Below are 144,179 nucleotides of genomic sequence, written 5' to 3' on the forward strand. Positions count from 1 at the left end.
AATGAAACATCTGGACTGACACTGTCAACAATTCTCTTCTCAAAGTGTGAATGAACTGTCACTGTTATTTGTGCCTCATGAGGAACAATTCTCTTCTCAAATTGTATACCTTAGTAACTCAGATGACACTGCAGTCATTGCATTATGGTCCATTAACTAAAAATTTTATAATGTAAAATAAAATAAAAAAGTATTTTAAAGATGAGCCTTCCTACAATGGTAAAGATTTTTTTATTATAACCCAAGTAATCATGAAAATAAAAAATATACTTGTATGTCCAATGGTGGGTTCATCTTTAAACAAAAGAAATATCCCTTGTGTAATTAGTAAATGTAAAGTAATCAAAGCCATCATACAGTTCACATATTTATCTTCCATGATGTAGCTTTTTCTAACACTTGATTGCATCTGTGACTATATTTCTTGCAAATTAAGGGATCAACAAACACAATGTAATCCCACCAAAGTTGAGGACTTCATTGAAGTGACTCCTAAGAATGAATGGATTGGAAATGAGTTACAATAGAATTTGGATCTCCTACCAAACTTTTAAAACTTAAAGGGTTGTTTAAATAGTTATCCTCATTATCTTTGGATTAATTATCAATCAGCTCTCATCTTATCATGATTAACCATCTGGCATTGTTATTTGTTTGAATTTATTACAAGTATTTGAGAAATCTACTTACTATTTTTCTCAACCCACTATGATGTATTGATGAAATAATCCTCTCATGTCTGTCTAAGAAAACACAAACAAACTGAACAAAATAAGATTGCAAATCTAAGAAATAAAGAATAATTCAACTATAAAGAATTAGATATGTCTTCAACATTAAATGCACTTATATTTTCTGCATAGTGTTAAGCAGTGAATTAGGATACAATCACTTGTAACAACTGACAAAAAAAAACATGTGACAAGATTGAAACATACTAAAATAGAGAGTGTGAAGTACAAATAATAATAAAGTAGCCACAGAGATATCTTGATAATCTACAAGTGCCAGTTAAAAATGGTTGGGGATAAACCATGTGTCACTTCAAGATTTGCCTCAAAAGATTATGCCCAAAACCTCATCTAAAGGCATTACATGAAAGGCAGTGGAGAGATTAATTTAGCTTGGAAGGGAAAGAAGAAGGTGCTGAAGCAAGAGGCACATGATGATGACCATCTCCCTCCTCCCACTTCTCTATGTCCTGAGCAGAATCATACATCAAAAGTGGGAATTCCAAGTGTCTTAATACCGAGGTTTAATAATCATTCAATCTGCTCAACCAATCTATTTCTCTTCGTTAAGAATCTCATCCTTGAGAAGGGACAACCTGGAAACAGCACAGTCTATCACCTTCACTTGAAGAGTCACCTTGTTTCAACAGAGACCACCATCCTCCACCTATGGCAACTTCCAGGCTCCTTGCATCCAGTACAAGAACATTTTTCAGCAGCAGAACATGGGTATGGAATATTTTTATGGTGACTTGTGTGTGGATATCTGCTTCATTGTGTTTGCAAAAGATTAGCTTGATCTGAGACAGGTCAAGGTCAAGGATTCAAGTTCCAATGAAGGTACCACTGTATCTGAAGATATAAAATGGATTTGCTGACATACATAAATCAGTAGATAATGTCTTTGTTTCAGGACAAGGAGATCACTGCTAATAAAAAACACTTGCAATGATCTTTAAGAGTGTGCTTACAGTGCAAGACACTCTTGATGGCCACAATGCACAAAGACTTCGATTACTGATATGGGAAGGTCTTCGATACTGGTGGCTGCTATGATTACGGTGGAGCAGTATGGGATGGACTTCGAACAAAAAGATGAGGGATCAACAGCTTCATCCTCCTTCATGTCCTTGGAAGAAAAGGATTCACTGTGGCTTGATTGTTCTTCATGGCTTTGCAACTTGGTGATGACCAAAACAGATTAGCACTTATGTTAAACTAATATGTATCAAACTTGTTAATTGACATCGATAGAAGCTGATTATGATGCAACTAAAAGATTTGACCAAAAGCAAATTGAATACATCAAACATAAAAGTAATTTATTTTTAATTAGGTAAGATATATTATAAATATGATTATTGATCAATAGAATAATTATAGTAGGATTCCTTAGGAGATACCCTTGATAGGAGGAACTCTCCTAATAACTTATCCTAGACCCTATACTCTCTCCTATAAATAGATAGGATTTCTAAGGACTAATTAGATGCATCTAAACGTAATTGAGAGATTAATAATTTTTTTTTAATCAATCTAGGTGGTCTTGTGAAAAGATAGGGAGAGAGTAGAAGGATTGTCTAGTTCTCTTTGCATATTGATATTTCAGATCCGACGATAGAACGCATGTAAATCATATAAGATTTATTCTTCTGAACAACAATAAAATATACATATCGAAATATATTAGATTTAATTTTATTTAATTTTAACTTTGACATAAAAATTTGTTTGCATTACAAATAACATGATTACATATTTTATGCTAACACTTCTAACGAAAATACGATGGATCAATAGCTTTTTATGTACTTGAAAGAAAAGGATTCACTGTAGCTTAATTGTTCTTCGTGGCTTTGCAACTTGGTGATGACAAAAACAGATTAGCACTTATGTTAAACTGATATGCATCAAACTTGACTTCAGCTAATTGACATCACCAGGCAATAATCAGAATAGGATGCAACCAAAAGATCAAAGATAGAAGCAGATTGAATACATCAAACATGGAAATAGCTTGTTCTTAGACTACTGATAACCCAAGGCTGAACTTAATAGTGAAATGGACTCAAATCATGGAATGGACCGCAGAATCCAGCTGATATGAAGCTTATCTACCAAAATAATAGTTGAACCAAAGAGCAGAGCAAAAATAATATTATTAATTAAGGAAAATAATTTTGTGTACATCATTGATTTTAAGAAATTATGATGTATTTATTCTATTTGTTGATATTTGAATCACATACAATTAACAATAATCCTAATATGGCTTAAATATGGACATCATACTTAAAAAATACGAGACAATTGAGTATGAGTGGTACAACGAGAGATAGAACAAGATATAAAAAGATATCATGAAATAAAGATTTGAATGTTTTTGGTTCAACTAAGGTTATGTTATTACAAAGCTTGATAACAACAATTAATCCATTAATAAATCCCATGCAATTGAAGAAGTATAATTTAACTTAATTAGATTGAATAGAAATGATAAATAATATACATACATATCTCAAATTTTAATTTTATTATTATTATTAGAGTTTTCCTAAGCTATTCCATTTTGTAAAAATATTATCGTGCCTAAAGTTGAAGAAGAAGTATACTTTGGAGTGTGAAGTGATAGAGTAGGTTGAGCTACTAAGATTGACTATAGAAGATGTCCACTCTAGGAGCTTTCACCTTTACTTTTGAAGTGACTTACTTGGAGGCTAAGTTCCTCCAAATTCAACAAGGGTTTAATTGTCTAATTTTCATTTAGACCATTAGATATTATACCTAGAAAGTCTCCTATTTATAGTATTTATTTCATAATCATCATTAGTTATAGAATATTAAGTGCACCAATATGAGAATGTTTTTTTAGATATCATGCTAATATGACAAATCTTGTTGACACTTTATCGTTTTAAGTTAATTAGGCTTCATGTGCAATTCTAATTGATTATAAAATAAATAATTATCATATTATTTTCTCCCTATAAAGCTTTGGGATAACGATGAGTCTATGTCAAACCATAATAGTTAGTCTATATCAAAGCACAATATCCATCTCCAATTTTTGATAGATATTATCTATATAAAAAATATTATATAATGCTTAGATGTCTGTGATCAAAATGAACACATCAAATATAGAGGTGGTTTACTTGGTTAAGGTGCATCGGTGCTTTGAATGTATTTATCGAGATAGAGATGTCAAGTGTCAGGAGATATTTTACTGAGTTAGAATATATTGAACACTTTGATACTTATATCTAGGATATATTCATCACATGAGAAAGATGATTTGCTCGATCAGGATATATCAAATTCTCTAGATAATTTTGTTTACTATGGACATTGCACGAGGGAGATGCACTACTCAATTAGGACACATTGTTTATTTTGAATGCTAATTATGCCCTTCGAAGACATATACATGGAGATACTTTGTGTATTGAGTATTTGAATATTTATTTTCATAGTAGATGTATCATACATAAAAAGATATTTTGCTTAGTTAAGACATATAGATTATTTTGATACTTATGTCTATGCAAACACATTATACATTAGGAGATGTTTTATCTGATTATGAGACATCAAGAGCCTTAGTGCTTATATTTTAATTGGATGCATCATGCGTGTGGGGATGTCTTGTTAGATTAAAGTGCATTAGGCATTTTGATGTTTATTAACTAGACAAATATATTATTGGATATATGAATGAATCATACATAAGAAAATATTTTGCATAGCTAGGACATGTTATGTTATTTTGGTGCTAATCTTGAACGGATGCATCACAAATAAGAAGATACTTTACTAGGTTAGGGTGCGTAAGGTGTGTAGGTCTCTGCTAGGCTAAGTGGATATGAATTTATTGTCTAATGAGAGTATATTGGATAAGAGTGAGTTAGATATTTCTTTTACATAATGAGAGCAAAACAAATATTTATTATCATACTTAAGTGGATCAGATATTTTTTACCCAATAAAAATGAGTTAGACATTTTTTGGCCCAACAAAATTAGGTTAAATACTCTATTACTTGATGAAAGTAGATTAGATTTATTTTCTTTTTGCTAGAAAGAGTGAATCGAGTATCTTTTTATTTGATAAACAAATTAGTTAGATATTTATTGTCTGATATGAGAAGGCAAAAATTATTTTCCTTTACAAGAGTAGGTTAGATATTTTCTTCATAATATAAAAGTGAGCTTAATATTTATCGTCATAAAGAGAATCAAACTTTTTCATTGAGAGTGGATCAGATATTTTTTTGTTTGATAAAAATGTGGGTCAAATATTTTTTGCCCAACTAGAAATATCTCTTATATATATGTATGTGTTATTGATATCATAATAAAAGTATAATGGGTATCATGGTGAAAGGGCTCCTCTAAGAGATCATTGTTTATATTTAATAAAAAAGATGACTGATGTATGTGTTTTTTTTTTTTTTTTTTATGAGGATGAATGATGTATGGGCTCTTTTTTTTTTTTTTTTTTAGGAGGATGAATGATGTATGGGCCCAACCTAATTTGTTTGGGGATGAGCCTACCTTGAATTAGGTTGGGGATGGGCCTGCCTATGGTATCTTGGTGCTTGTCTACCTAACAAAAGATCCATGATAGTGTCCTATATATCAGGATAGTGCCATAGTTTGATGCATTTGTATATTCACGAACCTAATTGAATGTAATAGGCACAATCAAAGGTAATTTTGAACCATTGGAATTACTCTTGGATCTAAATTCCAATAAATTCATTAGCCTCATGTGAATGACCTACTGCTTTTATGTTGCTACTTGTGTGATTATGCCTGCTTCTCACTAATATAACTCTAAAGATTTCATGATTATTACATGAACAAGGCATGTTGATTCAAGATCAACCCAGATGCTCTTGTAAATAAGTAACTTAGGGGCTCTCAATCCATTGTCGATCATACTAATGCATTGGGCATTTTGTGTTGAATCTCGTATTTTGATGATGAAACTCCTTGATATATGTTTATGATTTAATCTGCGTTTTGAGTGACGCAGGGTGCTTTGATCAGGATGAGACAATTAAAGCAGGAAAATCATGTTGTGCCGAAGGAACATGTCAGAAGATTGGACGTCGGGCCGGTGGATCGGTCGACGTAACGACAGAAGGCTTCGGGCCGTGGACTCGGGCATCGGGCCAAGAAGAGCGGGTATTGTGTCAAGGATATCGGAGTTACGGAGTCAACTGGCCGATTGGGCAATAGGCTGCAGGAAAGGACGATGCGCCGAAGAATCGGACGAAGCGTCGAGGGACCAATGACATGCCGGACAACTTGGTTAATTGCTTAGGATTAATTGTCTCGATCGAAGTTTTGTTTTAATTGTGCAGGATTAACTATGATAACGATGAAGACATAAAGCGAAACAAAGTGTCGGAGTCAAGCGCGAAGGATTTGTTGCAAGTTCGAGAGTTCGACGGAAGTCCGAAGGTTCATCGGGAATGCTACCGGAACTAGCCGAGAATGAGTTGGGAGCTTGCCGAAGGATTTTCGGAAGCTCGCCGGAAGGTTCGTTGGAAGTTCGCGGAGCTCGCCGAGAAAGATCGGAGCTTGCCGAAGAAGCTCGTTGGAACTCGCTAAGATCAAATCATGAAGTCTAGGAGCTTGCCAGGAGTCCGCAGAATGGTTTCCGAGAGTTCATCGGAAGACCGCCGGAAGTTTGCCGAAAGCTCGCTAGAAGAAGTCTTGACTTGCGGACTTTGTAATAGCTTAGAAAATGTCTTTAAAATCATAGTTAGCACATTAATTAGGGTTAGGATTAGGTGTTAATCCTATAACCCAAGTAGGGGCCAATTAGGCCCAAGTTCGGACTGGTTTGGGCCAAGTTTGGAGCCAAACCAAGTGAGCTGAAATAGTGAAAGAGGTGGCACCGCCCCAGCCAGGAGGTAGCACCGCCCAGGCTAAGTCTTCCAACGAGGCTGGGAGGTGCAACCGCCCCAGCCGGGAGGTGGCACCGCCTGAGCTCAGTCTTCGAGCAAGACTGGGCGGTGCAACCTCCCTGACAGAGAGGTGGCACCGCCTGAGCTCAGTCTTCGAGCTCTGGCAGAGAGGTGCAACCGCCTCTGTCAAGAGGTGGCATCGCCTGAGCTCAGTCTTCGAGCTCTGCCAGGCGGTGCAACCTCTCCAGTCAGGAGGTGCAACCGCCTGATCCCGGAATTCCGGGATTTGATCGTTTTGAGCTCCAAATTTGAATTGGGTTGGGGCCTATAAATACCCCACCCATTCAGCACTGAGAGAGTAAGAACTAAAGCCGAAATCTTGATCTTTTCAGTGGTTCTTAGAGCTCAAAACTGCTAGTTTTACTCCTCCTTCTGTTCTTCAAGTTTGAGTTGTAAAGAGAGGAGAGAAAACATTTGTAAGGGTTGTCTCCTAAGCCCATCAAAAGGAGTGAATCTGTAAGAGGGTAGTTGGCCTTCGCCTATTGAAGGAAGGCTCCTAGTTGACGTCGGCAACCTCGTCGGTGGAGGAAGCCAAAAGTGGAGTAGGTCAAGGCTGACCGAACCACTCTAAATCTCTGGTTTGCGTTTATTTTTTAGCACTTTATCATTACTGCAAACCTCCTTCATTACTACTGCTCTCTGCGCTTTCACGAACAAGTTCTAAGTGATGTTCTTCCGAATCTGCATTCAGACGTAAATTCGTGTTTTCGTACATTACTGTTTACGTTTACGTTTGATTCTGCAGAACCGTCTTCCGTGCTTTTACAAACGAGTTTCTTTGCAGTTTACACTTACATTTTGATTCTATTGATAACTGCAAACTGTCCTCTGCAATTTTACGAACGAGTTTCAACATTTAGACGTAAAACTGCATTTAGACGTAAAACTGCATTTAGACGTAAATCGGCTTTCCTCGCACAATCATCAGATCTCAGTTCATGTTTACGTCTTGATTTCAACTGCATACTGCCTTCTGCGAGTATACAAACGAGTTTCAAAGTTTAGACGTAAATCTGCGTTTAAGACGTAAATCTGCGTTTAGACGTAAATCTGCGTCTAGACGTAAATCTGTTTTTTGCAGATTACGTTTTGAGCTGAACAACAGCAGCACACTGTCTTTATACTTCTGCTTAAACTGCTTCTAGACGCAAACTGTGTTTAGACGCAATCTGCGCTCAGACGCAATCTGCATTTAGACGCAATCTGCGCTTAGACGCAATCTGCGCTAAGACGCAAACTGCGCTTAGACGCAATCTGAGTTTAGACGCAATCTGCATTTAGACGCAAACTGCGTTTAGACGCTAACTGTGTTTAAACGTAAACTGCACTTAATCATAAGTAATCTTAGAATCGACTTTTTGCATCAAAACAGTCTTTATCGAACGAACGCAGCTTTCGTTTTTTAATCGCTGAAAAATATCCGCTGCACTAATTCACCCCCCCCCCCCTCTTAGTGCTCTCGATCCTAACATTTTGATGCTTATTAACTAGACAAATATAATATTAATGTAAAGATCTTAGCTCAATTAGGATATATGAGATACTTTAATACTTGTATCTTGAATTGATGTAGCAAGCACGAGAAGATGCATTGAATCATTGATGTTTATATCCTCTATGAATGCATCATACACAAAAAGATATTTTGTATAGCTAGCGCATGTTAAGTAGTTTTGGTGATAGTTTTAAATGCCTACATCGTGCATAAAAAGATACTTTACTCGGTTAAGATGCATCAGGCTAAATAGATTTAAAATTTATTGTTTAATGAGAGTGTGTTGGATAGGACTGAGTCAAATATTTATTTTACAAGAGTAAGTCGAATATTTATTATCATACTTAAGTTAGATCGAATATATTTTACCTAATGAAAGTGAGTTAGATATTTTTTTGGCCCAACAAAATTATGTGAAATACTCTTTTACTTGACAAAAGTGGGTTAGATTTTTTTATCTAAAAAGAGTGAATTGAGTATCCTTTTATTTGATAAAAATGAGTTAGATATTTGTTCCTTGATATGAGTGGGTTATATGTATTTTGCAATTAGATATTCTTTATAATGTAAAAGTAAACTTAACGTTTATCATCCCAAAAAGAGAATCAAATATTTTTCACTAGAAGTGGATGAGATTTTTTTTGTTTGATAAAAAAGTGGGTCAAATATTTAATGCCCAACTAGAAATATCTCTTGTATATTTGTGTTACTGATATCAAGACAAAAGTATAGTGGGTGATAGTGAATAAAGTGATGTCAGCTTTGGCTTGCTGACTCACCTAGGGTCCCACTCCTACCTCAATAGTAATCATGGCAGAAGAGCCCACGCACCTCCCTTGCCCTGTGGCCGAGCGGTTGGGAAGCGACCTTTCCCTCTGTCAACCATGATTTCGAGAAAGGTTGCATGCTCAGACACGGGAGCATCAATCCCTGAGGGTGGAACATATTTTTCCCTTTTCCGACATCATTAATCCCTAACGATGAAATACATCTCCCCCTTTTCAATCACCCGGTGTGGGCGACCACCATCATCTTTTCCCATATCGACATTAGCCCAGACAAACAATAACCCTATGATTGTCCTTCGCTAATAAGGGAAGGAACCAACCGATCGTCGATATAAATGAGCCTCTAAATGACCACGGAGTAAGGGAGGAGCCATCAACCTCCTGCCATTGACCATCTAAGTATAAAAGCTAGCCCCCAAAGGGGGAGAAAAATAATTCCTACTACTTTGATTCCCACTACCGACTTTACCATCAGATGGGTCGAGTCGAAAACTCCCCCAACATTGACCTCTTGTATAGGAACCTCCGCGAAGCCAAGATGCTCCTCAGTTCGATTCCAGAATCCTGAGGATGTCCAACCATCTTGGCCCAGCACAGAAGCCACCTCAAGCAAATAAGTAGCACCTCAAGATCGTGCCAACCGATTCCCCCACCACAACCAACATCTGAGAGCATCACGTGGCTTCTAGAATGAGTTTGTGCCTTCGGAACATGACTAAGTTGTGCTGACTCATCAGTCAACGATCTCATGATTATAACATGGGTATGATGGTGAAGGGGCTCCTCTAAGGGATCATGGTTTATCTCGTTTAGGTATGAGTTTACCTTGAACTAGGTTGGGGATGGGCTTACCTAGGGTGTCTTGGTGCTTGCCTATCTAACCAAAGATCTATAATAATTTTCTATATGTTCGAGGTTTGATGGTGTCATGGTTTGATGCATTGGTATATTCATGAGCCTAATTGAATGTAATAGGCTGAGATTTTGATGCATTGGAATCAATTAAGACTTATCCAAATTTCACCCAATTCACACATATTGGATGAGAAGTAATAAACTTTGATATAGTATTGGATCCATGTTGGCTTCATGTGAATCATCTATTGTTTTTGTGTTATTACTTGTGTGATTGTGCTTGCTTCTCATTAACATAACTTAAGAATTTTAAGATTATTACATGAACAAAAATCAAAATTATAAAAGGATCATCGATGCAAATTGTGAGAGGAGCGTTCTCCTTGATTTTTTTTCTTGAACAATCTTTTATTTTTGATTTTCTTATGATATTTTCTTCAAACCCTCCTTATTTCACCGATCTTTTACTATCAATTTTGATTATCAACTTGATAAAAAAAAAATTAATACAACTTGATTGATTGAGAGAATATTCTTTTTAGATTTTATTATGATGTGACATACTTATTTGACACATTATTGTTTCTAAATTGATTTGACTTATATATTGAGTTTTGATTGACAATTTTAATTCAGACTATCTTATTTTAAACAAATCAAATAAATAATAATAATTCATGATTCCATTCAAACAAGTTTGAATACCCTCACATAATAATCTACTTATTAGTGTTAAAGGTCCTAATAATAAAAAAAATAATATTTACTTAGTCACAAATACATCTATAATAATTTACATTTTAAAATATCTTTACATCTAGAAAAACTCTACAGATGTGATGTGCCAATTCACACGTGGGGTCCACCAATTAAGCTTAGGCTTGTGAGAGAAGCAGAGTTGTGGGTTGTGGGACTCTCAGTTCATTTAAATCTTCGAATTTAGCTTACAATAACACACCGTTATCCCCTTTAACATATAATATTGCATAATTCCTATTTTGGGTCTCTCTATTTAGTAGCAAAATCTGATCAGTTGACCAACGGAGGTGGGGTACAAGAGTAATTATGTTAAAGTTTAGGGGCAGAAACTTCATAAAAAAGGGCTCCTTCAATTAGGGTAAAACAAAAAGGCAGGGAATCAAAGATTTATTCTTCATTTCAAATTCCCCCTAAATTCCGCGGCTCCTCAAGAACGAGGATCGAAGCCCCCTCCACAACGGTAACATTCCTCTCGCTCCGTATCCTCTTCGATTCGCTCTCGTTTGGGCCAATTGTATGTGGCTTCATTGCTCATCCCCCCTCTCCACTCCCTGTCTTCTTCGTGATTCGAAGCATCGTCTGACCGATTCGACCGAGGAGGAGGTAGCGGCTCTTGAGGTGCTTAGACGCGGTTCTTGGTGTTTTGGGGGCCGGGGTTTTCTTTTGAGTGCGTTTACTCCATGGGTTTTTCGCTTTGCCTTGGATGATGATTGTGCTCGTTTCCCTATCTTATTCGTCTCGGTGTTTCTTTTGAGTCCCCAATTGTGTGTGCTTTTTAGTTCTCGATTGAGCTCTGCCTGAGAAAATGTGGTTTCTGATGGCTTATAATATGGTGCTGAACGGACTCGCATGTTGGAGGACTGAGAGGGGTTTAATTTTGGTAATTTTTGGATTAATTGGATTTTTCTGCTCGTAAGCTCAGATCTTATTTGCAAATTCTAAAAAAAAAATCCGATCTATTATATTGGACTTTTCTCCCATCACTATAATCCCTCCTCTGGGTATCTGAGCTCTACTGTAAATTATAGTTTTGTGGAAGGTTCCTTCTGCCCCTTATGATCTGTATATATCCCTTTTCGGCCCTTTTTTCTTCTAGGTAGGACACTCCCGCACGCAATTTGGAAAATACCAATCTTCTTGGTAATTTTCCTAAGCTAGGCTTTTTATTCTTCGATGGGATTCTTCGATCAATTCTCTTCGCCTTTCTTCTTTGCCGAGACCAAATTAAGTAGTAGCCATGCTTTTGGCATGTAAGATTCTTCATTTGAAATTTGATTGTGGGGTCTAGACTTGGAGCTTATTTTAATGCTTGAAGATTTAATTTTTTTTTTCTTCTTTCAGCCAGGAATTTTGAGGTTCACTAACTTGGAGCATTTGTCTATATATACTTGGAAGTTTTCATGTTATGAGAAGCCATATAGTGCTTTAAGATGAGAAGGTTCTTTTCACTAAGATCGTCTACATCTAATAGTGGAAATAGCAACACAGCTGCTCCTGCACCAAACAACCAAAAGAAGAATGTGAAAGTTCCAGCTTGCGATGGTGTTCCTAATGCCTCTCAATCTCCCAAGGAAACTGTTCTTAAACCGTGCAACCGGTACCTGGATGATGAGGATTCACTCAAGTCACTTGATCATCGACGGAGCCTCTCATTTTCCTCTGCCACCACCAACTATGGTATGGAAGAAAAATTCTTGAGTGACTTCAGCAGATCACCATCCAACTGTCGCAACACACTAAATCATGTTGACAACTGTCCTATTCAGTAAGTTCTTAGTCGTGCGACCAATTCTTGTCATGCCACTTATCCTAAAGGTTCTCAATTTTCTATAAGTTGGTGGCTTAAGACGACTTTAAACATTAGCATTTTATGCTCTATACTAAACCTTTTTTCTTGAGTTCATTGCTCTTCCGCTTTTGTACGTTTATTTTGATTCCATTCATTTTGATTCTTAAATAATATGACTGACATTTGGTGTTAATTGAGATTATAATTTGGTTGGCTTGAATAGATTTTCTAAATTAAGAACATGCATAAGCTGCTTGATGCCCATTCGCCTTATCACCAGTTCCATGGTAAATGTGCTTCTAATATCCTAATGTTGATCCACATGCTACATATTCTACTTTATGTCTTACTCCTGGATGAACACATTGACTTGTGGATAAAAGATTATTTTAATTTTTTTATTTTTAAACTGATGTTATCTTGACCGACTGTTTTACATTTCTTTGGTACAACATGCTAATCAGCTCCAACATTTTGCACTTTCTTTACTGACTGTATTCATGAGTATGATTCATACGTTGTATCCGTTAGTATCACAACATATTTCTCACTTGATTGATGCTCAGCTATATTCATATATTCTTGAGTATGACTATATTCATGGCAATAGCTGTCAAGTTTCAGTAAATAATCATGTACATTGTGGAGAGTTTCCTTTTTATTTTCTTGGCAAACAAGGCATCTAATATTTTAATCTTATTCTGGTAGATTGTATATATCAGTTACTGATTGTATGAAGTTCTGATATTGGCAACTTAATTAAGTTCTGCGGTCCCAACAGTTTTTAGCTGATGTGGCTGCCATTTTCAATTCATCTTCAGTTACACTTAAGCTGCTGTCTAATATCATATTCTTGCTTGCTACCAGCTGTCAATCGTCAACACCAGAAAGAGCTTCGAGAAAAAAGAGAGGAGATCTGGCTGCCATCCAATATACACGTGATGTAGAGTTTGATTCTTCAGGCTCAAGAGAAAATTGTTCATCAGGAAATTCATCATGCGGTTCCCCTGTTCCATTAAGATGCAGAGCAAGTCATATGAGTACTTCAAACAAAACTGAATTTCATGATTTCTACATTGATGGAGAGCCTCGAGTTAAATTCAATCAAGATCATACTAGCCACTCATCCGGCACTGAAGTCGATGGCTGTTTAGCAGACAAAAATGTGCTCCCATGTCCGGTAAGGCCACCCAGAGTTCAGTACATGAAACCAATGCCACCTACCTACGATAAAGAAAACTTCAGGAGCTACTCATTTAGGGAGACAAATCATCTCCAACGTTGTTCTACTCAAGATTGGGCAAAAGATGATATTAAGCTAGCATCCCCTTCCAGAAAGACAAGAAGAAATGCTGAGAAACTATTCCATGCATTTGCTGGAAAATTTTTAAAACCACAAGATTATGACTCTAGAACAACTACGACCATAGATGATGTTAATGATGATTTCTCTGATGCACAACCGTCCTTGACCTCAAATGGCTTTTCTGAAATGCATGAATCTGAGATTACTTCTTCCTGTGAAGATGTAAAGGATTGTTGCACAGAGGAACTAACTGGTTTTCAAAGACATAAATGCTCACTTAGAAATGCAATAATGGATGCTAATGTTGATAATATATTTAACACCAGGCTGCAGGAAGAAGAAACAAATGAGGAGTTACAAAGGAAGGTAAAAGAGTTGGAGGAGAAGCTCAAGCTCCTTTCTGAAGAAAACCCTGAAATGATGGAGTACAGGAGTAAAAGTTCAAACTTAACAGCAATGCTCAAAATTATTCAGAACATCAACGAAGACAGGAAAATTTTGGCACTTGAGCTCTCATCACAAATTAGATCCAGGCTTTCAGAGAGATTTTCAGCAAAAGAGATATTTAAACAGTCTAAGGCAGAATTGGATACTAGAACAAGGCGACTTGAGAAGGAGAAGAACGAGATACAATCGAGTTTAGAGAGAGAGTTGGACAGAAGGTCAAATGACTGGTCATTGAAGCTTGCTAAGTTTCAATCTGAAGAGCAGAGGCTACGTGAACGTGTAAGAGAACTTGCTGAGCAGAACGTGGCACTTCAAAGAGAGATTTCCTCACTCAAGGTTAATGAGGTAGAAGCTCAGGGCAGGATGCTGAACTCAGACAGGCAAATGAATGAGCTGACAGCTTGTTTGGAAGACGTGAGAACAAAGAACCATGATCTTCACCAGTCCTTATCCGAGTTGCAAGACAGATATAGTGGATCAGAAGAGGATCGAGATTGTCTCAGGAGATGCTACAAGGAAAAGGAGAAGGAGAATAAGGAACTGCAAGAAGTAGTTGTAAAGCTGCAAAGAGTATGCAGTGAACAAGAGAAATCAATTAGTGGATTGCGACGAGGATACAGTGATGATTTATGTAAGAAAGTAATAGAGGAAGGTGATAACATCAGTAGGTTACAAATGGAACAGTTACGATTAACAGGTGTCGAACAGATGCTGCGAAAGGAGGTTGAGTCCTGCAGGCTTGAAATGGAATCTCTTAGGCATGAAAACATCTCCCTCTTGGACCGTCTTCAAGGTACTCATAATGGTTATGGCCACTCATTTATCAAACTTGACCGACAACTCCATGCCCGAGTAGACCACTTGCAGACTCAGGGTTTGTCGCTGCTAGATAAGAATAGCTGCTATCTTGGTGATCTGTTAGAATTTATAAAACGCAGGTGGTATCAGCAGGACACTAGCATGGATTTTGATGGATTTTCAGTGGACGAGTACATTCTGAAGTATCAGAGTCTAAAGAGAGGGATTGAGAACTTCAGAAGAAACTTGCAAACTATATTGACAACATTAGATGAGAAGTCCAATCTAGACTCATTGCTATGTCATGTGCAAACTATAGAAGATGGTAAACCAAGGCAACTGAAGAGTCAGGTGTTAGAGGTAAATCTTGCTTCATATTCCCCAAATAAGATATTTGTTATCTTGATGATTTCTATTGTTGATACAAGCATTAATCTTTCTGAGTACAGTCAACGGACAATATATATGCTAATTTCCAAACAAGATATATGTTAATTTTCTTTTGCCATCCTTTGAATATTTACAAGAAATTTGGATCCTTGAAGGACTTTGCAAATGTGCAGTCTTAATTTATGTCGTCATGTTATGGTAGTAGTAATGGTAAAGCCAGGCTTGCCATTTCATTTGGACTGGTGCATATCGGCTGGAATTCACCGGTTCAGGTGTAAATTGGGATATGGACAGCCTCTTTTCAGGTGAATATGTAGCTTACTGCCTGGTAAGCCTATTGAATTGAGCTTATTGCTTGATTCTTTTTTATTTTTTATTAGGATCACATGATCCTCCAATGGTTTCCTCTCTTTTATGATTTCTGTCTCTAGTGCTCACCTCTCTCATGACAGCTGCCACTTCTCTCACCCATTGCTTGCACTGCCCACATTGTCAGCCCATCGATCCATCCAGATCTTCTCTAATTCTCCTCCTCTGTTGCCACCACCACCTCCTCCCCTCATCTTCTTTTTTCTCTTCCACTTCCCCCTCTTCTTCTCCTCCTCCCCTCGTCTTTCTCTTCCACCTCCCCACCTTCCCACCCCTCTCCCGCCCCGCCGCACCGCACCATCCCCCCCCCCCCCCGGCCTCCTCCCTTCTTCTCTCTCTTCCGCCTCCTCCTCTTGTCTTTCTCTTCTTCTCCCCCTTCTCCTCCTCCCCCTCCCTGAAAGCTCCTTATTGGTACCAAGGTACATACCATCGACCGACACAAGTCCAGTAGCCAATCTGCAAAGCATGTAGCTGTAATTATCGGATAGTACCTAATGGTTCAACTAGAACTTGAAACCTTGTAGAGTATATTTAGATCGACAACAGTTGGGTTGGCCCTTTCTATTATGTTCTTTTATTCCAGAACTGAATTGAACATCGGGTGTTTGTTCAAGTAGGAAAAAGTTAAACTGTTTGTATCCTAACTGCTTAATGAATAAAGGCTTGCATCAATGTTTCCAGAAGTTATTTCATTCACATTGTTCAGCATGTCATCTGTTGTCCACTTTTTATCTGTTCAGGATGAAATGTTGTTAAACCTGAGGGCAGAAGCCATACTATCGAGAGTATTGAAAGAGAATCTGTGCTCCAGAGAATTGGAATACGAGCAATTACAAGCTGACTTTGCAACTTCAGTTAGGGCTCGTGGCATCCTGCAAACTGCTAACCAGAGACTGCAAGATGAACTTTCTTGTCTTACCCATAAGATGAAGGACTTGGAACTTCAGGTGAATGTATACATGAAGGGCTTGCTTACATTTGTTTTCTAACTGTGTTTCTTTGATCATAGATTAGTACTAAATAATGCTTTACTGTTTGAATGTACTAGTGTATGAAATTATGTATTTCTACCTTCGTTTGCTTTATCCTAGACTAGTACTAAATAATTCTTTACTGTTTGGATGTACTAATGTATTAACTTTATGTAGTTTACTAAATCATAATGCATAGAAGATCTGATTGCTAATTTGGGTTACTTCTGTTTTTATTGCTTTTGAGTTTTGATGCATCATAAGTTGTCTTGATTATTTGAGATACCACTGCTCCGTTATTTTTCTCCATCAATTTAAATAATTGACCACCTTGAGAACATAAATGCTTCTAGCAATTATGTGAGGCCCATTAAAATCATTAGAAAAACCACTTAGCTTCTTTTTAAGTTTACTTGCTCTAGTGAAGTTACTGGAGAATCAACCTTTACTTGCATAAGCAGGTAGGCTTTATTTTTACAGATATTTTACTTGGTTGATGAGAGTGATGTCACAGAGTGCATTATCTGTGTTTCTTTTGAGTTTTTTATATTCTATTTTTCGGTGCTACATGGTCAAGTGAATATACTGGTTGGTGACCAGACCTGTGGAGCATTAATATTTAGTACCATATAATATACTACATCGATACAAGTTGGCAAGTGTCAGTATACCGGTTGGATCATTACAAACAAAAAGAGAGAGATAGGTGGTGGAGTTTTATAGTATAATGTCGGAAAGACAGCAATGCAGTGATACAAACAAGCAGTGGGGGCAGGAACGTGAAGGAGAAATGCTAGCAATGGAGGAGAGAAGTAGCGATAAAAAAAATAAAAAAGTACAGTGGGTCTATGGTTAAGCATTGATTAGCTTATCGCTCGATAAATCCAATGTATTAAGATACAATGTGATAAGCTTGGTTCCAAGGATTGGATCCGGCAAAATTGCTCAAATCACATACTGGTATCCATCAAATCAATAAAAAATGTCCTGTATCGATTGGTAGGGTTGGAACTTTAATCCTTGCTCTTATGTATATTTTCCCTCTCATGTAACTTCGATGTCGCAATGAGCACAATTTATGATTACATTTATCAATTCACTTGTCAACAAAATCTCAATGACTTCATGCCTTCAGGAGAACAAAGTTGCTTTAGTTCTAATGAGGTCTTGAGATTGGTAAGGCAGTTTGCTATCCTGCAGCTTGAGGGACATTGTAGATTTTTCTGTCAGTAAAAGTAGTTCACTGTGACTAGCTCAGGAACCAGCATTATGCAGTTGATGCTTCATAATTCTATTTTTTTTCTAAACTTGTGTCTTTTGATTTACTACTTTTTATTGACTTGGTACCTTGATGAATCACTTTTGCTTTTTTATGAACTTGACAATGATGAGGGTCATCAAAATAGCAGATACTGAAGAAGGATGAGACAATCTCTCAGCTCCATCAGGAGATGCAGTTTTCCATGAGGGATCTAACTTCTGTTCAGAGCGTACTCCAAAACGTCTCTCAGGAAAAGGAGCAAATGTGGGAGGAAGTGAAACAGTTGAGAAAGACTAACATGCTTCTGGAGAATGAGGTTAGTTGTCTCAGGAAGAAGATTGAGACTCTTGACGAAGACATACTTCTCAAGGAGGGCCAGATATCCATTCTGAAAGACAGCATGGAACAGTTCGTTCTAGAATGAGATGTTGAAGAATAAATCCGGTTTCCTGTAGGTACGGTTTTGTTATGTCTACTTTTTAAGATGCATATTTTGGATTTCATATCGTATTATGTCCATTCTTTGTATTTCTTTTTTCCGGTTTCTAATATTTAGCCAAATGCCATGTTCCCTTGTGAGGATTGATTTCAACTGGTAGGATCATTGAGATTGATACCAATTCATGTTTACTCAGGCTCCTTACAAACTTTATATATAAAAACAATTTGTAAAGAAGATCTTAATCAAATAGTTGTACTTTTGCGATAACCCAATGACGGTTACTCAAAATATATCCGCATTTAAGCTTTGCTCTTTGTTCTAATCATAATCCTTTTTTCCAGGTCTCCTTAATTTGTGTCTGGTTACTCTGATATTAAAAATAAATTCCTCCATCAAGCCCTACTTACACCTCATGACAGTCTTCATGTCTCTTGTCTGTGCTTTTCATTTCTCTGGTTTCCTCACCATGTCTTTTGTTCGGCCAAATGAGAACATCACATGACACTAGCGGTGGTTTATTTTTATCTTTGAAATTGTTCAATTTTCTGAAACGTCAACATGAGGCGTTCGAGTTTAAAATCAAATTACGATCTCATCACCTCCGCAATCTTTGTTATTTACGTATATTGTTTGCTATACTTGGGTGACGACGTTTGGATCCAGAACAAAACCAGGTTTCTGCAAATCTCAAAAGGGCTCCTTCACCATGATATAAAAATGCTTAACTCTTGTCGAGCCATAGATAATTGACTGTTATAAATAATTGACTGTCTGCACCGACGACCGGTCATTTGGTTGTGGTGCATTTTTATGAGATAAAGCTGTTTAGTGCTGATTGAATCTTTCTCTGCAGGTCGTATCTGGTTCACTCTTGTAGCACCAGCTTCCCATCATACTCTCAGTGAACCACCCTTTTGTGGTGGTAAATGGTTGTCAGTCGTGGTGTGCAACTTATTGTATCAACATCAGATAATTTTCATCTTCATTTGATTTTTCTTTTTCTTTTATCTCAATTGAATGATCTCATGTAAAGACTTAGCTTGGCTTTCTGCTTTTTTCTTTACAGAGGATACTGGAATCTTGTTGCTGTGTAGGAAATATAATACAGAGGATGTGGGTCATTTTGTTTGTTCTTCCTGAGAGTTTTTGTTCTTCCTGAGAGTTACATCTTGAATTTGACTCGCTGGAGTTATAGTCACTTAGCAGGCTATGATCTGAGTGAGTGTAACTTTATCAATTTCTACTAAACATGTTCTAAGATTATTAGTATTTTTTTTATTTTTAAAAATTTTATGATAAAAGAGAATTATCAAAATTAGAGATTTTATGAATATGTTTAAATGTTTAAGTGTAATTTGATCAGATTTCACTAATTCAACTCAAACTCTTCTACTAAAATAACTAACCATAATTTTAAGATGATTAGTATCAATCTTTTTTATAGAATTTTATGATAATTAATTATCAAAATTAAACATTTTTAATAAGTTTCATAATCCGAGACATGATTTTAAAATGATTATTATATTTTTTTTTTCTATTTTTAAAATTTTATGATAAAAATAATTATCAAAATTAATTTTTTTAAAATATGTTTCATAATCGAATATAACTTAATTTGTAATTCAATTCGAAATTTCACAGAATTACTATGACAAGATTCCAAGATGATTCTTATCATTTTTTTTAGAATTTTAGAATAATTAATTATCAAAATTAGATTTCTTTTAATAATACATATGATCAAGTCATTTTAGCAAATTGCACTACCAAGTAAAAGTAAAAACGAATAAGAGCTGACTATTTAGAACTCGTTTTTACTATTTATAATCCCATAAAAAAAATTAATAAAATAATATTTTATTGTTCACAATCCCTTTTAATTCTATTTTTTTTCTTCCTCATAGCCCTCTCCTATGAGGGCTATTGCCAAGCAGTTTGCAGAGTTAATGTAATTGATATTCTAGAAGATGATATCTTTTGGGTTATTATAGGATATACATAATCTTAAAAACATTAAATCATTATGAAAAATATTAAAAATTATTTTTCACTTCCTCTTCTTCGATCTTCAGTTTGTCTCATTTCATCATCTATCTTCTTATGTCATTTTCCGTCACCTCCAGCAATTAAGTAATTAAGAGGAAGAGAAGAAGAAGAATAATGAGGAAAGAAAGAAAAGAGAGTTATAGGTAAGAAGTAAAATTATTTTATTAAAATTAAGTTATAAATCAAAGACATATATATATATATATATATATATATATATATATATATATATATATATATATATATATATATATATATATATATATATATATATATATATAAAGCTTTCTATTTTTTTGAAAAAAATTATATTATTTTCTTGGACTGATGCAACTAACTCAACTCTTTTTAAAGATGTCAGTTAATTAAGTTGATAAAAATTTTAACGATCGATAATAAGTCCCTCAAATCACATCTTATCTTCTTTATCGTAACCTCTCCAAAAAATACTCGACCTTATTTCTTTTATAATTAATAAAATTTATTTCAATCCATGCAATGCATTGTAAAGAATTAAATGAAAAAGATAAAAGATAAATATTATAGAAGAAACTATGAAATGTAATTACATAGTTCATTTAGATAGTGAGTTCTTAATAGCTATTTATACACAGCATCAACTGTCTTGAGGGCATTAATTGTTAAAAATACCCTATGACAAAAAATAAAGGACCACATAAAATATATATTTTTTTTCGAAAGAAAAGTAAAGTGGTATTACTACGTTACAAAGTGAAATCAAGTCACCCTTTTTAAGTAGAGAATGTTTGCTTTGGTCTGACATACTTAGCCACGGAATGAGAAGCATCTTGTGCCATCAAAACACAATTATTTAAAATGTTCTTGAAACTCCAATGTATTTATCCTATTCGATCGAGTAGCTTAATAGATTGTAAGGAGTTCGATCCCACCCATCCATATTTGATGACTTAAGTCTTAGTGTTCTATCCAGTATGGCGTAGCATTCCGGCGAGTTCATCGTGCAAGAGATACAGCCGGCTAGTTTCCAAGATTCACCCTTCCTTGCCGGTCTTTAAGAATAATATGGGAAGCATAAGGGAATCATCATATAATATGACAAGAATATGGGAAGCATCATATTCATCGCACTTATAAGGGAATGGTTATGAGTAAGAAGGTAAGGTAGAAATGGTTAAGAGAGGCAGGCCTTCATCAAAATATGGTACTCTTAATTACACTCATGTGTACATGACAAGAATATGGTATATCATATTATCATTTACTTATGCTATCAACAATAATATAACCAATAAAAATAATAAAATGACAGAAAAGTAAACAAATTTAAGGTATTTTCACTTGCTAAGAAAAATGATGTAACTTAATGTGTGATGATAGTACATATGTTATAAACACAAGAACTATATATTTATATCTTATCCAAAATTTATATATAAAAAAAAATGCCTAGGTCATCATCAATAAATAAATGTGTTGGGTGAATTACTAGTATCTTTATCGACATAATAGAGTTTACTATAAGTGATAATAAGTATAAATCTCTTTAGTTTTATTTAGGTGAGCATAACATTTTAAAATCATATAAATAAACTTTTTCATAGTAAACTCATCTTTTTTGGTCTCTTTAGCAACTTATAACCTTATAATATGCATAACACATATATAATAAAAGATAAATTTTTTATTCTAAGTCAATTGGAACACACATGTTTAAGAGCACTGCAATTATTGTGCATCTATGAATTTTCACATCAAACATCATTATATATATATATATATATATATATTCTCATATCATATGTCATAATATATACATGCAATGTTATATTACATCTCACTATATATACATACGTATATTCCTATACTATAACATATATATGCATCATATATCATAATATATCATAATATATCCGTGCACTCCTATATCATATGTCATAAGATATGTATGCATTCTTACACCGTACATTATGGCAAATACATGGATGTAATATATTTTCACTATAATTTATATATTTTTATGATTATGTAATCTGTACATTAATTTCAAGCTTATACCTAGCTCATAGCTATCATATTATTCAAAACATACTTTTCAAAAATACATTATAAATACATATAATACATATGACCATTAGTATATAGTAAATTAAACATATAATTATCTGATTCGACTTAAAATGAAATTGCTAGTGAAGGACCATGGTCAATTGTAAACCTATCAAATTTGGAAATATGCCTAAATTAAGAACCTTACATCTTAAATTACTTGTAACTCTCAATCTAAGCAATAATTTATAGCAAAATTTTAGTAGAATCTCTTTTGACTGAAATTATAGCCAACCTGCAAATTCACCTAAATTATATCATCAATTTGCTAATAATTCAACCTATAATCAAATGACCTAGTAATTATCAATCAAATAACAACGTGATTGATTCTGTAAAGAAATCTTGCTTCACTATTATTAATGACTAAACCATCTTGTATAATCATGAAATTTTACAAAAACTTAGGAGACATATAAAACTAAATCTATACAAAATTTTAGCTTAAAATAGAATCATTTAGGGCTAAACTATCCTCATAATTCGACTATTATTACATATTTAGTTATGCTAAAATTATGTTGAGAATATTTGAACTTCTAAAGGTCATATCATAGTGCACATAGATGGTATGTATTTAATTTCAAATCTCAAAAAATCATAAGGAATTCTTTAAACACATTAAAAGTATAGGAGCTCATTATATCCTTAAGGGTGTCAAATAAGTTAGAATTGATTTGGGGCTGCTTAATATAATAAGTTAGGCTCGACCCATTAGGCCCATCAAGCCCAACTCAAGTAAATTTGATTTCACGTTGTGCAAGAACATGTTTTCATAAATACATTATAACAATTTACACCTAAATTACAAAAGAAAAGGTAATGTTTAAACATGACAAATCCCATGGTATAACATATAATGCAATCAATTACAAAAGTACACCCCACGCTGATCGGAGTCGCATGTAACATTTATCATCTTTTAATATATATATATATATATATATATATATATATATATATATATATATATATATATATATATATATTCATGACAACTATATGAAAAAAAGAAAAAACTTGATCACAATTGACGACAGAAATAGTCAGTTTGAGATGAGTAGCACTTACGGAATCAGATATACAAGTCTATCCAAGAATCTGTGCACTTTTATGAGACTTTGACTTGTTATTAGCAGAGTGTATCAACTCTTCTCCTTATTGACCTTATTTTGTTCGATCGACTCCATTGCTTCTTCAAACGATTTCTGCAGAAAAATGCCAGTCATTTATTAGCTTATTTATTATAACATTCTTGAGCAACAGAGTTGATAAGATGAAGGGTAGCGGCAACACTCACACTAGTTTTGGCAGAATGAAATTTTCCGGAAGGTCATTGAAATTCAAGAAGCCTAACTCATGCGTTAACAGTAGGGAACTCAACAAATAATGGTAAAAACAGATGCAGAGACTCTGGTTAAGATCCTGGAGACTAACTCTGTCCGTGATAATTTTTTTTTGCTTCTGAGTCAATTTCGTGCTCACAAAACTTTACAGGAAAGGTAACAAATGTACCGACTGACTTGCTGTTCACATGCTAAAACCAGCAAATGTTATTAAACCTGGAGGGGGCATCGGCCTCCTGACCTATCAAGTTTTAGTGCTAGGATGAGCAAGGATTTGGATGTATCAGACTTTTGATAATACAACAATTCTGTTTTGGGAAAAAAACAAAGCTAACACCAGCACTTTTCCATTAATAAATATAGTGGGAGGGCTCAAAGTGGGCCCAACATCAACCTTGATATGAGAAAAACCAGCTCATGGCAAAAGCTCTTACTGTAAGCATAAGCTCTTCTTATCAATTTGCTCAACTAATACTGACTCTAAAAATAGACACCTTATTGTAACTAAAGAATGTATAACAACCAAAAGAAATGTAGAGAAAGTCACACCACCAAACACTTTCAGCTTATACAACCAAAAGAAGATCAAGTTATTGCTTATGGATTAATTGATTCCTACATTTGATATGCAACAGAGTCAGATAAATGTCACCCATAGTTCCATGGGATTTATGCAGTATGTGGTTTAAAGCATGATAATGAAGCAGATATGGCTCCTATGATTACCTTAGATAATTCAGGTACTAAATACAAAGGCTCTTATTACATTGTCAAATTAGTCAAACCTATTTTTTATCTTCAAACTAAGACCTACAGATAGGATGGAGATAAAAAAGCAGCACATAAAACCGTCACTATCTAATGGCAAGTCAGAATAAAAAGTTGAGAAATTGTACCCCAGAATTGTTCATTTTCCACATAGTTTCAGAACTTCTCTCAACAACTACTGCTGCACCTAGCAAGACACTGAAGGGGGAAAAGAAAAGGTAAGTGCAACTCCTGAATAGCAAGAAAGTTCGCTGCTTAAGAGTAATAAACATGAACTATCTAACAGACAAAAGGATCTTGTTATATTTATTGGCATTTTTGTCGGTATCCATACTATACCTTTCCACATGGACAGATGAAACTGAAAGCATATCTAATGAAAAGAGCAGATCTATGGCATCATTATTCATGACTAACAAGAAGTACAATTTAACGCATTGTCACTGCACAATTATGTCGGTTGGTCAAAATGGGCTATATGATCATGTTAACATATAAGTCCTCACAAGAACAAAATCTGGATCAATCTTATCCACCTACATTCCATGCAGATATTTTATTTACTTTTGACTAGTAAGCTTCATACCATAAGCAATATTTCTTAATAAAAGGTAAAGAAGAGCATTGTCATGCAGCATGATAGCAGTTGAACTCATGAGAAGTGTAGATTGTATTTAAAACTTCAACTGAACACATAAAGCACCCGAAAATTACTGGAAAACGTACCAACATACTAAATAAATATTCATACTAAGCTTTCTGAAAACAAAAAATAGGCTAAAAAACCAAGAATCTCAATTAATAGAAAATCATATCCAAGAACAAAAATACAATGACTGGGATCTAACCAATAGTCAGACCCAACTTTTTATAAAATTGAATTCAGGTAATCAATAAAAATGACTACATATCACTGCTCAACATTTCAGAAAGAACTTGGGTGGAAAGCCCTTCACACGAAAGCTATGCAAGAGAAATGCAGACAGAAAAAAATCAGAACAGAATAGAGGTAAAGCTGGAGCTTAATCGTGATACCTAAGAAGAATCCTAAAAGGATTGTGTTTATGTTGCATCAAACAATTAAAATGAAAAGAAAATGGAATTACTTGGTAACAAAAAAGTGTCTTGTTTTCATTAAGCAATAGCTATTCAGATGTCAGGCCTATTTAACTATTGAACCTTGGTAATCAGCATGACAGTCTAGTCGACAAAATGCCCAATTACTGCCAAACTAAACCTACTAAGTCTCGTAGAACAAAAAACCACCTATGCTTCCTATTCCAAGTGTCCTTCCAATTCCAAGTGTACAACAGATCTTGAATGGACTTCAATGTAGATGGTTACATCATTGAACCTGCATTTAATTTTATGAAAGGCCTCTCTCTCTCTCTCTCTATCAAATTTATTTTCCAATTTTCCTTTTTAACTTGATTTTTCATTTGTAACTAAAAAAAATATAAAACTAATTTTTCACTTCCACTTTCCAGAGAGAGCCAGGCAGTCAAACTATTATATATAAGGCTTCAAATCTTGAAGAACGGTTACTTGCCAAACCCAAAGTCGCCATCATGCCGTATATTGGTAGATTAATACATTAACTTCAGGAAAGCCAACAATGCTGCTAATTGGGCAGCAACGTTTGCTAAGAACTCTAGTTCTTCGCCAGCCGACTTTTGTAGCATCATTACCTCTGATAATGAGACTATGTATTCCAGACTTTTGAGTAGTTAATTTAGCTGTTTTACTTTAAAAAAAATACATTAACTAATAGTTATCAGGAGCACAAACTGCCTCTTTAATGTGACATGGCAAACAGATGCACATCACTGATCATTACAAAAGAACTAACCATTCATAGAGTTGCAAAATTAGTGTCTTCTAAATGTTACCAGGTCCTACCTACTAAACTTTATGAACACAAGAGAATATAATTTTTCTCAATTCATTTATTTTTTTTGTATACAAAGGAAGACATATATAGGCTGATTACAACCTATACAACTAAGGAAATTGATTCTGTGTAATATTTCATTCTAATTCATTTCCTATAATAATGGGATGATTTGATACTGATTGAGTGGCCCAAAATAGGGGATACCCTTAACTATGGGATTATAAAATCCCTTAATTATGAGATTCAGAATCCCTTAATTATGGGATTTTCTACACTCCTCCTCAAGCTGGCTCAAAGATGTCAATCATTCCCAGCTTGTGCTAGTTCGATCCTCATAAGAAGATCTTTGAAGCCTTTTGATAAGAATATCCGCTAATTGCTTTTCTGAAGGAATTTAAGGCATGCGGACAATTCCTTCTTCAATTTTCTCCTTAATGAAACGTCGATTTACTTCAACATGCTTTATTCTATCATGGTGCACTAGATTATGAGCAATGTTAATAGCAATCTTATTGTTACAATATAGTCTCATAGGAGTTTCAATAGGTATTCGTAAATCTTTTAGAAGCATTTTTAGCCATAAGAGTTTACAAATACCTTGTGCTACTACTCTGAACTCTGCTTCAGCATTGCTTCTAGCAACAACTGTCTATATCTTGCTCCTCCTCCAACAACTGTCTACATCTGTCTATAATAACTGTTTGGTTTTTTTATTTCTAAAAAACAGTTGTTTTCCTAAGAATTGCTCCTCTGTTTTGGCCACCTCTTTTCCTCTCTCACTCTAACAGCAAATTTCAGTGGAATGAAGGGGCAACGAAGAAACTTGTGACTCAAAATAAGAATCCTGGTAATTTTATGCCAAGTATTTAAACCAGTCTGGTTCGTCTGATTTTGATCCAGAACACACTGTTTAACAGCAAATTCAAGTGATGTCAATTGCTCTGATCCCATGAAAAATTTAGTTAAGATTCGTCTTAAGAAAGATTCATAAAACTTCAGAAAAAATCACCTCGCAAAAGCCATATTCACGAGAAAAGAGCGCCTCGTCAGGAGCCGAAAAACCGACTCTAAATCCAACCCGAACACGCCATCTCTCGCCGGTGGTCTGCGGTAACTATATTGGCGGCCCTCATGGTACTGTGAAGAGTACGAATAAGAAGAAGAAGAAGAAGAAGCTCCTCTGCTCCAGCGATCGGAGTATCCGCCCCGCCACACCCGATCGTAGTCCGCCCGCTTGCGGTCATCGATCAAGACCTCGTAGGCCTCGGAAGCCTGCTTGAACATGAGGGACGCTCCCTCCCTGACCTCCTTGGACGACTGGGAGTGCTTGTCAGGGTGGAACTTGAGGGCGGATCGACGGAACGCCTCCTTGATCTCCCCTTTGGTGGCGTTCCTTCCCAACCCTAACGTCTTGTAATGATCCATATGCGGAGGAAAGAAGTGGCTATCGGCGGCACGCGATCGGCGGAGAGAGAGCTTGAGATCAAACCCATGTAAACGGCAGGAGAAAATTGGGATCAATCGGAGGACGTGAGATGCATAGGACGCGTGGTTTCGCTCTTTGCCGTGAGTTATGGTTGTAGGAACTCCAACTTCAGCGGACCTTTTTCTTAATCATAAATAGTAAAGATTAATATCTTAACTATTCCTCTAAATTTAAAAATTACCTCTATATATATATATATTTTAATTTAAATTTTCATTATAATTAATCTTTGATCATATAGAATTTAATATTAATTAAAACGATAAATATCATAAACTCAATATCATTATAAAAATAACTTATATATATATAACGATTTCTCTAGAAATTATCCACATTTTATGTATTTCTCAAACAGTACTCTTCTTTTAGTTTTTTCTAAACAGTATTCCTAATTTAAAAAAAAACTCAAACTACCCTAAATAATTTTTTCACCTGTTATAGTATTTTAATATGTTATAACAAAAATACTGTAAAACCTAAAGTATTATAAAATATAATTAAAAACAAACCAAATGAAATCAAAATACATGAAGACCATTTGATTGATACATCATAACTCAAATAAGTATTTGTAATAGTTTAAGAACAACATCACCTAAATAGAAATAAAAATAATGATTTGTTGGCCCCCACAATTAAATCTATTTAAAAAAAATATAAATAATCAAGATGAACTCCTAACCTTAATTGAACCAATTACAAACCTAAAAATATAATATCATAATGATCTACAAGCAAATGACAACAAAAAGACATAATAACATGTCACTTATAATGTTTTTAATAATATTTATAGTATTTTTAATACCTTAATAAAAATATTATAAAATGCTATTAAAATATTATAATAATTTAAAATTAATAAAAATAATGAGTGAAAATAATGATAAAAATGTTTTGAAGGATATTTTGGATATTTTTTAAATTAAAGATATAATTTGAAAAAAAAACAAAACATGAGGTACTGGTTGAGAAATACTCAAAATATAAATATTTTCTAAGAAAATCACATGTGTGTGTGTGTGAAGATTTATGATATCAATCCATCAACAAAAGCTGCCTGCTAACACGTAGATCATGTAATTTTGCTGTTAATGCGCAGGTAAATCAGTTTCTTTCTCAAAAAAGTATACCAATTAGAGATCGAACAATAGGACATAAGACTTTGATGCAAAATTAAATATCGACCTAACAAGTACTGATGTTACAGTTTGTGTAATTGAATAATTACAAAAGCGGAAAACATCAAGAGAAGTTCCCCTCTTGCATATTCCACAAAAGCGATGTCAGCATCTCAGGGTGACTGCTGCTGCTTGGAAGAACATAAACGAGGGCAAATATTTAGAAAATCTACAGTCCTTGATGTTGGGCTAAATAAACTAAGGGTACAACACGCGGCGAGGGAAGGAAGAAGGAACATAGGAGAGTGCACACTCTCTCAGCCCTGCAGACCCATGGCTGCTGGTGAGCTAGGCTCATGCCCATGCACCCTGAAACGGTAGATGCACGTCAGAGCCGAACTCCCATGGTTGGAGGTGAAGTCAAGACGAACCGTGTTGATGACGACACCAGCATCCCCTACCACGACATCGAAGGTTTGAGCATTGCTCTTCTCGAGGTCATAGGAAAACTCAGTTAACATGACAATCTTCTTGATGTTGCTAGATGGGTCTTCATCAGGTGACTCAAACCACGCGGACACCCGGCAATCTTTGGGGGCACTCGACCTGTCGTAAGCCACACTCTGCATGTGACAAATTCAGATAGAAGGTGTCAGGATAACTTTGTGGTGTAAAATCAGTATTCCTTATTCAGAGATGCACTCCAAAAGATATATAGAGAAAACGAAAAGCTAAGAAGATGATAAAGTTCACTGGACAAAAATAATATCACCAGGTGTTGCATCTTCTGGAAACATTTTTTTTTCTGGGAACAATTAGTAGTAAGCTTATGTCATTGGCTCTCTATAATATTATTTGCAAGCTTATATTTCAGCTCAAGTACAATTAGTAGTAAGAGTTCACAACATTTTACCCAAAAGTTGATTAAAAGACCTAGCAGACTAACATTATACCAAGCTGCAACTTCTTTCATCAAAATACAAGGACAATAATCTACCCACTCTATCTTGCAGCTTATATATCCCTACAATTATGCCCTATAGCTATAGAAGAAGGTCAAACTGATTCTAAGCTAATAATCCCTAGAACTCTGGTTCCATTACTGACCATCTACCCCTCTCCATGACCTTTGTTTCCATTCTCCATGTTTGCTTCATTTCTCAGCCCCCCCCTCCAAAATTCCTTATCCACTCAGCATAACTGCTATTGTATAACTGCTATTGTAGTCAAGTTTCAGAATAACTAAAACAACTAAACATACACTCTGAGAAAAAGCTTAAAAAGCAATACAAACTTTCAGATTCTTCCTCAACTGAGTCAATTGACTAAAAGAGAGCATATTTTGACTCAATTTTCTAGATTTGATCTTCAAGCTGTTTTAACTAAATGAGGATCTCATTTCGAGTGAATAGTGTCTGATAAGGTCCTGAAGCTCTTAGAAGAAAGTATGTCCATACATATGTTGAGGAATTGTTTTGTTTAGTGGTCAACGAAAAGTTCTAAGGATTCATAAGTATCAAAACCTACAACAATTCAGCGTTTTAGGTGGTTTCAGTCAATTCAACCTTCATTACCATCGTCTACCTTTGTAGAGGTGTACAAAGTTCTGAGTCCCTACAAATTCCCACCTATTTTTGTAGAACAAGTTGGAATCTGTCAACAATATAACTGTTAAGCTTATGTGAAATGCTTTACTATCAGAGTTTTTCCAGGAAAGCTAGTTGAAAAACTGAATGTGCTGACTTCTAAGAAGAGAAACTATACTCTTTTGCTCCAAGAAGGGTTCAGCATCAAGGAAATCCCCTCTTCCCTTGTCCATACATATTCGGTAGAAGTTTGACAATAATAATACGAAGTGGCATCGTCCCACATTCTCCTCTTCTTGACAGAATATTTCTAATTTGCTGCTTTGCTGATGATGTGATGCTTTTCACTAAAGCTAACATAAAAATCAATTTATTATGTTTAAAGTTTCCGTTGCTCATGGTATACATGAGTGCTAAAGTAACAGGTCCAAATTTTTAGTCACCACCCATATCAAACTTTGAGTCATACCACACACAAAAATAAAGAAGAAAAAATTGATTAGGTCAGTATGAGATAAGGAATATAGACAAGGGATAATTATAAGGTTATCATGAAGCAACTTTGTCTAATGCAATTTTAGAGAAGGAATATAGACAAGGGATCACACTTGACATGGTTCCTATGCATGTGAACTATATATGTTAATGTTTACTTATGATCAAGCAGTTCAAGACAAAGGTTTCAATTATGTCTACTTCAACTACAAAATCTAGAAGATGATTTACATCACAACCAAAACTTCAACATCTATAGTTATAGAGACAAATCTAAATGCAGCAAAAGCAAATTCATGCAAGATGAGATTTTACATTAAAGTTTGAGATTACTAGGACTGGATTGATTGAGGTTACATCATATGGATCACAAGGTCATAATTCTTTTAAGATCTTCAATTGACTCTCATCTTCTTCTACCTAATTGCAGAAGAGTCTAAGAAGTGTAGAAATTTTCTTTTGTCAAACTAAAATTCCTAGTCATGCCTCATTAGAAAAGTTTGTCAATTCCATGCTATGTGAAGTATTAGTTTATTACAAAGATTTAAAAAAGCGTTAGGCGCCAGAAGGCGCCCAAGGTCCCAAAACGCCCGAGCGCCTAGGCGCTCTGTCACGGACAAACTTCTAAACAGGATGTTTGATGTAATGCTTATGTACGTCCGTGTCTTTTGGTATGTTCATGCTTTGCACAACATGTAGAGGGACGGCCGAAGGCTTAATAGTCCCATTTTAGTTGGGTTTGGTGGCCGCTTTAGGATTGCAAATAAAGATTGTGTCATGTGAACACTTGTGAGAGATTTTCGATCTGTAATGGACCATTTTGACCCTTTGTTGTACAACTGTTCAGAGCTTATAAAGTCTGTTTGTAATTTGCATTGTCTATGAAGTGTTTTCGGAAATGTTTGCTTGTGGATCCCGAGTGAGGCGTTTTCTCTAACTCGTTTCCTCTTTTGTGGGTCCTAAGAGACCATGGGAGGCTTCAGGGAGGCTGACCTTTGTGGACGGACACGCAAGGGTACCGCACGACTTAGGCAAAACCAGCTAAGTTTATGATAAATGGTATCAGAGCGAGACAAGCACTCATAGAAACACTTGGCATGCAAATGTGAGGGACCTAGTAGGGCTGCGTTGAGGGCAGTCAGCACACGCCCGACCGTTTGGGGGAAAACGAGCATGGAGATGTAGGGAAAAGAAGTCGCTAGGAGGAACGGGCATCTGAGATTGGCATTCAGAGGAATGGCCAACCCTTCGCGCAAGAGGCACCACGAGAACAAACAAACTTGGAAGAATGCGGAGCACACAAAGGTTGGGATGGCAGAGTCTGAGCTACGACTCAACGTTAACAACTATACTTGATGGTGCTCAAGGCAAGTGAGGCGCTTGGTAAAGGATGAGACCATGCATGGTGGAATGAGTTGCTCAATGACCGAAAGAGTTGTGTGCAAAGCTCACAGAGGTGAGGGGAATTGCTAACTCGAAGAATTTTGGTACTCATGCATGGGCTTGTATGCGAACGATGGAATGTTCGCGGCCATCCCAAGGCGACCGAAACTCGGCGCCATGGAGCATTGAAACTTTCTCTTCGGTATGTGAAGGATACGTCCGTAGAAGGCTGAAATGTGCAGCGAGTTCAGCATGTTACTAGGCCTTGAGTGGTGCAGCGGGGGCTGTATTGACGTGGAGTCGCAATTTAGCAAGTGCGTTTGTAGGAGGCAGAACAATGCACAGTTTGTTCAGCAAATCGGAGTAATCCAAAGGGATAGTGGTCTCCGAAACGAAGAGAGATGTTGCTCAAACGGGACAGTTATCCAGGAGGGATAGATCCCGGTTTCTCCAGAGGGAGAATCATGTGCAACAGACCACACATGTTGAGGAGTACCTCAACAAACAATAACTCCATGAATCTCAATTGACCGAGCAAGCGATGAGGAGTCGTCGCATAATCTCGCTTGAGAGAATGCATTGGTGGATGCATTACGAGATCAAGTGGGGGAGCAACACAAATGAAGGCACGCTTGGAGTCGATATGGAGATCGAACTCAAGGGAGGGTTGACCCGTGGAATGGTGGGCGCGAGGGCCACCATCAACTCAATGCAAAAAACGAGGAGCGAAGCAACTTGGGTGTAACTTGGCGAAGTACCCAAGTCGCATGAAGGGAGCCAGCATAGAAGATGGAACATGGAGCGGAGGCACAGTGCTTTCCTTGGACAGAGGTCAAGGACATGAACTCTTGCAGAGGCAAGAGCAGGATCATGTTGTTCCATGGGTCCTTCATTCTGACGGAGTGGACTCATCTTGCATGGTGCCAAAGACGAAAGGAGCTTCTGGGCACATGCACCTTATCTCGGAGAAGCATTTGATGTAGGAACTAAGGCGACTAAACTTGCGGAGGCGAAGTTGAGTTCAGAAGGCCTTGGCACGGGACAAGAGGACGCAGAGGTGGGTACTCTTGAAGAATATGCCATAGTGGTGTCAGTCAAGTTGTCAGGCAGGAAGCAGTGGGCAGCGGAGATTGTGCTGGTAGGGGAAGAGGCCCAGGATCCAGACAATTGTGCACTAATTGCAGCGAAGTTGGTGGACTTCGGGAGCTACTAGGCGACGGACTGTCCTAGAGCAGTGCTTCATCTAGGTATGACCCAAGAGTGGGTGGATGAAGGTCGATTGCCAAAGGAGCGAACAAAATCGAAGGTGGAAGAGACCCTGTGATGTATTGGCAGAGGCCACACATTGAGGGATCACAATTCGAGTTCATCCCACAAGGATCAGAATGCAATAGAGATGTCACCAGGAGGCGACATGGTGCAGTGGATCGTGGTGGAACAATTCGTGGCAATGCGATACACACGACATCGTCCCGTGAGGGACTAGATCATACGGAGGTATGATCGGGAGCTATTGGAAGCTCCACTTCGGTGAACAACACGACGGCAAGAAGGGCTATGGATTCAAGGATTGAAGGCCATGGTACCGTAGAGGCGGGTCTTCCGTGCATGCATCGAATCTTGCATCAGATGAAAGCCTTGGTTATCAGCATATGGGGGCTGTGTTCCACTAAGGGAAAAGTTTGAATGCAAGTACCAGTGAGTCCCATGGGAGGGACTTGATCATGTAGAGGTATGATCGAAGCAGCTGGAGAATTGGACTGCTCTAGAGCCCATATTCGCTTAAGGGAGCTCGGCAAGTCAGAGGACAAGGTCGAGTAAGCGAACGTTGCTACCAAGGAAGCTAAGGAGAACAGAATCGGTGCAAACCCTACAACGTGATAGCAGAGGCCATGCATGGGAGTTGCAGTTTGTCTTTCCATCGACTAAAAGGAGCTACTTGGAGAACACAGAGGTGTTGAAACAGGGGGTCGAAACGGTCGATGAAGCGACGACGAGTCCAGAGGGACTAAGCTACCCAAAATCAAGCATTAGTTAGAATGGAGATTGACTCGAAGGAGTACCACAAAGACATATCTACTAATCGTGAAGAAAAGGAATGCAGATGCGAGGCGACGGATAATAGGGCCATGGTACCGCAGAGGCGGGACTTCCGTGAAAGTCAATGATCCCTTACTCTCATGGAGGGAGAGCGCTTGGTCGTGAAAGGGGCTGAGAAGGTGGAGCATGCAGAGGCAACCTCCAAGTACCGAGACAAGGCTGAAGGGCAGAGGCTAAGGAACTTCGTAAGACCGATGTCAACGAGCTTCTCATCAAGATAGTCGAAAGTGAAGGACTTCGGGTCAGGCAAGAGTGCACGACCAAGGAACGAAGCAGGCAATACGCGGTGCTGTACCTTTGCTACTCAGTGGAGTAGGCAGTAGGATTGATGGAGAAGACGGTACAATCCCTGAGGCGACCAAATCTATTAGAGAATTACTCCAAGTTGGGGTGAAAACTTCCTGCATTCCAGAAGTTCGATGGCATTGAGAAGGTGAATCACAGTAACTAACTCAACGCAAGGAGTGCAAACACTTCAAGTGCTTCAGAAGTGTGAGCAAAGAGCAGGTGAAGGCCAGTAACCAGCTCGATGCATCGAGTACAACCTCGAGGAGGCGGGCGAAATCAAGTAACCTTTGCCTTCTCAACTATTAAGAGAATGGGCGAAACCGAGTACCTCAATTCTCTTATATATCCAGTTGAGGAGCTCTGCATAGGTTCAAAGACCCTTCGAAGATAATGGAAAACAATAGTTGTCGAATCCTCACCAACGGTGATCAGTGCTACTGAGAGTAGATTGTCCACTTCATTTTCCAACGAAATGCTAATCGAAAGCGAAAGTGATGCGAACCTACTTGGAAGGGACAACTAAGTGAAAGAAGAGTCGATGGACAAATTTTGTGGAGGAAGGACCCAAAACTTCGAAAGTTTGCGAGGCGATGCTCGTTAAAGCTCCAACAAGCATCCACCCAATTCAAGCAGCATGTGGTATTTGAGAGATTGGCGCATAATAAGGTTGGTCTTTTCCTTCATCTGGAGGATCTGCAGGAATCAACAAGAATCAACACAACTCAACCAACCCCACATTAGAGTCAGAGTCATTAGCGAGTTGAAGCAGCATGGCGGATCAAAGGTTCGACTGCTCAAAAACAACAGCTAGGAGCCAAGAGGCGTATTGCAGCTGGAGCAGAAGATTGAAGTCTCAGGAGGATTCGCAGGAATTAACAAGGATCAACACAACTCAGCCAACGCCACACTAGAGTCAGAGTCATTGACGAGTTAAAGCAGCATGGCGGATCAAAGGTTCGACTACTCAAAAACAGCAGCTAGGAGCCAAGAGGCGCATTGCAGCTGGAGTAGAAGATTGAAGACTCAGCAAAGACGAGGAGTTGCAGGGTCGGCAAAGGCTTCGACGAGGACGTCGAAGGAATAAGTGGGGAGAATGTCATGGACAAACTTCTAAACAGGATGTTTAATGTAATGCTTATGTACGTCCGTGTCTTTTGGTATGTTCATGCTTGTAGAGGGACGGCCGAAGGCTTAATAGTCCCATTTTAGTTGGGTTTGGTGGCCGCTTTAGGATTGTAAATAAAGGTTGTGTCATGTGGACACTTGTAAGAGATTTTAGGTCTGTAATGGACCATTTTGACCCTTTGTTGTGTAACTTTTCAGAGCTTGTAAAGTATGTTTGTAATTTGCATTGTCTATGAAGTGTTGTCGGAAATGTTTGTTTGTGGATCCCAAGTGAGACGTTTTCTCTAACTCGTTTACTCTTTTGTGGGTCCTAAAGGACCATGGAAAGCTTCGGGGAGGCTGACCTTTGTGGATGGACACGCAAGGGTGCCGCACGACTTAGGCAAAACCAACTATGTCCATGACAGCTCGCTTGAGCGAAGTGAGGAGCTCTAAAATATTAAAATATAAAAAAATATTTTAATATTTAAAATATTATCTACTGTTAATAGCTGTAGAGAAGAGTAGAGTGTGAGGAGGAGACCGAGGTGAGAAGCTGAGTTATAGTGAGAACTGAGTCGCGAATGGGAGGCTACTATTTGAGAGCAGCAACAGCGAAAAGCAACGGCAGCAGCACCAATAGTGGAGAGAGGCAGCGACAATGACAGCAGAGCCCAGCGGCAACGACAACGGAGAGCAGCGACAGCGGCAGCAGTAGCGCAGAGAGGCAACGGCAGTGCTAGCAGAGAGCAGCGGCAACGACAGCGGAGAGCAGCGATAGCAGTGACAACGGAGAGAGGCAACGACAGCGACAGCAACAGTAGAGAGGAAATGTCGGCAGTAGAATCGCAAGTAAGGTTGGGGTTGGGGGAAGTCGCGAGGAGGCTGATATTGGTGCGTTAGTTGGTTCAATCGAACCAACTAACGCAAATACAACCGAACTAGACCTAAAAAGCTGGGCGCTTGCCTAGGTGCTCGGGCGAGGCGAGTCCCGAGCGCCTTTTGAAATCACTGGTTTATTATAATATACATTTACATTCGTGTCATGGCTAGGGCCATTATGAGCAAGTAGAGAGTACTTTAAAAAGATTATAGTAATTTCTTTGTTATATGTAAATAGCATTCTAATGGAAAATGCAGAACAAAGGTGAGTAATTAGAGAACCCATTTTTTATTTTATTTAATTATTAGTGAACTTCAGTAACAATAAAGTATAACACTTGTGGTGTTACATATGTGTTCTCTCACCTTATTCTGTTCCATTTCCTCGTATATTACACTCTCCCTTGTATCTTTTCCTATAAAATTCAGCAACCTCAAAGTCAACAGCGTACGTTTTTGAGCTGTTCCCTTTGACCCGAGTTTCTAGTTCCAACAGCAATAGTGAAGATAGTGCAACTGTCATTCACCACTCAATTAAAATTATATAATAAAATTGGATCCCAACTCAAGTTACTCTATGGAAACTTGTGCAGTATGCACTGTTTTTGTGGGTGCTTATTCATATTAAGATACTCAATATAATCAAGCACAAAGACGAAAAAAGAAAACAATATATGATATGACTAACTCACAAATATATACAATGAGATTTATATTATTTAAGTGGTCATAAAAGTGAAGTTAAAAGAATTATGAAAAAAGTGCATCACCATTGCAACCAACCACAATCTAAAAGAATAAAACAATATAGTAAGGCTAAAGGCAGTTGGTAGAGAATATAAAACAATATGCCATCACATTTCGATACTTATACAGACTACATAAGCAGCCACATAGACATCTACAGCCAAAGCAACTGCATACACCACATATGCAGTTATGCAGCATATTCAAGCTGCATAGGCATTATGCCATGCAGTCATATAAACTGCATATGCTTATATGCAGTTGCAAAGGTGGCCACTTTGAAAAACTAAAATCTTAATTTCGATAAAACAAAAGGTAGATCTTGAATTTTAACAAAATGGAATTTCAGAAATTAACATTTCTGAGCAACAGGGAGCTGACACAGGAACTAAAGTTAGATGAATTTGGATATTGCAATTTTCGACATCTAAACTAAATTACTTTAAGGTGCTGCAGATGTTTCACCTACACAAAGAGCTAACTGGTTTCCAATGTACCACTTATTTGCTTTCCGTCTCAGTTTAGCCACCAACAGTTTACAAAATGAAAAAGAGGTCATAAGCAGCATAAGATGGCTGACTACTCTCATTGAATGATCTCATGTAGTGCCCAAGCCTCCAAGCAAACAGGTAAGAAGCATGAATTAAAACAGCATAATAAAAGTTCAATTGTTGTCATTGCAGTATGAAAACCAACATGACTGTAAATGAAGAAAGAGTTGAAGCAACTCGTATTGTGACACTGAGTCATCATTGCATGCAAGTGTTGTACCCTCATCCAGGCCCAAGAATTATTAGTTATAGGCAAATTGATATTACTTTGTTCCACCAAAATCCATCTTATAATGTTGATCTACATAGGGAGAGTGTAGATTAAACACACAGACAAAGATAGTTAGAGAAGCAAAGAAAAAGGTCAAATGTTATGGCAATATAAAAAACAGCCTTAGCTTATGTGAAAAGTAGAAATGAGCAGTAGGAAAAAGGAAAAACCTCACCTTAGCCACATGCTCCAGAGTGACAGCCTCAGGTATGATCCCTGTTCTTAGCCTAAGCTCAACAAATCCACTACTTCCTTGCAAAGGAAAGCACTGGCCAGGTTCTCCAAAGCTCGGCTCCAGCATCTTATGTGCATTAGCATGAACTCCATTATGACCTTTAGCAAACCAACTATTACCTTTTCCAAAACCATATGGCTCTGAATGTCTAACCACCTTAGCCCCACCAGAAGCTAAAGCATAATCAACCCTTCCAAGACCATCAGCAGCATGCTTTTCTATCTCTTTCTGAACAATATCCCTAGCAAAAGCCCTAATTTGATCCAAATCCAGGTTTATATTGCTATCATCTAAACCGTTCAAAAGTTTTTCAAATTCTTCCCTTGAGAGGAGACCCTTGTCCTTCAATTCACCCAAAGACTTGTCCAAAGAATCAGTTTTAGCTTCCAACTTCTTCAACTCCTCCTCAAACAACGCTCCTTTTTCTTCAGCTTGCTTCAGCAATTCCCTAGTCACAATGCCAATCTCACTACCTATTTTCTTATCTACTACATCTAATTGGACCTGAAGCATCTTGGCAGTCTCCTTTATAGATGCCTCAACATCATAAATTCTGCTTTCATAATCCAATGAAGCAAATGGAGAGTTTGCATTGTCGCCTATGCTGTAACTCCATCTCCAAACAGTCTGCCCCAACCATAAAAGAGCTGCAAGAAGCAGGCAATTCTTGGTTAACACACTAAGGACAGTTTGCCATTTGGGTTTCCCAGGTTTTGGAACAGCTTTCTTCCGCCGTGGGGATACACTGGACGAAGCTATCAGCCGTTTCTTCAACTTTGAATAGTCTTTTGGTCTCTCAATCACGGATTCTCCCCTTATCGTGTGGCTTAAATCCTTCCCATTAGCGACCCCATTAGTTCCTCCAGCAGAAAGCCCATCAGCATTCAATGTCTTCTCCACGATCACCATCGTTCTCCTCCTCGCATCTGGTTTCCCCTTCGCATCCAAAGTCAGCGAAGCACCGTTGCTGGTCACTGGTGTCGCCGCAACTGCTGCAGCGGTGGAACCAGACATGGCTCCGCTTCGGTGCTCGATGTGCTCGTTCAATGACCCCAAAGAAAGAACAGCCTAACCCTTAGACGCACAAAGCAGCGAGCAATCAGAACCGGAGAAGATCAAACAGAATATTTAAGCCCCCAAAAACAAAAGAAAACAGCACTAAAAACATAATATCCAAGATATATAATAACTGCACCGAACAAGGACGCCGATTCAAACCCTAATCTGCCATAAAGATCAAATAAAACAACAAAAGAAAGAAACAATAGGTCAACAAACCAAACAACTAGTACTCGAAACCAAATAAAAGGCACGCCTAAGAATCTAAGAGCAAACACCTAGCACAACGAAAGAGGAACGGAAAGCAATCAAGATGAAGGCAGATCTCCAGGATCGAAGTCTGGAAAAGAGAGAGAGAAGAACACGAAGAGAGTCGAGGACAGATCGAACAATGGAACGAAGAGGGGAAGCGGGTAGAGAAGTCACCTACCGGGAGAAGCCTTGGCGATCCGCGGGCGTCGTCACGCGCACAGGACTCGCAGATCGAGCGCGAAAACCAAAAGAGAGAGGCGGACGGGGTTCGGAGTTTGGCTCGGAATCGCTTCCTCCCGTCCTCTACCTTTGTCGAGGGAGGGATCTCGGGGAACGAGTTTAAGAAGTGGGTGTGTCGCTGCTCCGCTCTCGTTGAAAGGAACAGGGAAAGGAAACCAACGGGAGACCGGGAGCGGCGCGTCCCAATAGCGAAATAAATAATGATTCGCCTATCCGTTGGCGAATTACCCGATCCGGTACCCGACTCCTGCTTTGAAACAAGAACAGTGGGTTCCACCATGGATCTTTTGCGACTCCGTTAAAAGCATGGGAACCATGCATGAATACTCGTTCTCGCATTAGTAATCGAATTTGTCACATTTTATATTTAATATTTATTTATTTATTTTTAAAAATAAAAAATATTACATCAAATGACATACGGACTTAAAACTAAGATCGATCATTTATGTAATATTATATTAACCAACTTAAATATATATATTCAAAGATAATTTATTTTTTCATTCGCATGAATAACCGGTGGATATTTTTTTATTTTCTCATTTCTATTGTTAAAGAAAAAAATTACACTTTTCATGTGTCTTTATTTGCCTTTGGAAATATTTTTGGACACAAAAATGAAAGAAACAAAAGAACTTAAAAATCATCCTGAGATCATCAACAGCATCTTAGATGATCAAGACACTTGTCAAGAAGTTATTGTTTGAAAGCACCGATGATTTATATATCTAGAAATCACACCTATTTATAGGTACTTTTCACTATCAAGTTGGGTTGTTTAGACTTGCATACGCTAAAAGTATCGAAAACTGTGATGAATTAGTACTTACATAAAAATTAAGTTGATTGAAAACTTTCGACTTGATAAAAGCATATCTAAAAAGATATTAAAAGTATACTTGACTTAAAATAAGAGTGATAAATAATCAGAAAACAAAGAAAGTACATACCAATTTTATAATGGTTCGATCGTCGTAACCTACGTCTACTCTTCATTTCTCTTTCGTTGAGGTCACTAACACCTATTACCGGTCTTCTTTTAATATGCGAAGATTAATTATCCTCTTATAATTCTTTTCTCCTTTTCATAAGTTTAGGAGATAACCTTTACAACCCACTCACCCCTCTCTTAAACTGAAATAAACACTTAGAGCTAGAGGAAGAGAATTCTCACAAGATTACAATAGTATTTTTTCCTAATTTTGTTCTCAGTTTGTGTGTTTACTAAGCAAGGATGAGTGAGGTTTTTATAGGTCTCAAATGGATTCAAATTTGAAGCCAAACCTATATCATCCCGGGTTTTCAAGTAACTGACGGTACCATCGCCAATATTAGGCGGTACCATCGCCTATTGATCTGACACTGGTTGGTATCACCGCTTAGTTTGACACTAACACTAGGCGATACCATTACCTAATATAGTCTTGAAGATTATGTCTAAGTGGTACCACTAGTAGTTTGGGCGGTACCACCACCTAAACAACTTGGGAGGCCGAGTCCTAGGCGGTGCCATCGTTAGCCCTGACAGTGCCACTGCTTGGGTCTACTGAGGGTTGCTGCATGAGCCTCACTTAGCCCAAAACACCCCCAACTCAAGCCCAATAGATCCGTAATTGAGTTGGCATTATTTCATCTCTTTGAAATATGAAAGCTAATAAGTTTTGCTTCTCTTAAGATGAGTAAGCTATCACTTTTCTCTTAGATGTGCAAGATAACAAGTTTTTACCTTTTTGAAATGTGCAACTAAGTAATTTTACTTTCTTTTGCAATGTGTAAGCTAGCAATTTTTGCTTTCCTTTGCAAAGTAGTAAGTTTTCTTTCCTTAAAATATGCAAGTTAGTAATTTTTGCTTCCTTTTGCGATATGCAAGCTAGCATGACTTTCTCCCCCTTTGTTATTGCAAACAAGAAAGAAGAGGAGGAGATATGCAAAAATTTACATCAATGATCATCACATGAAAGATATCAAAGATCATAAAAGATTAATACAAAAGATTATCGGTCTTTTGTATTATCAAGAAAAACTTTAAAATTTGTATTATCAGTCTTTCTCCCTCTTTGTATTCTCGATTGGTTCCCGCAGAACTTTTGATGAACATCCGGACTTCCGTCGAACCCTCGAACTCCCAAAGTGATCTCGATCTTGACTCTGGTACAACATCTGCTTTATGTCTTACTGCTATCGTAGTTAATCCTACATACTTTTCTCAACATATAGATTAGATCAAACAAATTACAATTGACTTCATCGTCAAAATCCGAGATTCAACAACACTTTCACTCATATAGGTCAGCAACCACCCGCTCCCCACCTCATTGCAAGTACCACTACAATACTAACATTCATTTAACGACCTTAGATTCTTATCCCCAGGAGTGTCGTCTAACTATCTTCTCGTTCTTATCGAAGCATTATTGAATCTCACCCAACAAATACAAGTATTAGTCGGCATAATGCAGGCGATCGCTCCACTCCTACCTTGGTCAGACTAGCAGGTAACGCTATTGCCTCAGCCATTGGTGACAGCTCGGTAGCCACCAGCATCGACATTTGTTAGGGTCTTTCCATCTGACGAATTGCTAACAACTTATGAGCATCCAAGACCTATCGAACCATCAGCCAAGAGAGCATCTCGCTCCCTGACCATAGAATTTAATAGGCTATCCCACCAACGCTCCGCTCTACTTGAATTTGAGACCCATTCGATTAACTTAACGGATAACTCTTTGAGGATCCAACTGCAACAAATGGATTGGTGCCTAAAAGAAATATATCATGAATTTCATTAATCCAGAGGTGAGGGGTAGATCAACTCTACATCGGGCCCATCTTCATTTATTCAAGATATCCAAGAGAAACTAATCCCCACTAATTTTTGCCTCTCATTGTTGGAAATCTTTGATGGTGCTACCAACCCAGGAGAGCATGTCGTTGCCTTGTAAACTCGGATGCCCTAATGAATCGTATCTTCTTAACCACTTTGAGGGGTTCAATAAGAGAGTGGTACACTCATTTGAAATCACTTTCTATCAGCTTCTTCGCTTAACTAGCAAAGGAGTTCGAACTCCACTTTCTAAAAAATGTATACCCGAGACTCACGACGATGATGTTTCTCGAATTAAGACAAGAAGAAGAGGAGACACTCTCGAATTTCATCAATCGATTTATCAACAAGATCTGAGGCATAAACAATATTCACTCCTCGCTTGTGATTCGGTCCTTTATGATGGGACTAAAGCCCTCCTATTTTTTTTAGTCATTGGTAGAAAGGACACCAACAACGATGCTTGAAATACTTGAAAAAACCAACCGGTACATTGCCATCAATGCAATAGTCTCGAGCAAGAAACCCACAAGAGATCGAGACAAGAGCGACTACAATTCGCTTGTATCCCAAGGTTGCCACGACGGAGAAGAAATGAACAACCTGACCTACCTTGCCCGAGGTCTGAACTAATCCCCTAACTAGAACAAAAGGTTTGTTACGGACAAGAAAAAAAGTTTGGAAAAACACTTTAGACCAATTAACTCAAGGAGGATATCAATATTATACGTATTAGATAACGCTTTAGTTGTCTTACAATTATCATAGAGATATTTTAAGAGATGTTCTTTGGAAAAACACTTCCTGAAAAAAAAAAAAAAATCCCTGAAGAGAGAATCATTTTGTAGGAACTAATTACATACATAGAATCAAATATATGACCTCTCTAATATCATGCCAAAGATGTTGATTGCATAATCACTAATCAATGATCCAAAGAAACTTGTATGGTTCGAAAAGGATCAAGTCTATATTAAACTCCAAGATTACCCAGCCACCAGCCCTCTGACATAGTTCATAGTAATAGGCCATGCATTGGACCTTACTGTAGCTGTTCAAGTCCAACACTTAAAAATACAGGCCTCCCAAGAACAGAAAGAAAAACAACTGACTCCTACACCCAAATGTCAACAAATTAATGCAATTTTGTCTGCCATCAAAGCAATGGAGAGAGATGCCCAGAGTGGGTTTGATAACACATTGGAAATGGAGGGCTCCATGTATATTTGAAATATGAATCAATACTTGATATTTTTTAAAAATTATATTTAGTTCAAATATTATATTGGAGGTACTCAAATTCTAATATTACCTTTAGGTAATATTTAGTTCAAAACTTGTGGGAATATTAGCATCTCAGTATTTGTGGGATGCTAATATAATTTTTAAAATTTAAAAATATCTTATGATTTTATCTAAAATTATAATATTATCAAAATAATTTAGCGACAAAATAGCATGATTTATATTTTTTATAAGTTGATATTTTATTTTATTTATTTTTAAAAATTCTTTTGTTATTTATTATATATTTAGGCCATATGAAAATTTTTATAAGATTACATACATACATACATACATTCGTTTCACTTATTTTATTTATTTATTTAAAGTAAAAATTATATATTCACTTTTTAATATTAAAAGGGTAAAATTACATAAAAATATTCAATAAACTTTTAAATTATAATTTTATTAAATAATACATATATCAATATATATTTAAAATATAATTTTATCTATTATTTCTCAAGCACTTACGAAGTTCTTCGAGATTTTGGGACCAATAGTCATGCATCTAAATAATCCATGGACAAGAAGAATCATTGTGGAGGTGACTTGCTCTTTAATCCTCTTAGTGTGACATTGCCACTAGTATTTGTCCGTGAAAGATGATCTCTAATGGTCAAGATCACAAGTATAGAACAAAGATGGTGGGAGATTCGATGGAGGATTTGATTGACTTGGATACTTGAGATGCTTAGACGAGAAGGCTTGCAATGGGCGGGAGAAGAAACAGATCGTAGCCGTCAGCTGGCTGATCAAACGGCTTTGGTCCATTGTAGAAATTTCACGGGCAGCAGATCGTAGCCGTCAGCTGGCTGATCAAACGGCTTTGGTCCATTGTACCAATTTCACGGGCAGCAGATCGTAGCCGTCATCTGGCTGATCAAACGGTTCTGGTTCGTTGTACCAATTTCATGGGCAGCCAAGACGAGAGGGAGGAGCAACAGATCGTAGCCGTCAGCTATCAGATCAAACGGTTCTGGTCCATCCGAATGGCCATACCAGACGGCATCCTCACTTGGACGTGACGCAAGCGGATCCCACGTCACTGCTGACGCGCTCTTATCTTCCCCATTCCTCTTTTCCCCGTAACAACCATCGACGTGCCCATTAATTGCACCGACGACCCTCTACCAGATTCCCGAACACGCGCTGGTCCGCGTCGTAAATAATCGTAAGGTTAGGGGTTATCGGTTTCGTCTCCGGAAAGGTGGCAGGACCGTAATATTTCGACGGCACTCACGAACCTGCGCGTGGGTCGCAGGGACGACGAGGCCTGACGGTCAACGTCACGATTCTCCTCCTAAGTAGGTTTAAAGGTGGAGATAAACTATGAACCCTACCGCTCCGACACGAAACGCCGTCACCCGACGCGGACGATTGAAGGACACGTGGCCGACGGACGCGCCTATTAAACCCCCCATACCAAACTATCCGAGTTCTTTGAGAAGCCCGTCGAGCGCCCGACGAGAGATCGAGCGGACGATGAGCATGGCGGAGAATTGCTCGGTGCTCGATCCGTGGATGCACCGCACGGAGTCGGCGTGGATGAACGAGGCCTTCGCCCGCGACAACGAGGCCCTCACGCGAGCCCTCCAGATCTCCCTCTCCGACACCTCCTCCTCAGCTTCCCACGACACCCTCTCCTCCGTCGCCACCACCACCACCTCCACTTCCCGCACCCCCGTCCTTCCCCCTCGTTACCAAGTCACTTCCCCTCTCGGAGACGTCGCTGCCCTCCGCGGGCGGAACCCGCTGGCGCCCACCCCGGCGGGGAGGATCTCGAAGCGGAGGTCGCGCCCGTCTAAGCGAGCGCCCACCACCTACATCAACGCTGACCCGGCCCACTTCCGGGAGATGGTGCAGCGGGTCACCGGCGTCCGGCTGGACGGGGATCTGGCCGAGCCGCTGGTGAAGCCAGAGCCGGTGCGGCCGGCGGTCCTGCAGCAGACCCACCTGCCCACGCTCGAAACCTCGGCGTTCTTGCTGGACCGCGACGAGGGCAGCTCGTTCGGGCCGGCTTCTGACTTCGACGGGCTGCTCCCGGCCTTTTCGTCCCTCGACTCGTGGGGCGTCATGTAAAGGACGCTCCTTTGTCGATGCTACTGTTGGGTTCTCATCCTTTCATTTCATCAAACACTTGGTGGAAGCGAGGCCACAGTTTCCTGTTCTAACTTCCATGATATCTTCCATGCAATTGCATCTTGAATGTAGCATATGATGCATATGATATGACCACCAAAGAGCATAAAGAATTGCAAGGCAAAGATCTCACATTTCATATGCATACGGAGGTGGAAAGCTCTTCACCACCTTGTGCACTGGAATCGGGGTCAAAATTGGACCCCCGAGTCAAATTTGTTGACCACCAAACCAGGGGCCACTAAGACTGTTCTATAGGGTCTAAAAGCTAACAGGACCAAGTCAAAGATGTTGACTTGATCTAAACACCCCACTGCAGTTCTGATCACAGAGTGCTTTAAGGATGCTGGCTGACGTTCTAATTACGTGAGAATGATGCAACTTTTATCGGTTTATTATTGTGTTGCATGATATCTATCCACTGGGTGGATTTGGATTGGAGGCAGCAATTGTGGAGCCCAGGGGGATGGGTCAACTCTGGTTGGGTCGAATTAGATTCCAATGGAGTAGGATTTCTACATGGTCAACTTAAATAGGAGATGGTTGTTTGCACAAGGCTTCATGATAAAAATATTCATATAATTATTCCTAAATAACTGAGACAATAAATTAAATGAATCTGTCACTAATGACTGAAATGAAAGAAAGATTAAATCCTGATAATGTGTGTAAGAAACAACAACAGATGGGAAATATATGCGATCGACATTTGTGAATATAACATTCATTGAGTAGTGTTCTGTGACTGATAAGGGAACTCTGGATTCAGCAAAATGCATCATGTGGAAGGATTACAAAGTTCATGTAGCTGTTCAAAGAAAGAAACAACAGTTGGATGTCATACCATGTTCTTTTCTTTATTTTACTTACCGGTTCATGTGGTGAAACCTAAGCTGCACTCGGAGCTTCGATGCATTTTGGATCAGCTATCGCTTCATGCTTGATGTTGTTCATTTCACATTCAACATTCTTCGGAACAGAAGTACCGCAAGCGAATTCACTTCTGGTAATGCTTGCAGTCCATTCCGATAGCTGTTTCGCAGCTGCCTCATCTGTCAGCAATTATCAATTCTCACATCAAAATTTTGTGGTACAGAGAACTGCATCTGATACAAGACAAACAAATCATATGAAACAACACAATACAAATTGCTTCACAGAATGTAATATATGGACCATATATCTCCTCTACACCAACTCATATATATGCCATTATCGTTCAGGTGGATCTAGAAAGCATTTTATGTAAATTTTGTTTCTAGATATTATATCTAATTTATGCTATCTTCACATGGAGCATTTGTGTTGCATCAATCCATCTGAATTACTGCTAAATTATCAACTTGTAAATTTTGTGTTTGCTGTGTTGTACCTGTTGATTTAACAAATCGTCTGATATTACTCTGATGTTGAGGGCACTTTAATAAAAGAAAATTCCTAAAAAATATTGATATCTTTAATCGAAGATGAGCTCAAACACAATCTTAGTAAACTTGCAGAGAGCCACTCGAGTCAGACAGAATCTCAAGCAATTCATACCTAATGCAAGAACTAACTCCTGTCTGTATACCATCATCTTACTCTTGTACCATTCATGCTGTAAGTTATAATTTGATTCAAGTCGAAGAAAGAAAAAAAAAAGAGGTAATAAATACCAACCGAGTCTAGGGACAGTGTGGCCCTGGGGATGCCTCAGAATCAAAGGGTTGTCAAAGGCCGCAGCAAGCTCCTCAGAAGGCAGTTTCAGCCAATCTTTCTCTCCAATAAAGTGCACAGATTTCACCTTGATGGGGTCCTTGTAAGCAATGTCACATATGCTTGGGTCTCTGAACTTGCTACCTGATATTGAAACCAAAAATTTTATTGGTGGGTGGTCCTTCAGTACCTTTCCCTGTCCAGACATGATAAAGGTAAACATCAATTTAATCTGGACAATCAACATAAGATAATACTAGGAAACGTATTGTGTTAAGGCTTCTATTAGCGATATATATTGAGCAAGTATTTGTTTCAGATCTAAAATCAATTCAGCTTTGGTAACCAATCACATTCTAGCTTGCTTTTACAATGTTCATAGTTTTACACCATAAGTTGTTGAGTTCAGATAGAATTGTGTTTTACAGAATGGTTATGGTTTGAACACACTAATGAAGATGGAAAAAGAAGATATGTTTTCCTTTTATTTTTGAAAGACAGTGGCTTACCTGAGCTTGATAGCCTATCAAAAGTGCTGATAGTGTTGCACCCTGTGACAAAGGAAAAGAAATCATTAGTCTCTTGCAGATCACCATGGCCAAGCCACTTGCTGGGGTTGAAAGAATGAGAGAGTCTTTCTCATAAAGACTATTAATTTGGAAGAAGGAGATGAAAAAGCAAAACCTCAAGATCCCTTCCTATACCTACCTGAGCATGATCTAAGAACACAGGATTTATTCAAAAATAGCTTTACATCTACTCCGATCAAGTCATGATTGATGAGGTAACCGTAAATGCAGCATTCAAGAACATGCAAAGCGTAACTATTCAAAGTTGGAAACAACTCATAAGTTCTTAAAAAGTTAACTATTATCTAATCAAATAATAAAAAAAAAATCATTTCAAAGTTTTCAATCAGAAATTCTTCTTATTATCAATGAATATCAGAAATTTCCAACAGCTTGGAAAACTAATGAACAAAATAAGGATTTTCTATGATTCAGACAAAAATATTACCAATTTAACAATGAGGCATATGCTGAACAGGACAGATTCACCACCAATTTAACAATGAATAAAAAACCATAATTATTTATTATGAAGAGGGATCACTCTGCAATACGTTAACTCTACTATCAAACCAAGTTAGCTTGCAGAACTAGCATTCCATTATCAACGATGCACGAAACCTGAGAGAAGCCAAGCAATCCATGGAAAGGGCCATTCTTTGTGATGTAGTCACACAGATAAGAGATACACTCCTCGAAATTCTTGTATTCTGTAAATTCCTATATAACAACATATCAAAGCTATCATGAGATGTTGTCGCACCGAGATCGAGTTATCGACTGAAGCCCTAATTTAGGACATTACCTTGTTGAATTGGAACCACTCAAAGTATGGTGGTGGAAATATGCCTTCTATGTCCGACTTCCCTCCTGCTGGATATATACCATCCGGAAAGTCCTGTAGGTGGAAGAAGATGATGTTAACAATACTTCTTTCTAGAGAGAGCGAGAGAGAGAGAGAGAGAGAGAGAGAGATACCAAGTGGAAGTGGTGGAAAATGGAAGGATCCCACTTGCTGATTTGTTTGCGCAAGAAGCTCCCACTGGTTCGAAAGCCATGGAGGCAGAGAACCTTCATCTTCTTCTCTTGCCCGTCCATCTTTCTCCTTTCCTCCTCCCCTGAGTTGTGCAAGCACAAGAAGAAGAGGAAGATGTCGCGGCCCGCCTCTCTTCTCATGTGGTATTAATAGCGCATGGGGGGTGGTTAGTTGCTACCTACTTCCAATTCATCGCCTGCCTCTTTGTGTCAGCTACCACTTGTACCTCACGACTGGTAGTTTATATGCTTCGATCACTGTCTGATTTGATTCATTTTTGTAGCATTTATGGAGGATGATAGCAAAATCTCGTTATTTTGTTGAGAAAAATCTTTCATCTTAATATGTATAAATAAAAAATATTCAATAAATTTCAATGCAAAATACATCTTATATCTTGCTTAGAGCAAGTTTGCCTCTCGCTAGGTCTAGTTTGCACTATAACAACGCCCCAAGTGTGGCTTTTTGGTGAAGATCGACATCTTCGACAGAAGCATTATCTTGCAGGGGCATGATAGCAGATAAAATTTTTTCAACTGTACAAAAAAATCTTACTACTTTGTTAAAGAAAATTCTTTCTCCTAACCTGTATAAATAAGAAAGAAGAACATTCGATAATAAGATAGCTGATTATGAACTAACTTTAATCCATATTTACCATCTTAAATGATAAAGTTGTCATATTATTTTATAAAGGTTGGTAATTATTTAGGAATACTGATTATATTCAAATTATTTGAAGTACTATTTAGATTTAAGTTTTTAGAGGATTAGGATTAATTAGGAATTCAAAAAGAAAGTAGTAAGTGAATTAGGACTTTATGTGATAAATACATGGTGTATTTATAACATTTAAAGTCTTAGTAAAAGAAAGGAAAAAGGAAAATATTTAGGTGCTTCTGAATTTTTCTCAAAAAGAAGGTCGAAGGAATAAAGTAAAAAAAAAAATACTCATCAATATGGAGATTATTAGGTTTGATAAATATTTTATATGTATCAATTAAATTCAAAATTAGTTAGTGAATTAGGACTTTATGCGATAAATACACGGTGTATTATAACATAAAGTCTTAATAAAAGAGAGGCAAAAGAAAAATATTTAGGTGCTTCCGGATTTTTCTAGAATGAATCTAAAGAAATTCGTAGGTAAAAAGTAAAAAAATCCTCATAAATATGAAGATTATTAGGATTGATAAATATTTTGTGTACCAATTAAATTCAAACAAGTTGAAGAAGTTCTAATTACATTAAATTTTTTTAATAAATTAAGAGTTATTACTATAAATACATATCTCAAGATCTTAGTAAAATAGAGATACAAAGAGACACTTTAAGTGGGTTTTTTTTACTATAAGAGATCTAGTGATGAACTTAATTTTCTCTATAGACAGACAAACAAAAAAATATCAAATATTTTCTATTCCTTAATTGTTGATCTCCCCAAAATTTTTGAGAGTTCGAGAGAATTCCCCCATAGCAGGAAGTTCTCTCTTCCAATATATCTTAATCAGTGCTGTTAGTGTAAACACCTTTAAGCCGTGTCCTCGGGGCCGACGCGGTTTTGTTCGGGTCTGAATGTCGGGGAATCGCCCAAACGTCTCCTGGGTGCCCTTCGCCTGCGCGCCCAGTGTGAGGCGCCTCGTCTCCGGTCCTGCACACGGGTCAGGTCGAAAGCTCGGCCCGACCTCTCCGACGATCAAATTAGTGATGTGGAGTGGCGTGATCTCTTTTTCTCTTTCTTTTTTGCTTAGAACACAAGGGTATTTATACGGAAGCTTAGCGTTACCTGGAGCGCCTGTCCGTAGGGAGCAGGATCGTACATCTGATGGCGTCTGACATTACGGTTGACGTGTCGTGAGGAGGCGAGCTTGAGCGATCGTTAATGGGCCTCGATTGGCGTTTTGGCCCATGCTGGCCAAGTGTTGTCAGTCTGTCAGAGGCGTCAGCTGCTGTTACAAGAGTCTTATCATAATTACCACCCCTATCAAGTGCAAAGTTCTCTCTCCTAATATAACTTAATCAGTACAAATATGTCACATGAAAAACAAGTGATAACTCTGTGTCAACCCAAGCAGCAAGATGATGGATTGTAGTGTAGTACAAGCAGTTAGCTGAGATGATAAATAAGTGTTCTAAAAGGAACAAGTAAACTACCTGAACTATAAGCATAAGCACAAAATTAGTTAAGGGGTTTCCAATGACTAAACAAGGAAACAAATTGCAAGCGAAGCACATAGGTATGCTTGGTCAAGCAAAGGGCAAATGTTCCAAGACGTAAAAATTATAACAAGACCGCAAGAAATATTTATATAAAATAGTTCCATCGGAAATCAAACGCAAACGCTTTAAAGTTAATGAAGCAACAAAGTCAAGTTTAATGAAACAATTACTGATGAAGGACACCCAGTTCTAATTTTCCAACTAAGGCTAATCGGATGTAACTACCGGCTGGAAAATAAAATGACATTTTACAACTCACGCCAACTTCTATCTTATTGTGAGGAATCACTTCGCCATCATCACTTTCACAAACTCCTCATAGTTGATTTGACCATCACCATCAACATCGGCCTCACGGATCATTTCATCAACTTCCTCGTCTGTAAGCTTCTCGCCGAGGTTGGTCATGACGTGACGAAGTTCAGCAGCAGAGATGAAGCCATTCTGATCCTTGTCGAACACTCGGAAGGCCTCCTTCAGCTCCTCCTCTGAATCTGTATCCTTCATCTTGCGAGCCATCAAGTTAAGAAACTCGGGAAAGTCGATTGTACCATTGCCATCAGCATCAACCTCATTTATCATGTCTTGTAGTTCTGCTTCAGTAGGGTTCTGACCCAAAGAACGCATCACAGTTCCAAGCTCCTTAGTTGTGATACAGCCTGTTGGAATTCCACAGAGAACAAAAATCCAATTCAAAAAATATATAACTAGAAATTTTATTCTTCATATTTAAAAAATTGACAAGTTAATCTAATTTCAAAGACTTTTTCTTAGCTTACGAATAAAGCCAAGATTCAGCAACAAAAAATCTATTCAAATCTGCGACTGAATTCCATCCAAAACTACAGGTCATTTTCTTTAACTAGAATTTTTTTCCCAAATGTATAAGCGGCAAAGGCGGAATTTGAGCCCAAGACCATAATCTGGTCATATGTCTTTCGGGTTATGCAGTTCTAGAATTATTCTGATTATGTTTAGGCAAACAATACAGAACCCTTAAAAACTGTAAACAGATATTAGTTAACTAATAAGGTAGGCTAGATAGACATCAGTCATCAAAATGATCAAGCCCCTATGGCTTTGATATGCTCAATCGTATTAACAGCATATAACTGCTGCTACCACTAGGAGAAATAGAATCTCATGTTTTCCACTTAACAGAACTGTGAGGTTTAGCTCACAAGTTTGAAATGAAGCATATACAGTGTCTGAATGAATCTGTCAAGTAGATAATTAAAAAGGTCCTAATAACAGCATTCGAGAAGCAATCTTATAGCCATTATTATCTCTATCAAACAAAACAATTGCTATAAATTCAAAGAACTTTATTCATAGACACAACGTATAACTAACATATGTAGTTAAATACATGATTTGTCTATACTATACAACACAAAAAACATTTAGTGTCTAAATAGAAGTCACTATCCAAATAGACAGTTACTAGAGCAACAAGATGAAAAGCAAACAACTTGGACGCATGCAATGTTCACTTTACATGTATCACTTCTGTTCCTAGTTGTGATACAACATGTCCCCTGTCCAACCAATGCAATCTGCCTAGAAAAGTTGTTTGATAGGAGGCACACCATCCTAACAAGTTGTAACATTTACAAGATGAGTGGTTGCCATCACTGAACATAATCACCTGTGTACTCAGGGATAATTTCATTGATCTAAATATGAGTGAAGATACACCATAATCAAAGAAATAAAAAATCATTCAGTTTGATAGATATTCCATATCTCCATCTTGGAAATTACCTGGAGAAATTCAAAAAGTGAAGATAGGAAAACAAGTTAAAAACTATACATATGCAAATCCATACACAAGAAATTTGAAACATAAATTTGTCATGTATCACACAGAGATTATTCCCTCTAATTCTCCCCACATTTCCACAACGCTGAATATAAGAAAAAGCACATTTATCAGACATCATGTGGCCAGATGGACATACTGACATAATAACTTGGAATAATAATGAGTCTAGAACTGCATAACTCTAAAGACATATGACCAGATTATTAGTACTAAACTAAACCAATTCAGTCTTATATACTAGTACAACCCATCATCAACTCCTGATATGGGACTATTGGAGCATTGCATATCAAACCATCCAAGATTTTATCTTCCTCGGCTCCCAAAAGGGTTCTTGGTGTTCAGGAGTAACAACACATGAACAAATCAATTGTTAATGTAAGTATTCCATACAACTTAAATATAGCAAACAATATAATCAATTGTTAACCTTTTTAAGCATTCCATACAACTTAAATATAGCAAACGATATAATCAGTTGCTAACCTCTTTAAGTACCTTCCATAAACACACATTAAACAATTCGAACCATTTCATTGATAATCTACCTAAAATTTCATCTGAAACTCTGTTCTTTTTCTCTAGGACATTCTAGATATGAATTAATAAATGCACTGCACTTCTCCATAAACTTGCATGTGTACAAACGCAAGTAAGAAAACACGCATCTCCATGATCATGTACAATGTGAGATCAGTATGACACATAATGGACAATAGTATCAACCAATCTGCCAATATTGTGTTGTGCTGAGGCCTTGCTTTGACTTTGTTAATAAAATCAATAATTATCAAAAGACCTAAAAATGATTCACACCCAAAAAAACCAGGGAATTCCAGCAAAGGCCATGCTTGAGTCATCAGATCGAGCATTTGAATAGTTCTTGCATCACAATGCTGAGGCTCTTCCGATGATCAACCACACACTCATAATGTTACCTACATCTTAGCTACAGAATTACATTTTAGAAGCAAAAAAGAAACTTCCATTTTACAATTTTAAATAAAATGCCAGGTTCAGATACCAGTCAGTGAGACCAGCTTGGTTCCATCAGGGCATCGACTACTTCAGAAAGTAGCCAATAACCACAGTTTACCAAGTACGGCAAAACATTTGGTTTCTCCATTAGATAATTTCTGAAGAATATGCCAGATGGCAAGATGGCTGGTGATATCTACCATGTTGTTTTAGATAAAAATGGAAAGGTAAAAGCTTCTTGCTGAAATAAACAACTTAATAAGGCTGAGCTAAATCTTTTATGAGCTAGGAGGCAAACTTCATGGTAAGGATGAATTTGCCTCCAGAATTATGGTTTATTTCTTATTTAAAACTCTGAATAATCTTATTGACTAATTTAATATGTAAATGAAACAAACAAACAAACAAACAACCTTTGTAGTCTGACTCATGCACTTGACTCTCTTTTGACCTAGGTGGTTAGCAAAGATTATTGGGGCAGGTCCACAGAAATAGTTAAGAAATTATCAGTGACTCATCATAGCAAAGTAATAGCACATCAAATAGTTTGAAGGGAACATTTATTGGAAACAACAAGACATAAAAAAGGTTATTTGGGTTGATGTTATGTTGATACTGTAGTAACAGCTAATAAAACTCAAAAGTAGGTAACTTCCCCCACCTGGTCTCTGATAATAAATAGTGATCTCATCAATATTGCATCCAACTATTATGGAGCAATACTGTGACCACTTCCAGTTTGCATTTGTGCATTAGCTAGGAATGACAGTGTACTAAAAAGATACCAAAACATGAATCCTCTCAAATTATGCAGGTAATATGCATCTTATAAAAAAAAATTTAGGAACAACCAAATAATCCAAAAACGAACACATTACAAATGTTTCTTTTTTATTTATGAGAAGGAATATTCATTTGCAACCATCCTTTGCTAAAAGTGCAAAAAAAAAAAAAGCCAACAGGCAGCATAATACACATTTTCTTTATATGTTCATGGTTATGATGAATACTTTGTACTCCACGTCTTTCAGAAATGAGGATCAGTAAAAGGAAAGATAATCTAGCAGAAGAAAAATTAAAAGTTATAGAGCAAACAGATGGTCAGATGTGTGGAGATGGAATCATGATGCTCACTACATGGCACATGAGCATTAGCAATACTGGAGAGAAGAGAGACAAAAATTGCTAACATCAATATTATAGCAAATGGTACACCAAAAATGAGACTCCTTCATGTAGATGAATTCATCTCAAAAGTAATTTTTATTCTGGCTGCAAAAGAATTATCTACATGGTCCTGAAAACCATACATATAGGTATAAGTTTTACTTAAGAGATACAAGAATCGCCAGACAGATTTTTCACTCAAAACATATCAGATTTCACCAAATCAGCAGTAGGGTCAAATTAGTAGAAACAAATAGTGATCTTTTGGTATTGTAGAAAGAAGAAAGCTGTAGATCTAGTAATCATAAAATAAAGAAGAAAAGATTGTGAATAATCATAAAATATCTCCAATAAAAAAAAAAGAAGAAAAGCTAGCGGAATGACACTTAACAGCCTGTCTGTAATAAAGCATCGAAAGTTATCAAGCAATTTAACCTCACAAGGAAAGCATGAAGAGATTTTTAGACTTGTTAACTCTCAAGTACCAACACGTCTAATTGACATGATCAAACACCAAAAGGTGAATAGAAAAACCATGAAAGAACAACATTTTGCACAGGTCTAACAAATAAGAAAAAGGAAAAAAAAAAAAGAAGAAGGAGAGCATAATGGGATCGAGAGGGTCTGACCATCGCCGTCCTTGTCGAACAAGCTGAAGGCCTCCTTGAACTCTGCGATCTGGTCGTCGGTGAGCTGCTCGGCCATGCCGCCTCCGCAGATCGATCGATCGAACTCGCAAGAGAAAATTAGGGAGATCTGGGAACAAAAGGGGAACAAGAGGTGGCGAAGCAGAGGACGCGAGCGTTTTATGCCCTCGACTTCGCACACCGCAGAGATCGATTCCACCACCACCTTCACCATGTCACATAACGGCCAAATTACAAGGGCCCCACGGTGGAACGTTTTGGGCACACCAACTTACATCTACCCCTTCTGTGGCTGGCGAGGATAATGGGTCCCACCCCAGCCTTCCATCACAGACGATGGTACGCGAGAGGCCGCTTGGGAAACTAGTAGAAGACAGTAACGCGCGTTAACGTCCCTGTCTCGTCGCTCCCGTTTCGTGAAGTACGCGAAACGGAATTAACGACGGATTCACCGGTACGGTCAGCACCGTCAGATTCCGATCGAGCGGCTGATGTGGGACTCAACTGTGTCCACGAATCTTAAAGAAGGGTAAATTCGTAAATTTAGGGTCATCAACTGAGTGGCCATTTATGGGTAAAATTCCAGTCTTGACCCCATGCGTTGACCGGGAGATGGAGAGACGAAGGTTACGTTGCCCCATCTCTGACCGTTAACTGAAGACGGACTTGTCATGTAAACCGTCCATAATTTTATGCCTCCGCATGAAACGACCGCGCTCAGATTCAATGCACATCTCCTCGATTGAAAGAAAAACCAATAAATAACATATTTGCAATGAACTCATGCCACTAAAATGGATTGATCCATTCATTAGAATTTCCTGTAGGAATAGTTATTTAGCTGCAAAAAAAATTTTTGTCCATTACTTGATTGCCATCAATGACAATGGTTTTTTTCTTCTTCTCATTTTCCTAAGAATTTTTTGGTTCCAAATCAAATAATAATGACCCGAAAAGGATGAAGCTCAAAAGATCTTTTCTTATTGTTAGATTACGTGATCCTTTATAATTGAATAAGATATATAATAAAACTAATTAAATTTTGATAATATATATTGATCAACAGAAAAGAAATCTATATTATAATAAAATTTCTTTGGGGATGATGCTCTTGATGGTAGGAATTCTTCTAATAATTTATCATAACCCTCAACTTTTACCTATAAATAGATAGGACTTCTAGGGTCTATCTAAACAACACATCTCGTAGAGAATACAGTTGAGATATTATAGTTTTTCTTTCAGTCTCCTTGAACTATCAAAAGAGAAGAGAAGAAAGTCTAGTTCTCCTTTTATATTAACAGTGATTTTAGATTTAAAGGTGATATCCTTTTCAGATTACATCAAAAGATACATATCGTAAAACTAATGTAATGCTATTTAATTTCAATCCTAACATAAAAGTATTTTACATATTACATATAACAGTTTTTATGCTTATCGTCGTAATATTTTCTCCTTAGCTCAATCTAACTAGGAACAAGTATAAGAGAATATCAGTAATTCCTTGCAAAGGAGGTACAGAAATCTGAAATGTATATTTGTTAATTTTCCTCAAACATATTATAAGATATTTCCTGGACACTAATTAAATCAGAAAGCAAAACCTTTGAAATGCTGTTCTATGACAGGTAATGCAAAATGTAATGAAAAACCCAAAGAAAAAAAAAGGTAGAGGAGAAAACTTTGAAGAAAATGTAACTCAGATACATGATTGTAAAATCTATATATGTATCCTATTAAATCAGAATTAAAATAAACCAGTGTAAAGTGTCTTATTACAACAAATAAATAAATCAATCAATGAGGATTTTGATGACAAGCACAAAAGCAAAATGAAGCGTAGAAATAACATAAATCCAAATTGGCAGATCCTAACAGTAGCAATTCCTCCATAAACCATAGACCAAAGAAACACTTGCAGACTAACTTCATCGAGAATAAAAATATTATAAAATATTATTAAGATCGATAAGTATTTTAGAATTTATAAGTAAGCATCCAAGAATAAATATTTATGAAGAAAACAAAATCTTGATAATTGGGACTTAGTTCTTCTATAAATATTTTATGTATCTTTGTATTTTGATAAGATAATTAAGATATGAAGAATAGTTTTAGTCCTTTTGGGTTTCTCTCTAGCATATCGAGAGTATCTAAATATATAAAATTCTTCAAAATTTATGTGAGATGGTTTTTAAGGAAGTTATTCTCGAGTGAGGATAACTCAAAACCTTGTACTTGATCTTATATGATGAATAATTTAATTTTTCTCTATGGATATAGGTGGGATTTATCAAACCACATTAAATCTTATGTCGGCTTTACGCTTTTTAACTTATTGATTTCTAGATATTCTTTTGGTTTTAAAATTTTTTTCTTCTTTTTCAAATAGTGTACTTAAGAGTTGTAAAGATTTGATCGTCATAGATTCAAGAAAGATGAGCAATGAAGATTAGAAGGCTTTATGAGGCATAAAAATAGATAAAATATTCACTAAGGTAGAGACTATTATGATTGGTAATTATTTTGAGATTTCTGAAGTTAGTATCTCAATAGAATAAGGAATCCTAATACAAGAAGGTCTCGTGAAGAAAGAAAATCCTAATTATTAGAGTTTGGTTTTTATATAAATATCTCTCTAACAAGTTTTGATGGGAAAGAGTAAGATGTGAAAAAAATACTTTTAATAGTTTCTCTCTAACAAGTCCAAGGAAAGTATTCCATGGAGTTTTTAGAGAGGATAGGAGAAAAATGATGTGAATTCTATGAAATTTATATGATAGGGTCTAAAAAAAGTCATGCTTGGATTGGGATAACTCAACCTCTTGTAATTGATCTCACATGAAGAATTTAATTTTTCTCTATGGATATATATATATATATATATATATATATATATATATATATATATATATATATATGAGATTTATCAAATCATATTAAATCTTATATTGATTTCTTTAGTATAGTTTTTAGTTTATTGATCTTTGAGCATATTTTTTATTTTAAAATTTTTTTTTATCATTATTCAACAAATCTGATTTCACATCCTTATCTACCCCTTCTTTTCATTGTGGTCGAAGTGAGAATTAGGAGATGTCGAGTAATCACCTTCTCATTGAGGTTCAGGTGAGAATCAAGTGATGGTAAGTAATCACAAACACCATAGATGGGTTGAGTTCACTGGTTGCCAGTTTTCTTTAAATATTATCATGTTAGAGTATCATATTTGTTCATTTAATAGAGCCTTCTTTCGTGACTAATAAGCGATAATACCTGCTGAAATGGTTAGAACTTTGAACTTTTCATCTTATAGATGAAAATTTTTGTCAGATTTCATTTATTTTTAGCTTTCTTGAATTTTAAAAGTTTTGATTTTGTGAAGTTAGATATTTCATAATACATGACAATAGGTGGTATTTCATAATACGATACTAATTCATCCCCCGCTCCCCTCTCTTAGTGTTTTTACGATCCTAACAATTGGTATTAGAGCCTAGTTCTCTTAGTCGGTTTAACACCCAAGAGAGATTAAATGGTTATTTCTAGTAATCAAGAGGGTTACTCTATCACTCGTCCTCATATATTTAGTGGGACGGACTATACTTATTGAAAGACACAAGTATATATTTTCTTGATTTTTATGGATTTTGATTTGTGGAATGTCACTTAATATGGTTTTTAAAAATCTTTTAAACTGATAAATAAATGAAATGATCTTAAAAAGAAAATATTTTCTTTAAATGTTAAAACTATGAATACTTTATTTTGTGCTTTAGATAAAAATAAGTTTAATTATGTTTCTACATGTAAAACTACACATGATAATTGGACACACACTTGAAGTTACTCACGAAGATAGTAAAAGAATCTAATATTAATCATTTGGTACGTAGTTATGAATTATTTAGAATGAAGCCAAGCAAAATCATTAGTGACACGTATACTCATTTTACGGATGTTGTCAATTGCTTGAAAGCTCTTAGTAAATATTATACTAATCTTGAATTGGTTAATAAAATTTTAAGATCTCTTCCAAAAGGTTAGAATCCAAAGGTAACTACAATTCAAGAAGCAAAGGACTTAGAACAACTTTCCTCTTAAAGAACTCCTAGGATTATTAATGACCTATGAAATAACTTGCAAGATACATCATGAATAAGAGGAAAACCTTCCAAAGAACAGGAAGGATATTGTACTTAGAACCAAAGAAAACCACTAGAGTGAAAGCTCAAGTGATGATGATGACTTAGCACTCCTCACAAGAAAATTTAAAAAATTCATGAAAAGGAACAAAATAATTTCTGTAAGACAAAAATCTAATAATAAAAATGAACTTAAAAAGGATATAATAATTTGTTATGAATGCAAAATCTAGCACACTTAAAAAATGATTATTCATAATCGAAGAAGACGTTGCTAGCACAAAAGAAGAAGAAAGCACTCAAGCCAACATGAGATGAATCAAGTGCATCAAAAGACGAAGAGCAAACCAATGAAGACGAAGTAGCAAACTAAGTGTTGATGACTTTCAACAATGAGGTATGTGACTCAACTGAAATTTCTTTACTTTATAATGAATTACTTGATGTATTTCATGATTTATATGATGAACTCAAAACAATCGGTAAGAAATATAAATTACTAAAAAATGATCATGTATCTCTCTTTAGTGAATATGATAAATAAAAAAATGAGTATAACAATTGCTTGTTAATATCTTACACTAAATGTGATGAGTTAGACTCGTTCAAAAAGAAAAATATGTTATTATAATAAATATTAAAAAAATTTAAAATTGAAAGTAAATCATTAAATATGATTCTTACTAATAAAGGTTATGTATAGAAGGAATCGACTTCATGAGTAGTAACACTCAATAATAGCTAACTATATTTGTAAAAGGATCTATATTACATATTCCTCCTAAAGTTAAATATAATTTTTGTGGAAGATATGGTCATTATGCTTATATATGTTTATTTAAAAAATATAGCTCTCATAAATTGGTTTGAGTTTCTAAATGAACCATATATGATTTAATGCCAAAAGTAAAGAAAAATAGATCAATGATCTAAAATTAAATTTGTACTTAAAGTAAACCCCTCTCTTGTAAGTATGTCTTTAATAAGATTTCCCCAACTATATTAGGAAATCTCTCTATTCTGTTTAGAGGGAAATCCTTCCTCCTAATCTGTATAAATAGGAGAGGGAACATGTTAATATATTTAAGCTAAAGCTATTTCATTTCTACAATAAAGCTTCTTCAATTATTGTTCTTATCTTTTATTATTTCTATCATGGTATCAGAGCAGTGAGAAAAGCGAAGCTTCGCTCTTGCCTTTGGCCAGCGACCAACGCCGCTGAGAAAAGTGAAGCTTCGCTCTTGCCTTTGGCCAGCGACCAACGCCGTTGAGAAAAGCGAAGTTTCGCCCTTGCCTTCGGCCAGCGACCAACGTCACTATAGTCACATTCCTGAGAGGCTCCACAGCCAATCCTCATCTTCCTCACCGCGGTAGTTTTCGCTGATCCGCCAACAGTCGGCGGACTTAAGGAGAACGAAGGGCGGACGCAAGGAGAACGAAGGGAACACTTGTGCCCTCATAGTAACAGCAATCGCAGCAACAACAATCGCAGCAACAACAGCGATATGCTCTTGCCCTCTTTGCATCGATCCAAGATTGGTATCCTTATCAGGAGCACCATCTTGCGGGGGCATGATAGAAGATAAGATTTTCCCAACTTGATAGAAGATAAGATTTCCCCAACTATATGAGGAAATCTCTCTATTCTGTTTATTCTGTTGAGGGAAATTCTTCCTCCTAATCTGTATAAATAGGAGAGGGAACATGTTAATATATTTAAGCTAAAGCTATTTCATTTCTACAATAAAGCTTCTTGTTCTTATCTTCTATTATTTCTATCACTCAAGGCACGTGATCGGAGATCCAACACATTTCTTGAAACTCATTAGCCAAAATGGGGGATATGTCACCTTCGAAAATAACAATAAAAGAAAAATTATCAGTAAAAGAAATATAGATAATAAATCAAATCTTTTGATCGAAGATGTTTTGTTAGTAGATGGTTTAAAACACAAGTTACTAAGCATTAATCAATTGTGTGATAAGAGATATAACATAAAATTTGAATCTAATACTTACATTATAGAGATAACACATAAAATAAATCTATGATTGCCTTAAGGAGCGATAATATGTATACTATTGATCTTGATGATTTTCATGATAAACTTATTTTTCGGTTTTAAACGATGATGTATGGCTTTGGAATAAGAGATTAGGTCATGCAAGTATAAAATTGATCTCACAAATTGCAACTAAAGAACTTGTAAGAGGAATGTCTAGAATTAAATTTGTCAAAGATAAAGTTTGTGATATATGCCAACTAGGTAAACAAATAAAGAATAGCTTTAAACCTAAAAATCAAGTGAGTAGCTTTAGATAGTTACAATTAATTTATATGAATTTATTTGGACCAATTGATATTACAAGTATAGGAGATAGTAAATATACTTTTTTGATTATTGATGATTATAGTATATATACTTGGACATTCTTCTTGGTACATAAAAGTAATTGTTTTAAATGTTTTACAACGTTTTGCAAACAAGTTCAAAATGAAAAAGGTTTTATGATTTATTTTATTCGTATTGATCATGGTGGTGAATTTAAAAAACATAATTTTTAAGAATTTTGTGATTCAAATAGGTATGATCATGATTTCTCTACTCTAAGAAATCCATAATAAAATGAAGTTATTGAGAGAAAAAATAGGATTTTACAAGAGATGGTAAGAACCATACTTAATGAATATAGCATATCCAAATATTTTTTGGCCGAAGCTATTAATATGACATACTATGTCATGAAAATCGATAAAAATTATGCCTTGTGCTTACGATAAAAATGTCAGTTTTGAAAAATTATGTTCGATGAAAATCGATATCAGAAAGATGTTAACTTGAAACAAGTTCGTCAGCATAGTGAAAGTAAGAAATTAGTTTGAAATTAAGATGAAAAACTTAGAGTAAATACAAACTAGATTTTTATAGTGCTTCGATCGTCGTGACCTACATCCACTCTCGATTTCTCTTCACTTGAGGCCATCGGTTTCCACTACCGGTCTTCCTTCAATGGGCAAAGACTAACTACCCTCTTACAATCATTCTCCTTTTCACAAGTTTAGGAGATAACATTTACATCCTTCAAGGCAACCCTCACACACCTCCCTTAGAATAACCTCTAAGCTCAAGGGAACTCAATCTTTTCAACATTTTTATAACTTAGAATTCTTTCCCCTTTATGCTTAATTCTTACAATTCCATACAAGAATAGCTAAAGTATTTATAGACCCCAAATGACTTTAAAATTAAAGTAAAAAAAACTCCATATAATATTAACATTGGATGGTACCATCGCCCAAATTAACGGTACCTGACGATAGTACAATCACCTTGGAACTGCTGTCGCCTGATGTCACGCCCCTCCCGAATTTAATTTTCATTCAAGAGGTGTGAACCTAACTCAAGATTGATAAAATTATAATTTAACAAACAATCCAGGATCCAATCACACATTTGAGGACACTAAGAAAAATATTCAAGTCATTCACCTCTACAATCCATAATTAACAAAACCTGTGTAATTTATAATCATACATCATACATCATGTCACTAGATGATTCTTTAAAATCCAAAAGCAACTTAACTAAACCATAACTATATCATAAATCCATAAGCGTGGCAATTAATGCAATCACAAAACCAACATGTACTACATGTTTATATCAGTACATAGTTTAAACTTAACATTTCCAAAATCCTGAAGTAAGAGATACTTTTCAAATATTTACAAGATACATCAATCTAGATTTGTCATTGATATTTCATTACACCCAAAAAGAACTTATACAACATCAACCTATCAAGTACAAAATATTTGCCCCAAAATCTTCTAGTCTTCCACTGCCTCAACCCAATTTACATATTTTAGAGAGCGATAAACTATCCTGAAAAATTTATATAGCAATGGGGTGAGCATATAAAGCTCAGCAAATGACTAACATATCCATAGCAAAGAGGACAGGTTTCAAACAAATAAGGTATCGAAATACAAAGTAGAGATACAAGATGAAATAGTAGCATGTTTTGTTTGAATGCAGAATTACAATGTCGTATCGTTCGAAGCACGTTTTGTTCATATAATCGAGGAAAGGTAATTGGAGTATATCATTAGCATAAGGAGCATATCGATGACATATGGTAGTTTTCAAGGTATAACAAAGACTTATAACATTTCGGAAATATATCAAAGAACAAACCATGAATAGAAGCTCAAATGTCACATGACGATGCATTCATTTCATTCTTATCCAAAGCATGCATAGAAACATAGCCAAAGTTTTGGATATCATATCAAACACATAGAAGGTGAAGTGAGATCATAATATAATATGGTCCATCCATTTCTGAATGACCACCAAACATAAATCTCCCACGTTTGGGAGCTCCATCCACCCACGTCTGAGTGAAGTCATAGGGGGTCGGCAGAGCATCGCGGGCTCTAAGCATAACTCCCTTTACCATTTCTGGCAAAGGTTCACATTTATCCCACAAACACCGGAGTACAAAGGGACAGTATGAATAATGAAATTAGCATATATTGGAAGCACATGCGGAACAACAAAATATACATATGCCTTTCGAGTCAATACGATACAAACATAATCTTTCACAAATGTATTTAGATTTGAAAGGAAACAAAAGCAAGGGCATACAAGGATTTCAAGAAATCACATATGGCTCAATTGAAATAAGAAAGTTAGATGAATTCAATGTCCAAAGAAATGAAACTGGAAGAGGCACACTCGCAAGCAAATGCGGAACAATAGGATGCATGTGCCGAATCATTACGATGCAAACATGAACTTTAGATGATAGCTGCAGATGTACAAATAAATAAAGGACAAAAGTATATAGAAATTTAAGGTAATAATGTAAAGCTTAACTATAGAGTGTTTGCCGAAATTGATTTCCAAAGAGAAGTAACAAGGAAAGCCGAAATCGACTAAAGCTCAATTCTGGCAGAATTTGATAGGAATATTGTATGAACTATTTAGATAACCAATTGTGCTCTAATTTATACAAAGTAGGTGTCATTAGAAAGCTTTGTCAATCTAGTTTTAGGCAAATCAAGTTTTACAAGATTTGGAATTTACAATAGGGAGTTACAGATAATTTCGTAGCGAAAGGTCTGAAAATATTAGCTCTATTTTACTGAATCCATAGGGTCGATGAAAGCAGATGTTTCAGTTAGCAATTGTACTCCAAAAATTTCAAATCAGGTATATACAGAAAGAATTTTGAGTCTAGCTTCGAATAAATCATACTTTGTATGAATCTGAGTTCACAGCAGAAAGTTATAAGTAGTTAAGCAACAAGAGGTCAGAAATTTCAGTCCCTGTTTTGCAGAATCTGTAGGGTTAATTTAGACAGAAGTCTTAGTAGGCATTTAAACTCCAAATCATTCGATCTTTATATCAAAATAAAGATTTTCTTGTCTACTTTCAAATGGAATAGGCTTTGTCTAAATCAGAGTTTATTACAAAATGTTATGATCGAAACATTGCATTGAGGTCAGATTACCGAAAAATTACAGATTCATAGCTTTATATCAAAACGAAAGATGGTCTAGTACTCAGTTGAAATCTTTCAAATTTTGTAGAATAAAATGGAAATAGAGATTAAGGTTACTGTGGGATGGGCTTAGAACACTTGCCTTAAAATTATTTGAATCTCAAATATGGGAAAATTGATGAAAAACCTCAAGCTCTTCTTCTTCTTCTTCTTCTTCTTCTTCTTCTTCTTCTTCTTCATCTTTTCTCAAACTCACGTTGGCTGCAACTCTTCAGGTTTGTTTTCTTTAACCTTTCATCTAATTATTTGTGTTTTGGCTAATGCAAAAGTTGCAATGTGTCATGCATGCATGAAAGGGGCTAGGTGTCATCTTTAGAGAAAAGATAAGTGGCACCCTTAGGTTAGCTAGTGACATATGTCCGTTATTATTTTTTTATTTTTTAACTTAAATCTGAATCTTTCATAAATTATATTAAACTTCTAATATTTACTCTTAGGTCCCTAGTCATAAACTTTTAATATAATATCATTTAATATAAAATAATTATTCAATAATTTTTATTTTTACAAATAAATATTTTACTAAATTTTCAAAAATGGGAGTTGTTACACTCTCCCCTCCTTAAAGAAAAATTTAGTCCTCTAAATTTATCAGACCTCATTTGACAAAAAGATGAGGATAAGTTTTCATCATTTTTTCCTCAAGCTCCCAAGTTGTTTCCTCTCCAGAATGATATCTCCATATCAATTTAACTAGAGGGATGATCCGATTCCTCAAGATATATATATTTTTATCAACAATCTGAGTGGGCTCTTCCACATAAGACAAGTCTTTATCAATCATCATCGGTTCATACTTAATGATATGAGAGGGATCAGGTATATACTTTCTGATAATTGAAACATGAAATATATCATGGATATGGCACAATGATGGTGGCAAGGCTATCATGTAAGCGACAGAACCAACCCTCTCAAGAATCTCAAAAGGTCCAATAAATCTTGGGCTTAACTTTCCTTTCTTCCCAAATCTTACAATGTCTTTAGAAGGGGAGACCTTCAGGAATACAAAATCCCCGATTTGAAACTCAATATTTTGTCTTCTATTATCAGCATAATTCTTTTGATGACTTTGAGCAGTCTTTAACGTTTTTCTTAAAAGTTAAATTTTCTCAGTAGTCTCTTGTACTTTTTCTGGTGCTAATAACTTTCTATCGCCAATTTCTTCCCAACATATAGGCGTCCTGCACTTTCACCCATATAAAGCTTCATAAGGAGCCATCTAAATACGTGAATAATAACTATTATTGTAAGTGAACTCAATAAGAGAGATATCTTTATCTCATTCACCTTTCCAATCCATAACATAGGCTTGAAGCAAATCCTCAAGTGTTTGAATGGTTCTTTTTGATTGACCATCAGTTTGAAGGTGATAAGCACCGCTAAACTTGACTTTAGTGCCAATAAAATCCTGTAACATTCTCCAAAATCTAGATAGAAATTTGGAGTCTCTGTTAGAGATTATCTCCTTTGGAACACCATGAAGTCTTACTATTTTATTTATATATAAATCTGCAAGCCTATCAAGAGAACAAGTCATATTGATCGATAGGAAATGTGCAAATTTCGTTAACCTATCAATGATAACCCAAATAGCATCATGCTTTCTTGAAGTTCGGGGTAGTCCTGAAATAAAGTCCATGGTAATACATTCCCATTTCCATTCAGGAATATCTAAAGGTTGCAACAAACCTCCAGGTCTTTGGTGTTCTGCTTTGATTTGCTGACAAGTCAAACACTTTGAAACATATATTCTCCTTCTTCATGCCTTCCCACCAATAATGACTTTGGAGATCTCTATACATCTTAGTGCTACTAGGATGTATGGTGTACTTTGAATTATGACCATCCCTCAGGATTTGATTTTTGATATCTGAGTCATTTGGAACATATATTCTATTCCCTAATCTCAATAGGCCATCATCTGAAGCTCGAAAATTCAGTTTCAATCCCTTTTCTACTTCATTCCTTAAGCAGATCAAGCGTCGATCTCGTAGTTGTCCTCCTTTAATTTGTTGAATGAGATCAGATTGCACTTGGATGGAGGCCATTAATATCATTGAGTCTTGCCCTTTTCTCATAACATTCAAATCATAATTCTCTTCTAATAACTTTCATTGCTTCACAACCAAAATCGCCATAAAACTTATAGATTTTCTACTAAGGGTATATGCTATAACATTAGCTTTACCCGGGTGATAACGAATGGTACAATCATAATCCTTTAGAAGTTCTATCCATCTCCGCTGTCTCGTGTTTAACTCTTTTTGAGTAAAAATATACTTTAAACTCTTATGATCAGTAAAGATTTCAAATATTCATCCATACAAGTAATGCCTCCAAATCTTTAGAGCAAAAACAATTGCTGCCAATTCCAAATCATGAGTTGGATAATTCAGTTCATAACTCTTTAGTTGTTTAGAAGCATAAGCAATCACTTTCCCTTCTTGCATCAAAACACATCCAAGGCCCTTTCTTGAGGCATCATTGTAAACCATAAATCCCTCATCACCACTTGGAATAGTAAGAATAGGGGCACTAGTCAATCTCCTTTTTAACTCTTGAAAACTTTGCTCACAATCATCACCCCATACAAATTTCACATTCTTTTGAGTGAGTTTGGTGAGAGGTTAAGCGATTCAAGAAAATCCCTCCACAAATCTCCTATAATAACCTGCCATGCCCAAGAAGCTTCTAACTTCTGTCACGTTTGTTGGTACTTCCCACTTAACAACAGCTTCCACTTTCTTTGGATCAACATATATACCCTTCCCTGAAATCACATGGCCTAAGAAAGCAATTTCATTCAACCAAAATTCACATTTGCTGAACTTTGCATACAACTTCTTTTCTCTTAGTATGGATAATATATTTCTTAAGTGTTCCTCGTGCTCGAGTGGTGCCATTCTGTAAGGAGGCTTAGATATTGGGGTTATCCTAGGGGCCAAATCAATAGTAAATCCACCATCTCTATCTGGAGGAAAACCAGGCAAGTCATATGGAAATACATCAGGCAAGGAGGTAAATCATGTCAATACTCTCAAAATAAAAGATGGGATGATTTAGTATACACAAAGTGATCATTTTGTATAACAATCTATACTGGTATGATTGGAAGAGAATCAATTCATACTTAGTATAATATCAAAACTTTAAATATCTAGGATAACCAAATCAGCAAGAAGTTCATGTTCTCCAATAGAAATCAAACAAGATGACCAGATCGAGTTTGTTATTAAACAATCCCCAATAGCCATATTTACATATAGCATATAATCCAGTGGTTTAGGTTGAATGCCCATGTGATAAGCAAAATATTACGAATCAAATCATAGATGAGACGCATGGTCAAACAAATATTCGCATTCTTTCATAAATATGAATAGTACCTTCGACCACTAATTCAAAAGCTTTAGAATCATATTCCGTGATAACATACACTCTGACATGGGCTGATGATTTATAAGACAGTGATTCTTTCTTCTTGTCCAAAGGGCAATCTTTTATTTTATGATCCAAATTTTCACAAGCAAAATAGGCTCCAGTCACCTACAAATACAAACTTATTTCATAATTTAACTCGCATCGTACACAGGATTAAATCTATTGTGGTGACTTCACTTTTTAAATCGATGATGTCTTGACCCTCTTGTTATCACATTCTGATTCATTTCTAATATTTTTTTTTTTTGGTAAACTTGTCCTTGCTATTCTTGTCCTTGATCTCTAGAAATTCTTTTGATCATCAGAACAATTTCGTACATCAAATATTTTCTCCAATCGCATCATCTATTTTGTTTTTTGCCACCAATGTATTAGGTTCACCACGCTTCTACTGTGCCACTATGATTTAATATCCCCGATCAACACTTTTATCACACTTAATTAATCAAAAGCAGATGAAGTAGGAGGACTAAATGTCCTCGTCATCCAAGATTCCTAAAATGCATCAAAGAAAATTTCCACCAATCACTATAGTTCACTAGACCTCAATATATTTTACACGTCAACATATCAAATATTTCAGTGATCCTCAAACCATGCTCTGATACCACTCTGTCACGCCCCTCCCAAATTTAATTTTCATTTAGGAGGTGTGAACCTAACTCAAGATTGATAAAATTATAATTTAACAAACAATCCAGGATCCAATCACACATTTGAGGTCACTAAGAAAAATATTCAAGTCATTCACCTCTACAATCCATAATTAACAAAACCTGTGCAGTTTATAATCATACATCATGTCACTAGATGATTCTTTAAAATCCAAAAGCAACTTAACTAAACCATAACTATATCATAAATCCATAAGCGTGGTAATTAATGCAATCACAAAATCAACATGTACTACATGTTTATATCAGTACACAGTTTAAACTTAACATTTCCAAAATCCTGACGTAAGAGGTACTTTTCAAATATTTACAAGATACATCAATCTAGATTTGTCATTGATATTTCATTACACCCAAAAAGAGCTTATACAACATCAACCTATCAAGTACAAAATATTTGCCCCAAAATCTTCTAGTCTTCCACTACCTCAACCCAATTTACATATTTTAACGAGCGATAAGCTATTCTGAAAAATTTATATAGCAACGGGGTGAGCATATAAAGCTCAACAAATGACTAACATATCCATAGCAAAGAGGACAAGTTTCAAACAAATAAGGTATCGAAATACAAAGCAGAGATACAAGATGAAACAGTAGCATGTTTTGTTTGAATGCAGAATTACAATGTCGTATCGTTCGAAGCACGTTTTGTTCATACAATCGAGGAAAGGTAATTGGAGCATATCATTAGCATAAGGAGCATATCGATGACATATGGTAGTTTTCAAGGTATAACAAAGACTTATAACATTTCGGAAATATATCAAAGAACAAAACATGAATAGAAGCTCAAATGTCACATGACGATGCATTCATTTCATTCTTATCCAAAGCATGCATAGAAACATAGCCAAAGCTTTGGATATCATATCAAACACATAGAAGGTGAAGTGAGATCATAATATAATATGGTCCATCCATTTCTGAATGACCACCAAACATAAGTCTCCCACGTCTGGGAGCTCCATCCACCCACGTCTGAGTGAAGTCATAGGGGGTCGGCAGAGCATCGCGGGCTCTAAGCATAACTCCCTTTACCATTTCTGGCAAAGGTTCACATTTATCCCACAAACACCGAAGTACAAAGGGACAGTATGAATAATGAAATTAACATATATTAGAAGCACATGCGGAACAACAAAATGTACATATGCCTTTCGAGTCAATACGATACAAACATAATCTTTCACAAATGTATTTAGATTTGAAAGGAAACAAAAGCAAGGGCATACAAGGATTTCAAGAAATCACATATGGCTCAATTGAAATAAGAAAGTTAGATGAATTCAATGTCCAAAGAAATGAAACTGGAAGAGGCACACATCGAAAGCAAATGCGGAACAATAGGATGCATGTGCCGAATCATTACGATGCAAACATGAACTTTAGATGATAGTTGCAGATGTACAAATAAATAAAGGACAAAAGTATACAGAAATTTAAGGTAATAATGTAAAGCTTAACTGTAGAGTGTTTGCCGAAATCGACCAAAGCTCGATTCTGGCAGAATTTGATAGGAATATTGTATGAACTATTTGGATAACCAATTGTGCTCCAATTTATACAAAATAGGTGTCATTAGAAAGCTTTGTCAATCTAGTTTTAGGCAAATCAAGTTTTACAAGATTTAGAATTTACAACAGGGAGTTACAGATAATTTCGTAGCGAAAGGTCTGAAAATATTAGCTCTGTTTTACTGAATCCATAGGGTCGATGAAAGCAGATGTTTCAGTTAGCAATTGTACTCCAAAAATTTCAAATCAGGTATATACAGAAAGAATTTTGAGTTTAGCTTCGAATAAATCATACTTTGTATGAATCTGAGTTCACAGCAGAAAGTTATAAGTAGTTAAGCAACAAGAGGTCAGAAATTTCAGTCCCTGTTTTGCAGAATCTGTAGGGTTAATTTAGACAGAAGTCTTAGTAGGCATTTAAACTCCAAATCATTCGATCTTTATATCAAAATAAATATTTTCTTGTCTACTTTCAAATGGAATAGGTTTTGTCTAAATCAGAGTTTATTACAAAATGTTATGATCGAAACATTGCATAGAGGTCAGATTATCGAAAAATTACAGATTCATAGCTTTATATCAAAACGAAAGAAGGTCTGGTTCTCAGTTGAAATCTTTCAAATTTTGCAGAATAAAATGGAAATAGAGATTAAGGTTACTGTGGGATGGGATTAGAACACTTGCCTTCAAATTATTTGAATCCCAAATATGGGAAAATTGATGAAAAACCTCAAGCTCTTCTTCTTCTTCTTCTTTTTCTTCTTCTTCTTCTTCTTCTTCTTCTTCTTCATCTTTTCTCAAACTCACGTTGGCTACACTCTTCGGGTTTGTTTTCTTTAACCTTTCATCTAATTATTTGGGTTTTGGCTAATGCAAAAGTTACAATATGTCATGCATGCATGAAAGGGGCTAGGTGTCATCTTTAGAGAAAAGATAAGTGGTACCCTTAGGTTAGCTAGTGACACATGTCCATTATTATTTTTTTATTTTTTAATTTAAATCTGAATCTTTCATAAATTATATTAAACTTCTAATATTTACTCTTAGGTTCCTAGTCATAAACTTTTAATATAATATTATTTAATATAAAATAATTATTCAATAATTTTTATTTTTACAAATAAACATTTTACTAATTTAAAAAAAATGGGAGATGTTACACCTGAGCCCTCTTAGCTATAACATAGAGCCCAAGAACCACTGCCACCTGCCATCATTTCAGGAATGTTTTCTACTCCTCTTCTCATTTTCCTCTTCTTCTTCTTCTTCTTCCTCCTCCTTTTCCTCCACTGCTTCCTCTTCCCCCTTCTTCCACTTCCTCCATCTTCGTCGTCCTCCTCTTCCTCAGCCGCCTTTACTTCTTCCTTCCTCTTTTTCTTTCTTACTCCTCTTCCTCCACCACATCCTCTTCCCCTTTTCTCTGCCTCCTTCTTCTTCATCCTCTTCTTCTACCGCCTCCTCTTCTTCTTCCTTTCTCTTCCTTCCTCCTCTTCCTCCACCATCATATGCTCCTTCCTCTTCTCCTTTTTCTTCCTTTTTCTAAGTCCTTGGTACATATTGGTATACTAGGTGTTAGTAAACTGGCACCAGTTGGTACATACTAGTTCAGCCATGGACATGTATGCATGATCGATCAAGACGGCAACCCATGGAAAAAATAATGAATTTTTTATTTTTCTTCACACTTGGTATATTGAAAATCTTGACTCTCTTGATGCTTATACTGATGATCCTGATATTCGTGAAAATATAATAGCATGGTATTGAAAATGACAGGAAAAAACAAGATGTATTAGTAATGTTAAAAGACGATGGATCTTTATTTGTTCTATAATAAATCCAACTAAATGCAAAACCAGTATTCTGCTACTTTGGAGTCAATCCAGATAGTATAAACATTGTAATGTCAGAATCCATTAGATGCAATATCAAATTTACTGCAATAGGAAATTCGTAAAATCAAATGTTCTTGCACATACCATGATAATGCTGGTATGACTGAAAAAAACAAACACAAGATGTTAGACATGGTGAAAGAAGATTAAATAAGATATAGCATTATAAAAGAAAAGTGAAACATAGAAAATAGAAAGAATTGTGTACTGGCTCTAATGGCGAGCTTAGAATATATTTGTTTGCACAAAATAATAATTCTAAAAAAGGAATGTATGCTTGCATAAGTTCTTGAATATCTGTGCCACAATTCATCGTCATTTGAGCTTTATAAATTCCATTTCTCTTTCCACCTCACATGTAGCTAAGAGAACACCAGAATATAATGTGTTTGAGGCATCATGCAGAGAACACATATTAATGACTCTTATGTAATCATTAATTTAGGTTAGATGTGCCAGAAACTTGACTTAGAAATATTCATGCAGAAGGTTCTCAAAACTCAAAAGTGTACTTGCGCGCATGCACACACACACATTATATATATATATATGTATATATATATATATATGTATATATATATATATATGTATATATATATATATATGTATATATATATATATATATGTATATATATATATATATGTATATATATATATATATGTATATATATATATATATGTATATATATATATATGTATATATATATATATATATGTATATATATATATATATATGTATATATATATATATATGTATATATATATATATATGTATATATATGTGTGTATATATATATGTGTGTGTATATATATGTGTATATATATATGTGTGTGTATATATGTATGTATATATATATATATATATGTATATATATGTTTATATCTATATGTGTATGTATATATACATGTATATATATACATATACATGTATATATACATTATATACGTACACACACATATATATTCCAAAACAACCTATTCAACATCAAGACCACATCAAACTGTGATTTAAAATCTATTGCACAGATTTAAACATCATTTTTTGGCTTCAATCTTCTGAAGTGCTATTTCTTCCTCATCTTTTCCTCATTGGGTCATCCCACCACAGGAATGCTGGAAAAAGTGGACCTCACACCAGAAGAGGTAAATATTTTACAATTGTACTTTCTTAGTTGCTTTTTTCTATGATTTGCATTTCATACAGATGACACAAGTTATACCAATCACCAACTGAGAGAGGTCATGCTGCCAAGAATAATGCCCTGGCATGCATCCTTAAATGCTATCTGAATATAAGTATTTTTGGTTGGTGCCTGTGAAATGCAGCTATAAGTGCAATGAATCTCTGTAATTTAGGCATTCTTAAATAAACAGTGTCTTTGACAGGATAAAAGATGTACAACCTTCCTATCAACATGTTCAACAATGGCAGGAAGTGCCCATATCAACATGTTCTATTCCTTAACTGATAAGTATGCCACTAAAAGAAATTAAATGTTTTCAGGGACGAGAATACTTGGATATGGACAGTCCATCACTCTCTAACTATCCTAAACATTAGATTAAGTCATGTAGTATATGAAATGATCATTCCACTACTGGAAACAGAATAATTCAGCTTCTGCTTATCTTCTAGCAATTCTCATACATAAACACCTCAATTTAGATGGTAACAACTCTAAATAATGTTTTATTTATAATCATTACTATGAGGAGATTTTGGATAATACGGGATAAGAATATCGAGAAGGTAAGGTGTGGTAGAATTGTAAGGTTACTCTTTTGTCTTGCATTGGCGGGAGCCTCATACACTAGGTTTGCAAACTGAATATAATCTACGTGCGATATAGTTCATGTCTCATAATTATGTACTACATATATAGGCCGAAGATAATCAAGTACTTCTATTATCATGTTACACAATTCTTCCGAGCTCTGTTAAGATAAATAAGACGCAAATATAAGACCAACATTTAACTAAACCAAGCATGAATTAGAACAATCCAGGAGCTCCCCTTTTAAATAATAGAAATGGATATTCCAACACATATTTCTTGTAATACAAAAATAGCAACAAATACTAAACTTATAATGTGCTTTTATTATGTCTTTAATGTAAAAGGTAAGCAAAATCAAATAGACCCCAAGAGCAAACCTTTTGTGAAGAGGAGGTGGATGATACTAAACTCAAGAGGAGACATAGTAACAGTATCTCACTGCAAGTTATGTAATATCGTACCGTATCGATGTTTCGAGGTTGATTCAATACGGTACAGTATCGATGTACTGAGCAGTACACCCTGATGTACCGAATTATTTTATAATTTTTTTCATACTGTAGCACTGCTATAGTATTAACAGTACTACAGTGTAATACTGTAGCAATATATCGGTATCGGACGATCCGCGTACCGGTATATCGTCGGACCGGTATATACCGCCCATACCGAACGGTACCATTCGGTATTGCATACCTTGCCTCACTACAACTCAGCTATAGTTGGATTCAAGCTACAAGCGGATGGACTTCATCTTTTCTTTTACAAGCTACAAGCTACAAGCTATAGTTGTTTTTTTACCACGAAATCTCTACTAAATTCAGCTCAAAAAGATTAATTTTCTTTGTTCCAAGTAATAGATTTTCTCATGACCTACAAAAAGAAAAAACTCTACAAAGCATAAGTGAAAAAAAAAAAAAGCTACCGTTTTTTTTTTCCTAGATCAATTAAATCACACTTAGAAGAAGAAAGAACTAGAAGAGATGAGAAACTAAAAGGATACTTTCGATGAATTATTAACTCGTAGAAAGAAACAACAATATTAAAATTGCTATCTAATCGATCCGGCGCAAGGTTTCACTTACCGTAGCAGAGTATGAGGACACAGATGCAGAAGAACTCCCTGTACGGGATTCCCACATGGCCGTCGCTCCTCTGCTCCTGCTTGCAGCCGGGGCAGTTCTCGTGGTACACCTTCTGCATCAAGGGCCTCGTGTTGGTAGCCTCCATCGCCGCCGCCGCCACCACAGCCTTCCTCCTCCAAGAACACAAGCCTTATTTGGGTCGACAACAAGAATACATATATATATCTTGGTAATAAATTTCCTTCTTTTATCTCCCCCAAATCGACAAACCCATTCGTCTTTCTCACGATTCCATTGATGGAGACGGCCGACGCATCCATTTCATCTCATATCACGTCCCATTCTGGATCATCCACCGACGGCGTGAGATGGCCAAGAAGGTAAAGCGGCGTCTTCGTTGTTATCGTCGTCACGGAGAAGAGAAAGAGACGCCAAACAGTGGGCGACAATAATTGATCGATCCTCCTTTCCCACAAGAATAAATGTTACTTACAACAAATTCGAGTACAAATTGAAAGATTAGTAGATTTTTTTTTTCTCGATTATTACTCCTTTTCTGTTTATTTTTACAGTGCTTTCTCTATTTCTTAAAGATAAATCTACTAATTCTTGATGATGTCACGCTTCACCTACAAACCCACGCGAGTAGGAACCAGGGAAAAAGCAAAGGTCGATTCTTACTTGACTCGGTGGAGACCACCAGGGGCCCCACAGGGTGTGAAAGTGAGGACCAAACTTCACATCTTTGTGTTGTTCATATAAAAATATTAAAATAAAATATAAAACTAATATATTTATATTTATAAACAATTAAAAATAATAAAAAAATAAAATAAAAACTATAAATAAAATATTAAATATTTTTAATTTAAGTAAACATGTAACTTTTTATATATATCTTAATAACAATAAAAGATTTATTTAATCGATCCCAAATTGAGACTTACGATCTTAAATAATTAATCCCGAGAGATCTGAAGCATAATCCAACCTTTATTGAGAACAAGGAATCATCCTTAATACACCTATCTACATAAGCATACGACAACTCTGTTTTGAAGGGCGGTGGTCACAGACAAAGATAAATTACATTCATCATACTAAAAGGCAAGTCCAGTATATGAGAGGAGCTATTCTCAAACGTATCGTGCCATCAAAGTGCATCTTGTTTCGTCGAGACCTTTCAGCAGTTGGTGTCGTACATTGCAAGCCCCTGCAACTCCGGACCTTCTAAACGTGGATTGTTCTCAAAGCTACACATGAGAGAGGGATACTTAAAAGCAGTTGGAAGAGTAAGAAATCTACTGAATCAACAGACCAAAATGATCATGGCTTATTGGCACACCAACTTTAGAAACTGAGTTGTCCAGTGGATCAGTCATGGTAAGGTTGCTTTTTAAGTAGAAGCAGCTGCTTTTAGTGAAGAAGGATGAAGGAATAACAAACAACAAATTAATCTAACTAGACTAGCATAAATTATTGCATTAAAAGAATAACTAATTCCATAACATCACACATGCTATAGTAAACTAAGATAACTTATGGGAAATAAGCTCTTATTTTTTCAAGTCTCAGTATTGACAATCATATTTGAAGACCCATTAAGAGTCTCTATACATGAACTGCATATTTGTTCTCGTTCATAGCATCAGTTCTTAAGGCTGTACTTATGCAGCATTCCACCGAATGACTAAATTCTGATGCAAATTTCAATTTTAATGACACCAATAGAAGTGGAGTTCAAGTGACTGACTGCCATTAGCCATTGGCATAGATTTACAAAGTTCTACCAACCGAAAAAAGGAATGATTGTTGATCACTACTTGGTTTTCAACAACCAACATGCAACTAATAAAGCAGATTAAATCTAGCACAAACACAAGGAAATATGTGAGTGCGAAAAGTACTTGTTTAATGGGATGTGTTCAAATGGTCCAGTGGTCGGAATTGTTCCGCAAAGATCGTTGTTTGATACATCTCTGAAAGTAAAAGGAAAAAAAAGAATGTTATTAGCTAACATAATGCACTATTCTGAATAACATAATGTATGCCACAACCAAATTGAAGCACTTACACGACTTTGAGACTGGAAGTTTTAACAAGTTCCCTTGGAATTTGACCAGTCAAACGGTTATCATTGAGCCGTCTATAAAAACAAACATATATGAATTACTTTAGATCTGTAGTATATGCCAATAAGATGGAAATGGCTTAAAATTAATGCAGAAAGATACGAAGTTCTACCATATAAACCTAGTGTACTAGATACTCGCCCTGCCTTGATTGTCAGAACTTTAGGATCATATTACAACCAACATAAAGCTTACTTCACAAATGTTAAACCTAGCAAAAACCTCTACATAATAGAACGTCATAAACAATACCAAAAAACAAATTTAACAAACTGACTTACCATCGCTCACACAATTTAAATAAAGGATGAAAATTTGCATAACTTACAAGAATACAAGAGACTTCAGCTTCCCTAATGTTGGCGGGATAACCCCTGAGATGTTGTTATTATACAAGTCCAGGCTGATGAGACTCTTCAGATTACCAAACTCTGCTGGTATTGCCCCTTGAATATTGTTTTTGTAAAGTTCCCTATATGAAAAAAAAATATCATGGAACCCATGATTGACATCAAGAAATATTTTATTTAATGATAAAGGAACACAAAATGAAGAGCAGTAAGATTGACAAATATTATTAAAATATCACTGAAATTTCATAACAAAAAGTGTAGAATGAACAAATTCATGATTGAGACCTGTATAAGCAACTAAACAGCAGATAATAAATTCTGTCATAACTAACGTACAGATCAAGCAGGAAATCTTTCTGGATTCCCAATTGATAATCTGCAGCTGTCAAATAGCTTGCTTCTCTTTAGTTATAAACATAATCCATAAGTTAGTAGATAAATTGTTCATAAGAAGTGATTGTTTTATAGGTCAAAGTAGGATTGGATATGCCACAAAAAGCCAGAATCAAGCTGGACTGTTTAAAAAAATATTCTTGAATTGAACTCCTAGTTTGAACAGATTTTTGACTGCAATTGGTGGGATGCCCAAATTTGTCAAGATTGGCCAAATAGACCAAATCTCAGGTCACCACCAAGTCCAACCTTGTTTTCTAGTGGTTTACAGATCCTTTTCCACTCGATCCCACCAAGTTCCAATCAAGTTCAGATGATGCTGAAAAAAAGATTATTATCATGTTGTATGATATATTTGGAGATGGTACATTAACAGAACACAGCATGGGTGCCTGCCTCATGCCATTACATTTATTTGGTTAGCTGTTTCCTAGTCCAAGAAAAGTACTATGGCACCAGCATGGAACACACTATAGATCCTTGTTCTTAGCCTGATTAGAATCCTCAAAATAAACAAGGAGCCAAATATCATCAAGAAAAGCTTCCCAACTATGATCTACAAGTCTTACAATAATGATTGATCAGAAGAAGCATTTCTCAGCTCATGATGAAAATGCTGGTTCATTCCAAAATAAAAAATCTTTAAAAATGTCAAGGATCTAAGAATTTACCTATAGCTTCTAACAAAATTTCTTGGTAAATGGAATTTTGTGCATATATAAATTGGTTCTTTCATAGTCAATATATTAAAGTTGGGCTTTGACCTCTAAATTTACTATTCTACACTTACGGATCTTCTGTATTTTATGCATCGTCCTCTTTGAAATAGGATGCAGCTTGAATGGCTAGACCAAAAAAATTGGCATTCTTATAGGAGTCGATGTGGGTCATATTTAACAACTTTCAAGTTTGAAAACAGAAATTTGAGTGATGCCATGACTTCCAATTCCCACCTCTAATGGACCAACTTCCACATTAACAACCTCAAGGTTTCTACCATCAATAAGCCTCTTAAGTGTTTGGAGTCTCACACCTTAGGGCTGAGGTAACTTGTGTCCAAGATTATAAGACTCTCATTCCTTAGATCTATAAGTTAATATCCTCCAAACAAATTGTCTCACATCTTAGGGCTGAATTGCGTCAAAGAATATCATACTCTCACTCCTTAGATCTAAGTTAATCATCTCTTGGGTGTTTAGTTATCTCCATACCGGACAGTATTTTTCGAAATTAAAAACCCTGCATTTAACAACGTGATGCCAAGAGTGCCAAAATGGTTTGAAAACTAGTTTAATCTATTAGCTTCTTTCCATTGAATTTACTGAGCAAATGACTTCGAATATTTAAGCCTCCTAATTTGCAACAGTTTAGGTGGGTAACTTGCAATTATCATCAAGTTTTCAACTGTAACATTTTTCACAGACCAACATTAGTTGCCAGAATGCCAGGATTGCTCAAGGAGACAAATAATAAGTTTCATTGAACTATGGAAAAAGATGGGAGCTTAATCTTAAATTTGATTAAAATTTTCATCCCAAAAAGGAAGTTTCTTTTTGTTTGAAGAATTAACAAAGAAATAGTTTATCAATAAAATATTTTATCAACAAGGAAGATTATATCAAAACAAATAAGGAAATATTTCTTTCCTGAAGAAGAAAATATAAAATGATTGATGTATTTTCATTTATGGTATGTTTTTTATTTTATTCTTCCTTATTTCTGTAATTTTTCTTTTTTATTCTTGTACTTGGGGTCCTTAGAAAGCAAAAAGACATTAAAATTAGAACGTCAATCAATGAATAATGAACAATTCTTTTTCCCATAATATATATGAATTGTGGGTGGTTACTTCTCCTTTTTCAATGGTATGATATCATTGTCTATGTGTGAGATGTGTAGTGTAAAACATTGATCCCTCAAAGTTAATTTTTAAGCCATAAAATATATGAATTGTAGGTGGTTACTTCTTTTTCAATGGTATGATTTCATTGTCTATGTGTGAGATGTGTAGTGTAAAACATTGATCCATCGAAGTTAATTTTTAAGCCAGATCGAGCCTGGTTGTTTTTCTTCCTTCTTTTATCTTATCTAAAATCTTCTATTTTACAACTAACAAATCCTAGAAAAATATTTTTTCTTTGACCCCCGTGCATCTTGTCCTATATCAATAATTCTCCATCAGATACTGTCTTTAACAAAGAGACAATTAAAACACTATATATCATAAACATTCATTACCTCCAAGATGAGTTTACAGCAAACAGGCAAAATAGACAAGCACTGGAATAAAGAATAGCACATGAACCTCATACGTAAAGACAAGACCCTCTTACAGATATTGCAAATGTTCTAGACGTCCAAGCTCAGGTACAAGATGGCCAGACAAATTTGAATTGCCCAGGTCCCTGTGAAAAGCAACATATAGAGCAAATTATAAATATCACACTGATCAAAGATAAAGGATAACTTGCAAGCAAATAAGGTGGACAGTACAAAAAATACAACGTGCAATGAGGAAGAATATGTAAAGTTGAATATTTGAACCATGGACAGAAGTGTTAGATGTCCTACTTAAAACTTGGTCAAAAACTCAATGTCTACAATGAACAAATAGTGTCCACTAATTTGTGAACTACATCAATTGCATTCCATCACCATAAACCCCAACACTTATGCTTTCAAAAATAGAGGAGAATACATATAGATCATAGACCTTGTAACCATCTAGGAAAAATAACTTGCCATGTACCCAGGTGAAATAAATATGGTCAATGGATTTGTCATAGAGATTCTAGAAATTGGTAACTTTTCCTGTTCATCTGTTGGAAATTATTGCTTACTGTTCCTTTATTAAGTGTCTAATGTGTCATCAAATTCAGGAACTTCCATAAACTTGAGCATTAACTTAGTTTTAGATTATCCCCTAACCGAACTACAACATGTCAACTTCCTTAAGCACCAAAAGTTGTGGAAGTTCATGTAGTATTAAGTTGATATTGTCCATAGAAAATTTGTGTAATAATCACTAGCTTTCCTTTTGTGCTGCACACCACAGCTACAGAAAAATTACACTTTTTGGACTATGTTCTCTGCACAGACATGTCATGGAATTAGAGCAGTTGTTCTCTAAAAGAATTTCTGCGCAAGGATGAAGTCTGAAACCAGCCAACAACAACACCATTAACTTTTTAAGCCTTATTATATTAAAAGATCGGGTGGAGATTAAAAAAAAAACTGAATTTCAGGCAAATAATAAAGATTTCCCTCTCTCCAATAACTAGGTCTGGAGTATAGATGAGAAATGAATAGCGTAACACAACTTATCAAAAGTTAGATTTCATCGATACATATATAACAAATTAGCAAGATATCACAAAGTTACATTATGAGCATGAGTTGAATCTGCTACTACAGTACTTCTTAATGGCAAGTATTATTGAGACATTGACAATTCCAACAAGGCATGCTGGCACATTATCTATATAAATTTAGCATCTTAAGAAAGATTCCTTGACAATTCTTTCAAAGTTGTCTTAAACGTTTTCAAATCTAGTCTAGTTTCAAGCTTCATTGGCTGATTGCGATGGTGCTTTAATAACAGAAACATAAATTTATACAGAAAGAATTAGCGGATACTGGATATTAACCTTATGATGGTATATTAAAAGCACAGAAGGATACTTACCATGTCTACTATCTCCTTTTGTTCCTATCTTAACCATTCTTAAACATCTATATAAATCATGAAAGGATACAATAACTATGTTGAATCCAGAATCTTGATGACATATACAAAGAACACTGATTTAACTCTGTTTACTCTGTCAAATTTCATTTATACATCACATGATTTTCCTTATCTGTTCATTCTCATGAATTTTCTTTAAATTGTATTTGTCACTTCCCATAACCATCCTCATCTTTTGACAGTTTCCATGCCACAAACTCCTCTCCGAGGACCCTTTTCAATACAATGCATTACTCCCTTTTACCACCAATAACCTTCTCCTCCTGAAAACTAAAGCTCGGGACACTAGCAATAAGAATATCAATTCATACCTTCATTATATTCAGTAAGCGAAGAGGGGTGAGAGACAAGCAGTCTGTACAAAACCTTTTCACTTAATAATGGCACCACAGCCAAACAATACAAATTAATTGCTTAAATGCTTCCAAAAAGGAAAATAAAGAATATGACACGACAGCAAACATTCTTGATGCGTCCAACCTCCCATTTCTCTCTATGTTATTAATTTATTAAATGCTTCAACTTTTTGCTAATAAGGAATTTTACGCATGAACTAACTATGCCTACTTTTGTACTTTGCACTCTAAAGGATGCAATTTATTCATGGAAGTTCTTCCCAGCAATATTCGTACTTTATCTCTATTTCCTAAAATACCATGATAATTAAGATATTCATAGTAGCTTCTGTTAACCCAGAAAGTTGATGATATTTTCATAATTACTTGCCAACTCCATAAAAAGTTGTTCAACTACTGGAGAAAATAAAAACATGAAAAAAGAAATACATGTATATATAAGCACAATATCCTCAATCTTCCAACAAGATTCTCAATTTACATATTTTCCCAAAAGTTTCACCAAATCTACATCATAACAATTAACAGCAAACTACTACTCGACCATCAAATCATGGAAAAAAAATTCCAAATTTGCTAACAAATGCAGTCCGGCTACACAAATCCCACTCAAATCCCGATAAATTCATAAATTCAGGGAAAAAGAATGTAAATTAAAGAGAACCTAGGAGGGGAGAAAGGAATGCAGAGGCGCAAGTACACCTACACGCGAGTGACACGATTGTCCTGATTGCAGGTGATATGGAACCAAGTACACGGGTTCACGAGCGTCGGATCCCAGCTCTGCAGCACGTTATCGGGGTCCGAGAGGCTCTTCCGCAGCGCGTAGAGCGCGTCCCCCTCGGAGTTGGACGAGACCAACCGGGGCGACAGCAAAGCCACCGCCAGGACCACCGCCAGGGTTCTCGCTACGACGTCGGCAGCCACGACCATGGCTCCCCTCGCCCAAGGATTCGCACCACCGAGATCTAGGTTTAGGTTATTCGGCGCTACTTCGAGGTGGGTTGGTTTCGGTGGGAATGCGAAAGGCGTCCACTACAGGAGGAGTAAAAGGAGAGAGGAGAAGCCGATGCTTAAACTGTGCGTCCGTAGTCCTTTAGCTTAAATAGTTACTTACGAGCGGGACGAAAAAGAGCAGTAGTTTTAAATGTGGTTGGATTCGGATAACAGCTATCGAAGTCTGACACCGGTCTTTGGACGTCATTTATTGCAATTTCAATTGTAACCCATTTCTTAAACTTCCTTTGTATGTTCGTACATCTGTCAAGTAGCCAATGGCATTTGAAGTTTGAGGTAAAAATGGTCATTCGATTCTCTCTCCTCTGTCGAGCTCTTCTCATCATGTCCTGTCAAATTTGATTCCCTCCATCTGTCTTCTCCACCAGCTTCTTCTCTTGTTGAGGGGAGGGGTTCCAAAAAGACAAAGAGACAAGGAGACAAAGAAGCTTTTGCTCATGCTTTATCCCTCCGAGGAAAAGCATGACCACTAAACTAAGTTGAGTGTGACCTAACTCCATTATATTAGTGTTTGATTCACGTCAACAGTAGCCGACCGTCTCCACTGCAAAGTGGAATTCTTTTTTTACTGGGAAAGGTTGGCAAAGTGAAACTCAACGATAATATTGGCATGCATATAAATTATAATTATATTATTTTATAAAAAAATATTTTTTAATAGTAAAATTTAAAATTAAATAATAATAATATATTAAATCTAAAATATATATTTTTTGATATCACTCAAATCATCTTTCTTCTTAAATACATCATCATCCGACATCTTTCTATCCTTTATAGTATTATTATAAATGATGAAATAAAAACTAAAAGTAGATAAGAATAGAACTATAATATTTTTTATATATAATCCCTATGAGGTAGAGTAGAGGGGCTATGATAAATAATTATAAGAGTTCCTCGTTATCCTAAATAAAGAATTCTATCATAATTAAACTTCTTTTTTATTGATCGATGACTCTAATCAAAATATAATTAGAATTATAATATATCTTATTCTCTCACTTAGCTCATTAATTAATAAGATGTAAAAAAATTTAAAATCATAATAAATAAAATAAAATAAAATTTTATTTAAATTTTTTTCTAATTAGATTCTAAAAATTTTAAAAAATATTTTATATATGATCACAAATTTTATAAAATAAGCCAATAAATCTAATAAATATAATAATATTATATTATTTAAGTCTGATTATCAATGCTAGTGATAGTGATTATATATCATTAATGGCATACTATCTTTTATGTACCATAATATAATTAGTCGTTCCTAATACAGTTCATAATGATATCTTTAATTTGTTTGTCATTTAACCATATATATATATATATATATATATATATATATATATATATATATATATATATATATATATATGTGTGTGTGAATAGAATAACAAAAATAAATAGTTTTAATTATATAAGAAATAATATCAATTATGATATCTACATCACCATATCTGAGTTGCTCACGAGCTTAAATATAATAACATATTCTTTAAACACCTTAGGTTATAAGATCTCAATAAATTGATTATCAATTAATATAGTGAAACTCATATTTTTCAATTGATATTAGTTATTTTTGAACTATTTCCATAACTATTTTATATCATAACTCATGAAACTATTAGAATACTTATCATTTTTAGAAAAAAAAATTTGTTGCAATATATCATAAAGTATCGTTAGTGACTTGGCAATTAAGTTTGACCATGCCAAATCTTAAGATAAAATTTCATAATCATATAGTTTGATTAATGGCATCAAAGCATGTCACAAAATCTTCTATTTTCAATAATATAATTTGCATTATATTACTCTTAAAAATTACTCCTTCAATTAATATAAATATAAATCATAATATGGATCTCCTTATTGTTGAGGTAATTTGCAGACTCAACATATGAAAATCTTGATTTGATCTCTTGTGAGCATATAATCATTTATTTTTTATAAATATCTTATTACTTTATTTATAGTCTTTCAATATTTTATTTATGAGTAACTCTAATATCTACACAGCATCCTTATTGTAAAACTTATATATATGGTATAGACTTAAACATATAATAGACTTCCAAATACATATCCATAAGAAACGTTCGAACTTCCGATGAACTCTCAAACTCTCAATGAAAGCTTGTTCTTGACTCCGGGACTTCATTTTGCTTTATGCCTTGATCACTATTGTAGTTAATCCTGCACAAATAAAACCTACTTCGATCTAGACAATTATTATAAAGCTTGAATCATGTTGTCCAGTATGTCATTGGTTCATCGACGCTTCGTCCGATTCTTCGGCGCATCATCATCTCTTACAGCCTATTGCCCAATCGATTAGTTGACCTCCGTAACTTCGATATCCTTAGCACAATTTTTGCTCTTCTTGGCCCGATACCTAAACTCATGGCCCGAAGCCTTCTGCTGATACGTCGATCGATCATCCAACTCGACGTCCAATCTTCTGACATGTTCTACTTCGGCTCAACATGATTCTTCTTGCTTTTAATTGTCTTTCCTTGATCGAAACTTCCTGCGTCACTCAAAACGCAGATCAAATCATAAACACTATTAATTAGTTTCATCATCAAAATCCGAGATTTAACAATAAATTCATTAGTAACTGAATAAAACTACATACTAAATCTCTTTGAGACTCGATCAATATACTTTTTTTTGAGATAGTTCTAGTAATATTCGAGATCTATTCATAAATATCTCAATACCAATAACATAAGTTATTTCAATCATCTTAATTTTTGCAGTGAGAAATATTTTAGTCTCATGCAATAAGCCAAGATTATTGTTGGTAAAGAAAAAATATCATCTATAGATTAATATAACAAATTTGCTCCTACTAACTTTCAAACATAAACATAACAAATTTGCTCCTACTAACTTTCAAACATAAACACTAATCAATAATATTCTTTTAAAAATCTAAATGAAGTATTGGTATCATAGGATTTTATATACTATTGTCTAGAAGTTTATTTAAGGTCATATATATATTTCCTAAATTTACAAGCTAAACTTTTTCTTTTCCTTCTTTGTGAATCCTTTATGTTGTTTCATATATATTTTTTCATCTAGATCCTAATTCAAAAAACTTATTTTTATATTTATATGATGTAAATCACGATTATAATGAGCTACCAATATCATAATGATTCTTAATGAATCTATTTAAAAATAAAAAAATACCTCATTATGATTGATATTTATAGTAAAATATTTGACCACAAGTTTAACTTTATATAATTCTATATTATCTTTTAAGTTATGTTTAGTCTTAAAGATCAATTTACAATCAAACTCTTTTACAATTATAGATAATTTGATGATTATTTAAACATCATTCTGGTCCATTAATTTTAACTTTTTTTCATTGTATTGCAACACTTTTTATAATTATCATTTTTATGAAAAATAATAAGAAAGTTTTTTTGATTCTTATGTCATAATCTGGTTCTTGTATATATACCACATAATCATAAAAAATGATAGGTTTTTTTTTCTCTTTAATATTTTCTCAAAACTATCAATTATCGTTATTTTATAAGTTCATCAATGGTGATATCAATGTCATGTGAGAGTTAATCAATATTATTTTATTATTTACCTTCATCAAATCGTTTAGTGATTTAAGAAATAACAAACTCTCAAATAAAAAATGATAAAGGGAGTATCAACATGTATCTCCATAATATTAAAATATGAGATTATCACTTATGCTAATTCATTAATTAATAAAAAAATAGCTAAAAGATCAAAATCATCCATAAAATTTACTATCCTTATTGAATTTGATTTTTTTGACCTTTCTATCTAATTATTTCTCAATTTTATTTATATATACCTAAGGGCATTAACAACTTGAGATATTATATGAATTAGATTTATATAGTCATGTTTCAATAGATCATCTATAAAGGTGATAAAATTTTTTCTTTATACAATAGAGAATATGGAATGATCTATAAATATAAGTATATATAATCTCAAAGAATTCATGAAACTACATTTCATCTTATACATTTGATTGTAGAGTCATTACAAACTTAAGATTCACATTAATTTATAAACTACTATATAAAATTTCATAATTAATCGTTATTGAATAATAAATATACTGAGTTTGTCATTACCAAAAGAATGATAATGTTCTAATAATTCTGGATAAAAAATTAAAATTTTAGAATTATAAAAAATATCATATATTCTTAAGATTCATTAGATGAACTATCTTTAAACATAGGTAATAAGTAATTATAACTATCGCTTAAGATGTTCTCTTGTAATGATGAATCTTTTATGCTCCTTTGGTTTGTTCAAGTTAAAATGAAATCCTATCAAATATAATCTATCAAATATTTAAAAAAACTTTTATAATATTTAATTCAAAACATACAAAAGTTAGCTTATATCTTTCCTTTACAAAGCAAATCTTATAGTCCTTCTTACATTTCTTACAATAGAAATAGTATTTTACTATAAAATTTTTTCTTGTATGAGTTTTTATAACCTTTATAAAGATTTATTTAATAAATTATACTTTAACTTTCTTTTATTGTTAACCACTTCTTGAGTAGTAATCAAAATATCATAAGATCATTCCCACTTTAATTTTAATTCTTCCTAAATACACAGTCAACTCATTTAAGTTTCACTTATCCTTTATTTATTCTATAATAAATTTTAAATAAATAAAATTAAAAAAATAACAATGAATTACATAATAAAGACTCATCATGTCAAACATTCTTTATCCTCACAAGTTTGTCAATCATAATGAGGATATGTCTTAGAATTCTTTGAATGCTTTACATGAAATCAATTCTTTTATTGAGGTATTAATCAATAACTTGTTAACAAATTTTAGTGTGTAAGTTGTATACTATAATGAAATCTAAATTTTATTAATAATTATCACAAAATTAAGCATAAATAGATATTTTCTAATTATTTATTTTAATTATTTGTTCCATAGAATTTTGAAAAGTTAAATACATGAGGTGTAATATACATAGTATAAATTGTATATGCTCAAATTATTTATAATAATTTAATCTAAAAAATAGAAACATTAGAAGCATAATAGTATAATGGGAATACCATTATAATAATAATATAATGGGAATACCATTATAATAATAATAAATATAATATAATATTTTGAGTTTTTCTATTGAACTATAGATATCACATGTATTTTATCTTTCAGTTAAATATTAACATATCTAATGTTTATATAAGATTTTATAATTATGGAAGACTAATATTATCTTTGTAGAATAGTATTACTATATTTGGATATATAATCCTGAGTTGTATGAATATCCAAAATAGTATTATCCTATCTCATCTTATAATTATTTGAAATAGATATTCATTTGGGATTATCAAGATCTCATAATTATATATACTATTATAAATATTATTTTTTAAATATTATTTAAGATTTGTTTTATAATATAATTTCATAAATTTATTAGTCTAGGGGACGTTGGTGGCTATAAGAATAATATAATTATATAAAATATATTTTTATATATCATATAAATAGTAAAATATTTATTATAATTTACACCCAATAAGTATATCATATCAAGCCATTTTTAAAGCTATAAATTAGACAAAATTTAGGAATATAAATTATAAATAATATATATAAATTATAAATAATTATTATTAAATATTAATCAGTAAAAAAATCATATGATACTGTAATAATATTTCATATTTATTTAATATGCATGTGAATAACTATATAAATATTCAATAATAATTATTAAAATTTAAGTGTCATAAGTAAATAAAAAAATTAATATTTTATAAGAAAAAAATATAAAATATCTTAATTTATATATTTTTATAATTTATATTAAATTAATATTTTAAGAATAGAGGATCTAAAATAAATAATGAGGAGAGTCGCTCCCATCAAAATTATCCCAATAAAAAATTTTACTATAATTATATTTATTTTCTATTGACCGATAGTCTTGATCAACATCTAATCAAAATTACATTATTTATATAATTAAATAATAAAACATAATCTACAGCCGTCCACGTAAACAAATAGCAAGACAAAACTGTGTCCAGTTAAGATGGGGAGGACGGTCTCAAAGTAAAGTCGGAAGTGTCGCCAATATAATAATTGCACTGTTCTAATTGTTTACAGAAGAAATAGTTTTTCTGCACGTCACTATATTGGTGACCAGCTTTTGTAAGATTCTGATGAATGTTATTGTTGCTAAAAATTCTTTCATTATTATTATTATAGTGAATGGATTTCCTTGTGAACAGATTCCTTCGGGAAGAAGAAAAAGCTGTTCATCATGAACATGAGTTTGATTAGTATTGTTCGAATTCCTTTGGGAAGGAGAAAAAGCTGTTCATGATGAACATGAGTTTGATTAGTATTGTTCGAATTCCTTTGGGAAGGAGAAAAAGCTGTTCATCAGATTAGTATTGTTTGACTTGATCCTCAGAAAAGGAAAATAAAAGTCTTATAAGAAGGAATTATTCTTCATGGGTGGAGCAGATAGCAGAAACCAATTAATTATACACTGGTATCATATTTAATTGTATAACCAATAGTCATGATGGACGGAGAGAATATGGTTCTGATAATGGTCTTTTTTACAGAAAAAATAATTGTCCAGAGGTGAGTCATTGACATGGCAAAGAATGCCCTGGTTTTCTTTACAAAGGAGTATACCATCAAATGATGTGTGGCAAGTCTCTAGTTGAACTAATGAGGTAATTGAAGAAACCATAAATTCAATAAAAAAATATTAAATATAAGATATAATTATATAAATTATAAGATATATATATATATATATATATATATATATATATATATATATATATATATATATATATATATATATATATATATATATATATATATATATATATATATATATCATATGGGTCTGACAGCATCATACCCGGTATATAGTCTTTGGGTTATAAGATTGATGAGGGACTCTAGGTATACGGTAACTGAGGACAAACAGGTCCAAATGGATTGGATTCTCCTGTATTGTTTAGAGACTACGGTGTAGTGACCTAGTACATCCGTAATCGATGAGTCGAGTGAATTATTATAAAGATAATAATTCACTGAGCCAGAATGAGTTCTGACAGGTATAACTTATGATCAGCTCGATATTGAGCCTAGAGTGTCACACACATATGATAAGTGTTACGATGAGTAGAGGTTCGAATATGAGATATCCGCTAGACCCCTTATCTTATCAAATATCCAATAAGCTCTTCAATTATTGGATCATATGGATGAGATCCAATTGTTGAATCTCGTATTTTGATAATGAAACCACTTGATATATGTTTATGATTTAATCTGCGTTTTGAGTGACGTAGGATGCCTCGATTAAGATGAGACAATTAAAGCAGGAAAATCATGTTGTGCTGGAGGAACATGTTTGAAGATTGGACGTCGAGTTGGTGGATCGGTCAACGTATCGACAGAAGGCTTCGGACCGTGGACTCAGGCATCAGGCTAAGAAGAGCGGGTATTGTGCCAAGGATATCGGAGTTGCGGAGTCAACTAGCCGATTGGGCAATAGGCCGCAGGAGAGGACGATGCGTCGAATAATCAAACGAAGCGTCGAGGGACCAATGATATACTAGATAACTTAGTTAATTGCTTAGGATTAATTGTCTCGATCGAAGTTTTGTTTTACATATGCAGGATTAACTACGATGGAAGTAAGATATGCAGTAGGAGTTACGCTGGAGTCAAGACTATGATCACGTTGGGAGTTCGAGAGTTCGACGGAAGTCCGGACAGTCATCGGAGGTTCTGCGGGAACAAATCCGAGAAGTCCAGGAGCTTGCTAAAAGAAGCTCGTCGGAACTTGCCAAGTGGATCGTCGCAAGTCCAAGAGTTTGCCGGAAGTCCGCAGGAGCATCACCGAGGGTTCATCTGATGATCGACGGAAGTTCGTCGGAAGCTCGCTGGAAGAAGCAATTGACGCATCGGAGCAAGTTGCAGTAAATGTCTTAAGAAAAATCGTAGTTAGCACGATGATTAAGTTAGAAATGGGAGGTGATCCCATTAACTTAATCTGGGGGCAATTGGGCCCTTCATAGATCCAAATTGGGTCGAATGGATCAACCCATTCGGACCAAAATTCCTGCCAAGCTGACACGAACTTAGCTGGTTTTGCCTAAGTCGTACGGCACCCTTGCGCGTCCGTCCGCAAAGGTCAGCCTCCCCGAAGCCTCCCATTGTCCCTTAGGACCAACAAAAGAGAGAACGGGTTAAAGAGAACGCCTCAAACGGGATCCACAAGCAAACATGTCCGAAAAACACTTCATAGACAAAGCAAATTACAAACAGACTTTACAAGCTCTGAACAGTGGCACAACAAAGGGTAAAATGGTCCATTACAGATCGAAAAAGCTCTCGAGCGTGTCCACATGACACAACCTTTATTTACAAGCCTAAAGAGGCCACCAACCCAACTAAAATGGGACTATTAAGCCTTCGGCCGCCCCTTTACATTCTGTACAAGGCATGAACATGCCAAAAGACACGGACATACATAAGCATTACATCAAACACCTTGTTTAGAAGTTTGTCCGTGACATTCTCCCCCACTTATCCCTTCGACGTCCTCGTCGAAGCCTTTGTGAACACTGCAACTCTTCGCCTTTGCTGAGTCTTCAATCTTCTGCTCTAGCTGCAATGCGCCTCCTGGCTCCCAGCTGCTCTCCGCTGCTGTTTCTGAGTAGTCGAACCTTTGATCCGCCATGCTGCTTCAACTCGCCAATGACTTTGACTCTGGTGTGGGGTTGGCTGAGTTGTGTTGATCCTCGTTGATTCCTGCGGATTCACCAAATGAAGGAAAAGACCATCCTTACTGCGCAAGTCTCTCAAAATTTCCACATGCTGCTTGAACTGGGTGGATGCTTGTTGGAGCTTTAACGAGCATCGCCTCGCAAACTTCTGAAGTTTTGGGTCCTTCCTCCACAAAATCTGCTCATTGACTCTTCTTTCAGTTAGTTGTCACATCCAAGTATGTTCGCATCACTTCCGCTTTCGATTGGCATTTCGTTGGGAAATGAGGCGGACAATCTACTCTCAGTAGCACTGATCACCGTTGGTGAGGATTTGACAACTATTGTCTTCCATTATCTTCGAAGGGTCTTTGAACTTGTGCAGAGCTCCTCTGCTAGATAGATAAGAGAACTGGGGTACTCGGTTTCGCCCATTCTCTTAAGAGTTGAGAAGGCAAAGGTTACTTGACTTCGCCCGCCTCCTCGAGGTTGTACTTCATGCATCGAGCTGGTTACTGGTCTTCGCCTGCTCTTTGCTCACACTTCTGAAGCACTTGAAGTGTTTGCACTCCTTGCGTTGAGTTAGCTACTGTGATTCACCTTCTCAATGCCATTGAACTTCTGGAATGCAGGAAGTTTTCACCCCAACTTGGAGTAATTCTCTGATAGATGAGGTCGCCTCTGGGATTATATCGTCTTCTCCATCAACCCTGCCGCCTACTCCACTGAGTAGCAAAGGTACAGCACCGCGTACTGCTTGCTTCGTTCCTTGGTCGTGCACTCTTGCATGACCCGAAGTCCTTCACTTACGACTATCTTGATGAGAAACTTGTTGACACCGGTCTTACGAAGTTTCTTGGCCTCTGCCCTTCAGCCTTGTCTCGGTACTTGGAGATTGCCTTTGCATACTCCACCTCCTCGGCCCCTTTCACGACCAAGCACTCTCCCTCCATGAGAGCAAGGGATCAATGACTTTCACGGAAGTCCCGCCTCTGCGGTACCATGGCGCTGCCATGCCCATGGCGCTGCCATGCCCATGGCGCTACTATCCGTCGCCTCGCCTCTGAATCCCTTTTCTTCACAATCAGTAGATATGTCTCTGTGGCACTCCTCTGAGTCCACCTCCATTCTAACTGATGCTTGATTTTGGGTAGCTAAGTCCCTTTGGACTCGTCGTCGCTTCCTCGCCCCTTTCGACCCCCTGCTTCAACACCTCTGTGTTTTCCAAGCAGTCCGTTTTGTCGATGGAAAGACAGACTGCAACTCCCATGCATGGCCTCTGCCATCACGTTGTAGAGTTTGCACCGATTCTGTTCTCCTTAGCTTCCTTGGTAGCAACGTTCGCTCACTCGACCTTGTCCTCTGACTTGTCGGGCTCCCTTAAGCGAATATGAACTCTGGAGCAGTCCAACTCTCCAGCTGCTTCGATCATACCTCTGCATGATCAAGTCCCTCCCATGGGACTCACTGGTACTTGCATTCGAACTTTTCCCTTGGTGGAACACAGCCCCCATATGCTGATGACCAAGGTTTTCATCCGATGCAAAATTCGATGCACGCACGAAAGACCCGCCTCTACGGTACCATGGCCTTCACTCCTTGAATCCATAGCCCTTCTTGTCGTCGTGTTGTTCACCAAATCGGAGCTCCCAGTAGCTCCCGATCATACCTCCATATGATCTCATCCCTCACGGGACTATGTCGTGTGTGTCGCATTGCCACGAACTGTTCCACCACGATCCGCTGCACCATGTCGCCTCCTGGTGACATCTCCATTGCATTCTGATCCTTGTGGAATAAACTCGAATTGTGAACCCTCCATGTGTGGCCTCTGCCAATACATCGCAGGGTCTCCTCCACCTTCGATTTTGTTCGCTCCTTTGGCAACCGACCTTCATCCACCCACTCTTGGGTCACACCTAGATGAAGCACCGCTCTAGGACAGTCCGTCGCCTAGTAGCTCCCGAAGTCCACCGACTTCACTGTGATTTGTGCACCATTGTCTGGATCCTGGGCCTCTGCCCCTACCAGCACAATCTCCGCTGCGCACCGCTTCCTTCATAGCAACTCGAATGACAACACTGTGGCATATTCTTCAAGAGTACCCGCCTCTGCGTCCTCTTGCCCCGTGCTAAGGCCTTCTGAACTCAACTTCGCCTCCGCAAATTGAGTCGCCTTAGTTCCTCCATCAAATGCTCCTCCGAGATAAGGTGCATGTGCCCCAAAGCTCCCTTCGTCTTTGGCACCATGCAAGATGAGTCCGCTCTGTCAGAATGAAGGACCCATGGAACAGCATGATTCTACTCCTGCCTCTGCAAGAGTTCATGTCCTTGACCTCTGTCTAGGGAAAGCGCTGTGCCTCTGCTCCATGTTCCAACTTCTATGCTGGCTCCCTTCATGCGGCTTGGGTACTTCGCCAAGTTACACCCTAGTTGTTCCGCTCCTTGTTTTTGCATTGAGTCGATGGTGGCCCTCGCGCCCACCATTCCACGGGTCAGCCCTCCCTTGAGTCCGATCTCCAGATCGACTCCAAGTGTGCCTTCATTTAAGTTGCTTTAGGTTGCTCCCCCACTTGATCTCGCAATGCATCCACCAATGCATTCTCTCGAGCGAGATCATGCGACAACTCCTCGCTGCTTGCTCGGTCCATTGAGCTTCGTGGAGTTGTTGTTTGTGATGTACTCCTCCTCAACATGTGAAGTCCGTCTCACATGATTCTCCCTCTGGAGTGCCGAGACTTATCCCTCCTGGATAACTGTCCCGTTGGAGCAACATCTCTCTTCGTTTCGGAGACCACCATCCCCTTGGACTACTCCGATCTGCTGAAAAAACTGTGCATTGTTTTGCCTCTTGCAAACGCACTTGCTAGATTGCGCCTCCACGTCAATACAGCCACCGCTGCACCCCTCCAGGCCTAGCAACATGCTGAACTCGTTGCACACTTCAGCCTCCTCCGGACGTATCCTTCACATGCCGAAGAGAAAGTTTCAATGCTCCATGGCGCCGAGTCTCGGTCGCCTTGGGATGGCCACGAACAATCCATCGTCCGCATACAAGCCCATGCATGAGTACCGAATTCTTCGAGTTAGCAATTCCCCTCACCTCTGTGAGCTTTGCACAACTCTTTCGGTCGCTGAGCAACTCATTCCACTTTGCATGGTCTCGTCCTTTTGCCAAGCGCCTCGCTTGCCTTGAGCACCATCAAGTAAAGTTGTCAACGTTGAGCCGTAGCTCAAACTCAGCCATCCCAACCTTTGTGCGCTCCAAATTCTTCCAAGCTTGCCTGTTCTCGTGGTGCCTCTTGCGCGAAGGGTTGGCCATTCCTCTGAATGCCAATCTCAGATGCCCGCTCCTCTGAGCGACTCTTTTCCCTACATCTCCATGCCCGTTTTTCCTCAAACGGTCGTGCGTTGCTGACTGCCCTCCATGCAGCCCCACTAGGTCCCCCACGTTTGCATGTCAAGTGTTTCTATGAGTACTTGTCCCGCTCTGATACCATATGACACGAACTTAGCTGGTTTTGCCTAAGTCGTGCGGCACCCTTGCGCGTCCGTCCGCAAAGGTCAGCCTCCCCGAAGCCTCCCATTGTCCCTTAGGACCAACAAAAGAGAGAACGGGTTAAAGAGAACGCCTCAAACGGGATCCACAAGCAAACATGTCCGAAAAACACTTCATAGACAAAGCAAATTACAAACAGACTTTACAAGCTCTGAACAGTGGCACAACAAAGGGTAAAATGGTCCATTACAGACCGAAAAAGCTCTCGAGCGTGTCCACATGACACAACCTTTATTTACAAGCCTAAAGAGGCCACCAACCCAACTAAAATGGGACTATTAAGCCTTCGACCGCCCCTTTACATTCTGTACAAGGCATGAACATGCCAAAAGACACGGACATACATAAGCATTACATCAAACACCTTGTTTAGAAGTTTGTCCGTGACAAAGCGGTGGCACCGCCCAAGAGATGGTCTCCCAAGAAAGATGGGCGGTGCAACCGCCCAGGTCAGGTTGTAGCATCGCCTGGGCTCAATCTCCGAGCGAGGCTGGGTGGTGCAATCGCTCAGTCTCCGAGCTGCCAGGCAGTTGTACTGCCCCAATCAGGAGGTGGTATCGTCAGGACCCCGGAAATCCGGGAGGTGACATTTTTGAGCTCCAAATTCAAACCAGTTTGGAGCCTATAGAGCTTCTCGAAGTTCAAGTATTGAGTCTCCACATCGTGTAGGATGTGGCTCATATAAAACATCAACCTTTAGACTTTCTCTTGCTCCCTTATCAAGATAAAGCTAATTGTTGTCGATGTTACCAAGAGGTATAAGTATAGCTCTTCACCGGGGCTAGAACTAGATAGTTCGGGTGACACCGCCAAGTACTCCTTGAGTTGCTCGAATGTTGGTTGCTTTAAGGTCCTAAAGAATGGTAAGCATCAATCACTGGTTCTTAAGGGAAAACAACTTAGAGCTACAATCTGCTTGGTCAATCACTGAACTTCCTTTGTAGATGCTAGAGGCTTTATGTTGAGGATAGATTATACTTTCTCTAAGTTGACACTCATTTTAGTTCGAGAGACCATAAAACCTTGAAACTTTTCAAAACTGACTTTGAAGGCACATTTTGCTAGGTTGAGCCATATTCAAAACTTCTTGAGTGTGGTAAAAGTCTCGGCCAAGTCAACCAGATGGGTGTTAGATGTCTGACTCCTGACCAACATGTCATCAACATACACTTCCATATTTCTCTATATTTAGAGCTAAAATATCTTATTAATCATTTTTTGATACATTACTCTAACATTCTTAAGTTCGAAAGGTATGACTTTGTGATAGTATAACCCTCAGGAAGTATGCTTTATCCTTTAGTGCCATTCTAATTTAATTATATTGTGAAAATGCATCCATGAAAGTAAGCTACTCATGGTCCAAAGTTATACCAACCAACTAATTGATCCAAGACAGAGGTTAATTATCCTTTGGACAAGCTTTATTAAGATTGGTGTAGTTAACACACACAAATCATTTTCCATTCCTCTTTTTTACAAAGACTATATTAACAAGCTATGTTGGGTAGTTCATGGATAAAATCAGTACATAGTAATTTATTGATTGCTTGTTGCTTTTCAATATGGGGCAAGCTTTCCGGAATTCTAGTGAATAGATTGATGTTGTGGGTCGATATTAAGGTGATGCTGATCCATAATTCGATCAATCTTTTGCATATCATTAGGGGTCCAAGCGATGACAATCCTCTGGTGGTTAAGGTGCCTCTTCCGAATGAGTTATTTTATTTGTTGCTTTAAATCATGACAATCCTTCGTATCATGTCTGTGATCTTGGTGGAAGCAACAAAACTTGGTGTGATTCCACTTGGCGGGGGGAGTCCGAAGAGGATGAGGTGCATGAAGTAAGCTCTTCACCCTTATCGCATGAACACCTTAGTGTGAGAATTATTCAATGATGTAAACTCTCTATGGGAATGAACCCAATCCCCTCTAAACTTATTGTTGTGGGGCCGCTTTGGATTATTCGGCCATGAGCTTCTTTCTTCTTTGATAGCCCTATTAGGCTTCGAGTTTCTCTTTTCGATAATCACATATTTCATGACTCTATGTCGGTTGGCCTCTTGTAACAGCTCGAGGAATGTGGCAGGAGGTCATGTGATGATCGAATAGAAGAATTTTGAGGGTTGGAGACTGCCAATATAAGTATCAAATATAATAGATAAACTCAAGTTCGCCACTAGTATTACTTCATCATTGAACCATTCGATATAACTGGCTAGGGACTCTTTGTCCATTTGCCTTATGGCCAAGAGGGAGGTTGTAGGTTTCTTCAGCAAGTAGAAGGTTTCTACAAGGCTATTAACCATAAGGTTTGAGGTTTAAATTCTCATTCTAACGTCAATCTGTTAGTATAGATTTTAGTTATCCAAGTTGAGATGGTGATTCAGATCCAACACAGGTCCATTCCAAGTTAGTCTCATTCTAAGTCATTGTTCGTAGAGAGTTGAATCTATAAAACTAAGTCGAGGGCATTCCTGACAAATACCTCTTTGATGGTTAAGTCAGTTTTGGATTCGATCCGATCGAACTAGCCAGCTAATATTGAGAATGAAGTTGTGTGTAAGAGTATACTTAGGATCTTTTTTAAAAGTGACTTTGGAGATAGTTACGCCCGAAATCGTTAGTGACAGGAAGTGGACATGCGACGTTTTAAGCAGGGTTCGGACGATTGACCATTTGGCCACGTATCACTAATTATGTGTTACTTGATCCGACTGCCACCATGTTCTCCGTGTATGGCCATCGTAACCTATGGTGATCAATTAGTTGATCGCATACTATCAGGTTACGTATCTGTCATGTCACTATGTACCTGTCATGTCACTATGTACCTATAAACATATATAGTAGAATATGAACTAATTCTAACATCTCCACTTTTCTTTTAGGCTTTTTTTTTTTTTATTGTTAGCACTTTATAGGTTAAATATATATATATCCAACAAATGATTATTAAATTAATGATAAGAAGGAATTTTAAGCATTGTATATAATAAACATTGACTAATCAATTTTATTTTTGACTGAATTGAAATCACTAATATAATTTAATTTTTGTAGATATTTGTTAGAGAAAAGTAAAAAAACAGTAAAATATCTTTTCTAACTAGCTTCAATTGAATTGATCTCATTTTGTTGAAAGTTACATGATCATAAATCATGGGAAAAACTTCTTGATTGCTTATACTTTTATTGATTCAAAAAAAAATCTATAATGATCAGATCTTTTTAAAGCTAATATTGTAATTTTGGCTATTATAACTTCATAAATTCTTTCATTTTTCTCTCTTCACTCCTTTGAATAAGTAGTCATTTTCAATTAAATGATAATCTTGTTGGGTATGGTTTTCTTGGACTTTTCAGCAATCATTTTCAATTAAATGATCATCTTGTTGTCTGTCTTATCCAATTAAACTGTTATTTTTTAGTATAACTATCAATCAAAATTACTTGTAACAACAAAAATTGACTTAAGCATGTTGAAAAAGCCATGGAAAAGAGACCTTAGTAAGAGCATCTTGTAGCTGATTGCTTAGAGGGTTGAAGCATGTTCACTAATAAAATGTTCTAATATCATCCAGATGATTCTTATGGACTGCAGAATAATATCTTGGAATCCATTAAGCATAATCTTAGATACTAAGCATTTAACAAGAAAATTTATTACTTTTATATTTGTATAAATATCCACTATTACATATAAAAGTCAAATAGCCACTATTTGTATAAATATCCTTCCTGCTTTCTATAGATCTTGGATCCATTATGTTCAACACAATCTCTTAGAATAATCTACATGCCATGCACCCTTCCATAAAACTTGACACTTGGAAGTATTGATTGTTGCAAATGAAAAGAAAATATCAAGAAGTAGGCATACAAACACACTGCATCCTGTTACAGAACACACCCAAGCACAGATCGAGTCTTCTCACACTTCATCGTAGCTCCCAAGCCCTGCAAGTTGACGCTCATGATACAGCGTCGCCGACATGAGTCCACAGAAGTTCTCCTCATCGAACACCACAGTCGGAGCCACCAGACTATTGTATGCCTCCACCGTGCAGCTCACGGTGAGACTCGAGAGCATCGAGCTGGGAGACTCAGAAGCCGCTGCGGAGGCCACCGGGGGTTCGTCGGTGGACTCGTGTACTAGAGAAGCGCTCACCGTGTTCGTGTCGGCGACGAGGGAGTCGCGGCCGGTGAGCTTCTGCACGAGGGCGCGGAACGTGGCGGCGCTGGTGGTCACCCTCATGGGGTTGGAGATGTAGACCACCTTGATGGGCTTCTTCTTCTTCCTGACGATAGTTTTGGATCGCTTGAGGCACTTCCGGTGGACAATTTGTCTCTCCATCATGGCTTAGCGCCGGTGAATGTGATCGCAACAACACCGGAGATGGAAGGGAAGTATAAGGAGGGAGTAGGATCTTTATACTGCGAGGGCAGAGAAGATATCTTGTGATCATAGGAGATTCATATGCAGACAAGTCAAGTGGATATACTGTGTGCGTGACACAGAGAGAGGGGGCGGTCAAATGCAGATTCATATAATGTCAGCATTAACTTTTTGAGGGATAGATTTGTAGGACATGACGTGGCTGCAGTGGCCAGAGGTGACGTCAGGGAGATGGAATCGGTTCGGTGGTGTCATTTATGCTGTGTTACGAACACCTGTGCGACTCATCCATAATGAGATGAAAAATATATGATAAGACATTTGATCGATATAATTTAAATTAGATTAGATTAAATATTAATTGAATCGATTATAAATTAATTATTAATTATTTGATTTGATTAAGTTAAATAAAATAATATTAACATTAGAGATGATAAATATATAAACTAGTAGTTCGAATCGGAGTCGATCCGAATCGAAATCTAAATCATTGATTCTAGAATCTAAACCATTGATTTTAAAATTGAAATTATCGATTTCGAAACTAGGATGAAGAATAGTTTGAAGTGGTTTATAGGGAAACTCTAGAGTGATAATGAACGTCAATACATATTTAATTGTAAATAATAATAATAGTAGTAATGATGTGCGTATGAGTTAAAAGGAGTAGGTAGTTTGTAGCCAAACCCTAAAAGAGATATAAATAGGTTGAATTGTTCATGTAGATTGGAGACATGTCTCTGTTTACTTTAGTATGTGGCCCATCCATTGTCGAGTCGAGTCCTTGATTTCAAATGGGTTCGGCATCCATTATTTGTGAGGGTACCACCACATTAAAGGTGTGTTCCAACTGAACCAATCCACAAGCTCGAGTTGCTCGGAGGACACTTACATCCAACCAACCTCAAGACTTTGAGGCACTCAACCATGTCTACATGATTTTGATTTTGTGTTGCCAATCCATGGTAGACAAATCCCCATTAAATGACGACTAGAATTGGGCACATGCATTGTGCCCATTGTGATGAACTTTCCACATATTAAACACGAGATTTGATGTCCTTGATTTTTCTGAATTTGATTATGTTGGGAAGAAATTGTGGAATAATTCTTTTTCCTCTTTATGTATCAAAATAGGTTCCTCATCAAAATACTAACTTGATATCAAAATGTTAATATCAATCAGCACAGCATAAACAATAATAATGATAATAGGTTTACAGTAGGTCTTCTCTAGAATAACTAGAGAATCAGAATAACATCAAGATCATAGATTTTGGCTCAAGAATAACATATCTTCATCATGTAGGATGGATCTCCTCAAAAGAGAATTCTAGGTCTCACAAAGTGGATATCGTAGGAAAGTACCTTAGAGAGGGTAAACTGCAGATCAACACCGTTAGGATTGTAGAGTTTGCTGCAAGGATTCTCCACATAACATTTGGGCCAAAACTAACAACGTTTGGCCACCGATCGTCAAGCAGAAAACTTAGAAACCTAATCTTTCTCTCTCCTCTTTCCTCTGCACGTCGCACGCTGCAATCTCATCTCCTTTCCTCACCTTCTCTCTCATCTTTTTAATTTCTTTCATTTACTGATTTGGGCTCAATAGACCCAATTGTCCAAGCCCACATATGGGCTGGACCCAACAATTCTCCCCCTCCAACTCATATGGTGGGCTGTACCAAGCCCGCTCTTCGCCTACATGCTTCAAGCTTCTCCTTAGGCAAAGACTTTGTCAACATATCTAAACCATTCTCATTGGTATGTATCTTTTCCAACTGTAATTCTTTCATCTCAAGCACATCACGAATTCAGTGATATCTTATATCAATATGTTTGGATCTAGAATGATATGTTGAATTCTTGGAAAGGTAAATGACGCTTTGACTGTCACAATAAACAATATATACTTCCTGTTTGAAACCCAATTCCTGTAGAAACTTTTTCATCCATAAAGTTTCCTTACAAGCTTCAGTAACTGCTATGTATTCTGCTTCTGTGATTGATAGAGCAACACACTTCTGTAACTTAGACTGCCAAGAGACTGCTCCTCCTGCAAATGTCATCAAAAATCCCGAAGTGGACTTCCTGGAATCAGTATCACCTGCCATGTCTGCATCTGTGTAACCTTCTAACACAGGTTCATCACTGCCAAAACATAAACACAACCTGGAAGTACCTCTTAGATATCTTAATATCTATTTCACTGTTGCCCAATGTTCCTTTCCAGGATTTGAGAGAAATCGGCTGACAACTCCAATTGCATGAGCTATATCTGGCCTAGTACAAACCATAGCATACATCAAACTGGCTACTGCAGATGAGTAAGGCACTCTGGACATTTCTTCTTTTTCTTTCTCACTTGTAGGACATTGTTTCGAACTAAGCTTGAAATGACCTGCAAGTGGGGAACAAACTGCTTTGGCTTTACTCATGTTGAATCTTTCAAGAACCTTTTCAATATAAGTCTCTTGAGATAGTCAAATCTTCTTTTTCTTCCTATCACGAAGAATCTTCATGCCAAGTATTTGTTTCACCGATCCCAAGTCTTTCATAGCAAAAGACTTACTTAGCTCTCTTTTAAGCTTTTCAATTTTTCCAACATCATGGCCAACAATCAGCATATCATCAACATATAGCAGTAAAATAATAAAATTATCATCTGAAAATTTCTTCATAAACATACAATGATCAGATGTGGTTCTATCATACCCTTGGCTTATCATAAAAGAATCAAACTTCTTGTACCACTATCTAGGTGCCTATTTGAGTCCATATAAGTTTTTCCTAAGCTTACACACCATATTTTATTTTCCCTTGACTTTGAAACCTTCTGGTTGCTCCATGTAAATTTCTTCTTCTAAATCACCATGAAGAAATGTTGTTTTCACATCAAGTTGTTCAACTTCTAAATTCAAGCGGGCAGCCAAACCAAGAACAACTCGGATAGAGGACATTTTTACAACCGGAGAAAATATTTCTTCAAAGTCAATACCTTTCTTCTGACTGAATCCTTTCACAACTAGTCGTGCCTTGTATCTTTGTTATGAGCTATTGTTTTCAGTCTTCAATTTATAAACCCACTTATTCTTGAGAGCTTTCTTCTCTTTAGGTAATCTTACCAAGTCATAGGTATGGTTCTCAAACAAGGATCTCATCTCTTCTTGCATGGCTTTAACCCACTCATTCTTATTCTCATGTAGAATAGCTTCTTGGTAAATTTCTGGCTCTCCCCCATCAGTAAGCATAACATATTCATGTGGAGGATATCTGGTAGAGAGTTGTCGCTCTCTAGTGGATCTTCTCAATGGAATCTCAACTGGTGGTGGAGGTGCCTGTTCAGTTGGTTCAACATCATCAACTGTAGGTGTATCATCACTTGCATTCTCACCATGATCTTCTTGTTCATCTCCCCCATGATCATCATGAACTACAGGTGAAGGAACTGGACCCAAACTCCAAGGAATATAAACAGAGGTTTCTGGCTTCTCAACATTATCACCATCATCAAACAATTGGTCTTCAAGAAACACAACATCTCTGCTTCTAATAATCTTCTTATTCACTGGATCCCATAATCTATACCCAAACTCTTCATGACTATATCCCAAGAAGATACATGCTTTTGCCTTATTATCAAGCTTGGACCTCTCATCTTTGGGAATATGAACAAATGCTTTACACCCAAAGACTCTCAAGTGATTATAAGATATATCTTTTCCTCTCCATACTCTCTCTGGAACATCACCTAGTAGAGGAACTGATGGAGAAAGATTTATCAGGTCAACTATAGTTCTCATAGCCTCCCCCCAAAATGACTTTGGTAACTTGTCGTGGGAAAGCATACACCTAATCCTTTCTTCAATGGTTCTGTTCATCCTTTCTGCCACACCGTTCTGCTGAGGAGTTTTAGGAACTGTTTTCTCAAGCCTGATACCATAGAACCTGCAATAATTCTCAAAAGGACCCCTGTACTCGCCACCATTATCTGATCGAATACACTTTAGTTTTCTGCTAGTTTCTCTTTCAACATTGACATGAAACTCCTTGAAAGCATCGAGTACCTGGTCTTTAGATTTCAAAGCAAAAGCCCAAATTTTTCTAGAATGGTCATTAATAAAAGTAACAAAATAAAGAGCACCTCCAAGAGTTCTAGTTTGCATAGTACAAACATCAGTATGAACTAAATCAATAACATCTTATCTTCTAGATGATGGATATGTCTGAAATGCAACTCTACGTGTTTTTCCAGCTAAGCAATGATCACAAGATTTAAGAGATGTACCTTGCAACTCTGGTAAGAACTGCTTTCTAGCAAGAGTTTGAAGTCCCTTCTCGCTGATATGTCCAAGCCTCTTATGCCAAAGATCTATACTTTCACCTTTTTGAATTACATTAATCTCTCCTTTATGTAGCTTAGCTTCCATGACATAAAAAGAGTTAATCTTCTTTCCTTTTGCCACAATTAGAGAACCTTCAGTGAGTTTCCATTTACTTTCACCAAAATAATGTGCAAAGCCCTCATCATCAAGTCTGCCTGCAGATATCAAGTTAAGACGAATATCTGGAACATGCCTTACATCTTTGAGTATCAATTTGCTCCCAATACTGGTCTTCAAGCAAATATCTCCAATACCCACAATCTTAGATGTACCATTGTTTCCCATTCTGACATTACCAAAATCACCAGCAGTGTAAGATCTAAAGAAATCACCATGAGAAGTGACATGAAATGAAGCACCAGAGTCAATTACCCAATTACTGTCCTGAGCTACAAGGCTAACACAACCTTCATTATAGACAATAGTGATATTACCTTCAGTAGTAATTGTATTTGTCTCTTTCTCATTTTTCTTCATTTCATTCTATTCTCGCTTCCAAAACTTACACTCTTTCTTCATGTGACCTGGCTTGTTACAGTGAAAACATTTGATATCACTTCTAGACTTGGATCTTCCTCTAAAACCATGTGGATTTCTGCTATGACTTCTTCCACGTCTTTCTTGTTTTTCAGTAACAAATGCCCCAAAAGAAGATTCACCCTGTTCTTTCCTTCTGGCATCTTCATTTAGCAAACTGTCTTTAACCATATCTATAGTTAGAGTCCCCTCTAGTGTGGAGTTACAAATAGTCACCACATACGTTTCCCAACTTTCTAGTAAAGAGCTGAGAAGTAATAATCCATGCATCTCATCATCTATATTCATTTTCATAGCAACCAACTTGTTTGCAAGACTCTGAAATAGGCTTATGTGCTCAACAATATTACCACCATTTTTATACTTCAAATTTACAAGCCTTCTGAGGAGAGAAATTCTATTTCTCATTGTCTTTTTCGCAAAGAGGTTTTCTAACCTTTACCAAACAACATCAGCTCTGATTTCATCTGAAATATGCTCATGCAAGTTTATATCCATCCATCTTCTAATATAGGCAATAGCTTTTCTATGTTGAACTTCTCATTCTTCATCGTCCATAGTAGAAGGTTTATCTTTAACCTTGATAGGCTTATACAAATCTTTGCAATATAGCAAATCTTCCATCAGATGCCTCCAAGTGAAATAATTTGATAAGTTCAATTTAATCATACCATCAGACTCCATTTCAATCACACAAGAAAACTAGCACCAAACAACCTGATACTCTGATACCACTTGTTGGGAAGAAACCTGTTAATGCGGAATAATTCTTTTCCCTCTTTGTGTATCAAAATAGGTTCCTAATCAAAATACCAACTTGATATCAAAATGCTAATATCAATCAGCACAACATAAACAATAGAGCAATAAATCAATCACATAGTGAGACCAAATTATTTAACGTGGAAAACCCAATGTGGGAAAAACCACGGGACCGTAGTCCACCTCAAACTTCCATTATCAATAATAATGATAACAGATTTACAGTAGGTCTTCTCTAGAATAACTAGAGGATCAGAATAACATCAAGATCATAGATCTTGGCTCAAGAATAGCATATCTTCATTATTTGGATGGATCTCCTCAAAAGAGAATTCTAGGTCTCACAAAATAGATATTGTAGGAAAGTATCTTAGAAAGGGTAAACTGCATATCAACACCATTAGGATTGTAGAGTTTGCTGCAAGGATTCTCCACATAAAATTTGGGCCGAAACTGATAACGTTTGACCACCGATCGTAAGCAGAAAACTCAGAAACCTAATCTTTCTCTTTCTTTCTCTCTCCTCTTACCTTGCACGCTGCATTCTCATCTCCTTTCCTCACCTTCTCTCTCCTCTTTTTAATTTCTTTAGTTTACTGATTTGGGCTTAATAGGCCCAATTGTCCAAACCAGCTGGACCCAACAGGTTATAATTTTATTTTATTTTTTGTCTTAAAAGTCAAACCTTTTTATTATTTTAAAAAAAAATTCTATTTTTAAGAGCTCCATACAATGTCAAATTGTACTTTTTTTTCTCTCTCTACATTACATGAGAGAATGTAAAGGGAGAATTGTGACTAAATTTTGTATAACTCAAGTATCAATAAGGAATGTCAAACTATATATATATATATATATATATATATATATATATATATATATATATATATATATGTATATATATATATGTATATATATATATATGTATGTATATATATATGTATGTATATATATATATGTATATATATATATATGTATATATATATATATATGTATATATATATATATATGTATATATATATATGTATATATATATATATGTATATGTATATATATATATATATATATATATATATATATATATATATATATATATATATATAAAAGAAATGTCGAACTATTATTTAATTTTTACATAAATATAAAAAGGGAATGTATGTAATTCTTTTTTTTCCAACTTTACACTTGGATTAAAGATTTTCTTAATTGTTATTTTGGTATCAAGATTTTTGAACCATTTTCTTTTGTCTATATTTTTAATTTGTGTTAGATTTCAATCTAATGAATTGGATCATTTCAAAGACAAAAGGTTTTGACCCAAAATGAGATGTCATACTGATACATTTGAGCAGCTACCTCAGGAGTAGTTAAGAGCAGAGTCTGGATTCAGTGTATGTTGACAGATCCAGCTTTAATCAAGTGAAAGGACTTGTCCTTCAACTTCACTGAGGGGGACAAGACAATCAAGTTGATGGTTGTGTGGTGCCACAGCATTTAGCCACTGCCTACCCACACAGCCCTTCTTGAAATAGTGTGTTGGCACAACCTTGTTGAAACATAAGGTGAGGAAGAAGATACATTCCCACACAAGGTACTAGGTGAACAATTATTTGGATTTGATTTGCTTTGTTTAATTAAGATGACCAACTGAGCACATTTGGTAAGAGTTATTTTCTTCATAATTAAGTTATCTTTGTTTAAAATAAAAACAAAGTCTTTGATAAAACAACAAAAGAATTTGATTGAGAGATGATTGTTAAGAGGCACTAAGACCGGGGAGTGAATTAGTGTATCAGATAAAAACGTCGGTTTTGAAAAACTTCGTATGATAAAATTCGATTCCAATGAAAATCGTTTCGTTTTTCTTGAATGAATAGAGAAAAGAGAATTGGACAATTTATAATGAAGTAAAGTTGAATGCAGTAAAGAAATTAAACAGAAATAAACACATCAAAATTTATATTTATAGAGAAAATCAAATACTTCATCACGTTATATCAAATATAGGATTCTTGAGTTATCTCGGTAAAGCATAAATTTTCTTATATATCCTCTAATATAAAATCGAGGAATTTTATATATTTTCTCTTATCCTTTAAAAAAACCTTAGAAAGCACCCTCACTTTAGATATGCTAGAGAGAAACTTAAGAGCACAAAAATATATTCTTCATATTTTGCTGACAAAAACTCATAAATATATAACATATTTATAGAAGAACTAGATCTTAATTAATAAGAATTTCTTCCTTCATAATGTCTTTTTTTTTTACTAAAATTTCTTATCCCATAAGGATACTAACTTTATGAATATTAAAATATTTATCAATCACAATATATGTATCTATACACATACTGAAAGAAAAAAAAAAAAACATACATGATGAATAAAGGCCCAAAAAGCCAGTAGAAATAGTTGTTTGGGTCTTACAATCACTATGCTTTGGTGAAGACAATCTCCATTTCTTGTCCACTGTTGAGTGTTTTCTTCATTGCACCTGGAGCATGCATCCTTCTTAGGGTTAACTTTTGCTAGTTATTGGGTATGTCATCATGCTTTCCATCAAGAAACCACAGTAGACAAGTGGTTGGTTCTGTATAGTAACAATTTGAAAGTGATTGATTTGTTTCTTTCGATCGCCTGAGGCTGTTTTAACTTCTAACCATCTTTCTATAACATATTTTCATTGGTTTGATTTGTATGTGGAGTCATGAGTCTTAGGAAGTTCTTAGGTTAACTTATTTTATTGGGATTGACAAATATTTCTGAATTCTTATCTTTAGGAATTAAACGTATGAAAATAGTAATATACAAAAGAATAAAATACTAAAAAACAGGAATTGAGTGTCTTATATGATAGAAATAATAGAAGATAAGAACAATAATTGAAGAAGCTTAGCTTAGCTTGAATACATTAACATGTTCCTCTCCTATTTATAGGATTAAGAGGGAAGATTGGTGCTCCTGACAAGAATACCAATCTTGGATCGGTAAGCAAGAGGCTTTGTGAGTAGGGCAAGAGCTGATCGCTATTGTTACTGCGATTGCTGTTGCTGTGAGGAACAATAATTGAAGAAGCTTTATTGAAAAAATGAAAGCTTAGCTTGAATACATTAACATGTTCCTCGGGGAGGAAGACTTCAAAAGCCAAAATAATAGTCAAGAGAATCAATAATATAATAAAATTTAAAAATAAAAAACATAATATTTATGTAGTTTGATACATTTTATCGATATATATATATATATATATATATATATATATATATATATATATATATATGTATGTATGTATGTATATTAATTGTGAAAAGAAATGTAAACCTTCGGTAATGTTGAGTCCAACTCATACGTGGGTTTGGACTTATTGATTTGGACATTGAGCTCGAATCTGATTTATTTAAAAGAAAAAAAAAATGATGAACAATGGTGTGCAATCGAGAGGGGTGGTGGTGTTGTGAAAAGGAATAGAGAGAAAAATGAGAAAATGTTAAGGTTTTAAGATTTTTACTAGACGAACAAGAAATTAAATTTTATTAGTTTTGGTCTAAATTTTATATAAAGAATTCTTGTAATAAGTTCTAAAATTTTAACTGTATCGATTTGTTGTTTATCTTCTATAAGGTACTTTTCTACTATACTCATTTGGTGATATCTAAAATTTTTCTTTGATGAAATCTGGTGATGATGATATGTTATTATTGAGTCAAGATCTGTATTCATGATATTAATGTGATCTTTTGATTATTTTAGACAAGACTTATAGTAAACATGTTAATATTATTGGGTTTTAACTTAAAAAATTCGATGACTAATTTTATGATTTATTTATTATTCTATTACTTATGCTAATTTAGTTAATATTTATTTTTAATAAAAAATTAATATTTTGATGAGGAACCCATTTTAATACACAAAGAAGAAAAAAAAAAATTCATTATAATAATTTTTTCCAATAGGTAATTCATAGTAATAGTTTTTCCCCAAGAAAATGACACACTTAATCATTTTATTCATTATAATAGTTTCCAATCTCTCGATTGACATCTAGACATTTTAATTTCTTAATCTCCTCTTCATCTGCAAGAGAGATTAATAGTTAACACAAGGACAAGGCATGTCATACGCTAATACGCTAATACACACACAAATATAAATATATATATATATATATATATATATATATTTTTTTTTTTTTTTTTCAGATATAGGCGGCTGCGGACAAGCGTGGAGTCAGAAAGACTTTAAGAGGCACGGCCTTGGGAATGGTCAACCCGTGCTTCTCCTCCATGTCGAGCTCCTCGTCTCCATCAGGAAGTCTCCAATTGAAGGAGTGCACCAAGGCGCCCAACATGTACTGCACAAACACCATGCCAGCCAGCTTCCCCGAGCAGATCCTTCTCCCTGCTCCGAAGGGGATGAACTCGAAGTCATTGCCCTGGGGATCGTACTTGGCTCCCTCGCCGCCGGCGACGAAGCGGTCGGGGTCGAACACCAGCGGGTCCGCCCACACTTTCGGGTCCCTCCCGATGGCCCAGATGTTGACGAGGAGGCGACTGTTGCTGGGGATGCGGTAGCCGCCCACCTCGCACTCCTCGTAGGAGAAGTGCGGCAGGCTGAGAGGGGTGGACGGGTGCAGACGCAACGCTTCCTTGCACACCGCCTGCAAGTACGTCAGCTTGGGCAGGTCCGACTCTTCCAGCAGGCGGTCTCGCCCCACCACCGCGTCCGTCTCCGCCTGCGCTCTCTTCAGGATAACCGGGTTCCTCAGCATCTCCGCCATGGCCCACTCCACGATGACGGCGGATGTGTCTGTGCCCGCCGTGAACAGATCCTGCTTACGTACCCATCACGAGAGAGAAGGTCAACGAAACAAAGTCCGACGATAAATTCTTGCATTTGGATGGCAGCGGCGGGGAGTCATGAAACATACGTCATATATATGTATATATATATATAGAGTACTCACGCTGATCAGTGCTTTGATGTTGACGTCCGTGATAGTTTGACCGTCCTCCGTTACGCGGTTCTCCATGAGCTTGTCGATGAAGTCCGGCCTCCCCTGTCGTTCCTTCTTCGACGCCTCGTGCTCCAGGAGCAGCTTCGTCAGCATGGCGTCGAACCTCACGTGCACGCTCCTCATCTTCGCCTGGATCCCCTGGAGGTCCATCCACGCGATGGAGGGGAAGAAGTCGCCGATGTTGAACTGCGCCCCGCCCGTGAGCATGTCGAGCACAATGCTCTTGAACTTGTTGGACTCCTCCCCGTGGGTGTCGAACACTCTTTTGCTCACCAGGACCACGCCGAGGATGTTCGCCAGCGCGCACACGAGCACGTCCGGCAGCACCACCGGCTCACCCTTCGTGGCCAGGCCGTGCATGGAGCGGATCATGCGCCCGAACTCGTCCCGCCGGACGGCGGCCCAGCCGGCGAAGGCCTTTCCTCCCAGCATGTGGAGGCTGCATACCTTGCGGAGGAGCTTCCACGTCGGGTTGTAGTCGGCCATGACCAGGTCCTGGCGCTGGTAGGTGACCTCCCGGGCGCTGAGGGGGTCGGGGCGGTTGGCGAACTGCGCGTCGAGGGTCTTGAGAAAGGCGCGGGCGGCGTCGGCGTTGGAGGCGACGACGCAGCCGTGGGAGCCTAGCCGGAGGAACATGATGGGGCCGTAGTGCTTGGCGAGGCGGGCGAGGTTGGCGTGCGCTTTGGCCCCGACGAGCGGCAGCGCGCCGATGATGGGGAAGCCGCGAGGGCCCGGGGGTAAGGGAAGGCGGGAGGTCGACCTGCGGAGAAAGCCACGGAGGAGGAGGTGAAGGAGAAGACAGAGAGCGGCGGCGGCCGCGAGGTAGGGGTCGATAGCCATGCTTGCAGCTATCAGTAATGCAAGCTGGTGATGTTGGTATGCATGCTTCTGCTGAAGCCGGAATATATAGAGCAGTCAAGGGAGAGATGGGAAGAATCTTTTGACATAGTTCTCTTAAAAACCATTAATGGAACGGGTCAAATAAGCCACCGCATGATTATGAATGTAATTATAAATATATTTGTTGATGTTTACTTTTAGTTATACAAAATTCTTTTTTTACATCTAATAAACCAATCCAAACTTCGTCAGAGCTATTAGCACATTACTATAAGATATGTAACACATATATATTTTTTTTATTTACGATGGAATAAAGATAATTTATGTAAAAATTTATATTTTTTAAATTGAGTGTAGTCTGAGTGCAATAATATTTTAGACAATTTAGGATAGTTTTATATAAAATTAATATATTTTTAATGATAGATTAATATTTTATATAAAAATTAATATATTTTGTAAGTGAGTTTAATGGTTAATATATGTAAACTGTGAGGAGGGGAGGGAGAGAACAGTAGAATAAAACTGAAGGGGGAGGAGATGGTTATGTGAGAGGAGGAGGTAGTGGTGGTGGAGGTGGAAGAGACGAGGGGTAATTTAGAAATAAGGGTAGCAAAATAATTTCGAAAAATGAAAGTAAGAATAAAAAAAAAATAAATCAAATATTTATATTTTTATTGAATCGATTTGATCCGATTTATGTCAAACAAATCAGCTCAACCCAAATAACCCAAAATCAATCAAGATTAATGAACCTCAACTATTTTTTTAATTTTATAAAATATATTTTGATTATAGTATGAAAAAAATAACATCCCTTAATAAAAACTAAATATGGGGACATTATATGATAAAAATCTCATTATTAAAGATTCTTTAGATAAACTATCCTAATAATTATTTTTATATTTTGCGCTACTTATATATATATATATATATATATATATATATTATTGTAATCGAAGAAAAAAAAAAGCCTTAAGTGGTAAACTATCCTAATAATTATTTTTATATTTTGTGCTATATATATATATATATATATAGCCTAAAATTATTGTAATCGAAGAAAAAAAAGCCTTAAGTGGTAAACAAAGTTCTTTTTTTATATAGAAATCACCCATTTATGGGTTGAATATGATATCCTTTGACTATATAAATTTGGTGAGAATGGAATCAATGACTTCACACATAAGGAGAAATAATAATCCATACATGGATTATTCATTCGTGGTTGAATAGAAACCATATTCATGGTTGAATAGAAATCATATTCGTGGTTGAATAGAAACCATATATGGATCAACGACTTTACACCTCATGCATACTAATAATACATATAACACGTTGAAAACACGCTTGAATATATCATATATAGGGGAAGAAGGAAGAAAAAATAGAAATGTTACCATTTGTTATATATACCTATAGAGTTCCAACATGAATAAAAGATTATAGAATTAAATAGAAAGGAAGTCAAGACTATGATCAGTAGTGTTAGTCTACATAATGTCTCTTTTTTCCTACTTCTTCTTAGATTCACTGTATACAGAAAGAAACATTGATTCGTTATGTTTCCATCACAGCTCATATGCTTGTTGATATTTAAGGTAGGTCGAGACAATTCAGAAGTTTTGATTGGATTTTTCTTCCTGTACAGGTGTGATATAGTGTGTGACTTGTCATCCATTGCTGGTCTAATTTCTAGAAATTATCTAGAATATTCAACATCTTGAACTCAAGGGTCAGTGAACAGTATTCTTGAAGAAAAAAGTTTTGCTTAATATTCAACAATCTTGTTGAAGCTCATGCATGTCAGGATTTAGAAGTTTGGTGTGTAATTTTGATTGAATCCTTCTCCATGCACAGGTGTGATCTGGTGTATCACTCATCTACTTTGTATAAACTTAGAAAATTGCATAATGTGAAGTAAGTCCATTGGCTGACATGGTCAGTGAACAGTCTTCTTGAAAAAGACAGTCTTCTTGAAGAAAAGGTTTTGCTTAATATTCAACAGCCGGTGAATATTTCCTAAGAGTAGCTTGAGCATGCCAATGTTTAGATTGACGACCGGTTAAACAGTAACTGAGACTGCAAAAAAAAAAAAAAAAAAAAAACTAGATCGACTTCGTACCCATCGTTACTTAAGATAGAAAAGATTCGATCAATTAAGAAGTGTATTCGGGTCGAAACTCGCTTGTGAACACGCTTCGTAAGAGGTATTTTATAATATGATGAGTGATTGTTGGATTAAGATCTTGGTAAATATCGAAAATGATTATACGTATCTTTCAATTATTAATAGATCGTGAGATCATGCATCGAATCATGTCAAGACTACTGTTATAGTAACAGTTTTATCGAGTCAATTTTCTCATAAATAATATATAATCTGACTTCATAGGGCTGATCGAGTTGACATAACGAAGACATCCACAACTGCCTACACTCCTCGTATCAGGCTGCCTAATGAATGCTGAATAGTTAGCAGCTGGTCCGTAATCCACAAGATAGAGTGGCATGAACAATTAGATTGTCTCTAATGTCAGCACCATTCCCAAGTTTACTGTATATTTGCTCTCAAGAAATATTTCAGTTTATGAGTGTTGGTATAAGTAAAGTTTGCATGAACATCAAGTTTTGTCAACTGTGACTTCTCCACAGCATGTAGTGCGTTTGATGAGAAGGATTAATGGTTAATAGTCAACAGCTGGTCCATAATCGACAAGATAGAGTGGCATGAACAATTAGTTCATCTCTTATGTCAGCACCGTTGCCAAGTTTACTATATATATATATTTGCTTTCAAGAAATACTTTAGTATACAAGTGTTCATATAAGATCAGGTTGCATCAACTCAGTATCGGCGACCTTGACTTCTCCGGTAACACCGAATAAAATCATTATATATATATATATATATATATATATATATATATATATATATATAGTCAAACAATCTATGATTTGAGGATAGATTTAAGTGATTGATCGAGAGAAATCTCTTACTCAATACCTGTATAAATACTTATCATCTCAACAAATAAAAATAATATCTTCCACGACATCTCAATTCCTCATGGTATCATAGCTCCACTTACCTTCAGTAAGACTTCCCCTTCATCGCTATCATATCTCTTTTTTCTTGATCGTTGTTACTCGATTTCTTCTTTTGCTCGACGACTTCACCCTTTGTTTCTGTGCTAGTTCTTGCATACTTCAAATGAAACATACTTGAAAAGAGAAAAGAAGATGGCGGGACCAATTATCACAATTCAGATCAATCAAAATACCAAAAGAAAAAGCAATCAAAATAATAAGAATTTCAACAAAGGACCGAATAAGATGCCTCTTGGATATATGAGTAACACACAGAGTTGCCATCCTCCATTCCACTATCAATCCTTCAATTATGGTAGCAATTTCAATCCAAATTATTTAGGAAATAACTTACACTACAACTATCAAGAGCTCTAGCATCCTAACAATAACAATCAATAAAACATTGTCGGCTAGCTTTATGATAAAATCAGACACATAGCAAAAGTTTGTTAGTCTCGATCCAAGCTTACTGCTATACCCGATTGGTCTTAAGTAAACATCATGACTATTTTGATTACTCATCCAAATAATTGGATTATTGACTCCAATACTTCTCATCATATTATTTCTGATCTGTAGACCTTATCCATTCACAATGAAGTATGACTTTATCAATTGTGGAAATAGGACTTGACCCATTCACAATGGTGAAAATAGGACGTGACCCGATCATTTGCAATGATCTATGAGGGTCTATTTGAGTTAAGCTAACTATACCTTATAAAAAAATATTGGATGAGAATTTGAATCCACAACCTAAGGATGAATGGATTTGGTACATTAGTATAAAATTTATCGGATGAGATATTAAAGCTTGAGTCTTTAGTAAGTGTATCACTTTCAAATTAATAATTTAAATATAAAACTTTATTGGATGGATAGGCATATGAACACCCAACATTGAGGATTTTTTTCCTTTCTTCTTTGTTGTTAAGTACATGTATCAGTTTGACGCATCGCACCCTTTAACAACTTTCTTAATTAAAATAAGAGTGCCATATTGTGAAAGGCGTTGTTTTAATTAATACTTAAGTCATTTTCTTATCAATCTTAACAATTTAAAGTGTGAATTTTAGTAGAACACCACCAACTACATAGAAGATGCCATTGACGAAGTGTTGGATGATGGAGCTCTCACTCCTCGTGGGAAGAATTAGGTTTCGTTATCATCCTTAAAAAGCTATATAATTTTCTGATTACTATCATGTTAGAACTTGGAAGAAGAAAAACCTAAAAATTTCCTCCTCTCCAATTCTATCATGATATTTATTAGTAGATTAATTTCCTTTTGATCTGATTAAACATTTTAGTCATTTTAATCATTTATTCAATTTAATTGTGTATTTTTATGTAAGTTTTAATCTGTTATATGTGTTTCCTTCAGGTCAAACTAAAATTTGAGGCCCCTTATTTTCTCTTTTTTCACCTTAATATTATTTACAATCCAAATGTATTTTAAGTATAGGAGTGATACAGCTCCTCACTATTTTTAGTTCATAATTGATAATGTTCTTTGTCTAACAACAGTGTAGATCTCTATATATTCAAATAAGTATTGATTCTATCTTCGCGAGGATCTTGTTCTTAAATCTTAATCTCATTAATCTTTTGTGAAAAGACCCTCGATGCCTAATACTCTTAGCGATCTCATGAATCTTTCGTGAAAGGACCCTTGATTGGAAGGGGGCAGTGGAAGAAGTCAAGGGGGAGGAAAAAGCACCGGGAGTGGGAGGAGGAGGTAGTGGTGGTGAAAGGTGGAAGAGATGGGGGTAATTTGGGAATAAGGATAACAAAATATTTTTTAAAAAAAAGAAAGGGAGGACTTAAAAGGAATAAATCAAATACTTAGATTTTTATTGAATCTGATTCGATTCATGTTAAACAAATCAGCTCAAACCAAATAATCCAGAGTCAACCAAGGTTAATAGACATCAAAAGTTTTTTAATTTTATAAAGGATATTTTGATTATAGTACGAAAAAAATGGTGCCCCTAAGTAAAAACCAAATATGAGAGGCATCATATGATAAAACCTTATTATTAGAGATTTTTTTTAGGTAAATCATCCTAATAATTATATATATATATATATATGCCCTAAAAGTTATTATAATGGAAGAAAAAGAGGCTTTAAGTGGTAACAAGATGATATCCTTTGAGTATATAGATTTTCTTTTTTTACGTGGAAATCACCAAGTTGTGGGTTGAATTCAAGACTATATCCTTTGACTATGTAGATTTGATGAGAATGAAATGTGTGACTTTACACCTTCATGAAATACGATGACTATCGAGAAAAAAAAAAATACATATGTGAATTATGCACTCATGGGTTGAATACAAGACTATATCATTTGACTATGTAGATTTGATGAGAATGAAATATGTGAGTTCACACCGTTATGAAATCTGATGACTATCGAGGAGAAATAATAATCCTTATGCATTCGTCGGTTGAATAGAAGGTGATATCTTTTGAGTATATAGATTTGAACAAAAGGCGATATCCTTTGACTACATAGATTTAGCCCTCATATAACATTGAAAACTTTGTAATAAAGATTAAAGTGAGAGATCAAAATGCATAATGATAATGTAGTTAATATGCACAAAGTTAGTCTATATAATTGACCGGGAACGAACAGAATTAAATAGAAAGGAAGCCAAGACTATGATCAGTAGTGTTAGTCTACATAATGTCTCTTTTTTCTGCTTCTTAGATTCATTGTATACAGAAAAAGAGTCATTGATTCTTTTCATTTCCATCACAGCTCAGATACTTGTTGATATTTAATGGTAAGCTAAGACAATTTAGGAGTTTTGATTGGATCCATGCACAGATGTGATATAGTGTGTCACTTTCATTCAACAGCTGGTATAAACCTAGAAAATTACATAATGTGAAGTAAGTCCATTGGCTGATATGGTCAAACATCTTGAAACAAAGTATTCTTGAGGAAAAGGTTTTGCTTAATATTCAACAGCTGGTGAATATTTAATAGAGTAGCTTGTGCATGCCGATGTTTAGGTTGAGCTGATTAAACAGCGGCTGAGACCGCAAAAAAAAACAAAAAAAACAAGGTTATAAAGGTTCGATGGATTCGATCAAGTCGGAACTCTATCATGAAACATTCTTCTTAAGGAGCATTTTATAACATGATGAGTGATTATTGAATTAAGATCTTGATAAATATAAAAAATAATTATCAATGAATCCTGAGATCACGAATCAAATCATATCAGTACTACCGTTATAAAGTAATAACTTTGTCAAGTTAACTTTCTCATCAATACTGTATAGACTGACTTCATGGGACTGATTGAGTCGACACCTTCGTCAACATACAGTCTTACTTGACATGTTGACCGGATAAGGACATGATATGTCCGCAACTGCCTACATGTCATGCTCCTCATATCAGGCTGTCTGATGAATGCTGAATAGTCAACAGCTGGTCCGTAATCCACAAGATAGAGTGGCATGAACAATTAGATTATCTCTTATGTCAGCACCAATCCCAAGTTTACTATATATTTGCTTTCAAGAAATACTTCAGTTTATGAGTGTTGGTATAAGTAAAGTTTGCAAGAACATCATGTTTTGACAACCGTGACTTCTCCACAGCATGTAGTGTGTTTGATGAGAAGGATTAATGCTTAACAGTCAACAGCTGGTCCATAATCGACAAGATATATATATATATATATATATATATATATATATATATATATATATATATATATATATATATATATATATATATTGGTCTGATATGTCTAAAACATACGTACAAGATTATATAACAATTAATAAAAGTATTGAACATTATGTGGTCTATATGACAGATAACATAGATTGGGATTTAAGGGAAGAAGAAGAATTTTTTTATTTAATTTTTCATTCATCAAATTATTATAGTACATATTTTGTGTGTATTTATACATGATCATAATCATTTTCAAATAACTTTATTATTGATAAAGTATCATATTTTGCGGTCTGTATGACTGCTAACATACTAAATGTTATGTTGACAAAGTATCATAATTATTTTTAAATAATTTTATTATTAATAAAATAAGAGAACGAAGAATGAAATTGTAAAGGTAAAGAGAAAATCACATTCCAATTAGTATCACATAAAGTCTATTTATACATGGTGAAAAAGAAGATTTCTTTAACTGAACAGAGAAATTTCCTTGTGTAGTTGAAGAAATCTCATCTGCTATGTAGTTGAGGAAATCTCTCTATTATTATGCTCCCGCAAGATCGCGCTCCTGTCAAGGATGCTGATCTTGGACCGATGCAACAAAAATAGTTTGCGGGCTAGAGGCTTCGTGAGTGAGTCTGCTAGTTGATCAGCTGTATGGATATAAGAGACACAAAGTTGATGTCTGACAACTTGATCTCGCACGAAGTGAAAGTCGATGACAATGTGTTACATGCGTGAGTAGAACATTGGATTGACACATAAGTAGGTAGCTCAAACATTGTCACAATATATTGTAGGAGTATGGGAAGAACTGACTTTGAGTTCCTTAAGGAGATTTGTGACCCAATTGAGTTCAGTAGTAGCGGTAGCAATAGCATGATATTCAGCTTCAGTTATAGACCGGGCCATTATCTTTTTGTTTCTTAGAACTCCAACTAATTGGATTAGACCCAAGAAAGATGACATACCCTAACGTGGAGGTTCTATCATCAAAGTTTCCCGCCCAACCAGCATCAGCAAAGGTATGGAGATGAAATAGAGTGGTTTTGCGGAGAAAGAGACTATGATTAAGAGTCCCTTTAAGATACTGCAAAATTCGTTTAACAGCATACTAATGCATAGCAGAAGGCTGGTGCATGTATTGAGATAATTTATTGACTGCAAATGAGATATCTGGACGGGTGAGAGCCAAGTACTGTAAGGAGCCAAGTACTTGTCGGTATTGAGTTGAGTCCATGGTGGGACTGTCATCACATAATTTAAGTGATTCACTAGTAGAGAGAGGAGTAGCAACTTCTTTCACATCCTGCATATTTGTCTTTGATAATAAGTCTTGAATATACTTTCTCTGTAAGAGGAGGAGACCTGAGGATGTAAATGTTGTTTCCATTCCTAGAAAATAGCTCAAGGGTCCTAAATCTTTGAGGGAGAATCGATCAACCAATTGCTTTAAAAATGTCTGAATCTCAAAGGGATCATTGCTTGTAACAATAATATCATCTACATATACTAGAAGATATATTGTATTTCTATGTTCTTGTCGTAGGAATAAAGAGGTATCAGACTTAGAGTTGATGAAGCCAATTGATATAAAAAACGATCCAAGTTCAGTATACCAAGCTCTTGGAGCTTGATGGAGTCCATAAATGACTTTTTGTAATTTGTAGACCTGTCTCAGATACTGGTGATGAACAAAGCTAAGGGGTTACTACATAAAGACATATTCAGTTAGAGTCCCCAGTAAAAAGGTATTGTTAACGTTCAGTTATCATAAGTGCTAGCCTCTGGAGATGACCAAACTTAGAATAAGGTGAATTGTCGTGGGTTTAACTATAGGACAAAAAGTCTCTGTGAAGTCAACTCCAGGCCATTGATGAAACCCTTTGGCTACTAATCATACTTTCTATCGAGCAACAGACCCATTGGGGTTCCGCTTAATTCGGAAGACCCATTTACACTCGATGATATTTTGTGTAGGATGAAAAAGGTATAAGAGTCCATATGGAGTTATGTAGTAGAGCATCATATTCTTCACGCATGACTTTACGCCAATGAAGAGATTTTTGAGCTTGAGTAATTGTGGTGGGTTCACTGGTCTCGGGAGAGGATTTGGTGATAGCATGCAAGTCAAGAACTTGACGTGGTTTAAAGATACCACTTTTTGAGCATGTTGTCATTGGATGTCTAGGAACTGGAAGTTGTGTTATTGGTATAGATGGTGTGAGAAGAGGTTCGTTTGAGGAGATCGATGGAATACTCCAGTGATGTATATTTGTTGGAGTCGCCTACATGGGAGAAGACTTATGGTTTTGAAATGGAAAGACAAACAACATGACATGAAATAAAGACTTTTTGAGTTTTTGGTTCGCAGCACCAAACGATATTATGTTCAAGAGAATATCCAATGAAGATGCAAGGTTTAGATCTTGGCGATATCTTATGTGGGGTATAGGGACGTAGCCACGGATAACATAAATAATAAAATATTCTGAGTTTTTGAAGGTTTGGGGATTTAGAAAATAATTTTTCAAATGGAGACTAGTATTGGAGAACTGGAGTGAACATATGATTAATAAGGTAGACGACAGCTTGAAAGATGGCAGACCAAAAGGTTGCTGGCATGGAGGCTTGATGTAGAAGTGTGAGACCAGTTTCTATGATATGTCGATGTTTGTGTTCAATAGAGCCAACTAGTTGAGGAGTTTGTGGAGGTGACTTAAGGTGTTGGATGCCACAGGCAAAGAAATATGATGTGAGGGCTTGATATTCACCTCCACCATCAGAGTAGACTATTTTAATTGTAGACTGAAAGAAGTTTACAACTAGCTTTTTAAAGTTAGTGAAGATTGTTGAAACTTCTGATTAATGACGAAGAGAGTATATCTATGTGTATTTAGTAAAATAATTTAAAAAATAACATAAAATCTAAATTTATCAAAAGAAGTGACGGAAATAGGGCCCCAAACATCAGTATAAATAATTTCAAATGGTTTAGAACATGATACGAAGGAAGTGTCAAAAAGAAGTCTATGCCTTTTATTACTGAGACAGGCATCACAATAAGTGAGAATGCTATTATTTGTAAGAGTAGAGAATAATAAGAAAATAATTTATTTTCGATAGAGAGAGAGAGGGATGACCGAGACGATGATGTCACACATCAATTGGAGCTGTAACTGAGGAGTAAGTAGTGGGCTATTTTTTTTGTGGAACTGACGACCATTCATAAACATTGTCCTTATTCTGACCTTGGACCAAGGATGCCCCCATGCTCAAATCCTTGACAAGAAAAGAGTTAGAAAAGAATTCAATGGAGGTATTATTTTATTTATAAAATTAAGAAATGAAAATAAGATTTAGTTTAATGTAAGGTACATACAAAACATCATCGAGTGTAAAAGTTATGGTAGGTGAATTAAGTAGTGTGGAACCAATATGAGTAATAGGAATTCCTTTACCATCACCGATGATGATGTCCTCATTTCCACTATAGTTGTTGTGGATTGACAAGTTCTTGAGATCATAGGTGATGTGGTGGGATGTGCCAGAGTCCATGATCCAATTATGATCATTAGTGTTTGGAGTAGTCATGAGATTTACTTGAGACCAATGTGATTGAGCAGGAAATCTAGGTCGAGATCGACAGATCTTTGTAGAGTGACCGACTTTATTACATAGTTGGCAAACAACTCTTTGTTAGTTTGTATGTTGAGGGCGCCAGGACCGTTGATGATTGAAGTAGCCACCTTGGTTGTTGTGATTGGAATGTTGATGAAGAGAAGGGATGGTTTGGTTGAAGCTCATAGGTTCAGAAGGCATCTTGGTCAAACCTTTGTTGACAGTCTTGTTTTATGGATTGCCCCTCCTCGTAGATTTGTGATTGACTTGAGTTGTGATGGATGGTCCTGGCAGTTTATCCTCATACTTTAGATATATCTCAAAGTCAGTCAGCTTGTCGTAGAGTTCTTCGAAGGACACTAGTGAATCATGTGCCCGTATTGTTATTGTCAATTCCTTGTATTCGTCTTTTAAGCCATTGAGGATATGGACTGTAACTTCTTCATCACTAAGGGAATGACCTATCAAGGCCAAGTTATTGATGATAATCTTTATATTGTGGAGTTAATCAACAATAGTACTTTCTTTTTGTTTTATCTTCATGAGACTGGATAGGAGACTAAGCATGCAAGTGTAGGAACGATTGGCCAGGGTGGTTTGCAACTTGCACCAAGCTTTGATAGTAGTGTCGCATGAAGAAATGAGTGGGGTGAGGGATCCAACGACCGAGTCTTGAATTGCTTGAAGGATGAGACGATCCTAGCGTAGCCATAGTTTGTGGTTTAGATTTGGTACTGGATTGGGTGCGCCTGAGATGTTGAGTATCGCAGGTGGACAACGAAGAGAGCCATCGACATAGCTTAGAAGATCATAGCCAAATAGAAGATTAGAGAATTGAGCACGCTAGGATTCGTAGTTGCCACCTTTGGATAATTTGAAAGGGATAAGGGTTGTTGTATTGATGGAAATAAGACTTGTATGTGGGAAAGTACTATGGTTCCCTGTGGGAATAATAACTGGAGCATCAGAGGCAGATGATGAGGACATATGGAAGATATGTACTAATATGTGAGAGTAAGTAAAAGTTTGAAGCAACGACAATGATCAGAGAAGCAGAAGTGGTGGTGCAGATCAATATCACCCGAGGTAGATTGTTGGCAAATGAGGTCTTTGAAGGAGGAGATTAGCTTTGTGCAATCAACATTTAGGAATCTGGGTGGTAGTGATGTAGCAAGTGGCGTGGAAAGGTTCCAAATGGAAAGGTTCCAAATGCAGCTTGTCGAGGTAAAGGCAGACCAGGATGCAGTGGCTACCCTGATCACTGATCAGAGTTAGCGGGAGAGAACCGCAAAAATTGTCCAGTAACAACAGAAAGGGATGGTAGGCTTGCACCAAGACAAGGTCCTCTCCAAGACCAAGATGTGACCCGGTATGAGCGTGTTCGTAGGAAGATCAAAACAATGTCATAGGATACCGTTGGAAGCAGTGAGGACGATGTTGTCGGAGTCGAGGACAACGATGGCAGAGGCGTTGGTGGTGGTGGAAGGTTAGAAAAATAAAATGAGAGGCAGAGGTGAATGTGGCTGCAACAGCATTGGTCGTTGGTCAGAGGCAGAGGCGAAGCTTCGCTTTTCTCACTATTCTAATACCATGATAAAATGAGAGAATGAAAAATAAAATTATAAAGGTAAAGAGAAAAGCACATTCCAATTATGCATGTGAGGAAATCTCTATGTTATCAATTACTTTCTATATATATTCAAGATAGTAATAAACTTTGACGAAGTCAAATATGAAAACAAATAATAAATTAAATTCTTTATCATTCTCTTTCTGAATGTTTAATTAAAATATTCACACCACACATTCGGATTTCGTTCACTTATTAAGTACTGTATTAAGATAATAAATATCTCCATTGAAATCAAGAGTATAAATTTCTTTTATTTTTTTTCATAGCATTGTCCATTTTGATTTGTTAAAAATCTCATTTAAATTCTTGATTCAGTAATACTTTGTAAATATGGCCTCCTTATAAACATCGAGTGCCAACAATTCTTTTCTTTTATATAACTTTTATAAATAATAAATGGTGAAAATAGGACTTATCCTGTCATTGCAATGATCTGTGAGGGGTCTATGCGAGTTAAGTTAACTATACCTTATAAAAAAATATCGGATGATACATCGCTATCGTTTTAAATGTAAAATTTATGGAATAAGATATCAAATATTGGGTCTTTAGTAAGTACATCACTTTCAAATTAATAATTTGAATATAAAACTTTATCGGATAGACATATGAACACACAACATTGAGGTTTTTTTTTATTTTATCTGTTTGTTAAGAGTGTCATATTGTGAAAGGCATTGTTACAATTAAAATAAGAGTGCCATATTGTGAAAGGAATTGTTTTAATTAATACTTAAAGTCATTTTCTTATCAAACATCTCAATTTCAAGCGTGCATTTTAGTGGAACACCACCAACTACATAGAAGACGCCATTGATGAAGTTTTGGATGATGGAGCTCTCACTCCTTCTAAAAAAGCTATATAATTTTCTGATTACTATCATGTAAGAACTTGGAAAAAGAAAGACCTAAAAATTTCCTCCTCTTCAATTCTAGCATGATATTTATTAGTAGATTGATTTCCTTTTGATCTGATTAAATATTTTAGTCGTTTTAATTATTTATTTGATTTAATTGTGCATTTTGAAGTATGTTTTAGTCTGTTATAGGTGTTTCCTTATGGACAAAATAAAATTTGAGGCCCCTTATTTTACCTACTCTTTTGCTCTTTTTTCACCTTAATATTATTCACAATCCGAACGTTTTTTAAGTATAGTAGTGATGCAGCTCTATCCACACTGTTTTTAGTTCATGAGTGTAGATCTGTACATATTCAAGTAAGTATTTCCAATGCATATCTGAGTGTGTTATTTGTAATCACAAAAAGGGGTTTTAACTGTGAATTGGTCTTTTTGGTTTTGGTTTGATCAATTGTGGCTCCAGATGTGATGTCAACTTTTAGACATATTACATCAACAAAAATGAATATTCTCTCATCAAATCAGTGGTTAAAATATTAATACATTATGAACTTACATCTCTAAGTGTTATTAAAAATATTCATATATGTAACATGCAAGAAGATAAATTAAAAAAAATACTTACATATCAATAAGGATTGAAAAAGTCAGATTATATATATATATATATATATATACACACACACACATGAAGTTTGACATACATTCAAAAGCTTAAGCTTTAGGTTGAATCAATGTCCAATATGATATATATTAATCCTAATAAGTATGTCATCATCATATTTCTAAGCCATTCCATTGGAGTGGCTTTATCAAATATATGTTAGGTATAATCTTTTTCAATAAAGAACTAAAATAAAATTTCCCTCATCTACACATGATTCCAGCATTGCATCTCTCATAAATAATTCTTTTGACCTCTTTCAAACACTATAATTAAAAAAAAAAATCAGATATGATGAATTTTATCACGAAGAAGATGGATCATATTAAGCTTTTATTGAAAGCTTCCTCCTTTTTTGCCTTTTGAAGGAAATAGTAAAGTCTTGTCCTTACTCATCAGTTCTTCTCCATCATTATTAAGGTTTGATCACAAAGATGGAGTCAGCTACAGTTCCAAGTGCCTTCAAAATGCTGCTACTTAGCTTTCTGCTGCACCCACAGATTACTACTGCAAATATTGTTGATTATTATGTGTCACGGATTACTACTGCAAATATGATAGATATAAAAGATAATAATAGAGGAGTGACATATAGAGAGCAATAGCTATAATTAAAAATTTATATTAAATATGATAACTTAGGATCTCTCATACCTCAAATCTCTAAGTTTTTTTTTGGTTTTGTTTTATCACATATCTTCTCTTAATTGTGTCTAAAGACTAAAGACTTAAGGCTTTGACTCTGACCAATTATAATAAGAAATCCTATCTACTTGTAAATCTAAGTCAGAATCTTATCTACTTACAAAATTTGATTTAATATCTCACCAGTAACCAAGTGTGTACTGATGATAATAATACAATAAGCAGTCTCCTATATATTATGGCTGTGCCTATATTATCTATTGTGATAGTTCACTATAATAAGCAATCCACCTTTCTTATTTGCAAGACTCCACCAAGTTCTATATACTGATGCGACAAGATTAAAACTAGCAATTCTTTTGTTGAGATGCTGGCGTGAAATCTATTGCGTTGTAAACTATATAGAACTAGCAAGTTCTATATAGTGTTTGCATCTATTAAATACTGTGTGCTGTTAAGATGAAAGTCTCTCTCTCTCTCTCTCTCTCTCTCTCTCTCTCAAATAAGCTTCCTTGGCCCCCTTATTTAATTAGCTTGACCAAGTTCTCATTTATAGTAGTCTCTTGATTGGCCTACCACAATCTTAACAGAAGTTTGCTAATCTCTCATTTTCACAATATTAAAAGAAAAGTAACTAGTTTTTGGGATATAGTGAATATCTTGATATCAATGGAACAATTTATAGAGCTAATAATAAGATATAAATTTTAAAAATTATTTTAATATTGATATGGTTCGACACTCCTTATCTGTATCATAAAAAAAAACATATAAAAATCGATAGCAAATTTTAAGCATTTTTTAGTTACATGGGATAAACTCATGCCCCTTTTATATTCTCTCACATAACTCATTAAAAATTTCTTTCACTCTCTTTAGATCTATTAATAAATTCATGTACTTAATTTCCTATCCTACTAGTAATTCTAGTTCTCCAAACAACTTAAAGAACTCAAAAATACTTACAAATTCTACCTCTCCAACAAAATGAGAGCCAGTGAAACTCATTGTCTTAAAAGGTGGAAGAAGAAGAAGAAGAAGAAGAAGAAGAAGAAGAAGAAGAAGAAGAAGAAGAGTAGCATGTTTGCCAAGTAATGATTAGAGGAGTATCAAGAATCATCCTTGAAGCAGATGCAGAATTGATCATGAACATTAATTACTTAATATCATTAGAGATGCTTTGCAGTAGTAATGATTAGGAGGAGTATCAAGAATCATCATTAGAGCATTTGTTGCAGTAATTCACCGAATATAGCTTGGTGTGTATATATACAGAAAGGGTAATTAGTACCCCAACTGATTGGCTAATTGGATAAGAAACAACAGATGTAGTTTTTGTTGGAAAGAACAATGAACTATGAAGATCAGGGATGTGTTCTTTTAGATCTTTGAAATAATAAATTTATTTTTCTAAAAAATATATTAAGTTGATCACTCTTTTTGTCCTGATCATGATGGTAATGGATGTATCATGGATCTTCCGATCAAGAACAATGCATGATGATATCCATCAGAAGACAACCTATGAGCTCGTGATACAAGTCGATCATCTCGGGAGAGATAGGCTCTAAAATCACACTACAAAAAAATTTGAAGTTATTAGTTACATATAAAAATTATCACTAAAAGAATTAATGACGGTATGATCTATCACCAACTTTCATCGAGTTAGGTCATGTGGTTAAAAATTTTAGCGATGATAAAAAACATATTTGTCATTAGATTATAGATTTTAGTGGTGATTTATTTTTGTAACTAATTTGTAAATCTTGGAGATTTAGTGAGAATATATTAGTGACAAATGATAGTTTGTCATTGTTTAGTGATAATTTTATCAATAAATTATCTTTTAGTGATAAACTTAAATGTTTGCAGCGTAGAGGCCATGACTAGTGATGAGTTTTCTTACACTGTGTAGGAGGCTGATGGCTTCATGTAAATGAATCAGCAAAAGCACCTTAAGAAGTTTATTTATTGCATTCCTTTGCCATGCAAACTGGGTTTAACCTTTTGCTCAAGATTTTCTGCATTAAATCATTAGAAACATAAGAGCCTATAGAGAAAGAGACGGTATACATTGTGTATAATTATGTGAAAAATAGGATGGAGAAGTTGCACAGCTGAAACGTTTGCCATGGTGAATGAATATGATCACAAGTAGTAGACGATCGAGAATGGAAGATCAACTGTGTCTTTTTCTTAAATAGAGACAGCTGGGGTGGGGTTTTGCGTGCAATATAATAATTCTACAATTTTTTTTAATGGAAATATAAAGCTAAAATCAGAATAAATAATTTTGTATAGAATATTGATCATATGATTTAATCATAATTTATATAATTTTTTTTTTCAAAATTGATATAATCATATATTAGTTAAAAACTCAATATACCATCTCCCACAAGTTTCTGCCACAAGCAAGCGAGCTACCCTAGAGGGGAAAATTCGGCAATGACTAGAGCCATGCGATGCAAATAGATCATATCTAATACATAAATAGATTTGATATTCTTTGATAATCTAGGATATTTAGATTTTAAAATAAGTTGACTAATTGGTAAGAATAAATTGTAACATGAAGAACTTTAATGTGAAGATTGAAATCTAATATATTGTATATCAAGGATAGATCGCACGTACCTGCTAATGTTATAATCAATGCATTTATTAATATAGGGGGTGAGTGGTATGGTATGTGATGAGTAAAAATAAAAGATAAAGTAGGAGGCGATGAAATTAAAGAGCTTAGGAAAGAAGTGGTAGCAATAAGGATGCTAACACATCTACCCAATCATTAACTTGATTAACTTTCGATTAGTTTGAATAATGATTTAATAAATCTAAATAAGTAAATATAAAATAATAAAATAACTAGGTAAAAAAATCAAGAGAGGTTAGAAGGCTCACCTTGGGTGGAAAGGCAGAAATGCTAAGAGCTAGTTTTAAATAAGATATAATCAAGAGGTTGGATCAATTTTGCTCTTTGTTTGGCTGATAGCCCACACATGGTTTAGCCGTTGTGGGCTTTAACAGTCCATAGCCCACACCCCTCTTAATCTAACCATAAATCATATTAGAGGAGTGTGTGATGGGTGCGAAAAGAGAGAGAAAAAAGACAACAGCAAAGGCGAAAATGGTTGTAGCAACTTGATTCAGAAAGGAGGAGAATAAGGCAGGAAAATAAGGAGAAAGAAAAGGGAAGAAGATAAGGACAATGTAGAGAGATTGTTCTCAATCATCTAGTAGTATTTTCATCTCAGGTTAGATAAGATCTACAGTAGAGTGATTACTTGGAGAGAATTAGAGAGAATTTAGATCTTGTGCATAATGACGTGATCCTTGCATCCCAGTTATTCTCTTGTGATTGTTGCTAGGGTTTTAGACAAGAGATTGAGATTTTATATTCATTATTCTCATAGTGGATTATCTCTAGTTTGTCCCGTGGTTTTTACCATTCACATTGGAGGGGTTTTCAACGTATATCTTGGTATTTTATTTGATTGTGATTTTATTTAATTCCGTTGCGTGTTATGGCCTACTAGTATTTGTTCATATACAAAAGTTTATTTTCCTTTATATCCCATCAACTAGTATCAGAGTAAGGTTTTAGTGATTTAATTTTGTATTTGAACATGAAAGCCAGTAATATTTCTCATATGATTAGTTTGAATGGAAACAATTGGATGATATGGAAACCAAGAATGAAAGATTTCTTATATTGCAAAGATTTGTATGAACATTTGTAGGAGGATAGTGTAAAACCCATAACTATGACAGATGATGAGTGGAAGAAGTTAGATCGAAAAATAATTGGGTTTATTCGACAATGGCTTGATGATAGTGTCTTTCATAATTTTCTACTAAAATTTATGTATATTCTCTTTGGAAAAAGTTGGAAAGTCTTCATGAAAGAAAAACAACTAGTAACAAAGTTTTTTTGATAAGAAAACTTGTGAACCTCAAATATAGAGAGAGTACTTCTATTGCTGAGCATTTGAATGAAATGCAGAGTATCATTAATCAGTTATCCTCTATGAAAATGTCTCTTGATGATGAGTTGTAAGCATTGTTACTTTTCAGTTCATTGTCAGAAAGTTGGGAGACACTAGTGGTTTCCTTTAGTAATTCTGTACCAAATGATGTTGTCACTATGAGTCAAGTAACAAGTAGTTTATTGAATGAGGAGTTACTAAGAAAGAATTCAGCAACATCTCTGAATGATTCACAGACACTTATCTTAGAGAACAAAGGAAGGTCAAAGTCTAGAAGCAATTCACGCATGGGTAAAAGCAAGTCAAGATCAAGAAAAGACATTGTTTGTTATAACTGCGGTGAAAAAGGACATTACAAGAACCAATGTAAGCAACCTAAGAAGAGCAAGAAAAAGGAAAAAGAAGTAGAGCCTACAAAGTTAAAAGATAATATCATAACTATAGTGCAGGGTAGTGATTATTTGATTTTGTCTCCTTCTGATGATATTTTTTTCTGAGTGGGTGATTGACACATGTGCTTCTTATCATGCTACACCATGGAGAGAATTTTTTACCATATACAGGTTTGGAAACTTTAGTATTATCAAGATGGGCAACTATGGCATGGTAGACATCATTTGCATGGGTGATATCCATATAAAGACCAACCTTGGCTGCAAGTAGGTGCTTAAGAATGTGAGACATATGGTTGACTTAAGACTGAATTTAATTTCAGTTGGAAGACTAGATTATGAAGACTATGATAGCAGATTTCACAGAGGGCAATGGAAGCTCAGTAAGGGTTCTCTTGCTATAGCTAGTGGAAAGAAATGTCATACTTTGTACAGGTTGCAAGCTAAAGCTTATGGTGAGTAGTTAAATGTTACAAAAAAAAACTTCAACATGAAGTTGTGGCATAGGCGACTAAGACACATGAGCAAGAAAGGGTTGCAAGCTCTTTCCAAGAGAGAGCTATTGCCAGACCTCAGAGGTATATATCTGAACTCTTGTATTAATTGTTTGGCTGGTAAACAACATAGAGTTTCATTTGTTAGTCCTACTTTATCTAGAAAAATACATACCTTAGACCGTGTTTATACAGATGTATATGGTCCTTTGAGGACAAAAACTCCTGGTGGATCTGTTAATATTCCTAGTATAAGTGGTGTACTTTATTTTGCCATTTTTATAGATGATTTTTCTAGAAAAATTTGAGCATATGCTTTGAAGATCAAAAATCAGGTTATTAATGTCTTCAAAGAATTTTATGCTTGGGTTGAAAGGGAAACAGAAAGACAATTGAAATGCATAAGATCAGATAATGGTGGTGAGTACATAGGATTATTTAATGATTATTGTAAGTCACATTGAATCCAACATGAGATGACAGTTCCTGGTACACCCTAGCATAATGCTATTATAGAGAGGATGAACAGCAGAAAAGATCAGATGTATACTTTTAAAGGCCAAGCTACCCAAAAGGTTTTAGGATGAGGCTTTGAGGATTACAATTGATGTGATCAACTTGTCACAATGTACAGCCCTAGATGGTGATGTTGCAAAGCATGTATGGTAAGGGAAAGATGTTTCCTATAGGCATTTAAGAGTGCTTAGTTGTCGTGCATTTGCATATATTTCAGACAATGAGAGGTCCAAGCTGGATGGTAATACTAAAGAATGTATTTTTCTTGGTTACTCACATGATCATTTTGGTTACAGGCTTTGGGATCCAAAAAAGCAGAAGATGTTTAGAAGTAGAGATGTGGTCTTCTTTGAGGATCAGCAGCCAAGACTTCTACAGAAGGATTAGTAGATTGTGACCCAGTTACTCCTCCAATATATCAGGGTGATGGGGGAGATGCTAGTCATAGGTGCCCAGCAAGCCAATCACGTGAGTGATGACACGTGTAACTTGATACAGAATCTTTTTTGCTTATTATATTTTGGCATATATCACTTATATATATATATATATATATATATATATATATATATATATATATATATATATATATATATATATATATATATATATATATATATATATATATATATATATATATTGTGATGTCCTTGGATTTGTGCAATGGGAATCGGATCGTGATGAGATCACAAAAATGAGATCGATTCACCTTTAAACACATATCCTAAATAATCCCAGTCATAGGTTACTCGAGAAGGACATCGTGACAACCGGACAGACTGGTGTACTGTATACCCGTCCATATGATGGATGCAGCGGGTCTCATAGCTGCTCGTGTAGGGACACTAGGGATACAATACAGGTGCTCATTGGAGAATGAGTTCACTGATTGATCCGCTTACGAAATGCTGAATGGTTGATGATGCCTTATTGTTAGACAGCGATTCCGTAGTCCTAGTGGTATATCTGGTCCTTAGACTTGAGACACTAAGGATGTCCTGTATGAGTGCTCTACTCTTTGATACCAGACTTATAGGTTTGACTGTCCCAAATCTAGTACAGTTGGTCATTGGGAGTGGTAGTCGACCTTACGAGGACTATTGAGTGTCAATAGAGGATCTCCACTCTTGGCGTCATGAGAGGAATATCCCATGTGTTCCTGCTCAAACAAATCCTTAGCTAGGGTCATTCGAGTTGAGAGAGAAAGAGTTCTCTGAGAGAATCCGATTAGAGTGAGACTCGAGTAGAAACCGTATGGGTATGATAGCACCATGCTCGATATACGATCTCTAGGATATTAGATGGATGAGGGACTATAGGTACATGGTAATTGAGGACAGACAGGTCAAACGGATTGGATTCTCCTGTATCGTTTGGGGACTACGGCGTAGTGGCCTAGTACGTCCGTAGTCGATGAGTCAAGTGAATTATTACCGAGATAATAATTCACTGAGTTAGAAGGAGTTCTGACACGTATGACTCATGGCCAGCTCGATATTGGGCCTAGAGAGTCACACACATATGGTAGGCATTGCGATGAGTAGAGGTTCGAATATGAGATATCCGACGGAGCCCTTGTCTTATTGGATATCCAATAAGCCCTTGAATTATTGGATTCCATGGACAAGATTCAATAAGAGCCCATGAGAGATTATTGGATAGAGATCCACTAATCTAAAAGGCTTAGGTTATTGGATGCAGATCCAAAACCCACTAGGCGAGGATCCATTAGGGTTTGACAAGGGACCTCTATAAATAGGAGGGATTCAGAGCCTCATAGGTTAGAGCCTTTGCTTGCCTCTCCTATTCTCCTTCCCCTCTCTACCTCAAAGTAGGCCAGGAGTTTTGAGGAGTGTCGTCATAGCTCTACTGTGTGGATCATTGCTAGAGAGGAGGACGCTTGACCTCCTTCACCCTCTCCTAAGGATCTGCAAGGAAACATGGATAAACTGTCATAATAATTATTTTTATATTTTATGCTACTTATATTTATATATATATATATATATAATTGTAATCGAAGAAAAAAAAAGCCTTAAGTGGTAAACAAAGTTCTTTTTTTATATAGAAATCACCCATTTATGGGTTAAATATGATATCCTTTGAGTATATAGATTTGGTGAGAATGGAATCAATGACTTCACACCTAAGGAGAAATAATAATCCTACATGGATTATTCATTCGTGGTTGAATAGAAACCATATTCGTGGTTGAATAGAAACCATATATGGATCAACGACTTTACACCTCATGCATACTAATAAAACATATAACACGTTGAAAACTTTGTAATAAAGATTAAATTCAGTGATCAAAACGCATAATGATAATGTGGTTAATATGCACAGTAATCTGGCAACTAAGCAAGCTTGAATATATTATATATAGGCGAAGAAGGAAGAAAAAATAGAAATGTTACCATTTGTTATATATACCTATAGAGTTCCAACATGAATAAAAGATTAATTGCCTGGTAACGAACAGAATTAAATAGAAAGGAAGCCAAGACTATGATCAGTAGTGTTAGTCTACATAATGTCTCTATTTTCCTACTTCTTCTTAGATTCACTGTATACAGAAAGAAACATTGATTCTTTATGTTTCCATCACAGCTCATATGCTTGTTGATATTTAGGGTAGGCTGTAACAATTTAGAAGTTTTGATTGGATTTTTCTTCCTGTACAGGTGTGATATAGTGTGTGACTTGTCATCCATTGCTGGTCTAATTTCTAGAAATTATCTAGAATATTCAACATCATGAACTGAAGGGTCAGTGAACAGTATTCTTGAAGAAAAAAGTTTTGCTTAATATTCAACAATCTTGTTGAAGCTCATGCATGTCAGGATTTAGAGGTTTGGTGTGTAATTTTGATTGAATCCTTCTCCATGCACAGGTGTGACCTGGTGTATCACTCGTCTGCTTTGTATAAACCTAGAAAATTACATAATGTGAAGTAAGTCCATTGGCTGATATGGTCAAACATCTTGAAACAAAGTATTCTTGAAGAAAAGGTTTTGCTTAATATTCAACAGCTGGTGAATATTTAATAGAGTAGCTTGTGCATGCCGATGTTTAGGTTGATGGCTGATTAAACAGCGGCTGAGACCGCAAAAAAACAAAAAAACCTAGGTTATAAAGGTTAGATGGATTCGATCAAGTCGGAACTCGATCGTGAAACATACTTCTTAAGAAGCATTTTATAACATGATGAGTGATTATTGAATTAAGATCTTGATAAATATCAAAAATAATTATCGATGAATCGTGAGATCACCGATCAAATCATATCAGGACTACCATTATAAAGTAATAACTTTGTCAAGTTAACTTTCTCATCAATACTGTATAGACTGACTTCATGGGACTGATTGAGTCGACACCTTCGTCAACATCCAGTCTTACTTGACATTTTGACCGGATAAGGACATGATATGTCCGTAACTGCCTACATGTCATGCTCCTCATATCAGGCTGCCTGATGAATGCTGAATAGTCAACAGCTGGTCCGTAATCCACAAGATAAAGTGGCATGGACAATTAGATTATCTCTTATGTCAGCACCATTCCCAAGTTTACTATATATATATATTTTCTTTCAAGAAATACTTCAGTATACAAGTGTTCATATAAGATCAGGTTGCATCAACTTTCAGTATCGGCAACCTTGACTTCTCCACAGCATGTAACACTGAACAAAATCATATATATATATATATATATATATATATATATATATATATATATATATGTTAGGTATAATTTTTTGCAATAATGAACTAAAATAATATTTCCCTCATCTACACATGATTCCAGCATTGTATCTCTCATAAATAATTCTTTTGACCTCTTTCAAACACTATAATTAAAAAAAAAGGATCGGATATGATGAATTTTATCATGAAGAAGATTGATCATATTAAGCTTTTATTGAAAGCTTCCTCCTTTTTTGTCTTTTGAAGGAAATAGTAAAGTCTTGTCCTTACTCATCAGTTCTTCTCCATCATTATTAAGGTTTGATCACAAAGATGGAGTCAGCTACAGTTCCAAGTGCCTTCAAAATGCTGCTACTTAGCTTTCTGCTGCACCCACAGATTACTACTGCAAATATTGTTGATTATTATGTGTCACGGATTACTACTGCAAATATGATAGATATAAAAGATAATAATAGAGGAGTGACATATAGAGAGCAATAGCTATAATTAAAAATTTATATTAAATATGATAACTTAGGATCTCTCATACCTCAAATCTCTAAGTTTTTTTTTTGGTTTTGTTTTATCACATATCTTCTCTTAATTGTGTGTCTAAAGACTTAAGGCTTTGACTCTAACCAATTATAATAAGAAATCCTATCTACTTGTAAATCTAAGTCAGAATCTTATCTACTTACAAAATTTGATTTAATATCTCACCAGTAACCAAGTGTGTACTGATGATAATAATACAATAAGCAGTCTCCTATATATTATGGCTGTGCTTATGTTATCTATTGTGATAGTTCACTATAATAAGCAATCCACCTTTCTTATTTGTAAGGCTCCACCAAGTTCTATATACTGATGCAACAAGATTAAAACTAGCAATTCTTTGGTTGAGATGCTGGCGTGAAATCTTTTGCGTTGTAAACTATATAGAACTAGCAAGTTCTATATAGTGTTTGCATCTATTAAATACTGTGTGCTGTTAAGATGAAATTCTCTCTCTCTCTCTCTCTCTCTCAAATAAGCTTCCTTGGCCCCCTTATTTAATTAGCTTGACCAAGTTCTCATTTATAGTAGTCTCTTGATTGGCCTACCACAATCGTTTGCTAATCTCTCATCTTCACAATATTAAAAGAAAAGTAACTAGTTTTTGGGATATAGTGAATATCTTGATATAATGGAACAATATATAGAGATAATAATAAGATATAAATTTTAAAAATTATTTTAATATCGATATGGTTCGACACTCCTTATCTATATCCATAAAAAAGAATCATATTTTCATCGAATAAATTTTAAGCCTTTTTGAGTTACATAGGATAAACTTATGCCGCTTGCATATTCTCTCACATAAGTAATTAAAAATTTCTTTCACTCTCTTTATATCTATTAAAAAAAATTTAGGTATACTTCAAATTTTATTTTTCTTTCTGTATCGATCGCCTATTAAATTATGAGGTGCATGAGATAATTATGGAAGAACAAAACTTCAATATCAAAGATTTGTTCATGTACTTAGTTTCGTATCCTACTAGTAATTCTAGTTCTCCAAACAACTTAAAAGAATTCAAAAAATACTTAAAAATCCTACCTCTCCAACAAAATGAGAGCCAGTGAAACTCATTGACTTAAAAGGTGGAAGAAGAAGAAGAACAAGAGTAGCATGTTAGCCAAGTAATGATTAGAGGAGTATCCTTGAAGCAGATGCAGAATTGATCATGAACATTAATTACTTAATATCACTAGAGATGCTATGCAGTAGTAATGATTAGGAGGAGTATCAAGAATCATCATTAAAGCATTTGTTGCAGTAATTCACTGAATATAGCTTGGTGTGTATATATACAGAAAGGGTAATTAGTACCCCAACTGATGGCTAATTGGATAAGAAACAACAGATGTAGTTTTTGTTGGAAAGAACAATGAACTATGAAGATCAGGGATGTGTTCTTTTAGATCTTTGAAATAATAAATTTATTTTTCTAAAAAATATATTAAGTTGATCACTCTTTTTGTCCTGATCATGATGGTAATGAATGTATCATGGATCTTCGGATCAAGAACAATGCATGATGATATCCATCAGAAGACAACCAATGAGCTCGTGAGACAAGTCGATCATCTCGTGAGAAATAGGATCTAAAATCACACTACTAGAAAAACATTAATTAGTTACATATAAAAATTATCACTAAAAGAATTAACGACGTTGTGATAAAATTTTAGCGACAATAAAAAACATATTTGTCATTAGATTATAGATTTTAGTGGTGATTTATTTTCATAACTAATTTGTAAATCTTAGAGATTTAGTGAGAATATATTAGTGACAAATGATAGTTTGTCATTGTTTAGTGATAATTTTATCAATGAATTATCTTTTAGTGATAAACTTAAATGTTTGCAGCGTAGATGCCATGACTAGTGATGAGTTTTCTTACACTGAGTAGGAGGCTGATGGCTTCATGTAAATGAATCAGAAAAAGCACTTTAAAAAGTTTATTTGTTGCATTCCTTTGCCATGCAAACTGGGGTTTAATCTTGGTGCATACACAGGTGGTACTCAAGATTTTATGCATTAAATCATTAGAACCATAAGTGGCTGTAGGGAGAGACGATACAAGATTTGTGTATAATTATTAAATACAAAGGGAGGATAAGGATGATTTAAAACCGCTCTAATGATTTAGCACACATCATTAATATGCATTACTATTTATAAATAGTTAATAACATCAAAGAGTAATATTTTTTCTTTTAATTATCAGGGCAAAAAGCAAAGAAAAATTCATCTGCTCAATTTTCTTTTTCTGACGGCAACTGACTAATTAGGTGGAGCTTCAATACCAACTCAAACTATAATATTCTTTGCTCTATATATGATATAAAAAATAATTTAATTAATTTTTCACGTAAAAACAACAAGAAAACTGTGAATACTTGTCAAGTACAATATAAATGAAAACATGATCACAGCCATCAAGTCTACGACAATAATAACTCATTATGTTTCAAGGATCGGATGCATACATTTTTATCATCATTCATCTCTTATATATATAAAAAAAATAGTTTAGTTAAGTTGTGTGCATATAAATATAGTTAGTTTTGGGTTCAGCTCAAATCTGATTCATTAAAATAAAAATAGAAAAAAAAGAGAAAACAAAAAAGGAAGTGGTGTGCGCGATGTCATACGGCAATGAACAGAGGCGTATGTGCGTGCGTGGGTGATACTGTGGTGGCGCAGAGAAAAGGAAGAGGAGAGAAAAATGTAAGATTTTGAAGTTTTTGTTAGATGATCTAAGCGATTAATTTTGTTAGATGATGAAGTGATTAAACTTTATCAGTTTTAATTTAAATTTTATGTTAAAGAATTCTTGTAATAAGCTCTATAATCATAAATGTACCAATCTACGGTTTATCTTCTTTAAGGTGTTTTTCATACCTATTTTTTGATATCTAAAATTTTCTTTTCATGAAATCTGATATGTTAATGTTGAGTCTGTTCTTGATATTATTATAATTTTCTTATTATTCTGAAAAAAATTTATTAAAAATCTATTATTATTATTTGTGATAGTGAAAGTTTGAAAAAGACTATAATCCCATGGTTTTTTCCGTATTGAATTTTTTAAGTAAAAAATTTAATATCTCACTTTATGATCGATTCATTATTTTACTATTTATACTGCTTAGTTAATATTTGTATTTAGTAACAAACTAATATTTTAATAAGAAACCCATTTTGATACACAAAGAAGGAAAATAATTATTTCACTATAATATTTTTCCCAAAAGTGTTATAGCTCCAAGTTGTTTAGTACTATTTTTTCTTATATGATTAAAATGGAAGAGTCAGACGATATGATTAAATTGAACTCATTAAATTATTCCACTTGGAAGTGTCTAATGGAAGATTTGCTCTATTGCAAAGATTTGTGCAAGTCCATCAAAATTAAAGACAAATCTTCTACCATGGAAGATGAGGAATGAGATGTTCAATATAGAAAAACTATTACTTATATTAGAAGATTGATGAATATAAATTTGCATGAGCATATTTTTGATAAAACTAGAGTTGATATTATTTAGCAAGTGTTAGAAAATCTCTTTATGAAAAAGAGTGGGAAATAGAATTTCTCTCATTGAAAGGTTTGTCAATTTAAAGTATAAAGATAGTGGTAACATTATATTGCACATAAGCTTGTTTCAGAGTCTTGCAAACAAGTTGATTGCTATGAAAAATAAATATAGATGATGAGATACAAGGATTATTACTTTTCAGCTTTTTATCGAAAAGTTGAGAAACATATGTGGTGACAATTTGTAACTCCATGTTAGAGGAGACTCTAACTATAGACATGGTGAAAGACAGTTTGCTAAATGAAGATACTAGAAGGAAAGAACAAAGAGAATCATCTTCTAGTGCACTTGTTATTAAAGAATAAGAAAGACGTAGAAGAAGTCACAATAGAAATCCACATGGTTACAGAGAAAAATCCAAGTCTAGAAGAGATATCAAGTATTTCCACTATAATAGGCTAGGTTATATGAAGAAGGAGTACATATTTTGGAAGCAAGAACAGAATGAAATGAAGAAAAATAAAAAAGAGACCAATACAATTGCTACTAAAGGTGATACGTTATTGTTTGTGATGACAGATGTGTCAATCTTGCAGTTCAGGATAGTAATTGAGCAATTGACTTTGGTGCTTTATTTCATATTACTTCTCATAGTGATTTTTTTAGATCTTACACTATTAGTGATTTTGGTAAAATAGGAAACAGTGATACATATAAGATTGTGGGTATTGAAGATATTTGCTTAGAGATCAATATTGGGAGCAAATTATACTAGTTATAGGTGTCCTACAAGTCAATCACGTGAGTGATGACACATGTGACTTGATACACTGTTTTTTTATTTATTATTATTATTTGATATTTTATCACTATATATTGTATGTTACTTGAGTATATTATGATGTCCATGGATCTATGCAATGAGAATCAGATCATGATAAGATCACGATAATGAGACCGATGCATCTTCAAACACAGATCTTAAATAATCTTAGTCATAGGTTACTCGAGAGGGACATCGAGATACCCGAACAAACTGATGTGCTGTATACCCATCTATATGATGGATACAATTGGTCTGATAGCTGCTTGTGTGGGGACATTTAGGATACAGTACATGTGCTCATTGGAGAATGAGTTTATTAATTGATATGCTTACGAAATGTTAGATGGTTAATGATGCCTTATTGTCAAACAGCGATTTTGTAGCCCCAATAGTGTATCTGGTCCTTAGACTTGAAATATCAAGGATGTCCTATATGAGTACTCTATTCTTTGATATCAGACTTATAAGTCTAGAGGTTTCAAATCTAGCACAACCGGTCATCGGGAGTTATAGCTAATCTTAATAGGATTCTTGAGTGTCGATAGAGGATCATTTGCTCTCGGTGTCATGAGAGAAATATCCTATATATTCTTGCTCAGACAAATCCTTGACTACGATCATTCAAATTGAGAGAGAAAGAGTTCTCCGAGAGAATTCGATTAGAGCGAGACTCGAGCAGAAACCGTATGGATCTGATAGCACTATGCCCGGTATATGGTCTATGGGATATTAGATAGATGATAGACTATATATATATGGTAATTGAGGATAGACAAGTCCAATGGATTGGATTCTCCTGTATCATTTGGGGATTGTGGCATAGTGACCTAGTACGTTCGCCGTCCGTAGTCGATGAGTTGAGTGAATTATTATCGAGATAATAATTCACCGAGTTAGAAAGAGTTCTGACAGGTATGACTCACAACTAGCTTGATATTGGGTCTAAAGGGTTATACACATATGGTAGGCATTGCGATGAGTAGAGGGTTGGATATAAGATATCCGTCGGAGCTCCTATCTTATTGAATATCAAATAAACCCCCAAATTATTGGATCATATGGATGAGATCCAATAAGAGTCAATGAAAGATTATTGGATAGAAATCCACTAATCTAAGAGGCTTGGTAGTTGGATGAATATTTAATACCTAATAGGGCAGGATCCATTAGGGTTAAGTTGATAGGGGACCTCTATAAATAGGAGGGAACTAATGGTTCATAGGCCAAAACATCTCTTGGTTGGCACATCCTATTCTCCCTTCCTCCTCTCCTCCTCAAATAATAGGCCAAGAGACTTGAGGAGCATCATCGCAGTCCTATTGTGTGGATCACCGCTAGAGAGGAGGACGCTTGGCCTCCTTCACCCTCTCCTAGAGATCTGTAGGGATTTAGGGATATACGATCTCCCTATGTAACACAATCTTTAATATATACAGTTTTAAGTTTCACAATTTTTATGCACCAATCTTCGCACGAGTAATACATTTTTGGAAAATTGAGGATTTTATTTTATGTTCTTCCGTTGCGTGTGTGATGTCGTCCCCTAGATTTCCCTACAAATTAATACTCAAAGATGTTAGACATGTTCCAAATATTCATCTTAACTTGATATCTATAAACAGATTTGATGATTAGGGATTTATACACTATTTTGGTGAAAGAAAATGGAAGCTTACTAAAGGTTCTCTAATTGTGACAAGAGGAAAGAAGATAAACTCTTTTTCGATTATGAAAGCTAAGCTATAAAAAGGAGAGATTAATGCAATTCAAAATGATGAAAACATAGATTTTTGGCATAAGAGACTTGGTTATATAAGCGAGAAGGGACATAAAACTCTTAGTAGAAAGCAGTTCTTATTAAAGTTGCAAGGTACATCTCTTAAATCTTGTGATCATTGCTTAGTTGGAAAAATACATAGAGTTATCTTTCATACATATCCATCATCTAGAAGATCAAATGTTATTGATTTGATTCACACTGATCTCTGTACTATATAAGCTAGAACTCTTGGAGGTACTCTTTATTTTGTTACTTTCATTGATGACTATTCTAGAAAAAATTAAATTTTCGCTTTGAAATCTAAAGACTAGGTACTCGATGTCTTCAAAGAGTTCATGTCAGTGTTGAAAGAGAAATTGACAGAAAGCTAAAGTGTGTTCGAGTAGATAATGGTGGTAAGTACATGAGTTCTTTTGAGAATTATTATAGGTTCCATAGTATTAAACTTGAGAAAATAGTTCCTAAAATCCTTTAGCAAACATAATGGTAGAAAAGATGAACAGAACTATTAAAGAAAGGATTAGGTATATACTTTCCTATGCCAAGTTTCCTAAGTTATTTTGGGGGAGGCTATGAGAACTACAATTAACTTGATAAATCTTTCTCAATTAGTTCCTATGCAAGATGATATTTTAAAGAGAGTATGAAAAGAAAAAGATACATCTTATGATCATTTGAGAGTATTTGGATGCAAAGTATTTATTCATATTCTCAAAGATGAGAGATCCAAACTTGATAATAAAGCAAAAGCATGTATCTTGGGATATGGTCATGAAAAGTTTGTGTATAGGTTATGGGATCTAGTGAACAAAAAGACTATTTATGTTTCTTAAAGACCAATTATTTGATGATGATAATAATGTTAAGATGTCAAAAACCTCTGTTTATATTTCTTGGAGTTTGGGTCTAATCCCTCTGCCTGTAGTTCATGATGATCATTGGAGAGATAAACAAAAAGATTATGGTAAGAATGTCAGTGATGGTATTCCA

The 144,179-nt window shown here is 35.6% G+C and overlaps 10 protein-coding genes across 18 annotated transcripts; 2 read left to right on the forward strand and 8 right to left on the reverse strand.

The window, feature by feature from the left end:
- The first annotated feature begins 10,997 nt into the window (after positions 1–10,997).
- On the forward strand, positions 10,998–19,520 carry LOC135583601 (uncharacterized). Of its 3 annotated transcripts, none has more exons than XM_065179397.1 (6): positions 10,998–11,065; positions 11,947–12,370; positions 13,262–15,305; positions 16,445–16,651; positions 18,085–18,391; positions 19,232–19,520. In XM_065179397.1, the coding sequence occupies exons 2-5, from the start codon at positions 12,036–12,038 to the stop codon at positions 18,358–18,360; spliced, it is 2,862 nt and encodes a 953-aa protein (XP_065035469.1). In that variant the 5' UTR covers positions 10,998–11,065; positions 11,947–12,035; the 3' UTR covers positions 18,361–18,391; positions 19,232–19,520. The 3 variants fall into 3 exon arrangements, with proteins under 3 accessions (XP_065035469.1, XP_009419831.2, XP_018674371.2); XM_009421556.3 differs by having other exon boundaries at positions 11,028–11,223; XM_018818826.2 differs by having other exon boundaries at positions 11,028–11,208.
- A 1,567-nt stretch (positions 19,521–21,087) lies between these two features.
- On the reverse strand, positions 21,088–28,112 carry LOC135671349 (chaperone protein dnaJ 72-like). Of its 2 annotated transcripts, XR_010512730.1 has the most exons (4): positions 27,533–28,112; positions 24,758–24,827; positions 23,587–23,723; positions 21,088–21,458 (listed from the first exon to the last, which is right to left on the reverse strand). XR_010512730.1 is itself a non-coding variant. In XM_065179399.1 (3 exons), the coding sequence occupies exons 1-3, from the start codon at positions 27,946–27,948 to the stop codon at positions 23,661–23,663; spliced, it is 549 nt and encodes a 182-aa protein (XP_065035471.1). In that variant the 5' UTR covers positions 27,949–28,111; the 3' UTR covers positions 23,341–23,660. The 2 variants fall into 2 exon arrangements, 1 of the variants encoding a protein (XP_065035471.1); XM_065179399.1 differs by lacking the exon at positions 21,088–21,458 and having other exon boundaries at positions 23,341–23,723; positions 27,533–28,111.
- A 1,053-nt stretch (positions 28,113–29,165) lies between these two features.
- On the reverse strand, positions 29,166–40,621 carry LOC135671337 (SUN domain-containing protein 1-like). 4 transcript variants are annotated; one of them, XM_065179377.1, is made up of 3 exons: positions 40,265–40,621; positions 38,716–39,843; positions 29,166–29,756 (listed from the first exon to the last, which is right to left on the reverse strand). In XM_065179377.1, exons 1-3 carry the CDS (start codon positions 40,604–40,606, stop codon positions 29,451–29,453), a joined length of 1,776 nt encoding a protein of 591 aa, XP_065035449.1. In that variant the 5' UTR covers positions 40,607–40,621; the 3' UTR covers positions 29,166–29,450. The 4 variants fall into 4 exon arrangements, with proteins under 4 accessions (XP_065035449.1, XP_065035450.1, XP_065035451.1 ...); XM_065179378.1 differs by having other exon boundaries at positions 38,716–39,849; positions 40,265–40,471; XM_065179379.1 differs by having other exon boundaries at positions 40,261–40,471.
- A 5,242-nt stretch (positions 40,622–45,863) lies between these two features.
- Positions 45,864–46,723, forward strand: LOC103999729 (calmodulin-binding protein 25). The gene has a single exon (XM_065179667.1). It carries the CDS (start codon positions 45,926–45,928, stop codon positions 46,520–46,522), a length of 597 nt encoding a protein of 198 aa, XP_065035739.1. The 5' UTR covers positions 45,864–45,925; the 3' UTR covers positions 46,523–46,723.
- Positions 46,724–47,225: 502 nt separating this feature from the next.
- Positions 47,226–50,037, reverse strand: LOC103999731 (dihydrofolate reductase). 2 transcript variants are annotated; one of them, NM_001422325.1, is given in 6 exon segments: positions 47,226–47,634; positions 48,242–48,473; positions 48,787–48,828; positions 49,468–49,566; positions 49,652–49,744; positions 49,825–50,025. In NM_001422325.1, coding segments are annotated over 6 exon segments (828 nt in total). In that variant the 5' UTR covers positions 50,023–50,025; the 3' UTR covers positions 47,226–47,470.
- Positions 50,038–52,188: 2,151 nt separating this feature from the next.
- Positions 52,189–56,921, reverse strand: LOC130494221 (calmodulin). The gene is given in 2 exon segments (NM_001422324.1): positions 52,189–52,761; positions 56,702–56,921. Coding segments are annotated over 2 exon segments (450 nt in total). The 5' UTR covers positions 56,778–56,921; the 3' UTR covers positions 52,189–52,387.
- Positions 56,922–64,382: 7,461 nt separating this feature from the next.
- Positions 64,383–77,300, reverse strand: LOC135671336 (uncharacterized). Of its 2 annotated transcripts, XM_065179376.1 has the most exons (3): positions 76,835–77,300; positions 74,056–74,074; positions 64,493–64,754 (listed from the first exon to the last, which is right to left on the reverse strand). In XM_065179376.1, the coding sequence occupies exons 1-3, from the start codon at positions 77,152–77,154 to the stop codon at positions 64,716–64,718; spliced, it is 378 nt and encodes a 125-aa protein (XP_065035448.1). In that variant the 5' UTR covers positions 77,155–77,300; the 3' UTR covers positions 64,493–64,715. The 2 variants fall into 2 exon arrangements, 1 of the variants encoding a protein (XP_065035448.1); XR_010512724.1 differs by lacking the exon at positions 74,056–74,074 and having other exon boundaries at positions 64,383–64,754.
- A 509-nt stretch (positions 77,301–77,809) lies between these two features.
- LOC135671351 (leucine-rich repeat protein 1-like) lies at positions 77,810–84,846 on the reverse strand. The gene is made up of 6 exons (XM_065179401.1): positions 84,523–84,846; positions 82,046–82,117; positions 79,295–79,438; positions 78,909–78,980; positions 78,742–78,813; positions 77,810–78,087 (listed from the first exon to the last, which is right to left on the reverse strand). The coding sequence occupies exons 1-6, from the start codon at positions 84,747–84,749 to the stop codon at positions 78,018–78,020; spliced, it is 657 nt and encodes a 218-aa protein (XP_065035473.1). The 5' UTR covers positions 84,750–84,846; the 3' UTR covers positions 77,810–78,017.
- Positions 84,847–100,918: 16,072 nt separating this feature from the next.
- Positions 100,919–101,717, reverse strand: LOC103999733 (sigma factor binding protein 1, chloroplastic-like). Its single transcript, XM_009421567.3, has one exon. It carries the CDS (start codon positions 101,575–101,577, stop codon positions 101,152–101,154), a length of 426 nt encoding a protein of 141 aa, XP_009419842.2. The 5' UTR covers positions 101,578–101,717; the 3' UTR covers positions 100,919–101,151.
- Positions 101,718–111,294: 9,577 nt separating this feature from the next.
- On the reverse strand, positions 111,295–113,210 carry LOC135671456 (flavonoid 3',5'-hydroxylase 1-like). The gene is made up of 2 exons (XM_065179600.1): positions 112,272–113,210; positions 111,295–112,136 (listed from the first exon to the last, which is right to left on the reverse strand). The coding sequence occupies exons 1-2, from the start codon at positions 113,160–113,162 to the stop codon at positions 111,504–111,506; spliced, it is 1,524 nt and encodes a 507-aa protein (XP_065035672.1). The 5' UTR covers positions 113,163–113,210; the 3' UTR covers positions 111,295–111,503.
- Positions 113,211–144,179: the final 30,969 nt, after the last annotated feature.

The sequence above is a fragment of the Musa acuminata genome, unplaced genomic scaffold, assembly GCF_036884655.1.
Source record: "Musa acuminata AAA Group cultivar baxijiao unplaced genomic scaffold, Cavendish_Baxijiao_AAA HiC_scaffold_1139, whole genome shotgun sequence".
Taxonomy (NCBI): domain Eukaryota; kingdom Viridiplantae; phylum Streptophyta; class Magnoliopsida; order Zingiberales; family Musaceae; genus Musa; species Musa acuminata.

Bases quoted from the DNA above. Each gene is read 5' to 3' on its own strand.
- LOC135671336 (XM_065179376.1), bottom strand. From the start codon at position 77,154: ATGGATGCGTCGGCCGTCTCCATCAATGGAATCGTGAGAAAGACGAAT.
- LOC135583601 (XM_065179397.1), top strand. From the start codon at position 12,036: ATGAGAAGGTTCTTTTCACTAAGATCGTCTACATCTAATAGTGGAAAT. The intron at 12,371-13,261 runs GTAAGTTCTTAG...GCTTGCTACCAG, and splicing joins GTTGACAACTGTCCTATTCA to CTGTCAATCGTCAACACCAG. The intron at 16,652-18,084 runs GTGAATGTATAC...TCAAAATAGCAG, and splicing joins TGAAGGACTTGGAACTTCAG to ATACTGAAGAAGGATGAGAC.
- LOC135671351 (XM_065179401.1), bottom strand. From the start codon at position 84,749: ATGGTCGTGGCTGCCGACGTCGTAGCGAGAACCCTGGCGGTGGTCCTG. The intron at 82,118-84,522 runs GTAGGTGTACTT...TGCTTTTCACAG, and splicing joins GACAATCGTGTCACTCGCGT to GGACCTGGGCAATTCAAATT. The intron at 78,981-79,294 runs GTAAGTTATGCA...TTGTTTTTATAG, and splicing joins CTGAAGTCTCTTGTATTCTT to ACGGCTCAATGATAACCGTT.
- LOC135671456 (XM_065179600.1), bottom strand. From the start codon at position 113,162: ATGGCTATCGACCCCTACCTCGCGGCCGCCGCCGCTCTCTGTCTTCTC. The intron at 112,137-112,271 runs GTGAGTACTCTA...GTACGTAAGCAG, and splicing joins ACATCAAAGCACTGATCAGC to GATCTGTTCACGGCGGGCAC.
- LOC103999731 (XM_065179373.1), bottom strand. From the start codon at position 50,022: ATGAGAAGAGAGGCGGGCCGCGACATCTTCCTCTTCTTCTTGTGCTTG. The intron at 49,745-49,824 runs GTATCTCTCTCT...TTCCACCTACAG, and splicing joins TTTTCCACCACTTCCACTTG to GACTTTCCGGATGGTATATA. The intron at 48,829-49,651 runs GTAATGTCCTAA...CCTTTGTCACAG, and splicing joins AGTGGTTCCAATTCAACAAG to GGTGCAACACTATCAGCACT.
- LOC103999729 (XM_065179667.1), top strand. From the start codon at position 45,926: ATGAGCATGGCGGAGAATTGCTCGGTGCTCGATCCGTGGATGCACCGC.
- LOC103999733 (XM_009421567.3), bottom strand. From the start codon at position 101,577: ATGATGGAGAGACAAATTGTCCACCGGAAGTGCCTCAAGCGATCCAAA.
- LOC135671337 (XM_065179377.1), bottom strand. From the start codon at position 40,606: ATGGTGGAACCCACTGTTCTTGTTTCAAAGCAGGAGTCGGGTACCGGA. The intron at 39,844-40,264 runs GTAGGTGACTTC...TCTAAGGGTTAG, and splicing joins GATCGCCAAGGCTTCTCCCG to GCTGTTCTTTCTTTGGGGTC. The intron at 29,757-38,715 runs GTGAGGTTTTTC...TGTCACATGCAG, and splicing joins CTCTGGAGCATGTGGCTAAG to AGTGTGGCTTACGACAGGTC.
- LOC135671349 (XM_065179399.1), bottom strand. From the start codon at position 27,948: ATGGATCATTACAAGACGTTAGGGTTGGGAAGGAACGCCACCAAAGGG. The intron at 24,828-27,532 runs GTGATTTTTTCT...TTCCCCCTTCAG, and splicing joins GTGAATATGGCTTTTGCGAG to TGTCTTGCTAGGTGCAGCAG. The intron at 23,724-24,757 runs GTACAATTTCTC...ATTTTTCTGCAG, and splicing joins GGAAAATGAACAATTCTGGG to AAATCGTTTGAAGAAGCAAT.